This window comes from Eumetopias jubatus, unplaced genomic scaffold (genome assembly GCF_037043125.1).
Source record: "Eumetopias jubatus isolate StellerSeaLion01/CBP00866 unplaced genomic scaffold, mEumJub1_p1.0 scaffold_5, whole genome shotgun sequence".
In the NCBI taxonomy this organism is placed as follows: Eukaryota; Metazoa; Chordata; class Mammalia; order Carnivora; family Otariidae; genus Eumetopias; species Eumetopias jubatus.
Genome location: NW_028274811.1, coordinates 91,530,864 through 91,675,042, shown reverse-complemented (window position 1 = coordinate 91,675,042; position 144,179 = coordinate 91,530,864). Strand labels below are relative to the sequence as shown.

The 144,179-nt window shown below is 39.9% G+C and overlaps 2 protein-coding genes across 3 annotated transcripts; both read left to right on the top strand.

Annotated features, from left to right (window-relative positions):
- The first annotated feature begins 30,005 nt into the window (after positions 1-30,005).
- CPEB4 (cytoplasmic polyadenylation element binding protein 4) lies at positions 30,006-90,965 on the top strand. 2 transcript variants are annotated; one of them, XM_028102716.2, is made up of 9 exons: positions 30,006-32,519; positions 47,853-47,934; positions 66,140-66,190; positions 77,158-77,331; positions 80,671-80,760; positions 81,143-81,261; positions 82,895-83,009; positions 84,102-84,283; positions 86,737-90,965. In XM_028102716.2, exons 1-9 carry the CDS (start codon positions 31,395-31,397, stop codon positions 86,962-86,964), a joined length of 2,166 nt encoding a protein of 721 aa, XP_027958517.1. In that variant the 5' UTR covers positions 30,006-31,394; the 3' UTR covers positions 86,965-90,965. The 2 variants fall into 2 exon arrangements, with proteins under 2 accessions (XP_027958517.1, XP_027958518.1); XM_028102717.2 differs by lacking the exon at positions 66,140-66,190.
- Positions 90,966-109,189: 18,224 nt separating this feature from the next.
- On the top strand, positions 109,190-124,029 carry CUNH5orf47 (chromosome unknown C5orf47 homolog). The gene is made up of 4 exons (XM_088023673.1): positions 109,190-109,472; positions 117,847-117,932; positions 119,327-119,426; positions 123,965-124,029. The coding sequence occupies exons 1-4, from the start codon at positions 109,190-109,192 to the stop codon at positions 124,027-124,029; spliced, it is 534 nt and encodes a 177-aa protein (XP_087879799.1).
- The last annotated feature ends 20,150 nt before the right edge of the window (positions 124,030-144,179 follow it).

Below are 144,179 nucleotides of genomic sequence, written 5' to 3'. Positions count from 1 at the left end.
AATACTTTTATAAGGCACACACAATAATTTTCTTCTCGTAAAAAAAAAAAAGCCTCAAATGATAGACTTGGATAAATTATGCCTCCACTTCATGTCATAAAAGGTACAGAGGGAATTGTACAGCATATTAGAGATAATTAAGTCCAAGTTGAATCAGGGCTGCCTGAATTCAGGAAGGATTCCTCTAGTCAATCTTGCCCTAAAAAGGCACTGAGGCACCTGCACAGGAAGGAAAATAGAAGCCAATTAATTCAAAACATTTGGTACCTTGTAGCCTCAAGAGGTTTAGACGGGAGCACTTAGTGACCGTGACTGAAATAGCAAGTGCTTGGGCCACATGGCAGGGTGGCCCGAGCTGATTCGGCCACCATCCAGAACAGTCCACTTCTAGGGACTGTTGACTCAAAGACAAAAGACAAGATGGGGTTTCCTTAGGGCCAGTGGGTTGGGAAGGGGGTTTGTAACCAAAGGCTCTTTCTCTGGGGATCTATGTTCCAGTCTTTCCCCAGTTGCAAGAGAAAAACAAGGGCACCACGGGGTGGGCTAGAAGACACCTGCACATGGGCTCTGAAGGTCCTCACAGCACCCAGGGGAGGCAGAAGAGGAGGCAGGTGCAAGGCGGGCAGGGGTCTCGCCAAGGTCCCATAGCCGCTGAGTGGCCCAAAAGAAAGGTGAACTTAGGTTGTTTTCACTCTACACCGTGTGTTTCAAACAGGCCTGCTCTGCTTTTAAGGACTGACAGAGCAGTGACATGTGAAAGGACCCTGGGCCCTGATGACGCAGTTGAGCTCGGCTGTGTCCTCCCCCGCCTGTGAGAGTCCCTTCTATTTGAGAACTCCCAGCTCAGGGAGGTCTGAGATGTTCTTATCATTTTAGCCACCTTGCGTCTGGGTTTTCTGTTACTTTTAGCAGAAGTCATCCTACTTCATGCACACAGCCTTTTATTCTTGCTGACCCTCTCCTCTCAGCTGGCTCCATCTCATCCTCAGGCCCAGCTCTGCAGTCACTCCCAGTCACCTCCCTGCTGGCCTGGCCTCCTGCCAGTCCCTCCTTTCCACCCTGCTCAATTTCCTGTAGAACCCTTGGGACTCCTTAAACTGCTCTTTTTTAGGGATGGCACACCCCTCTCTTGCTAGAACGTAGGCCCCAAGAGAGAGGGACATGTCTGTCTTCTTTATCTCGTGCTCCCAGGACCTCGCTCAGCGCCTGGCATGTAGTAGGCACTCACTAAATCATTTCTGGAGGAGCGAGAAGTGGAGGGCGGGCATTCTAAACTGAAGCACCTCCCACCTTGCTAGACGCCACCTTTCAGAACCCTTCCCTTGCTCTTTTTGGATTCAGGTTCCTTGTTTCCCTAGCAGAACAGAGTGCTTGGCTCACAGAGACACCATCCAGTCTATTAGCCTCCCAGGCATCTCCCCCTAACCATCAGCATTCTCTCTTTGCATCTAAACTCTTAAAACAGCCGACACACAAGCAACTTCCTGGTGGGCCGTTCATTTCTCCGCCCAGGACTGAGGACCACGTTCTCTAGGTGGAGATCTCGGGCACGGACTTAGAAAGTCGTTCCCATCCCCCTGGTCCCCCTCCCTGCCTTCTCTGCCATAGCCCCCTCCTAACCTCCTGGCTGGGGGGAAAAGCCATGTTGGCGACAACATCATAGAGCCCAAGAATTCCTCGGAAGATGGAAATTGCGGCTCCGAGGGGGAAAGTGATCTGGTCATAGGCAGTGAGTGGGATACATCGCAACCGAACCTACGTTTCTTTTCTTTCTCCGCGTCCCAAGACCTTTTCTATAATTGGTCACTCCTCTTAAATGCAGACAGAGAGAACTGGGATCAGATCCCAGAGTTAGCATTATTTTCGGGGTAACCCAGAGCATTGTCGTTTAAATTCTGTGAGCTGCAGTTTACCCATATGCATATTGGGGTGCTCACCAGCCTTCTCTGGGGCGTGTGTTTGTGTTTCTACGATCATGCAGGGGCTGATATAAGGGTTATAAAAATGTTAAAGCAGCTTGTCCTCTAAGTCCAGGTTTGAGGGACTGCCTAAATCAGGCATTTAAAAACTTGACCTCTTACAAACTTAACAGCCCTGTCCTTAGCAAGATGCTTAACCCGAAGCATCGTCATCTGCTTGCCTTGTCTGATGGGCCATCTATCCCAGCACCTGGACATCTGGTGCCTGCAGCTGATCCATTAGCTGCCTCGCCTGTCCCCAGAGCAGAGTGATCTGTCCTCTGCCTCCATCCAGGCCGCCATGAAATATTCAAGCATCCCTGACAGCAGATAACTTATTTTGACTGGATTCTGCTAGGGTCGTAGGTTGGGTTACGGATGAGAAGTCTGACCAACTAAGAGAATTCAGAGGTCCGGAGCAGGGTTGCTTGCAAAATGAGGAATTGAACACTCAAAAGTAAATCACAACTCAGGATGCCGCTATTTGAACAAATGCGAACTTGGCAAGCTAAAACTTGCTGCAGGCTCCTAAAGAAGTAGCTGAGGCCTGAGAACCGATTCCAGACAGTGGAGGATTGCAGTCTTCAGAGTCATAAAGATCTAGGTTTAAATCCAGTGTGGCCGCTTTCTAGTTATATTCCTTTGGTCAGTTACTGAATTTTATTTTGACTTGGTTTTTCTATACCTAAGTGGTGGAAAATAAGTCCTACTTGCCTTGAAAATGGTAAGGTATTTGGAGGGACCTGGTGGTTGTTTACATTATGCAAGTTTCCTCCTCTTTTCCAATCAGGGGCTTTTTTTTTTTTTTTTTTTTTTTAATCTAGGTCAGGTTTAGGAGTGAGAGACAGCCAGGCATCATCTGGTGGATATAGGGTGACTACATTAAGGGTCATCTGACACTGGAACAAAATTCACTCTATCCAGGCACTTAGAACGTACCCCCATTCCCAGAATTTCTTAACCATTCACCTCATTCTCCCAAAAAAGGATCTGAGGTTGTTTACTATGAAGTGTGTTTATATATACTACCGTTGGTAAAACAGGAGTAGGAATGATAACCGCTAATGTTTACAGAGTTCATGCTATATACCAGGTGCTGAGTTAAGTGACTTACCCACTTTAATGTTTTTTTCAAAGATAAGAAAAAAAAAAAGCAACATCCTGGCAGGCAGGTGGGAACATATCTGCTAAGCCTTGATGGCCCTTTCTGGCTTTAAAACCAGCACAACCATGAGTTCTAGGTCATAGTTATAAAAGAAATGGTTTCAGTGGGAGCAAAAACAAAAAAAAAAAGGGTTTTGGACTAGAGATCTTTAGAGTCACAATAATAAAAATCACTTCTCCTACAGGAGTCCCAGCAGTCAGGTTGTTTCTGTAGCTGGGAGTTCATAGCTGTAAAATCTAAATGTCGGTAGCTCTAAGACCGTCAGAGGAAGTGCCACCCCCTTATGGCCACCGGCTGACTCCAGTGCAAAGCATCTTACGTATTTTTTTTACCTCGTGAGTCCTCTTTTCCAGCCAATGATAAAGTCTCCAAGCAAATGTTACCACTTCCAAGGCTTTTACCTATGTCCCCTTCGGTTCCCCAGGGGACTCTGCGAAGCTCAGTGCAGAATGCTCGTAGGATCTGGCAGGCCCTAGGTTCCCCCTGCTGCGCCCCCAGAATGTGCCAGACTCTGTCTACATGCATGGATTCCACACACTCCATCTCCACACGCTCCATTCGCACATTCTACCGACAACCTTCCTGTGAGGTAGATAGTACCACCCCCATTTGACAGCAGAGGAAAAGGAGGCTCAGAGAGATAAGGTAAGCTGCCTGAGCTCACAGTCCACAAGTGGTAGAGCCCCGGCTAGACCCCAGGGCTTCTGACTCCAGCTACAGCTTTGGAGGTGTAATGATGTGCTTGATCACACACAGTGAGCAGGTCACAGAGCTGGGACTCAAGCTCCGGACTCTCGACTCCAAGTCCAGGGCTCACTCCACAATACTCCACAACCTCCCAGCTTCCAGCCATCCATTTAATAAATATTTACTGCCCACCTTCCAGGCACCAGGAGCTATTGGAAGTCCTAAGGATACAGCTGTGAGTAAGACAGACAGGATCTGTGTCCACATGGGCTCACCTTCTAGTGGGGGAGACATACTACTAATAAGGAAGCCAGTAGGTTGACAAAATCATTCTGGTGGAGATGAGTTTCATCATAGAAATATTCAGGGGCTGGGGTGTGGGGTGTGGGGTCACTGATTTAGACAAGGAGGGTCAGGAGAAGCTTCTCTGAGGAGGTGACATCTGAGGGCTGCATGATAAGTAGGAGGCAGACACAGAGGAGAACAAATGGGTGAGGGCCTGGAGCTGTGAGGCCTCTGTGACAGGGACTGATACAAGGGTGTGGTGGGAAGGTCATGGATGAAGACGCGAAGAGCTTCAGGTGAAGGTGGACAGAGTGTCGCCACAGGCCTCGAGGACATGTGGAGGGTTGATATTTTCCTTAGAGCATCCCAGAAGCCCCGAAAGCCTTCGGCACGGAGCTGACAGGACCGGAATTTGCATTTTAGGAAGATTACTTTTAGCTGCTGTGTGCACGCGTGTGTGTGTGTGTGTGTGTGTGTGTGTGTGTGTGCAGGCATGTACCCTGGGGGTGGGGGTGGGGTTGCAAGTGGGGGTCAGGGAAGCCAGCAAGATGCTTCTGTGGGGGCCCCAGGAGGCTTGGACTAGGGTAGCGGTGATGAGAATAGAGGAAGGGAGCAGACTGGAGTCATGTTTAAAAACAAAGTCGTCAGGGCCTGTGGATGGCTTGGAAGCGAGCAGTGGTGGGGGTCAGTGTTGAGAATGACTTCCAGGATCCAGGCTCCCTCGAGCATACAAGGTGAAGAATAGGACCATGTCTTTGGGGCCGCTGGAACAAGACTGCGAGGGCAAGACCTGGGGACAGAGTTAGGGCCCTGTGACGCGGCTGAGTCTCAAGTCCCACCCTGTAGCTGCAGCCCTTCCAGCAGCAAGCAGAACCCTCTGCCCGCACAGCAGGCGGATAACAATCCTCACTGTGCCCAGAGCCTTCCGGGGGCCCCAGCCAGCCAGGCCCTGCTGCAGCCAGGACACTGCACTTTCTAGATCAGGTTCCTGGAAAAACTGTTCAATTATTGATAAGGAGCCCTGCTGACATCACTGAAAGACAATGAGGCTCACTCCTCACTTAAGTAATGCCTCTCTGCCCTGCGGATCTGGGTCCTCCAGCTCAGCAGTGGGGATACGGGGGAGGTGAACAGGAAGATGCTACAGCTGAAATGCAGCCATAAGGAAGACACTCAGCACGTAATCATGGAGATGCTAATCCTGTAATAATGAACATTTTCTGAGCATATGCTATGTGCCAGGCAGGGTTCCCAGGGACCATACCCTTCTTGAGAACTCTAAGAGGGAAGCCCTATAATTATGCCCACTTTACAGGTGAGAAAACTGAGGCAAAAGGAGGTTAAGTAAGTTGCCCCAGGTCATCCAGCTTAGCAATCGCAAAGCCAGGTTTAAACGCCAATAGCCTGGCTCCAGACTCCTTGGAAACACCTACTACTCTGAACTGTCTCCATGTGCTATCACATGTAGGCTGTTGGAGCTGGTAGCAGAGGAGGCTACTTTCCTTTTCCTCATTTAAAATGAATTAATTAGATAGCACAATGTGGGGAACGTATACTTAAATCCCTGTTAGGGGCTTCCATTTACTACTTCACTCAGATAAACTAACCCCCTGTGAAATGAGAACTCTCATCAAGCCTATTTTCCAGATGAGAAAACAGAGGTTAAGAGAGAGAGAAGCGTTTTACCTAAGGCTGGGCAGCTAGGGAAGGACAAACCTCGAATTTGAACCTCGGTCATTTAACTCCAAGGGCAGTGCCTTCTCTAACTGCACTGTGCATGTTCATATATGTAAACCGTATGTATAAATTGCTCAAGTTCATTTAAAAGACTATTACTGTTTCAACATTAGAGCACACATGCCATGCAGTGCATCCTGATGTGACTGAGCGTAGCCACTCCCCTAGAAAGTCTGGTGAAAGATTCATCTGCAGCTAAAATTCCAGCAGCTTCCGTGTTTCTTTCTCTGATCTTGGGTGTGTGCCCTTTTATTTTTTTCATGACCTTAGAAGAAAGGAAGTTAGACCCTAGGCCCACTTCGTTAATCTTCCATCAATTTACTGCTTTGAAACAGTCTATTTTTTCTCTTTTATTTTGCCGTCTTTGAGGTTTCTTCAGTATTCCTCCTTCTTCTCCAGCTGCGATGTTGTGGGAAGATCACCGGTACTGGGGCAAAACAGGCCAGTGCTTACTGCCCTTGACTGACTAGCTCTGTGTCTTTGGGCCAGTTCTTTTGCCCCTCCAGCCTCAGCATCCCCATCTGTAAAATAGGCTAATGCTACAATGTACTCCACATGGGTGGTCACACAAAAGAAGCGTAGTCACAGCTGTGAAAGTGTCTGATAGGGAACTTGGCATGTGATGGGTGCTCAGTACATGTTGATGGACACTGAGACTTTGGGTGTGAGAGGATAGGCCACAGACCCCACCCTTGGAGAGCCCCCTGCCTAGAGAGAGAGATAGGGCAGAAACAAGGCAGGCTGTGACAGGGCCATAGGAAGGGGAAGATAAAGTGCCCTGAGGATTAGTGGGAAGGAGAAAGTCTTGTCATGAAAATGCCTTAGGTTCTACAGAACAGCCTAGAAACACATTCCTCTCTCTCTTTCTCTGTCTCTCTCCGTCTTTCTCTGAGGGGTCAGAATGATGTTTTTCTAGGCCAGATCCGAATCTGCCCTGAATCCTCAGTAAAATAGGGCAGAAGGTAATGAGAAGGAATCGAGGTGGTCCTACCTGTGATTGAGGCCAGCGGGCTTAGATGCTTGAGAAAGCTCCCTCGGGCTGCTTGCATCCACAGGCAAGAGCCAGAAGTCCAAGTCTGCCCTGAGCCTGGCTCTGCCACTTCCTAACCATGTGACTTTGGACAAGTGCCCCACCACCCTAAAACCTCAGGCCCAGCACCTACAAAATATGACTAAGGACAGTTCCTATCTTTAGGGCCGTTACGAAGACAGAGAGAACTTATGCAAATTCAGGGCATAAGGAATATGTGTAAGGACCAGCTTCTAACTTTCTTTCTCTTCCTGGTAAGAGGGGGCATGTTGGGGGCTCTTCTGAGACAGGTGGATTTTATTGGCCAATTAGAATTTTGGCAGCTCCAGAACAACTAAAGGGTAAGCACTTGACAATTTTATGTTTTCTATGTTCAACAGAGGAAACTCTCAGAAATAGGTGCGTTTTGAATCAACGGGAGCAAGCTACTTAGGAGAGAGCCAGGATCCTGCACCCAAAAGCCAAGTTTAGGGACAGCACACATTTGACTTGCTCTCGTGCTTACCTTGCAGGGTGGGTTTAAGACAGACGTGACAGGGAGGATATCCAGGAGCACTCTTTTGGCTGCAACTATCAAACTGGGGCGAGCCCTGTGTGAGAGCCAGCACCATCAATGACGTTCAGAGCCTCACAAAGCACGCGCGCAGCGCGCACACACAGACACACACACACAGAGGCTCCAAGGGGCTCATTCATGCAGTCAGCTCGTGCATATGCATGAAGTAACTGTCCAATGACTGACCAATTGAGGGACATCTGAGCAGGAAAGGAAAGGGCATTTGACCAGGTAAGCAGACCTCTGTTCAAATCCAGGCTCTACCTCTTTCATCTCTCTGAACCTCAGTTTCCACATTGGTAAAGATGGGGATAATAGCTAGGGCTGTTTGGGAATATTACATTAGAGAACTGAGATAAAGATGACCCGACACAGCACTTGGGAAGTAGTAGGGGCTTAATAAATGCTGGTTAAATTGGAATCTGTCGAGGACTACAGGGACATCAAGATTGAATGAATATTTTTCAGGATTCTAAAGAATGTCAGCCTCGTGTCAGGTTCTGGGCATATGGAGATGACTAAAACACGCCATCGTGGGGTTTATATTTTAGGCAATGGGAAGGACATACACAAACATCAGAAAAGAAGTCACAGAAGAATTCAAATTTCTGCCCGTTTTAAAGGACATGAATGGGTTTGCAGTCAGAGACACTCCTGAGCTTGCAAAGTCCTCTGGCTATTTCTGACTTGGAAGAGCTTAGCCATAAAGAAAAGGGAAATTCAATACTCTATTCAGTCGAATTGGTGAAGAGACCCTAGCCAAGGTGTAAGGGACTGAGGGTGATGTCAGGCTCCTGGCTCAGCTGGTACAAGCCTGCCAAGCATGTGTGCCAGCCAGCCCTTTCCACAATCCCAGAAACAGGCCGCCACCACTGAGATCCCAAACTTCTCTTTGCCTGCGAATCCCCAGTCCCAGGGAGGCAGTGGCCTCTCTGTGGTTCCATTGAGGAGCAGTGTTCCAGACATCTTCCCTTTGTTCATCCAGTCCCATCCAGTTCATTCCCTTTTGTTACTCCACCCTCTTCCACCCTGCTCTGTGCCCGGGGGAGGCTGATCTAGGTGGATTGAATCAATGGAGCCCCCTTGCCCTCTGGTTCCTGGTTGGGTTCAAACAATGGGGAACCTGAACAGGCGATGGGAAGGAGGGAGGAGAGAGAGCAAGGTTTTTATTTATTTATTCCCCTGCCTCCGCCTTGCTGGGCCACGGTGGCTTGGCTGGGTCCCTCTACCAAAAGCCACAGCTCCGGCCAGGTGGGACTCTCCACACAGTACTGTCTCAGGGTTCAGGTCACCACTCTGTCTCCTCTCTCTTCAGGCCTCCGGGAGGTGACAGCACTCAGCTATTCCCAGCCTCAGGGAACTGCACTATCCCTGTGGTTTCCCCACATCTTTGTAAATAGCTCCTTTATTAAACTCTCCTCGAATCACTAATTTAAGTGTGCCATCTGTTTCCGGCCAGCCCCTGACTGACACCTCCAGGTTCTCCACCTGGGTACTGCTTTACTCTGTGCATATATTTTTCTGGACCAGTGGAAAATAAGGCTGGAAATTTGGCCATGACAAGGTTGTCCTTCCACATCTTTGCCCATCCTGTTTGCTGCTCAGTTTGGGCCAGTCACAGGAGTCTGTCTGAACGCGGCCTTGTCCTCCCAGTTTTTCCTCCCAGTTGTATAAGAAAAAGTGGTTTTCAGGCTTAGTCTGAGATCAGGAATCTCAGATGTATATGGGGACAGAATTCACATGAACGACTGGGGCATATTCACCTACCATACATGGTGCTTCTCAGGATTAATTTGCAATTACACACACCAAGCCCTCGGGAGCGCCCCAACACACACAGTAGCTACTTTTAACCTTACTTGGTTATGTCATTGACTTGACTTTATTCCCCAATGATTCACGTAGACAGTGTCCCAAACATCCTCTGCTCTGTAGTCTTGTCATTTATAGATCTACAACGTGGAGAAACGTACTTCACGTTTCTTCGAACTCCTCCTGGGTGCCAGGCACTTCACGCCATGTGGCAGAGAGTGGGATTGACAGTGAATGGACATGCTTTCTCTACCCACTTGCTGCCTTATCCATTGACTCGCTTCTAACCTTGAGCCAGCTACTTAAGGCCCCGGTTAATGCCTTACCCTCCCCATGTGTAAAATCCATATAATAATCATCCCTACCTCTTAAAGTTGCTGTGAGGATTAAAGTAGTAAGATGTATAAAGCACTTACACGTGTTTATTATGATTATGGACATGATCTCATCTAATCTTCATAACAATCCTAGAGTGTACGTGATTGTCACAACTTTGCAGGTCTGTCTGACCTCGGAGCCTGCTTCTAGCACACTGTGTCTGTGGAGACGATGTGGGGGAACAGAGTGGGGGAAGAGATGTAAGGAATCCATTAACAATGGCCGCCAGTGTGTTGGGCGGTTACTATGTGCCAGGAAGCATGCTAAGCTTCTGACATACATTATCCCAATTCAAACTTAAAATTATGCAACGAGGAAACTATTATCAGCCTTATTTTACACGAGGAAACCGGGGTATCAAGGGTTAAGTTACACGCGTAGGGGTCATGCGAACCGCGTGGCTTCCACAGGATGGAATCCTGGTGTCCACCCCCCTCCCCCCACCTAGACATTCATGTCCTTAACCATGAGGAGAAAACAAAATGCCACACTTTCCAACTGACAAAACTTGGGGATCCCACAGAAACCCGTCTGGGGGAGGGGTTCTGCACTGTGAGCTCCATCCCAGTATAAACCAGGTCGGTGTCCTCGGCTGCAGGAATGAGAAGCTAGCTTAGCGCGGAGGCTGGCAAACGCAGGATCTGATGTAATCTATTCCATTACTGAGTGTGCAGTAGCTCCTGTTGAAAAAAAAAAAAAAAAAGGAAAAGGAAAGAAAGAGGGAAAATGGCTGTAGAAATGGTCGGCAGGCAGGCGGCCCAGAAGCCGGCCAACTGAAAGGCAGAAACTGGCAGTACGGAAGCCGATCACCGCGGCCATCAGACAGGAAGCAGGGGAGGACCCTAACCGTCCGGGTCATCCTAATTCCCTCCCGCAGGACAACGAAAAATGAGGCCTCTTTGACAAGGCCGCCTTCAGACAGGCTCCCACAGCCAGGCTCGGTTGTACAAAGCAGTGTCACTGCCTCAGAGGAGACCATGTGCTGGGACGAGAGCCCCAGGATATAGGTCCTCCTTGGGGTGGGCTGTCATTTCCAGCTCTGCTTCCGCTTGCTGCTTGCACAAGCGCAGGGGGACACTGCCCAATTTCCCCATGACAGGCATTCCCTCAGGGAGGAGAGAGAAGAACAAAAAGCAACAGGGAAATGGTATCTGGCTTCGTCCACCACAAAAGGGGGTGGGATAAAGGGCAATGTGTGTCAAACCTGCCGTGAAAGAGATTGGGGACGAGGCTGATGAGGTGGGGGCCCTCCTGAGAGAGAGGGTCAGTAGGACCTAAGAGTAGGCAGCTGCCACTATGTAGGGCCGAAACCTTGCTAGAAGTAGCTCAGCTGTAGGTTGAAATCTGGCTCAGATGGCTTCAGGGACAGGCAGCCCTGGATTCCACACCTAGCTCAGTCTCCTGGCTGGGCTTCCAGCCGCCAGCCTGTACTTTGTGACCCCGCCCCCGGACACGTTTGATTGGGCCAAGGGAAGAGGTCAGCTGTCCCCAGATGGACCAATCAGAATCTCACTGGAAGGGGACACCCCCCCCCCCCCCCTTCAGGACAGGGTTTGTTTTGACGTGTGTTCTTTCTCCATTCCCCCCGCCCCCGCCCCGGCCCATTTTGTGCACTGCTGTATCCCAAATGCCTACGATAACGCCTGGCAATGTAGTAGGTACTGCGTGTATATTTAACTGAAACTGTCTCCTCACTTGGAATCAGGATTCCGCCGGCTGGTCTCTGCAGAGCTGGCACTGAGGTGCCTGCCCTAACTTGAGATCTGAGGCAGCCACGTTCTGCAAAATGGACTGAGGAATGTGCAGAGGGAAAAGGAGGAGTAAGAAACAGAAACCAGAGGGATGCAGCAGAAAGAGTCCGGACAGGCGACAGGAACATATGCCTGTATCTTCTTGATAATGTTTCCTTTTCGCCCTAAGCTAGCTTGAGTGGGTCTTGATATTTAAAACCAAATCATTCTAACCAAAACAGCATGTCTCCTTGGAGTCCCTCCCTGAAGGGATTGCTGAGAATTCCTATGCACTCTTGAAGTATTTTTAGCCTAGTGCACTTGGAGGCATGAAGGACAACTTTAATCCTTCACCACATACCTTGTCTGATCTGCTTACTGAGACACCGAGGTAGGAAGGAGGTAGGGCAACTCTAGAGCCCAGCTACCTGGCTCCGAATACTGGCTCCCTCCCACCATCCTGCAACCTATGGCAGGTGATCTAACTTTTCTGAACCTCGATTTCCTCCTTTGCAAAATGGACATGTTAGTAGCATCTACCTCCATGGGTTATTTGAAAATCTAAAGTGCTTTGCACAGTGCTTAGCACATGGTTAGTGCTGGATAAGAAATATTAATGTATCCAATCCATTGAACAAGCGGGATTCCTATAAAAGCAATTTATTTTTATCCATCATTTCCCTTTATACCTATTCATTGTGTGCAATCTATTCCTTGCTCCAGAATGAGAATTTGGTGAATCCCGAGTTTCCTAACCACTGTTAGGTAATAAAAGGTCCTTTGATCACTTTAACTCAGGGACACTGCCTCAATTCAGTACTTACATCCTCTCCCCTCCTCCCCATAGGGTCTGCTGCCAGCATTTCTACTCCTCCATTAGCTTGCTAACCTATTTTCTGGATACTCCAAGAATCACGTGGGGCTAGAGGAGGAAGGTAATGGGGATAGGAAAGTTCTCAATTGTTTATATACTGTGAAAGTCTGGCTTTGCACTCTCTGAGTGTGACAAATGTTTTAGGTTGACAGTTTCACACTCAGATTTTCTGGAGGCGGCCCTGCCGGACCACCTATGATGACAACCTCTCACCTGCCTGCGTAGGGTCATGGTGCTACCTTCCCTCCTCTGGCACCATCCCCCACTTCCTTGAGCATGCGTCAGACCCAGGCCCACCACGTCCCCCACTGCAGGGCACCCAAAACAAGCTCTCTGAGAGTCCCTGAATGACGAAGGGCTAAGGCTGAAGCACAAACTTCTTTTCCAAAGAAATTTTCACAAAATCTTCCCTAAATCTTAACCACCCAACCCCATTCTATCCTCCGAAGTGGTGAAGAGCTTTGAGAAGTGTGGGACTGGCTTGGGGAATTTTTCTTTTGTAAATTCTTTATTTGGCAGTCCCTGCCCTGCCTATGGAAGGCAGCAGCTGCTGTACCTTGGTGCCTCTGCTGAAACTCCCATTTTGATCTCCTGTTAATAATAAACTGACGTGTGCATTTAACCTTTCGGTTCAAAAAATGTGATCAGGTGCACTGTCTCAATTCCTCACGGCAACTCTATCAAGGTGGCAATTCTGCTCTCCCCATTTTGTGGATGAGGACATGTGAGGCACAGAGAAGTTGAAAAGCCTATCAGAGATCACACGGCTGAAGATTTGGAGGCCGGTTTGCACTGTCTGCCTGACTCCTTTCCATAGCAGCACATAGCTTCCCGAATGAGGAAGGCATGGGAGGGCTCTGTGCCTTTGCTCTGTGCTTGCCTGGCACTTAGGCTGTGAGCCTTCCATGGCCCCGGGCACTCCTGATTCAAGGGATGTCCTAGAGGCCAGCTCTGCAAGGCAGTAGCCTCCTCAGTACAGAACTCAAACACAGACCGAGACTTCCCTGATGCGGATCGAGGAGGCCAGCCCTGTGACTGGCAGCTGGGTTCAGAGAACCAGCCAAAGAAAAGTCTTGCTTCCTTTGCACATAAAGCGCCCATTCTCAGCCACACACAGTGGCACAGACACTCACAGACCAGAGCCTCAGAGGGCTGGACAATGAAACAGACACAGGCAAGAGCAAGAGATTTTTTTTTTCTTTCCAAATGCAAAACCCAGATAATACTCAACACTTATATACGATTTGCATATGAGCTGAAATTTTTATAGGAAAGGCAGAGATTTCTTGTGCCAGAGTTTTGGGGGCAGATGGCTGGGGGAGGTGTCTATAAAGACAGCTTTATAGCCTGTGGCCACTTCCTCATGGTGATCAGCACATGGGCCCAAAATACACCAGCTCCCTTTTCCCCCATGTTGCTTGTCTTCTACCCATCTTCCTTTCTCCTAGGCCCTCTCCCCCTCTCTCCGTTACTGATACCTTCCTAGTGGCCAGCCCTGGGCTAGCTACAGAGATGAGTGATATTCCAACCTGCCCTCTAGGGCCTCGCAGTCAGGTAGGGAGGCAGGAAAGGAAAAACCAACAATGAAAATCCAGGATAATAAAGATGGAGATACATGCAGAGCGCTGCGGGACCATAGAGTAGGGAGGAGGGGGGAGGGAGCGAGGGGATTTTCGAGATATTTTATGACTGGTACAGACAGACAAGTGGTTGCCTAATGCCTCAGAACAGATCCCAGCCTTTACACAGAACTGAGCGAATGTCGGCCCGTAGTGGACTGAGAGAGAGCTTCTTGGAGGAGGAGATGCTTGAGCTGAGTTGTGAGGGCACGTTCATTAGGCAGACAGAATGCAAGTTGGGGAACTACAGGCCGAAGGAACAGTCAAGGCAGAGAGGCAGGAGAGAGAGTCTGGTGTGTGATTTCAACACAACAAAGTTCCCAAACGCAAGCCTATACGTCGTTGGAGGCTCAATCAAAGAAGTAGTGACCTGGTCCAATGATGGAAACGAAACAATCTTATTGTATGATGCACATCTGATGGGCAAGTCCAGTAATTTTCAAGGGTGGTTTTTTACAATATGCAATGCAGCTTAAGCTGTGGAATTTAATGCCCCAGTAAGATGCAGTTGTGCTGTGTACAGCCTCCCAGGCTAGGAAATGGGTCAGCTAGTCTTCAGGTTAAAAGGCCCTTGGCTTGGCGGTCATCCTTACGCCCCTTTGTCCTTGGAGTGTCTGGAACCTTCTGATTCCCAGTGGCCCAAATACTTAGATTTTGTCCAAAACCCAGTACTGGTTTTCCCAGATGTAGGAACATAATGAAAATCTAATTGACCCCACTCTGGTCTTGGGATGCTAGCCTCTGATTCTCAACTGCCCCAGTCTTTGTGTAATTAACCTCTTGACCCCAGAAATGAAGGCTCCATAACAGAATTGGAAGGTCCTCTCCAGGACAAGAAGGAGCTTCAGAGCTGAGACCTTTTCTCTTTACTATCTAAATGTTAAAACTCAATGGAGTATAACAGCCATCACGTGGATCCATAATTCTAAAGTGACCCAGCCTGACAGGCACCAAATAACATCCAAATTTTACCCTACACAGTGAGAAAGAAAGAAAAATAAAATCAGGCTACTTCATTGTTTTTCTCTCATGAACGCCTCTTATGAATATTTTGCTTTAAAAGACTAATGTGCTGAGGACTTGGGAAGACGTATTTGTGTGCATTCATTAAGTCTCCAACTCAGAAACACATTCTGGGACTAATTATTTTTTAACTAACTAATCAGCATGTTTCATTCATAAATTGGGATTTATCAGTATAGCACATGAAAGGAGAGAACATATTATTATTTTAATTTGGTTAATATGCAAAAACGCGCTGTGTTTGTAATGACCTGCTTTCACTGAATAGAAGCAGCCTGGAAACAGTAGCGGCTTCCTCTAATGAGGGTGCTGGCTCCCGGCCCCAGCTGTTCACCACTAGACACTCTTGTTTGCTCCCTGACCTACCAGTGCTGTGTGTCTCCTGCAAGGAGGCAGGAGCGATTTCCTCGCAAGGGGAAATACTGAACGCCAGTGTGTTTGTTCTGCTGATAGAACCAGTTACACCCGCTTTGTTAGTGGGAGGAAAAAGCCTGGAGCATGAGGGTGGAGGGCAGTGGGAAGGAGTGTTCACTCTTGTTGGCTATAAAACACGCACACGCACGTGCGTGTGCACACACGCACCCTGAACCTGTCAAGAACAGGGCCCAAATCCATTAATAAGAGATTCCGCTGTAATCAAGTGATTCTTGTCTCCTCTCACCCCATTGTGCCTGCCGTCCCATGTGCTGTTTGTCTGTCATGCGCAGAAATCCTGTTCTGAAGTCCCCTGATAAAGGGATTTATTTATCAGCCCAACCTGAGTATCCCATTTGTTCCTGCAAATGAGCGGCTCCTCCTTGCTCCCACGCACCCTGATTTAGAGCCACGGAACCAGGGCTGCAAGTTCACCCAGTTTATCGGGAGCCTGCATTATCTCCCCACCCCCTCCAACTGTCAGGTCCGGCTTTGAACCAGAATCGTCTTGCGCCTCTGGCCTGCAGAATCGCTCTGGCCTCGCACAGAAGCGCAGTGTGGGGACGGGCGGGGGCAGAAGTCATCGCTGGCCTTTCTGGGACATACTGGAGCAGGGTCCAGCTGCATTTTTTCTGTCCAGCCCTGGTGCCAGTCTGCCTTGGTCTCCGCCCAGGGACATCCTGATGTGGCACATTCTAGAGCCAGGCGCTGCTTTTGTGTTTTAAAGAAGGACATTTCCTCTTCCTTGTTTTTTAATTTTTACTCTAGGAGCTATTTTTAAATTATGAAAGAAATACACATGCTCATTGTAGAAAATCTAGGAAAAGCAGATAAAGGACCATTAAAAAAGGTCTATAATCCCACTACCAAGAGACGACTGGCACGTGCACTCCCGTTTGGGGTGTTTCCTTGTGCCCTTTTGTGCCTGTGGCAGAACGGGCCCTCTGGGTGAGTGAGAGCACCCTGGGCTTCCTCTCTTAGTGAAGCAGGATGGGAAAAACTGTGCTGTATTTTAATGTTTACATGCAACAATCAGAGTCACGTGATTGTTAAACAGCAAGAGTGTATCTGTGACTATGTGTAACTGTTCAGAGTATCCCTGTGATTATTTATAAAACTGCATTTAGAGATCATGTCAAAAGGCTAAATTTGAGACCTTAAGCGAACATGAGACCCTGTCAAATTGCTCTCCTGGGTCCCCCACCCCACCTCCACGGGTCTTGTGTATGTGTGTTGGTGCTTTTATTATGTTAGAGATCACACTGTCTTCACATTTTTCTATTCTGACTTAATCATACTTTGTTAACATTTTTAGAAGTAAAAAAATTTTTCTGCAACCAAGTTTTGATGGCTTCCCAGCATTCTATATGCACACTTACCACCTCAGCTTTTACCCATTATTGAACAGTTCAGAGGATTCCTTTTTTTCCCCTCACTACGATAAATAATACTGCATTGAACATATTTATAGGAAAGCCTTTGTGACTTCCTCTGGATGGATTTCTGAAAGGGAAATAACTGAGTCACAGGGTAGGAACATTGTAGTGTCTTGTTTCACGTTACTCAATTTGTTCCCAAATCGGCGGTACTGATTTACCACGAAAGTTAGAACATTTTCATTGTTTTAATTAATCTTTAATTGCAGAAGTAATTCACAGAATACAGGCTCCTTGTAAAGGAATTTAAAAGGTAAGGCCAAAATCTCTTTCAACCACCTCTTCCGATCTCTAAATCCCTCAGAGGCAGCTACGGTTTGCAGTTTGGCAAACGTTCTCTGGTAATGCATTTAATTTGTTATCTGAGTGCTTATATGAAATGTGTGCCTATGAACTAATAAAAACTTGTATATCTCTGTAACTATAGAAAACATGATATTCTTTGTGTCTGCAAAATGTAAAAATCACTTCTTTACACGAATGATAACATGTTGTATGTGCGTTACATGACTTCCTCCCCCGCCCTTCAGCTTTCTGTCTTGGAGTCTTTACTGGGTATATATAAATCTACCTCATTCTAACTTTCCATACAGTTCTGTGGGATAGATATAGCCTCGTTTTGACAACCATTTCCTCTATGTATAAATAGTTCGGGTGATCCCATTTTTTTTCATTTTTACAAATGGTGCATGTACCCTTTGACACAAGAAGATTATTTGAACAAATTTTTTCTCTACAGCAGAAACCAAGAACTAGAATTTCTGGGTCATGGGCTATGCACATTTTGATAGACACTGCCAAATCATAGAGGGCATTTTAAATTACTTCTACTAGGGATATTCTAGAACGCCTCGGACTTAGGCTTCATTATCGGGATGTAGATCTGAAATGTTCTATTAGGTGGGATGTCACCCAAAGGTCTGTTCTTGTATTCATTCATTAGTCCATCCAGCTCTAGCTTCTGAGGACCCAACATGGCCCTTCGATACAGAGTACACAGTCATCAATGAATGTGGGTTAGGTGCTCGTCTCTTCACCAGCCACACCCTCGAGGGGCCCCAACCGGACACCTGATTCCTTTGCACATCTGCCTACGCCTAGCTCAGCTTTCCAGACAGCGCTCAAATTTCCCCTCTTCTTGGAAGCCCTCCCTGGAGCCCAGGCTGAGTAAGGCAGCTTCTCTCCCGTGTCCCCACGGCACCCTTGTTTACTGGCTTGTCATGCTTTCTGCACTTTGGAATTTAGTCATCTCTCCCCTGTTGCACTGGATCGTCTCGGGATCTCGTTGGTGCATGGCTTTGGGGCATCACCTGATACACGTGTGTGGACTGCTGACTGAACCACAAGCATGTACCCATGGCTGTGTGTCAGCTTCAAAAGGGAACAGGCCAAGTGTATGCAGCATTTTTCATACAGACCTTCATGGGAAAAGGTTGTAAACAATTAGATGGCTAATGGTTGACCCTTGATGGTGATCATGATGTTGATAAAAATGATGAACGATTGGTAAGTAGAGTACATCATGAACTCTCTCACACACACAAATTTAGAACCATGTCATTCACCTCTCTGGAAAGTGTTCATGACACTCCTCACCTCAATATTTCTCCATGAAATCAAGAAGTTTCTTAGGCAATTTATCTTTTAAAATGCATCACAGGGATGACAAACAGCAGTAGAAAACCTGCTCAAATAGTTGGAGTGTGGCAGCTTCCTGTCATCAATCTCTAGGTAGGGTCTCAACTATGAAAAGGAATGGATGGAAAAAAAAGACTGGAAATAAAGATATCGAAATGTGAATAATGGTGGCATCGGGGGAGTTAGGGCAACATGTGAGGTTCTTTTTGCTTTTTTAAACCTTTTGGATTATTTTGCTGTGTATATAAATTCATTTTAAATCAGAAAGCTAGAAATCACAAAAAAAAAAGTCTAGCAATTAATGGCATTTCATTTATTTTAATTTTTTAGAATTTTATTTATTTATTTGACAGAAAGAGAGAGAGAGACAGCACAAGCAGGGGGAGTGGCAGAGGGAGAAGCAGGCTCCCCGTTGAGCAGGGAGCCCGATGTGGGGCTCGATCCCAGGACCTTGGGATCATGACCGGAGCCTAAGGCAGACACTTAACTGAGCCACCCAGGCACTCCAATTAATGGCATTTAAAGAGAAAATTTAAAATAATTGTGAGGGTGTACATATATGACAGAAGAAAATAATTTCAACAGGACTAACCTGAGATATCAGCTCTCAGATTACCTAGTCACTCATTCAATATTCACTGGATACCCGGGGAGGACTGGGCTAGGGGCAGAGTGGTGGATGCCACTTTCACAATGCTCACATCTAGTGGGAGCCACAAACTCAAATACTAAAGGGGGTCAGGCAGCAAAGAGAAAGAAGTGAAATCCACCCACTGACCTACTCCTAATATTTGCTAACATTTGGTGGCCCAGGGAAACAGTATAAACGGAAGTCCATCTACCATATATCTAAATACTTTTAAGTTACAAATAGAATTAACAAACTGAAGTATGATCTAGTCTCCTACCTTGACAAATACACCTTTATAATGACCTGGAAGGCCAAGTTCAAGTTAGAATTCTCAGACTCCTCAGACTTCCTTACCTGAAAATGCTAATAGGGTCCCTAGCCCGAGGTGCCCCCCTGCAAACACCATCCACACTTCTGTTCCTCCCTTGCCTGACTCCAGCTCACACAGCAAAAGACTTTGTACAAGCAGATGGCACCTTGGCCTGCACATTCAAGCTTCATTCCCTTCCCTCCCCACCAAAACACCCTAGCTTTCTCTTGACCACTCCTAAGGCCCAGGGTATGTACTCTAGTAGTGCTATTCACCTTGGGAAAAACTAACTGAGAAAGAGGTCTCTGGAAGCAGGCACAGGTCACATGGGCAGGGAACTCGCAGGTCCCTTGGCACCGGCAGTATGGTCTAAAAAAGGCAGTGCAGGCGTCCCTTGGCTTCATGAACTCCTGGGGAAGGGCACTTTTGGAGAGGGGCCAGAGTGGTGTCTCTAAGTCATGGGGCCAAAGGTAGGGACCCACTTGCCTGGTTCCCAGGGCAGCACGATCAGCTGGATGGGTAGGGACTATGGTGAACTGGATTGATGAACACCCCATCTTACGAGAACAGCAACTACTTAACTCCAGCTCCAAATTGCCCTATATGGGAATCCAGATGGCCACATCTTACTTTTTTTTTTTTTAAATAGATACAAATCTGGGTTTTCTCGTAGAAGTGCATAATTTCTACATGTTAGCAAGTAATAACTTAAAAAAAGTAAATTATTCTGCAGGCCCAATATAAAATATCTGTGAACCACCTGCCTGTGACCTAACACACAACAGAAGGAAAGAAAATTAAATTCCATTTACACATTGCTTGATCACTCTTTGGCTTTGAAAGTGATATTCACCAATTCGTTAGTGTCACTTAAGCCCATAAGTAAATGATGATATGTCTCCATTGCTGTATATGTGTTTGAAGTCCATGCAGCTTCTGTTCTCCAGCAGAAATCCAATTTACTTGGTACCTTTCAGTACTGATGAATGTCCCCGTAACCCAGCAGGAAGGGCCTGATGGATGGATCTGCACCTTTTGCTTTCGTGATGCTGGCTTTCCTCACATTCTCTTCTGGCCTGCCATAATAACCTGAGCACATAACCCTCACTGCACTTCCCATACACTGCTGTCATTAGCTCCTTATGTCTGTCACTTCCAGAATCATCTCCATGTCTGCAGGGCCTACCACAGAGCCCGTCACATGGTAGACACCTAATCTATTTTGTTTGTTCTGAACTGAATTTGTTGGTGGTTGGTGCTCCGTAATCACCCACATCTCCCCAACCACCAATTAATAATAATCGCAGCTGACATTTCTTGGACATTTGCTATAGGTTAGGTGCTGTGCCAAGAACTTTACGTGTACTGCCTCATATTATCCTCTCAGCTAACTGCTTAACAATTTTTATCCCCATTTTCCAGATGCAGAAACTGAGGCTCAGAGAGACGAATAGACCTGCTCATGGGTTGTTCAGCAAATGGCAAATGGCACAAGTGGGATTTGAACCAATCTTGATTCAAAAGGTGTGTGTCCTGAACCAGTAAGCGAGTATGTCCCTAAAAGTGCCACTGACAGTCCTTGAGACACTCTCAGGTGGTACATGGGGAAACTCTGAATCACTAGGCTTTTGTTCGGCTCTGTACATATTTATTTCAGTGTGTGTTAGGAAAACATAAATAGCAGCATCTTTTTATGACATGAAATTGATTTTTCTGCTTACATTAGTGATACAAAATTTTCTTTTTAAACTTATTTAGTTAAGTTCTAAAAAAATTGAGTCCATTTCCAAATAAAGTTGGGCGAATAAGTAAGATAGGTAATATAATAATACAGCAACAATCATGTGCTTGAGTATATAAAAAAGACTAGAATTTGAAAAACTCTGCCTCATAAACCACCAGATAGGGATTCAAAAGAAACACACACACATACAATGAGACGAATGTTTAAACTCTCACCATGCACTTACAAGTTTGTAAAACGTTGCTTAGAAAATGCATCCCAGACCTTGCCTAAGGAGGGCTCCAACCAGCCTCTAAACTTCTAAATTTGAAGCATGTTTATTTCTTTTTCCTTTTTCTATTTTTGGAACTTAAATGGCCGAATGGATTAAAAAAAATCGCCTCTAAATAAAAAATGAGCTAGGGGCCTGGAGCGCTCCTCTGCCTCATTTCAACTCTGAGCAAATGGTGAATTACAACACCCCTGGACATAGTGGTTTCTAACTGCCAAGCTGCTAGGCTTTTAAATAACAGCCACACAGAAGTGTGGCCATAATGCTACCTATTTCCCTTGCTAAATTATTTATGCATTTATTTTATTTTACATGGGCTGTTGAACCTGAAGGTACTTTTGTGGAGGCCAGGTCATTTCAAGAAACCCATTACTGAGAATCAACTCAGCTACATTAGAAACTGGTACATCCAACTGTATATGATACTGCTCATTAATACTATATAATTACTGCCTCTGCAGTTGTTTTTGGGTGGTGATAACTTGACGTGTATGCATGCGTGTGTGTGTGTGTGTGTGTGTGTGTGTGTGTGTGTGCATGCACTATCCAATGGCTTCGAGGCAATCCACTTCATTAAGGAGCTGTTTAACATTGAGGGTATATCAATACAGACTAGCTTAATGCAATCATGGAACTCTACCTAAACTGACTCGGCCAAATGAAGCTATTACCATGTATAATGCATTTTACACAAGATTGAAGTGGTTTACTAAGTTTATAAACCACTCTCCAGGATTTATAGTGACTGACTTGCCAGAAGATCAGCAGTGTGGTAGAAGTGTTATGCCGATAGTAACTTGATGTATGCTAATAGGAGATTGCTGTATTTTTCACAGAACAACACAGAATAGCAACAATAAAATCTAGAGTGTTCTTTGTAAGATTTTCCAAAGTATGCTTATTGTTAAATTCAACTTAACATTTATTACTTTGGGTTTACTTGTGACTTGTATATGTGAAGGGAAAAAAAAATTGATTAATTCAACCTTAATTCAACACACACTCAGTAAAGGCCTACCATGTGCTGGCATAATGCTGGGCCCAGAGGATACAAAAGAGAAAAGAGTAGCTGACCCAGAAGAGCAAGACTAGTGAGTGGGATCTAAATAGTCATTAACATAATAGTCAATTATATGGCTAAGTGTCTCTGCCCACTTAGGAGAAGACACCCACCTTTGCTGGGAAGTCAAAGAAGGCCAATGAGGGTGCTTGAGTAGGAGCCCCTCTGGAAAACAAAGTAGGTGTTCTTGGCAAACAGACACATATGGAAAGGCCTAAAGAAGTTGTGTGGTAAGCATAGGAGACATTTTTTGACTTCTTTCCAAAGACTCTCCCTTTACCTTTGCTAGCAGAATCCTGATTTGGGGTTATGTTTCATGTTGGGGGTTCTTTAGTCTCAGGGAAGGTGGGCCCAGGTCTGGTCTGGATCGTGGCATGTGACCCAGTTTTGAACTAAAAACTCTAACAGGAAGTGTGCTGAGGGGCCCTTGGGAAAGACCTACTCTCCTTGATCAGAGGAAAACTCATGACCAGAAAGAAACTCAACTCTTTGAAGCCCTTGGTTTCTCACCTCTGAAAGCCATGGTATGATGACCGGGTCTGTGGCAGACATCTTAAGACCTTGAAGGAAAGGTCTAGAATCTAGAACCTAGAGATTCCAACCCAGAGTCCTGACATCATTGACCAGCCAGCACGAGCAACCACCACCTCTAGACTACTTGATGTGTGAGAAAAATAACCTCTTAATGGTTAGGTCATTCTTACTCATGCATTCTGTTACTTGTAGCAAATAGTATTCATGACTGATGGCAAGTTCATGGAACTTCAGGTTTTTCAAGATGCTTGGAACAATGTTCTGGGAGAGTTGCACAAAATGATGTTAAAATGTCATCCAGTTTGTCAGGTGCATGGGATGACATGTTAAGGAGTCTGGCAGTGTTTTTCAGACAGTAGGTCCTTTTCCAGTGGGGTACATGAGATGATTGCTGGTTACACCCAGACAAGGCAGTGCATACTCTTAAATCGCACAATGAGAAATTTAGTTCCCTTTCCAATCCTTGTCAGTCCCTCTAATTATGTAAAGATCTTTCAGATTGGGCTAGTAAGTCTTTAGCACCTTTCTAACCTTAGTAATCTTCCCTTTTAACAAAAAGGAAGAAGCCCTCAACATTAGAGCTTTTGAAATGCATACAGGATCTAGGAGAAATTCATACCATTATTTTGTTTTCAATATTTAAACATGACAATTATTTTTGGTTACAGTAAGTGATAACTGTTTTTCATTTTGAGTGGTAAATCATGTTGCCTTAAATAAGGTTTTAAGTTTTTTTTAGAAGGTAAGCCAACTTACAGAAACATTAAATGTGTGACACTGCCGGAGCTATACTAATATGGCAGAAACTGTGATGCTGGAATGACAATCACTGAAGTTTGAAAAATACAGTTGAGGTGTGCCTGGGTAGTATAGTAGGTTAAGTGTCTGACTCTTGGTTTTGGTTCAGGTAGTGATCTCAAGGTCCTGAGATCAAGCCCCACGTTGGGCCCAGCGTGGCATCAGCTTGTGTTTCTCTCTCCCTCTCCCTCTGCCCCTCCCCCCCACTCTCTCTCTCTCTCAGATAAATAAATCTTAAAAAAAGAAAAAGAAAAATACAGTTGAATACATCAGGAAGCCACGGAAAGTGTTTGAACAATGGAGTAATGTAAGTAGACTCCCCATTTAGAAAGATTCAGTGAGCAAGGCCAGGTATTAAGCCTGAAGATAGCATCTGCAAAAAAATCCAGGTGAGAAATGATCAGACTTGAACCAAAGCAGGATATGGAGAGAAGGAGGAGATGCTGAAGAGAGAAATGAAGAAAACCTAGGGACTAACTATAAGAGGATGGAGGAGGAGAAGGAGGGGTTTAGGATGACTCCTACGTTTGCCTTAACCGACTGAAAGAATGAATCACGGCACCACTGAGTAAACCAAAGGAAAGGGAAGGAGGACTAAGGCTGGCTACAGTGAACTGAAGGCCCTCCTTAATCCCAGGTGGGGATGGTCTGTGAATCACTGGTTCTCAAACCAGTGGCATTAGCATCTGAAAACTTGTGAGAAACACAGATTCTTGGCTCTACCCCATACCTATCTAATCAGAAATTCTAGTTGGTTTTAACTTGTCCTCCAGGCAATTCTGAAGCATGCTAAAATTTGAGGACTATTGGGTAGAAGAAGAGTGCTGAGTCAAGATACCTGGGCAAAATAACTGAATTATTTTAGACAAGGCCCTTCCCTGGACCTGCTTCCTCAATTGCAAAATGAGGGCATTGACTTGGCTGTAAGACTCAGGTCAGTCACTAAACTTGAACTAAACTTCTCTAGGCCAAAATGCCTCACCCATCAGTATCCAACTCCCCTTTTCTTCATTGTTAATAGAATGTCACTTTTTATAAAACTAGGTACATGAGTGTGAAATAAAAACTTCTTTTGCCCAAGTTGTGCCCATATGGCCAAATGCCCACCAGGGGGAGGAGAATGGAAGTGATGTGAATGTCTTCCGAAAAGTTTCCTCAAAGAGAAGGGTCATGTCTTTCATCAGCTTTCTCCTTCTTCCTTCAGTCTAAAACACAGGCACGATGGCTGGAGCTTGATCAACTATCTTGGATCACAGGCAGAAGTTACATTTTGAGGAGGGAAGCAATGGTTTCTGATGACGTCTTGAAGCCACCCCACCAGCCCTATATTGACTCTCCCAAGCCTCTTTCATGTGAGAAAGGAACTTTTTGTTTTAGCCATTCTTGTTTTGGTTTTTCTGTGTTCTTGTATTATTTTGAGAAAAATCTCTTGAAGTTTAAAATTTTATGAGAAAATAGTATGAGAAAACTTAATCAGAATATCTTGGGTGGGGCCGGGCCTGGAAATCTGCATTTGATGGGCTCCTACTGGGGACCAATGCACACTGAAGTGTGAGGTTGGATGCTTATGAATCAACTCTCTCATAACAGTTCTTCAGGAATATATATACTCCAAGAATAGGGGACCAGGAAATTTGGATATAAAAGAAGAGGAGCATCTTTAGTAATTTTTTTTTTTTTATAGATGCCTTTCTTTGAACCTTTATTGCTTAAGAGTTCCAAAGTGAAACTGTTTAGGTAGCAAAAATTCTGGCTAAAAGGAAATCAACAGACAAACTGAACCAGTGTCTATGAGTTTATGGCTATGTTGGGGGCTAGAATTTTGGTCTCTGACTCCCGGCTCTCTGACCTCTGGACCCTGAGGCTTCCCTACAAGCTCTAAAAAGCTATTCTTTTTCCGGAGTCACAGCTGAAAATCCTACAGCCTATCTGCAGGGTGTAAGATGGCAGCTCTTGAGAGGCACAGCTGGGGTTGGGTGCAGGGAAGTGAGGTTGCGTGCAGGGAAGTGAGGTGTGTCCAGTCAAAACAGCAAGGGGTAATCTAGGTCAGCAGCCCATCCATATAGGTGGCTGAGGCCACGAAAGAATCCAAGTCATCCCATGTGATGCATATCACAATTTGGAAGGTCAACCCCCTCTTCTGCTCACCTAAATCTTTGCCAGGATAAGGCAATTTCAAGTGAAGCATGTCTGTGTCTAGGGCCTTTCCAAGCCATTTATTCAGTAACAATGCATGGGAGGAACTGGCTTCACCACCCCCACCAAAATGCTTGTTAACTATGGACTCTATGTGAATGATAATACCTTAAATGGGAAAGCAAGAGGAAAACAGTGTTTAAAATGCAGAGGGTTTGTGCAGATTATAAAACAACAAACAAGAAGGGAAAATATAACCCAGCAATTAACCATAAAAAAAAAAACACACACACAAAAAAACACAAAACACAGTGGCGTTTTCTAAGTAAACGTGCACACTTTTCAATATTAAAACAGGGTGAAGAGTAGAGGTGGGGTTTAATAAAACCTGCCTTCAGGACTTGGCTTTGTTTCTGTCCAGCTTGCCTTCTGGGAGTAAGCATCCAGATACTTTTAGAAAAGAAGATATTCCAAAAGTAATTCCACTCTTCTCTCTTCCTCTACCTTCATAGGACCTACCTTTAAATATTATTGTTATATTCTTTTAATTTCAGTAAAATATATATTCCACCACTACATGAGAAGGCTTATTAATGAAGCTAAGCAAAGTAACTGCTGGGCATTAATCTCTTAAGGGATAGGACCATGGACATGCCCAGGCTTGTCTTCTTGCTACAGCTCACTATTAAACAACACCAAGGACACCGTGTCCTTCAATGCCATCACAGAAAGCTCCTGGGCCACCGACTCTAAACTATAAATGGACCAACTGCTTTAAATATTTCTGCATGCAATGAGCCTGTACTCATGTAATTTACGGTAGTATCTAGTCACTTTTTTGTACGGGTGTCATATTTCCATAAGGTGCCTCTGTTTTACTCAGATGAACTGAAGCAGGGCTGCCACATTGTACAACTCCAGGGGGTGGCATTCACATAATAGTCTGTGGTGCCCTGTGAGTTGTATAGTGCACAAAATGAGCGGCTTTGAGTGGCAACCCTGGTTACTAAAGTCACCAGGCAGGCCCCTGGGGAATTGGATGTGTGCTGTTGGAAGAAGGCTAACAAATGCTTCAAGGGCAGTGGTGGAGGACATCAGAATTGGAATGGGGCAGAGTTCATTCTGTGTGATTACAAGGTGAGGTTTATATCACCCGCCAAGTTTTAAAAGAGGCTGGTGAAAGAGATATTAGGGCCATGCTTCATGGGAGGCTTGGGTTTGGGGTGTGGTGGACCTCAAACCCCAGAGGGGGCTGGGCCGTAGCCAACAGGGTACATGCATTCACTAGTCTACAGGTTCTCTGAAGGTGTGTCAATCCCTTGCTGGACAGGGAGGGAGGTTTTTTTTGTTTTGTTTTTGTTGTTGTTTTTACCCGGTAGCACCTTAATGTTTGGACGGAGCTTGCTTTCTCTGCAAACTGAAAGGTTCCCAGTGAGCATGCTTCGTGGAGGGGCTTTCTTCTGCCAGCAGAGCATTCAAGCCAGCACTCATCTGCAACTGTAGATCCCTTTGGAGATCCTAAATGGAGCTGCTGAATAGTTGTCATGGTTACCTAGGCCAGTTTCTGAGGCCAGGATGTTTTTAAGGAGGGCAGCCCTGAGCTGGGTATCCTGGGTTTCTGAGCGGGCAACTGACCCAAGAGAACTGTTTCCCCCTTCCTTCTCCCATGCTCCTACTCCCTAACCAGGAGCCTGACGTCTATAGAGATCATCTTAGTTTCACTCCAGCCCAAACCTACTGCCCACATCTGATTTAGTCTTAAAAGATCAGGCTGACCTATTAGCATCCTGACTGTGGCTCGGGTGTGTCTCCTTCTCTACAAACCAACACAGGTTCCTGGATTCAGTCATACACACAGCTGCTCTAGGCAAAAGACACTTGTGAAATACAAGTTCTCTATGCTTCATATGTTAATAAGGAACTAATATTTTTTTAAAACCTCAGCCCAGCACTTCACATGTAGCTCATGTAATTTACCAACCTAGTGAGAGAGGAAATATCATTCATATTTTATCCATGAGGAACTAGGGGCTGGTAAAGGTAAAGCCCAGGGCAGTACAACTAGGAAGTAACAGAGGTAGGATTCAAATTACAATGTTGGGTTCCAAAGATAGTCCTTTTTCTTTCGAGTCATGGCTGCCATTTTAGCCACTGAGAACTGGTAGCTTCAAAAGACTCAATCATCTACCGGGTACTGACCATTCATTCATTCATTCACTCAGTCTGCTTTGTGCCAGACCCTATGCCAGCCACTAGGGAAACCAAGATAAGTCAGATAAAACCTCTGCCCTTAAGAAACTAACCCACTGACAACTAGCAGTAATTTAAAGAGAGGAATCTACAAGATTTTAGAGAGAGGGCAGTCAGGGAAACCATTCTGGAGGAAATGACACCTAACTGAATCAGCAAGTCTCAAGGTATGTCCAGTTGTGGGGAATAAACAGCAGGGTAAGACCCTATGCTTAAAGAACTCAGAGTAGAGTTGCAGAGGTAAGACTCAGGGTCATGATACAAGGAAAGAGAATAAAAATCACTTCTTAAGGCTCTGAACAGGTATTCTACATGGAAGTATTGGCAGACTGAGAAACTGAGGCAGCAGAAATCAGGGCCATTCAGGGAGGACTATAGAAATGAAATGGAAGCCACCTTTGTTCATAAGAGTCTTCTTAAAAGTCTTTGATCTCTCTTTGTTTTCCTGCTCTGGCTCTACCGTGATTTCTTCTCTTCATTTCTCATTTCCTTCTAAAGGAAAACACTTATCCAATGTCCTTAGAGCCTGTGCTGAGAGCAAGGCATTACCCTAAACCCTGATGATGGTCCTAAGCAGGAATGTACAAAGATGAACAAGACACACACTGGAGCAGCTACTGAAAACCTAAAGGATAAAAGTCTGAGAGATGTGAACTCCAAATCAAACAGCAGAAGTAATGAAATTATTCAGACTTGGAAAAGGGACTGTCATTCAAGGTAACTCCACCATAGTTGGTTTGTTGATTCATTTTTATCAGCATTCATTCGGCAATGCCTCCTATCCACAAGGTCCTCTCCTCAGCGAGCCAACGGTGGAGCCCAGGTCTGGCTGACCTAAGCCGCCATTGCAATCGTGTGATAAATGAGCATGAAAGACATACACGCATAGGACTTACGAGCCATGTATGCTCGTAAGAGAATTCAGAAGAAAGAGCCGGTGGTAGCTTTTGAACGGATTCCTACAATAAAACAGGAGTCTACCAAGTGGAGAAGAAAGGAAAGGGCATGTTAAAAGGCACTGAGAGTATCTTTGGAGCAGCTTGGTGTGGGGCATTTGTTCGGAGATGAGGTGTTAAAACGCACTGCCCACAGAGCGGAAAGGCCTTGAATACCAGACCAAGGAGTTTGGCCTTTTTCATAGAAAGAGATCTGAACAGGTGAGGAACACAGTAAGATTTTTGTGTTAGAAATGTCCCTCTGGTATAGCCTGTACGGTGGACTAGAATAGGATGAAGAAGAGGGCTCAACTACCTACGCTTACAGCAGCTGTTATCTTTGTGCCTGACAGACCGTACCAGACGGGTTAACTAAGCCAAGCTGGGGAGTGGGGGTGGGGGAATGGAAGGTGAAGGGAGAGTCCCGCGTGAGGGCTACAGGCAGGACAAGGACGTACGCAGTTCTAGGCACCGCACAGCTGCTGGGGAGACCCGCCTCCCCTTCCAGATCCCTCTGGGGCGGAGCTCGAGCCAAAGCACGTGATGCCTGGGGACCCACCTTTACTGTGGGCAGGCCTCCCGTTCATCCGCGGCTTCACCGGTAGCCCCTTGGATCCCCAAGACTCGGACTCTTTTTCTTAGTGCTCGAGGGATCTGTTCTCTTCCGTGCATCCCTATATGCAACTCCTGCAAAGCGTGGTGAGGGAAGAGAAACAGCGAAGGAGTCCTTTGCCCATACTAAAGATGGCAACCTGCTGCGCTCACTCTGGGTGGGGGTTCCAGGCGCCCTGCCTCACTGGGCGAGGTCCAGACGGAAGAGGCGTCCCTCGAGGTAAGTTTTCGACCTTCCTAGGAGGGGACCTGAGCCGGGGGCGTGGCCTCGTCTAAATTCTAACAGCTGATTGGTATTTCGAGAGGTGGGCGGAGTGCCCTCGGTACCCCACCCCTCCCTCTTCGAACCGGAAGTGTCTCTCGGTCTTTCCAGCTGGTTGTCATTTCACTCGGCTCGGTCCTGAGGAGAAGGACTCAGCCGCGGCTGCGGGACCCGGGCACCGGGAGGCGGTGGCGGCGGCGGCGGCATCGGCGACAGCAGAGGAGGAAGAGGAGGAAGAAGGAGAGAAAAAGAAGAGCCAGGTGGAGTCCGCAACAACGACAGCGGGGACTGCGGGACCGGGGTGAAGCTACGGCGGCGGCGGAGGGGACGACGACGGCCCAGCAACCGTGAGGGGAAACAAAAGCCTTCTAAATTATAGATTTTTCTAAAATCTGGGGGAAAAAAGAGAGAGAGCACAAAGGGGGGAGGCCCTTCTCTTTTAGAATAACTACACTAGTGGGTTTTCCCTTTTTTTCCTCTTTTTTTCCCCCTGCGGAGAATCGAACTGAGAGAACTGAACAAACCGCCCCTGGGTCCCATGAGGGAAAAAAACCCCGGAGCCGCAGAGAGGGGAAGAGGCCGAAACCGCAGGACCTTCCAGGTCGCCCCGTTGGTCCCCGCACCCCCGGGCCGCCCGCTCGCTCTCGTCGAGTCTCGCTAGATCCTTCCTGATCGCGATCCCCCCAAGAGGGAGAAACGGGTGTTTTCAGCCCATTTCATGGGGGAGAGGAGGCCGGGGGGAGCCCAGGAACAGCGACCGCAGCAAGATCTGCACCCAGAGCCTCAGGAACAGCCCCAGAGGCCAAAACTGCACCCCGTGAAAGAGCAGAAACAGGACCAGGAACAGCAGAAACCTCCCTGCAATCATCTTTCCATTAGTCAATGCTGATTTCCTCTCCCGCAACCAGGAATTCACCTCCCACCCTAGATAACCTAATATAATCTATATATATAAATATATAATATATAATGTTCTTAAATTATTCCTGATTTTTTTTAACCAAGCTGCCAGGAAAAGAACGTATTCTCCTCTTAGCCCTATTCTAATTTTTATGTGAGTGAATCTAAACTGCTGAGGAAGACCATATGTGATTGTTAAATTATATATATATATATTTTTACTCCGCGCAATGCTTATTCTTCTACATCCATAGATGCTTGAGAAGCTGTGTTTTTGTCATTCATGTACATTTTCCTTTGGAAAAAGAAAGCGCCTATTTTACTAACCAAAGACTTGATTTTTACCCTCTTCGTTTTTATTCCCTCCTAGAAATAAGCCCAGTTGGATTCATGTCAGTGTTTTAAGAGATTTTTGTTTTTAGTTTTTTTTTTCCTTTCAGAGGCCAGAATTCCAAATCAGAACTATTTCAAGTGATAAGCTGCGATCTTTGAGCTAGCTATAAATAAGACATTTCAAACAAACAACTGAAATTTTGGGTAGAGGATACAAAGACGTGAGACATCAGGTTGTCATTTTTTATTGTAAGAATCTGATCCTAAAAATAATAAATGGGGGATTACGGGTTTGGAGTGCTAGTGCAAAGCAATACTGGGAATAAATCTGCTTTTCCAGTCAGATTCCATCCACATCTGCAGCCTCCACACCATCACCAAAATGCCACCCCCAGCCCTGCTGCTTTTATAAATAATAACACGGCTGCCAATGGCAGCAGTGCCGGGTCAGCTTGGCTCTTTCCTGCTCCAGCTACCCATAACATTCAGGATGAGATCTTGGGGTCAGAAAAAGCAAAAAGTCAGCAACAGGAACAGCAAGACCCTTTAGAAAAGCAGCCGCTCTCCCCCGGTCCAGGTCAGGAAGCTGGAATACTGCCTGAACCCGAGAAGGCAAAATCAGAAGAAAATCAAGGGGACAGTTCTTCAGAAAATGGCAATGGGAAGGAGAAAATAAGAATCGAGTCACCAGTGTTGACAGGGTTTGATTATCAAGAAGCCGCGGGGCTGGGTACTTCGACCCAACCCTTGACGTCTAGTGCATCGTCTCTTACTGGTTTCAGTAACTGGTCAGCAGCGATAGCACCTTCTTCCTCTACAATCATCAATGAAGATGCAAGTTTCTTTCACCAGGGAGGGGTCCCGGCTGCTTCGGCTAATAACGGTGCTCTGTTGTTTCAAAATTTTCCCCATCATGTCAGCCCTGGCTTTGGAGGCAGCTTCTCCCCTCAGATTGGGCCCCTCTCACAGCACCACCCTCATCATCCTCATTTCCAGCATCATCACAACCAGCCTCAGCAGCAGAGGAGGTCTCCTGCCAGTCCCCATCCCCCACCTTTCACACACAGAAATGCTGCTTTTAACCAGCTGCCTCATTTGGCGAATAATCTTAACAAACCCCCTTCTCCATGGAGCAGCTACCAGAGTCCCTCTCCTACACCATCTTCTTCCTGGAGCCCGGGAGGTGGTGGATATGGGGGCTGGGGAGGTTCCCAGGGCCGAGATCACCGCAGAGGGCTGAATGGAGGAATAACGCCCCTGAATTCCATCTCGCCTTTGAAGAAAAATTTTGCAAGCAATCATATTCAGCTGCAGAAGTACGCTCGCCCCAGCTCTGCATTTGCTCCTAAATCCTGGATGGAAGATAGCTTGAACAGGGCTGACAACATTTTTCCTTTTCCGGTAAGATTCTGTTCCATTAATAGATTAAGATGAATAAGGAAATTGTATGGTGTAATATCTATTTAACTAAGAGGTTTGAATGGTCCATGTACATATCAGAACTCTTCTTGGAAAATGAGTTGATTGCTAGACATTATTTTGGCAGGACAGGGGTATAATTGGGAACAAAATATTCAGCTGTTTCTTTGATAAATTTCTAATTGTAATCTTCCCCATAGATAATAGTATGAATTGGTATAATTATGACTACCAGGTAGCTAGTGATGTTGGAATTATTAACTATAATATGTTTCTAGCCTGACAGGATCATCAGGGTTGGTTTTTCCTACTTTTTTAGGTGAGAATAAATAATATATAGATATACGTATACTTCATTGTGCAAACCGATGATAATTTTCTGCCCAGATGAAGTAACTGTATAACAAAAAAATTCATTTTTTCCTCCATGTAGGATAGTGATTTATTGAAAACCAACTATTGAATTATAGTTTTCTCACTGGTTACACTTTAAACCTGGAACCTCTCTGAACCTTGCAGTCTGAACAGCCTGAATTCATCAATTCAGCAATTCCTCTTAAACCTCTTTGCAAATTCTGGCCTGCCCCGTGTCAGTAAGGACTGGTACAGAAATGATTTAAATGTTTTCTTCATCCCCATTTATTTTCAAATACCATGAAACTGTTGATCTCAGAGTGACTCTTTTATGATGCCTTTCATCCATTTGTTTATTTTCCAGTGTTAACACTAGGGGTGTAGATAAACCATTCCTAAAAATAGATCCAGGCAAAGATCACTTGTCTTTCTTGCCACCAGTGTATCCTTACTCTGCAAGAGTCACATGGTTTGATGTTTTTGAATTAATGAGCAGCCAGTCTAGTTGATAAATATGAGATAAAGGGAATTTCATAGTTAATTGAACATCAGATGCCCCACTGCGTTTGCATATTTGAAGGTATGATTGTTTATATGTGTTTAGGAAATTTATATGGGCTAATAAGCTAACATTGAATCAGTCCTCACAGTGACCCCACAAGGTAAGTTCTGTTATTATCCCCATTTTGCAGATGAGAAAATTGAGTATCAGAAAGATATAACTTGCCCAAAAGCACACTGCTGATAAGAGTACAAAGTCTAGGTTAAAAAACAAGAATTAAAATATATATCTGTATACATGTGTACACAAATGTGTATGTATATAAACATGCGCCACAAAGGGTTATTTTAGAGATCTTTCTGCAAGGGCTAACACAGATTACAAGACAGTTGCAATGTCCCCAAGTATGATGTCAGCACAAGCAGAACTATCTGTTTGATTAATAATTTGCTTAGTGGGAGGGCAAGTTTGCTAAGAGAATCCTGTGTCATTCCAAGGAATTAAATGTCCCTTCCCTGAAGGATTCAGGTGGAATAGTTAGGATGTATCTTACAATATTTGATTAAGTTTTGTTTTAGGTTTTTAAAAATAATTTTTTTCCCTATGTATCAAAAAGCTGTTGGCTTTTGCTTTTAAAAAGGGTTTTTACTCAAACTGAATTATCTTGCATTAGTAGCTAGGTAAAAGGCTATTAGACATTGGTAATTTCATGAAGTCCATTTTTAAAAAGTTGCTTTTAATATTCTTTTGAACGTAAATTTAAAGAAAATTTAGTGCAAAGGTGACTTTTTTGAATTATTCATTTCTTGCTAATTTTTAAATCTAAGTTGGCATTCTGTACATTTTAACTGGATTAAGATCGGCTCAGAATTGAATACACTTTTTTCATTTTGCTACAGTACACTGACAGAACAAACTTATGTGACTGAACTTAGATGACCTCAGGGTTTATTTTCCGTTCTCAGTTTACTGACTTTTGATGAAGGTTTGCTTTGGGAAAAACAAAAATTCCAGAAAATGAATGAACTGTATGCATGCATATTCTCAATATTTTGGGGGGCTAATGGAATGTGTTTACATGTGAAATCTTTTGGATCAGTTGGAGATTAAGCTGGTTTATGAAATAATAATAAAATTAACTAAGGTTGATACTAAAAAAGTGTTAGAAACTAACTCTTCCCTTAGAATTGTCTTATTATGCTGAGGATGGAAAAAGGATGAGTCAATATACCTGGCGCAAATATGGTAGGATTAGAAAGTAAATTGTTGATTTCTGCTCATCATCCCCCACCACTTTTAGGAATAGGAGGGAGGGTTCAGGGAGCCAGGAGCAAGTGTGGGGGTGATTTGAAAGTCACACTGGGGTTTTTGGGTTTTGAAAAAAACACAAGAAGTTAGTAAACTGAGTACTGTATGCTTACTTAATGTATGTAGTTCTGTGTGTGTGCATGTGTGTGTGTTTTAACAGTTACCCTTTTGAATTGGTTTTGGCAAAAAAGAAAAAATAACAGTTTTGGGTTGGTATGAATTACTTGGTTAAATTTGATATGAAAAACGTGAAGGAACATTTATTTGACTGGGAGCCTGGAAACTAGGTGTGCTCTTTGCCCTATCAGTATAACATTTGGGGGCCTCAGTTTCTCCATAAAATGCGGGGGGTGACGGAGGTGATGTCTAAGTTCCTTATGGTCCTGAGGTGAGCTCCTGTGAAACTGGAATTGCTGCAACCACAACCACACTTTCTGAACTGCTGCCATCTTATTTAAATCTATTACCCTAAACACTATTAATTTTAGGAAAGAAATTTTACAGATATTAGTAGTTCAGTTTTAATGGCTATTGTCAAGAATTCCTTAGGTGTTATAGAGAGATCTGGAAATATACCACAGAAATGACAGGATCCAGCAGTATACATGGCTACATTATAATATTAGTATTATTGAAAGGAAAGAATTTACCTGGTACGTAACTAATACTGGGCAAGGTTTGTTTTGACCCTTACATTAAGAAGAAAAAAATCCTCCGTGTCCTGCCAAACACATCCTGGAATTCCAGTGTCCAAACCAAATAATATATTGGGGCACTTGCCAATAATTTTATTTGAATACAGCACTTCTTTGGAGGGGTGCCTAGATCTTCTGTCCTTACAGGAAAGTAAAGGAGAATTGTGTAGAGTATATTCTGATAGTCTCTTATCTTCAGCTCAGTTATGCTCACACCTCCATTAGCTAAAAACCAGGAAGTAGGCAAAAAAATAGAAAATGAAAAAATAAAAAGGAGGAGGGTAGACAAAATCTTTCACAAAGACCATCTCTAAAACTTGGTAGGGAGACATTTTAGGATTTAGAACCCATTTGCTCTTACTTCAGACACAGTCGTCATGGATTTGTTAAGTTGTCTTAACCAGGCAAATAATTCATGTCACTTTCATAACTCTGCTTGTGTTGTCAGTTTATTGATCCTTAAAATTATATATGGCATCTTATATTTGAAAATAGAAAGTTACTGCATTGCTTCAGTTCTGAAAATCATGGTGAATTATTTCAATTGTCTAAGTATAACCTCATTACACTTTTTGTTTTTTAATATAGTCCCAGGAGGGATCTTTGTATGGGAAACATTTTCTTTGACTTTGTATTTATTTCTATTAGAGGAAGGGAAATTAATTTCATTATAAAGTATGGGTTAGATGGTTTTGGCTCCAGCAGAATTGAGATACTGAAAAAACTTTGGGAAAGCATACCAGGTATAATTTTACGCCTTTTGTAGAAAGCCTTTGAACTAGGTTTAATTGCTTTTCTGATGGAATCAAAACTTGGGCGGGGTAGAGTTTTTTGATTATTTTTTGTTGTCTTCACAGAAGCCATGGAATATGATCAACACATTGTTCCACACCTTTCAGGAAAAACCTATTTATAGCAAGCTTAGTGAACGTTGCAACTAGAAAGATGCTCTTAGTTCATGGGTTTATGCTTTTAAGAATAATCCTTGTTGGTGTTCATGAGAAAGAAATGGAAAACTAATCTTAAAGTTAACATATGCCTAGTTTAAATTTTATAGCCTATATTTATTTTTTTATGACTTTATCTTGCTATAAGGAAAATTAGCTTGAAGATCCATTATCCCATTTTTTTCAGCACTACATTGTACCTCAGGTTTTGGTCCCATCACAGATAAGATAATGTGTATAATGCATTTCTCTTTAAGGCAGGGAGCTCATAACATGAGCATTTGTTTTAATATTTCCTGACAAACTCATTTTATATTTAATTGTTCAAAGAAAATTACTCTTGCAGAAATTAAGGTATATTTTTACCATGATAAATTTATAGCAATCTGTAATTTTTTTTACTTCAAATTTAGTATAGATTCTCATCACATTTTATATTATTGAAACAAAGAGTTCCACTTTCAGGTTTTCAGAAAATTCTTAGTAGATGGAATAATAAAGGTATAGTCCTATTTTTAATCAGTTTCCGAAGGTGAAACTTGAATAATTACTGAGATAGGTTATTGTATGAGGCCAAATGTAGTAGAGTGAAGCATAAGCTCTGGATCCAAGCACACTTGAATTTGACTGTGCACTGTAATTAGCTGTGTGACCTTGAGCAAATCGCTTAAATTCAGGAAGAAAACCTCATCAAGGTAATAATAATAAAACCTCATCAAGGTTTTTGTGAGGCACCTTAAGTATGTGGCCATAGTAGGTGGCTTAAATTTTTTTTTTTAATTTAAAGTATGCCTCTCTAAAATTTGTAAAATAATGAGATTAATTACAAATATAGTATCTATGAAAGATTTTGAACAGTCCTTTGTATTGCTTATCTTATTATATGTACTTTACTTCTTAGAGTACTCCTTTTGAATAAGTTAGATGTAACCTAGGACAGATAAAACATTTAGCAGAATTAATCAGTTTTCTTGAGAAGTTTTATAATTGTATATATCTAAACTTTCATTAGTATTGGTAGACTACATCTTTCAGTATTTTGAAAGATTCGGCTATGGTTATTTTAAGAAATTTAGAACATTTGATTGCTTTTGTATACATTAAAAGAGACTATTTCAAAGGAGAATTTGTGATTTTTTTGGATAAGAGATAGGAAGAGTTACCATAGATTTGAATTGGGTCTATTTTAGCTTTTATCCTGGAATTCAGTATTGTTTTTTATATTTTAATTAACTTATTTAGTACATATTTATTGAGTACCTCCAATGTTATGGACTAGGGACAAGCCTAGATAGCTCATAAAAGTTGTTTTGGTTTGATTTATAATGTGTTTTTGATCTGTGCTAATCCCTGAATGATGCTAAACATGCTTTTTGTCCTCATTATAAACATATTAGCACCTGATAATTTCCTGTCATTTTAATCTATGAGCTGTTTTAAACTTTAAGGCAAATTAACAGATCCAACTTTAGGTATAAAAAACAGTGTGGTATTTTCAAACATTTTATTAATGGTCACATTTATAAATGTCTTACTTGTATGCAGCATGTGCTTATTTAAGTCTTGTGGCAAAATGGTACCACAAAAGGCAAACTTTCACCTATGGGTAGTAGAGTTCAGGTCTCATTACATGTCAAGGAAGAGACTCCATCAGCCACTTACAGGTCCTCTCTCATGTTTGCAGACTGAATTATTAAAGTTCAAAGTCTTAAGATGTACAAGTACTTTTCATATTGTATTTAGATTGGGCAATTTTTGTTTGCTGAATAATTATCAGAAATATCCCAATCATTATTTTTTTATATATCTAAACTATGTTATAGCTAATCCCTCACTATTATACATTCTAAAGCCATGTTTATATTTAAATATTATGTAACATACTTTTAATAGTAGTCCTTCCAGATGTTTTTGAGGAATGCATCTAGTGCTAGTCAGTAAAATAGCTGTTGTCATCTTACATCTGTCAGAACCTTAAAAAAAAAAGTGAGCATAAGAATGTTGCTATTCAGAAAAATCTCCTAATTATAGTATGGAAGTCAGATCTGGGTTCCAGATATGGGTCTGCCACTTACTTACTGTATGACCTAGGGCAAGCTACTTAACCTTCCTGATCCTTCATTTTCTCGTTTGTTTTGACTGGTTATCAGATAGAAATATTAATTCAAAATCTTGAAAATAGCACATATTCTTAAAATATGAAATATGGTATAACTTGTATATGGTAATTTGAGCATAATTTTAAAGAAGAATTTCATGAACCAAATATAATTTTTTAAAATAAAGTGACTGTACTTAAATAATAGTGGGAATCAGGCTAGATGATGTCCTCATTTTCTTGAACACTGCTAAAAAATTTAGTGACCAACTGTTTTTCTTTTTTTCCCTGTCTCTATTTTGGTAAAGTGTTTTCCTTCATGTCTTATTAAATTTTTTATTAGGGAAAAATTTAAGCATATTCAATAATAGACAAAATAAGTATAACAAACCCCCATGTGCATGTTATCTGGCTTCAACAATGATCGACTCCTGGACAAACTCCTCTGTCTTCTTCCTAACCTTCTCCCCTTTCATGTTATTTTAAAGCAGTTCCCAGAGATTGTATCATTCCAATTGTAAGTGCTGGAGTCTTTTTTTCTCCCCATAAAAACAACAACAAAGAAATTTCCTAGTGGTTTTTAAGAAAAGATAGAAACCTAAGCAAGGCCCACATTTCTGTTGCACCTGCTCAGCTTGTTTCACCACTCAAGCTGGTACTAATCTTTAAGGAAATCACTATTGGCCTCATCTCCTCCCTTCTGGACAGAGAAGTTGTTGGTGGTCACATGGCCATAAAAAAAATAAGGGAGGGGTGAGAGGTCCAACAAAAGCACCAAAACATCAGTTGGTGACTGAAAATTTGGGAGGAGATTCTCTAGTTTTCCTTTCTCCAGCTTATTCTTACCTTCTTAGCCCAGGTTTGGGCTTCCATGGACTTGTGGGAAGGATCTCTGAAAGGATAAGACTGAGAGCTCTTTGGTTGTATTTTTGTTTGTCTGTTTTTGTTTTTAAAGAAGAATTTAGAGGTTTGGGGCCTTTTGCTGGCCTTTGGACTACATCAAACTTTTTCACCTCTTGCTCTCTTTCAACCTATAAATGTTCGATACTTTCATTGGCCCATATGCTGGGAATACATGACCAAGGCAAGCATGCTCCTTCTCCTCGTGACGTGTACAGTCTGGTGACCTCTTTGTACCTGGATGTTTAGAAGTGCCTTCTGCTCAGGAAACTCTGGAGAGCTAAGGATGGGGGGTGGTGGGAACTATGAGGGCCCAGAAAGGCTGACACTGGGCATAGGCTGCTTTTTGACATTGCTCTCAAGGCTCACAAGAGAGATTTCATGGGTTATAGAACACAAGCAAACCTCAGTTTAGGAATAAAGATTGTGCATTTGGGTGACCATTTTCTTTGCTGACTTTGGACCCTGATCAGGCCCAGCAGACGTAGAACAGAGGAAGGGCCAGAAGGGTCTAAATGACTTCATTCCTTAGGGTTGAGTTTTAGTAGTATTTACCTGTTTTCCTGAAATGAGTGACTTCTTGCCCTGAGTAGCTTATTATGTAGGAGGAATATTTTTTTCTATTTCATTTTCCTATGAAAATGGGCTACAGGAAATAGCACAGAATAGCGGAATTATTCAGATATAACAATATCTAATTTAACATGTTAATTTCAGGCTCTTTTGCTGTTTCACCAGAGAGAGAAGTTGGCAGAGGGAATGTTTATTGAATGGATCTACTAACTGCTGCACCTTTTGTACAATCTGTCAGATACCTTATCTCATTTCTCCTCACCAGTTTTATAAGGGAGGGGTATCATCCTCATTTTGCTGATGAAACCAAGGTTCAGAGATTCTGTGATGTCAAGATCACTTGTCTAATAAGTGGTAATTTAAACTCAGTTGTTGGAATAGAATAGTTTTTTGTTGTTTGTTTTTTTCTAGAGAGAGAGCATGAGAGTCCATGTTGTGGGGGAAAGAGGGAGAGAATCTTAAGGAGGCTCCACACCTAGTGGGGAGCCTGACGTGCGGCTTGATCTCACAATCCTGAGATCATAACCTGAGCTGATATCAAAAGTCGGATGCTTAACTAACTGAGCCACCCAGGTGTCCCTTGGAATAGAGTAGATTTTAATTATTTCTCTCTGCCAGGCAAGGTGAGAATGCACACATAGTCAAGAGAAGAAAGGGTCTGTTGATCCAGGAACGGACTTAAGCAAGTCTGGAATGGCAGTTTGTTTTTTTAAATTCAATTAAGTGGTGACAAGAAATGTTTACGATTTTAAGGATTTCTAATGCTCAAAATGAGTATGGTTTATTTAATGAAGGTGGAATTAAAGAAAGTTTTCTTTTTTTTTTTAAAGATTTATTTATTTTGAGAGAGTGAGAATGAGAGAGAGAGAGAGAGCACATGAGAGGAGGGAGGGTTAGAGGGAGAAGCCAGCTCCTCGCTGAGCAGGGAGCCCAATGCGGGACTCGATCCCGGGACTCCAGGATCATGACCTGAGCCGAAGGCAGTCGCCCAACCGACTGAGCCACCCAGGCGCCCCTAAAGAAAGTTTTCTCAAAGGCTTTCTGAAGAGATCTGATTCATCAGTTCATGTGGGAACAAATGGACCTGTTGCTCCAATCGGGGTAATACACCAAAGACATTCATTTATTTATAGTTTTTTATAGGGAGCATTTGGTAGCCTATGGTCTATAAGATTCTGCCTTCATTATTAAGCCGTCATGATGAGAAAGTACTGACTAAGAGGGAACATGTTTAGAAATACAAGATGCTACTGAATGTGGTTTCTTCTACTTTAGATAATTACCTCTTTGACTTTAACCTCTGACCCTCGTTCTCAACATTCAGGCCCTCTATATAGTGAAGGATGTCATACCTGCCAGGTGTTTGTTTATAAATTGAAATTTCAAGGTCATGATGAGGCTTATTTAAATGAACCACTTTTCTGAGCTTCTGCTCTGAAGTCAGACTCCTCCACTTACTGTATGACTTTGAGAGCAATTAGTTAACTTCTTACAGCATTATTTGCCTAAAATGGGGATGATACTTGTATACACTTTACGTGATGGTTGTGAGGAACAAATGTATGTAAATCATACATAATTCACATAAGATGCACAACACTGAACCAGGAGGGACATGTTAGCCACTTTAATAATGGTGGCGGTGATGATGGACTACAGTGTGCTACACATATTCTACAGTCTGTGGCTATGGAGAGGTGAGTGGTACTCACAGTCCACTGGGGGGATAGGTGTAAGGGAACTTGTCAACATCATATGGAATGGCATCATGCTAGGGGGATGGGGAAAAAGGGACTTGTGCCTACACAGGGATGTGAGGATCATCTGGAAGTGGAATCTTGAAAGTTGACTATGTAGTCGATTTTTGATGCCTGTGGGCTTAAATAATCCAAGAAGAACATTTACATTTTGGCAAATCTCAGATTAAAACTCCTGTAGTACCTTTGATTAATTATGGGCTCACTGGCATTTCAAACTTCCTATTTATTTTGGCAGCTGACATACTGGCATATACTTTCAAACCAAAATATTTTCTTTTCCCTTCTTCACTAGGGAAAGTTTAAGCCAGAAAGAGAAACCTCATCAGCTGATACAGATGCATAGCTGTCTGGGAAGTGACGATCACAGTAATGTCTGTCTTTATAGGGAGAGTGTCAGTTAAGGGAGTAGCTGACTTTTGGCTTTGGTTCTTAATGATGTGTTATATTCAATTAAGTACTTTGTGTGTTTTAGACCCCGTCTAGTAATGGGAAAACATACTAACTCAAATATAAAAAGACAAGACCAATAATAGAGTGGTCATGGTGGTTGATTTGTTGAAATTGAACTTGACTGTAATCTTTTTCCAAGTTAGGCATCTCAGAGCTTGGAGAGGGCTTCGTTTTAGGTTCTGAGAGCAAGGGCTGCCTCTTCATGTGGAAACCTTAAAATGGTTGATGTAGCATATTTAAGCCGAACTGTATCATGGCCAGTCAGCTACAAATCACAATGCCACCTACCTAAGGAAATTAACCTGTTGAATGTAATTGCTTAACTCAGTGCTTCTCAAAGTGTGGTCCCTGGCATCACTTAGAAACTTGTCAGAAATGTGAATTCTTGGACCCTACCCAGAGCTACTGAATGAGACACTTTATGGGTAATCTATGATTTGACAAGACCTCCAGATGGTTCTGATATGCTCTCAAGTATGAGAAACACTGGCTTAGAGTATCCATTTGGATTTAAAAAAAAAAAAAAAGCCACGAATGATGATTTTGGTTTGTGATATAATTGCAGTGTAGTTATTCTTCCTGTTGGTAATAGACCAACAGGTTCACATGTTTCTTTTGGCTACTTCTGGAATGTTAGGAAAAGTCATGTTATCAGTTATTTGCTGATGTAAGTCTTTCTATTTTGCCATGGCAGTCAGGATTACTGGTGTAAATTAAAAGGATGGGTTCTGATTTTTGAAATACTAATTTGTTTTATCAGAAAATTATTTTTTTTTACCAACTTTGATTTTCATATTGACTTGTATGAGGTCTAAGTATGGTAATCAAGTTTGCTTTGCTGAGCCTTGAAGATAATTGGTGCTCTTCTATTTTCATTCATGATTATTAAGCTCACATGTTGTAGAGTCAGAAGGCCTCGGTTCAAATTCTGGCCCTCCACTTACTTTGCATTGATAGAGTTATTTAATCACTCTCAACCTCCGTTTCTTCATCTGTGAAATGGGATACCTAATTGTGTAGGATTTTTTACACATGTAAAGCATTAGAGCTTGATAAGCATTAGCTGCTGCTATTATCATTATTACTACTGTTACTACCACTTCCACTTCTGCGGTTGGCAGTAGATGACCTAGAGAGGCATTTGTGGAAGCTTTCTAGTTTGTGCACCACATCTATTTGTCACCTCAGTAGGAAGAAGGAATTATCTTATCGGGCTTCTTACCTTTTTAGTACCTCTGATATCATTCCTATATTTTTCTTATATATACATTTTGTTCTTTTTTTGATTTATGGAGAAATATTTGAGTGCCTACTGTTTGTTGGGCACTTGCCAGCGTGTTCCTGCTCCCAGGACCTTTATAGCAGAGTATCTCATTCATTCAAATGTATGTCTTAGAGTGGTCCTTTGACTGCCATGACCATTACCTTACCCAAGGAATTATTGCCTGCTTTGGAGGGAGACTTAGGCTTGAATCCCAACTAAGCTGCTGATCTCTGCAGAAACCTGTCTGTGCAGTAATTATGGAATTTTCCTTGGTCTTAGTTTTAATCATTAAAACAGGAATAATGCCATCTAACTTATAATTATGAGGTATTAATTAAGACAGTATTAATAAAGTACCTAAAATAAAGTCAGGTACTTAGTAGATGCTCAGTAAAAGGTAGTTCTGTTTTTCTACCTTTTCTCCCTTTAGGCTGCCGAGAGAAACTCGTGATGGTGGCTTGAAGCAAATTTGGTTGCTGGTGTTTTTTTGTTTCATGATAGATTCTTTGCTCTATTATCTGAAATCAGGACATCCCACTTTGACCAATTGTTTTAAGTAAATTTTTTTATTTAAAAAGCTTGTTATTTTGCATTATGTATAGCATAAGAAGATGCAGTGACTGTCCTAAGACGCTAAGGGTTCATTTTCTTATTAACCTGCGATTGGCCCTCATCTTCTTGTGGGCACAAAGTGATGAGTTTTTATTAATCATTCTCCTTTACGCTTTGCTTCCTGCCATACTCACCACTATAATTTAAATTAAATCTTGGGAGAGCACAAGCTAAGGATGTCAGAAAGCTAGAATACAAATATATTTCGGAGTTAGGAAAAGGACATTAGAGATCTAATCAAACTCTTTCCTTCTTCAGATAAGCAAAGGTCTAGAAGACGAAAGGGCCCAAGCTCACCTGACACACCAGTGGTGGAGTTGGGGCTTCCTAGTGTCTAATGCTCATTCTTCTCATTTATGCTGATGTTCATATTTTGGTTATCAGCTCACATTCAATCAAGAAGAGTTGTCACTTAGCAAGGTTTCTATCTTATAGGTAGTTTACTTTCTGGGAAGATAGATAAGTGATTATGATATTTGGCCCAATTAATAATCAATACGGGTAAAATCAGAGAATGAAATATGGCAATCAAAGCCCTCCTGATCTGACACTTTATTGGGTAGGAAAACCAGGATCGTTTGTGCTGCTGTTCTTATTCCTTGGGTTTATTTATTTGTATCTGCTCCTCCACCTACTTCCTAGTGGCACACTTACATTTTAGTTTTTTGCTTTTGTTTTTAATTAGAGGTTAAAAATGGTTGGAAAAGATCAGTGAGAGGGAACAAATCAAGAAGGATAAACTTTAGACCCTCTCTGAGAACAGAATGTTTACTTGACAAAATATGTGGCTTTTGAACTCTTTGAACTGCCAAAGCATCATAAGAAATAAAACGTTATACAAATGTAGTCATTTATAATAATTATAATAAGGTTGGACTGTGGGGAAGAATGCATATTGGCAAGGGTTGGCAAGAATGTGGTAACTGTGCCATTGAGTCCTGTATCTTGCACTTAAATCATCAGCAATCTGTCCAGACCCTATTCTCTTCTGAACCCATACAGAGCCTGAAAATCCTTCCCAACACATTGCATCTGAGGGTCTATACCAGTTGATCAGAGTTTGTATATTGGTATTTATTTGTCACTCTTGTAGTAAATCATGACAAAGTGTAAAAAGGATTGAGGGTTTGTTTTTAATCCTATAAAGCATTACTTGAAAATTTAAAAATTCCATTTAGGATTTTAATTTTAATATATTCCACCAATTAGAAGTCAGGGGTTATCTTAGCAAAAATCTCATGTTTCAGGTAATATGTGGGGGGAGGGAGTAACAAAGTGGCTTTGCTAAAATTCCAGTACCACATTTAGAAACTTACAGGTAAAAAGGAAGCTTCTTTATTTAATGGACACAGCTGTCATAAACCAAAACACACTGTAATATTCTTTATCAACTGCTTCTCTTCAGTGATCTTGTTATTCAGTGATTGGCAAATGCAAGTTCTGGAAATTCACAAGGTTGCTTACTGCTTTAGTTGCATTAAAAAAAAAAAAACTGAGTACCCCCTACCCCACTACCCATTACAGTTATTTTGGCAAAAGAAAACCTACAACACTACAGCAGGAAAGGGAAAATGTAAAAACAAACCTTAAGGAAGTAGAAGGAAAGACATGTTTTAAACATTTACAAAATTACTTGAAGGAATTCATTTATTCATTGCTTTAGCAAACACATATGCCTTCTACCTGTCAGGTCCTGTGTGAGGCACAGTGATACAGAAATGTAGGACAAGGCTTCTCAACCTGTGTCACCTCATGGCACACCTAGAAAACATAATATTGAAGCAGAAATCATCTGCTAGGGAGTTCCTACCACATCTGTCAGTCCTGTGGGCTTAGGAGATAAATATCTTGGCATGCTGTCACCCTATGGAGTTGTATACAGTGGGAACATTTGATGTAAGATATAACTTCCTACCCTTGGGAAACTGGCCAAGGACATAGACAAGTTACTAGACACGGAGAATTATTGCCTCCAAGATTGGTTTTGTATTGGAGATAGTAGAGAAAGTGGCTGGCCTGGTTATGGGTGTGGTTCATAGATTTCAGAACAGAGGACAAATCTAGTAACTGTAGAATGAGTGGAATTTCGTATTAACTTTTTTCTCAAATTTTGCCTCAAATCCACTTTGCTTCCAAAAGAATATGCAATACAAGTTTTGATTTAATTCAGTGAAGAAGGATAAAAAATGAAGAAGGATAAAAAAAAAAAACAACAGAACAGTATTTTCCTTTTTGTGAACACTAACCTTTAGAAATTTTGATTCTGACCATGTGTCCTCCTTCTTCTCTATTGACCATGTTGAGTAGATGAAGACGATAAGGAAAGAATCAAGAATAAAAGCGGGAAAGATGTTCTGGAGGGAGTCATACCAGTTCAGAGCAGAATAGCATGTTAAGGCACCTGCTCCCCATCCCCATCTTGATCCTCTCCACACCCCCCCCACCGGAAAAATCCTGTAATGCTCTCTGTTTTAAATATTGGATTATAGCCAAATATAACTGTCTTTGGACTCCTGGAGTTACAGAGGTGAAAAAAAATTGGTATTGTAAAACAATTACTTCAGTGAACATTCTGATTATCTACATGGTGGGGTGGGGTCAGGAGAAGTGATCCCTATTTCAGGGAAATAAGACAAGTAGTGTTATGGACGAGATCGGGCACGTTCAGGCTGGTATGGCTGTAGACGACAAGTAGTGTTATGGACGAGATCGGGCGCGTTCAGGGTGGTATGGCTGTAGACGACAAGTAGTGTTATGGAAGGACAGAGGAGAAATGTCAGGTTGATCAAAAAATGCTGTCCAGTGGAGCATGTGCTCTATCAGCCTTAAGGTTCTAGAAGTTAGCTAGGAAAGGGAGAAAGTTTTAAAAAAAGTTTAAAGTTTAAAAAGGGGTGGGGGATAAAATCCAGTGAACTTTTTTATAAAGCCGAAGCTTTGAGTTAAAAAGTAATGTAAGAGAAAATACAGCTGAAAAGAAGGTTATAGAATTCTGCTTGTCAAATTCCTGTGGAAGCCCCTTTTTCTTTAATATTCTTGCAGTTGTGTCCATGTGTGTACCACCAGTTTTATTCTTGAGGTGGGTCAGAAATCTGTATTACTGCTTCCTAAAATGTTTCATCTCTTACTTTTCACTTATCAAGCCACACTTTAATTTTAGTTATTTCTAGTACTTTTCCTCCGGAAGAATGCCAGAGCAGTTGGGTCGTTGTATATTTTAAGATTCCTCACCCACTCTTGAAATACATTTTGTTAAGCCAGGATTTAGACCAACAGTGTTGACACACTGTCTTCCCTTTAATTTTAATGGCAACAAAATCAAGACTACTTTGCCACTTAGTGGTCTTATAGACCTTGGATAACTACTTTCACATATGGTTTATAAGAAAATATAGCTATTCTGAATAACTATTCTGAATATTGCTATTCTGAATATTGCTATTCAGTAGCAGTATCTGCTGAATGGCGGCGCAGTACATGACTGCTGGAACAAGTTTGGAAAGTTTTGCCTTGTTACTGAAATCTTAAGTGGCAGACAAAGATTATGAATTTTATTTTACATTTGTTTCATGTTGTTGACTGTATGGAAACTGGTTTTAGTTGCCTCTGCTTTATTAGTAAAAATAATGCTTTTATTGAAATAATTATTAGAAATCAAATCACTCTTTGCTGAGCCTTGGCTACTTTTGTGGTTTTGATGTCTTTTAAGTGTTAAAAATAAAATGCAGTAATAATGTACCTTATACATGGAGTGAAATTGCCTTTTGGATCTGTGTCCCATTGAAAGCAGCTTATTGTCTCCTTTTATAATTAAAAGCTATTTTAAAAGTGGTTTGTGGCTGTTTGTGTTTACAGGATCGCCCCAGAACATTTGATATGCACTCACTGGAGAGTTCACTCATTGACATTATGAGAGCTGAAAATGATTCCATTAAAGGTAACTTTAAAAATCTAACTATTTGATTTTAGTGAATAGTTAAAATTTTGTGTTATATGTATAATCTCATGAGCAGTATGGCAAATATTATGGATTCATATTTTGTATGTAGTCAGTTCCATCAATTTTATACATATACCTCTCTTATTAAAAACTCAAACATACTTGATGGGTATCCACTGTACGCCCATCACAATATCAATTAAGAGAACTGCAAGAGTACTAATTGCTAAGGGTGGGCAGTTAACTGGAAAGACATGAATGCTCAGTGCCTCAAACCTGTATGTCTCTCCACCCATGACAATGACTATACACTAGTAAGAGTTCAAAATGTTGATAGAGTTTTTGGTCTAGTTTCACATTTTAAAAAAATGGCCAATAGTTTCAAAGTTGAGATGAAGTTGTGTTCTGGAAATATTTTCTGTGGATCATGTTAAGAAAAAATAGTGCTATTTCTACTTGGATTCTGGTCTCAATTCTAATACTAACTAGGTGTGTTATCTTGAATAAGACATTTCATTTTGACTAGGCCTCAATTTCTTTTCCTTTTTTTTTTTTTAAGATTTTATTTATTTTGAGAGAGACAGAGCGTGCATGAGCACAAGTACAGGGAGGGGTAGAGGGAGAGGGAGAAGCAGATTCCATGCTGAGATTCCAGGACCCTGAGGTTATGAATTGAACTGAAGGCAGACGCTTAACCGACTAAGCCACCCAGGCACCCCAAGGCCTCAATTTCTAATCTTTGTAATTAGGGACTTAGAATCACTGTGGCAGTAAGGGACTTATAATGGGAAGCTTTAAAAATAAAATATAGATGCCTGGGGCCCATTCCAGGTGTGGGGTAGGGCTTGGCATGTTAGTTTTTAATGTCTCATGTGATGCTCATGGGTAACCAGGATTGAGAATTACCAGAGGAGGTATTCTCTAAGGGCCCTTCCAGGTCTGATTTTGTGAAAACTACCCCACAAAATAAAATATTTTTCTGCACAAAAGTCTTTTAATTAGAAAGGAGGGTTTTTTTTGTTGTTGTTATTTTTCTTTGCTTGTTTTTTTAAGAAATTTGGAATGTTTGGTATATTTGGTCATCCCAGTTGTTTATTCCTTCATTTGTTCATTTGTCCATTCATTCGTCTGTTCATTCATTCATTCGTTCATTCGGTGTTTATGATCCTGCTTTGTGCCAGACATAGCTTTGCACTGGGGTCAAAGGTGGCAAAACAGCCTGTGCTTTAAGTGATGACCAGCCTGGCCTGGTTTTCCTTTGAGTTTGGTTTATTACATTACTAATACAATGAAACTTTTAAGTACTTTTCAACAGACCAACAATGGTAAATTTTTTAATGAGGAGAGCTGGTTGAGGTCTGGAGAGATGAAAAATAATATGTGAAAAAAATATGCATCCAGCTGTTGAGATAACTTTGAAGTAAAAATATTTTGGGAATATCTTTACTGAATTCCTCATGGAATTCTGATGGGTGACTCTAATCCAAATACACATTCTGTTTCTGAGGAAAGATGATCTCTCATTCACAGTCAGCTTTATTTTTGCCATTTCTTAGCACTCTGACTTTGGGTAGTATTTCAGCCTCTTTGACCCTTCTTTTTGTTTTCTCATCAGAAAAGTGAGGGGAGTCTAAGGCCCTTCCTAGCACCAGAAAAACTGCACACTCTTAAAAACTAGCTAAAGGAGAAATTTGAATATGGTTGGTGGATTGATTGTACCAATGTCAGTGTCCTGGTTTGTACTATAGTTATGTAAGATGTCACCACTTGAAGACACTGGGTAAGGGACATATAGGATCTCTCTGTACTGTTTTTTGCAACTTGCCGTGAATCTGCAATTATTTCAAAATTAAAAGCTAAGTACAGAAAAAGTAGTTAAAGGTAAAGGACTTTGTTTATTCTTAATGTGTTAGATGCCTTCAGCAACTAACTTGCTTGCTTGCTTGCTTTTTTTTGGCAGGGGAGCCTCTTATGTACTTGATACTAGGGATAATAAATAATTAGAACTCATTTTCATTATAAGTGCCTATTTCTTTTTATTTCATGATATTTTATTTTATTTATTTTATTTCATGATAAGGGCCTTTCAGAGAAAACACAGTTTATAAACAGTAGCAGATATAAACGATTTATTATGTATTGCTTCTAAGAAGCAAGCCTCTAACTACTAACTTAGGTTAAATATAAGAGTTTCACACATTATTCCAATTAGACTAACAGTAGCATTTCCTGGATTTAGATATAGCCAGGACATCTCTCAGGTTTATTTCTATTTCTTCTCCTAGTTTGCTAAATCATTGTGTAAAGTTCTGCTTTTATTCTATATTCCCTTTTTAATTTCTTCTACCAGCTTTTACTTAAATTAAGTTTCTTTAAGCTGATTCTGTAGGGATAATGAAAAGTTAAGTCTGATGACAGAAAACATTAAATCTGATTGGCCTAGTCTGAGAACATAACGGTTTTGTAAAATAGTTATTTATAAAAGGAAGTGTGGCAGAGTGGAAAGGCCATGCATGTTAGAGTCAGGTAGATCTGGATTTAAACTGCCATTCTGCCACTACAGTTTGTGGTGGTTGTGAGGATCAAATGGTATGATCTATCTATGAAATGCAGCCTACTGCGTAGTTATAGAAAACACTCAGTAATTGATACAGATTATTACTAAATATCTATTAAGTCTGTTTTCATGCCTATCAAATGAGAAAGTCAGTTTCTACGTAAACTTAAGTGCCAAAGTGACCTAAGTATATTAAATGAACTTTGTCCCTTTTTTTTCTTCAAAGAGCTGTAAAGAATTCATAGGTGAGTTCATGGTCCTAAAATGCCACATTATAGTTATGCTTGTTTTTTTTTTGTAAACCAAGATGATGAACTTTATATCACTGTAGTCTGTCACTACCAAAATGTAGTTTGGCTCAAGGGAATACTTCATTTCTGGTCAAACTCTCCTTTGATTTAGATAGCTATTCGGAAAGTTATGCTTGATTTTAACAGTGATTCTATTGTGAGATTTTGTTTAAAGATGATAACAAAAGTTGAATATCTTAAAAACAACATGTTGTCCTTTTAAAATAAGTATATAAAACCTGCCAATCCCTTTTGAAAATAAAAACCCCTCCATGTGCTCTGCTACCTTAGAAATGGAGAACACAGAAAATGGATAATGATTCTGTCAGACTAATAGAATATAATATGCTTCTCAGAAAAAAAATTATAAGAATTCAGTTAAAAGAATTAATTTGAGAACTGTTTTAAAAAAGAGCCCATCATAGGGAGGCAAATTTTATATTCGGGTTTATTTTATCTTAAAAATAATTTCATAAAGTATATTATGAATGACTTCATTTATTTTTATCCTTCATTTGCAGTTCCTCATAGAAATGCGATTTGTTGTATGTGTTCAAATAATAAAGCCTAGAGTTGATACAAGAACTACAAGTTGAATGGATTGATACAGCTATATTATTCATTTAAATTTAAAATGCAAACAGAAAACTGAATTTTGCTTTTCATTTTGGGCAAAAAATAAAACAACTCCTTTAATGTAGTGCAAGTTTAAAATTTTATTTTTGCAGTCAACAGACAAAATGCTTAATATGCCTAGGAACCTTCAAATATAGCTTTTGAGTTTCTTTATGAATGTGTTATTGATTCCAACTGGCTTGCTGAAAACCTTTCATGTTTTTTTTTAACATTTTAACAAATGTGCAAAAGGAGTACCTGGGTTTCATTTCATGATTTATATTAGTGTTGCTTACTGTTTAAATAGTTTCTCTAAGAATTTTAAGGCTACTATAATTTTCTCCATATACAGGGGATTAGCTCTTTGGGAGGAAAAGGGTCCTCCCCCTACCATATCTCCATGTCCTTTCTCTGATCAGCTGGCATGTCTGTATGTTATTTTTATCCACAGAATTGTATATTGCCTTCTCCATAACCAATGCGGGTAACTGTCCGCAGAAGCTCTTCCCCCGAGACTGATTTCATTTTCTTTACTGCACACCCAGTCTCATAAGCTAATAGCCTAAGCTACAGACGGTCAAATGAATTTTGATATCCCAGGTGACAGCTTGCTCATTGCTGCAAAATTATGAGGCTTATCAAGTATTTGCTTCACCTGGACAGAAGAATCTTTTACCATTACAGGTAGTCAGCTGATCATTTGGGGAATATTGTATCTTACTGTTATTTGTGCCTTTACTTGCCTGTGAAATTGGTACTTACTGTTTAGAAATGGAGCAGCATGAAATACATTAAAACCACATGTGAGTACATCTGTTTTCAGCCTTCTGAAGCATAGGTTGGACACAGTGAAATAAAGATTCATGAAATGGTATTATATTCAGTGTATAGTAGGAAAGACCTCAGAAAATTAAGGAGCCTTTTTTCTTTTCTGCGTGGGAAGGAAATAAAAGACTGTAGATATAAACCAAGAAGTAGCAGTTATGGAGTGGAAGCAGAGGGAGACCACACAGGAATAAAGAGGGAAAAAAAATAGTACTTGAAAATTATCAGATGTCAGATGGAGTAGAACAATCCAGAGTTTCATAATAGTGGTTGAGCATTTTAAATCCTATATATGAAAACAATTTAGTATCCAATGTGCTTCATTTCACCAGAAAGCCAAATGAGACAGCAAAATTATTGAGAGAAAAAAGGCAATCTGTAAATTGTCAAAACATTATAATTGTTCTTCAGATATTAATTAACTGAATTATGAGTCAGAATATCATCTTATTTTTCCTCAATATTGTGAAATTGGAATCTTTTTCTCTTCATATTGTTATAGAATGTATCTTGCTTTCATTTTTTGGAAGAGGGAACTCAACATATCTACCCAATCCCCTTGAGTTTCAGGCATTTTAAATACTTGATTTGAATGTAAGCAATAATGATTGCATTCAGAAATGCAAGTTGTTTCAAGTGCCAGTCTTTTACATATCCCATGGTGCCCAAAAAACCTATTGCATATGGAGAGTAAGTAGTGGGAGTTATGTTATACAGCTAGACATTACTGTCACACTTGTGTCATGTATTCATTTAATAAGAATTTATTTTAAGAGCTGGATCTACTTCAAAGATACTATGTATTTGATTCCTGACTGCGGAAGGTATCGTGACCTTGCGTTTTGAAATATTTTTGTTATATGTTTTTCCTTTTTTACTGCACATTAAATTTGGGGGCCCTTCCCCCCGCTAGTTTTCATTCCTGTGGATTTGTTTGAAACGCTTAAATGAGTAGGCAAGCGATGATTCCATCTGTGCCTCTTTTCTTTGTTGCTAAGCAAAAGAATTTATAATGATCTCTCTAGAAGAAAATCATGAAACTGTTGAAAGTTTAGTACACAAAACCTGTTTCATTTATTTTGTATAAGGTTTTTTTTATGTCACTGTAAGAGAATGACCGTTGGGATAATTTAAATTCTTTATCTTTACAGTAGGGGGAGGAAAAAAGTTAGTGCTGCTTAAAAAAAGATACCGTTAAAAAATAACTAGGAAACCTTAAATTTTCCTTTGAGGAACAATTTTTAAAATATTTCTATATTCCAAATTGCAGCCACGTAGTTCTCTATTTTAAAGAGCAGATGTTGCAGACTGATACAGGTGTTTTAGAACATACATTGCATACCGGCTTTATGTAGACTGAGATAGCTCCAAAAACTTTCTCTGAAAGTTGCTGAAAATAGGACTAAATTTAATATCATTGTTATAGATTTGAATTTTGGAGTAAATAAAAATGTAAAAAACAAAAGGCGTTCTTACTAAAATAAGTTCTGTCGCTGTAATATTAAAATGATTTATTTAAATGGTGGTGAGGGGTATCATTTCTTACAGTATTTAACCTTTTTCTAGTTGAATCAGTTTGCCTCTGGCAATTTGAGAAAAGACTGCTATGCATTACCCTGCACCCCACTCCTCCATCACTTTTGTACGGGACTAAATGGACATTTTCCTTTAAGGGAGATGCAACAGAGCAGGATACAAAGTACGGTAAAGAAGAAATGGATAATGCAAACCAGCTCATTTTGCTTGTGATTCTTAATCAGATTTCGCCTTCCAAGTAAATTACCATTACTTGATGTCAGATGTCTTCTGGTGAACTGGGGGACCTTAAATATTACCCTTCTTGAAGAAGAAGGGTAATATTTAAAGGCCCTTCTTGAAGATTCAGAGTCCGCCAGGCGGCTGCTCTGAAAGCCCTGCTGGAGCCTTCCTGAACTCGGCTGGTTCCTTCTAGCTCTGTTTGGATGATACCAAGTAACTCAAAGCAGCGTAGCAGGGGAGTGGGCGAGGCCTCCAGAGAGTAGAAAATTGCCTTACTTCTAGAAGCTTCATAAGTAATGGAGTAAGGTACATAGCAAAGAAGACAGTTTAAACTCAGCTACAACAAGCTTTGTGTGTGGCTGTTTAGAAATGAAGTGGTTTCTTCTCCTTTTGCACTCTCCCTTTTATGACTGCTGAAATGGAACATCCTAAACAGGCTTTCTCTTTTGCTTGGCTTAGTTGTGTCGCAGGATGGGACCTGGGCTTCTGTGTTGAGGTAATTCTTTTGTGAGCAAGGAGAGGACAAAGTAGTGGGGCATGATTTTCTTTGTATTACGGATGCAGGGTGTATTCTTAATTTTGAATCACCGTCTCCTTTCTGGTTTCCTGCTGGTTAGGATTTGTTGGATTCCTCACAGCCCTGTGTAGGCAGAGTTTACAAAGGTGTGGATTTTGAACAGTGTGACTGCACTTTTTCAGATTGGGGATTGCTGTTGTTTTTGGTTTTGTTGTTTTGTTTTAAGTGGGGGAGGGGAATGCCTGGGAGAACAAAATGTGATGTGTGTGAACACTGATGTGCTCATAGCATTGGATTGAAGTCCTCCTCACTCTAGCCTCTGAACTGAAACAAGCTCAGTTCATACTAAATACTCCTTGTGCGGTGTCCAGATCCTCCTCTGCCCAAATTATTGACTTAACATGTACTGGTAAGTAGAAAGTAGTGATCCTTTGCCCTCTGTCCTCCACACGTTTGTGATAGAAAATTGACCCTTGTTTTTATTTGTTCTGAAAGTCATATAAGCAGTTGTCACAAAGGGGGAGTTTGTCTTATGTCATCTATGATGTGGGTCCATAATTACTAAAGCAGTCCTCTTAATCCTGAACATGGAGCACAAAGAATCTTATTTTGAGTCCATGAAAATTGAGTGGTCCCCTTAAAACATTGTTAATCTCTGATTTTACCTGGGTGAGAGGTGAAGGTAAAGGGGGTGGAGGGGGTAAGTGAGAGTGAACTTTTTATAATACTAAAGGTTCAAGATCGTAAACATTTCTTTAAAAGAGGCTTTTAACTTAGTAACTTGTTTTTTCCTTTACAAATTGTGTAAGTATTTTATGGCTGTTTTGACTTAATTTTGTTGGACACCTTCAGAACGGGGAATGGTGAGTTAACACTTAGAAATAAGAAAATAATAACTTCGAAAACAAGCAGCAGTCAGGTAGCAAAGTAACAAGTGCTTTTCTGTAATGTTTTACACTTCCACAGTGTTGTGTACAGCTTAATAAGTAAAAGTATTATAATATGGACAGAAATTAATATTATTTTCCATTCAGAAATGAAATTAGGATGACATTTCAGTAGTAAGGTTTTCAGACGTTGTCAGCAGTTTGTCAGTGTTAAATATTAGGGACCTCTCTACACAATAAACATCGTAGAAGGAGGTCCAGAGTATTTATAGAGAATCATTTTGTTTCTGCTCTGCATCCAATTTAATAATAGAAGTGTACCTTTTGGTACTGTCACTTATTTTTCTGTTTTCCCTTTCTGAATTATAAAATCCTATGCAGAAGTGACTTGCTCTCTCCTTTTATGACAGCTACTAAACCAGCCCTGTATACTAATATCTGCATAATGAAAGCTCTTTTGTTAATGGAGTAATACAATAGCAAACTGTGAAGGTCTTAAGACTTTCCTTGATCCTGTTATATAATCCTTGAAAGTTATTTACTGACTTTGAGGGAGGGAAGCAATACCACCTGATTCATAGCTGTCATAAAAATACCCAAGATTCTCTTTGCATTCAGCTTAGTAACAGGACAGACAGAACCGTTGCACAATTGTGCCACAAAATTATTTCTTCCTTGATATGCGTGGAGTTTCTACCTGACTATTGTATGCAGTTGATTCATTTATCACGTATTCATGCCTCATACAGTGAATTTCTCTACCCCAGTGCTTCTTATTTTTCTCCCCTCACGTTGCCACTGTCCTCAAAAGATGGAAAAGAGCAAAAATTCAGTGAATTTGTTGTTCAGCAGTAAAAATATGCAGCAAAAGGAATACTTTTTAACTAATTTTGAGCTAGTTACTACTTTTTTCAGTCAGGTACTGAAATGGCCAGGCTGCCTCTGGGCTTCATTATTTCGTCTAACTGACTGATTCTGAATTCAGTCCCACGCCATGCACTCTGTTCTAAAAGCAAGGCTTTGTTTTATTCCGGGTATTACCTGGTAACCAGTCAATTAAGAACATTAGTGGAACTCTGAAGGGAAAGCAGTTCTATAATCTCTTTGGAATCCAGTTGGGCTGGTGCCAGTTGCTATACATTGGGAAAGAGAAGGAGGAATCAACCAATTAGAGGACCCTTTTTTAATTCTCAAGAAACCAACAATAAGTGCAAATCTTAATTCTGAAGAGTAGCCATGATTAATTGAAGTATAAAGAACTTAAAAAAAAATCTAACTTCTACTAGCTCTAATATTCCAAATAATAAGTGCCTGGTATGGTTAATTAAATACAGATATTTAAATTAGCCACTCAGTCTCTTTGTGGTAAATGATCAGTAGTTGTTAGCTTATAACAGACTTTCCCAAATTGTAAGAGGTAAAAAGAGAAGCATTTAGGATTGTGTTGCTCTGCCATTAGCAGTTATAATATGGCCTTAGGTCCATCACTTCTCTCTAGATCTTGGTTTCCTCACCTGGTAATGGAAGGACGAACATCATGACATTTACATTACTAGTAGCAATTCCATGCAGTCTCTCTGACCTGGTATTCCTGAGTGATAAAATTGAAGGTTTTTGTAGTTTAATGACTAAAAGTAGTGTACGAATTTCATGTGAGTTTGCGTGTAGCAGTATTTAATATTGAGTGGTTATAGAAAGGGTATTCCAGAAATCCGTCAAATGTAGTCAGTTGAATGAAGGCTTGTTTTTAGACAGCATCTTTTCTTTTTGAGATAGGTCTAAAATATGTTTTAAGAAGTTGTTTAAACTTGGCCTCATGGAATGTTTTTGTTCTCAATCTGTGGACCACAGGCCTCTTCACCCATGGGAATTATTTGATGGGGCCTGTGAATCCATTAGGACTAAGCATTCCAGTTATGTGATAGATTCATTTACATATGCAGGATTATTTTTCAAAACCATGTGGATGCTGATGTAATGCAATTAAAATACATTTAAAGGTGTTGCTAAAATCACAGAAGCCTTGTATTAAGGTTGTCATTGTTTTACTTGTAGTATTCACTGGAGTGGGGGTTGGGGACCTTAGTTTTAGCATGGTGGGGAGGCTCTCTGAAATATTTTGATTAAAGTTGGTCTTAATTACAGAAGTTTATGAAACACTGCTCTAGAGAACTTATTTAATTGTTCTGCTTTAAACTGCCATTACAGTGTACCCCATTACCAATAAGAACATAGCATAAGAAGGAATTTAGTAGAGGAAATGATGAGGATGAAGACAAGAGGGAGGAGGTCACTTGCCCTATCCTAGATTATTATCTCCATCAAATGGCATTTTGGAACTTTGTCTCTGACTTCTGAAACCGTCTATTTGCCCTGTGAGGCAGGGCTAAGAGTGTGGGCTGTTTAGGCTGCATCTGGCACGATGCTAAGGTACAGGGGGAACCATATGACAAGAGGAATGCACCTTGGAGTTGAGTGTTAGGGGGAGACAGCTCCCCCTAACACATGATTTGGAAGTATCTTACATTTTAGCTCCTGCTTATATTCTAGTTCCACAAATATTTGAGCACACTCTAGGTACCAGGTAGTAGGAGATCAAAGGACACATTCGGTACCAGTCTACATTTTTCTTTTTTGAGATAGATCTGGACATTCTGTATAGGAAGCAGTGTTAACAACCAGTTCCAAGTGAAAGAGCACTTACTTCTAATACTATTTCTCTGACTTTTACTTTGTGCCCCTTCTGAGATTTATATACCTTAAATCCTTACAGTAACCTTTTATGTGAGTTTTGTGATCTCCATTTTACAGCTGGAGAAATTGAAGTTCAGAAAGACACAACAGCTTCTGTAGTCACTCAACTAACTGGTACCTAGAGGATCAAGACAGGAACACACAGCTTCTGACTCCTGGTTCAGTTGCTTGGGTATTTATTGTGTAGCATTTAAGAAGGAAACACATAAAAAGAACATAAACTTTTTTTTTTTTCCAGTATGCTTTAGACGGAGAGTAGGCATTAAAGTTTCTTAATTTCTACTTAGGAGACTGGATATAGAATTTAAGAGCTGTATTTTATCATAGTCTATAAAAGACTCAGATTTCACATCTACTGGGTTCTTATTGAAGGGTACGTTTTGGGGGTGGAGGTCAAAATAGAATCATTGAGGGAACTTTTCCCAACTGGCTTATTCTTTTCCCTGATTCTGATTCACCAGGTCTGTCATGAGACTTAAGCATGTGTATTTTCCAAATGATTCAAATACACTGCTCTCCTGCCCCACCCCTGTCTTCACTCCCTTTGTGAACCACTTTGATAGAAAGCCATGGGAGGCCATTCTTACAGCAAATACATATCAAGAATCAGCCACGTGCCAGGCACTATTTTAGGCTGTTGGGATATATCAGGGAATAAAAACAAAGACTCCTGGCCTCGTGCACCTTATCCTTCAAATAATTAGCAGATATCTTTGAACAGCTTGTTTATTATTTAGTTTTGAAGGCTAGTAAGAGGAAGACTCTGCCTTGAATATAGATAGGAGAAAATAGAAACTAGGGCCTTCTGAGAAATAGCAAAAGGTGAACTTATAACAGGTATGAAAATTCAAGCACATTCTCCATTAAAAGTTCAATAAAGTCATCAGAATTTGTATTAAATAAGTGATTAGAGTTAATGATAGGTATGTATGCAGAAAGCCAACTAATGACTTTACTGATTGCTTTTTGGGGGGTCGGACTTCAGTAACCAGTTTTAAGAGCAGTTTATCACTCTTCTCTCTAAAGTTCTTAATCTTTTGCAAGCATCTTGGCTTTTGGTCCGTAGAGATTTCCTAAGTTTGTGTTGATCTTTTATGTTCATGTCAGTACAGAGAGCCATTTCTCATAATCATTTTTTACCTTGGGGCCAGATCTACAACTCTTTTATGTTTATCCACTGGTTCTTTTCAGATGTGTCTCTTGTAACACATGCCTTTTTTATTCAACCTTTTTTGCAAGGTAGGAGAATTTTAACTTACTGTCTTGACTTTTTTCTAGATTACTTAAAACTTTTCTACTACCCGTTGATCTGTTTTTCCACTTTTCTTTCCATTATGTTATCCTTTTTTTAAGATTGGCTTTTGTTAGTTTAAATTTGGACAAAAACTATGCCTCGTTTTTTAAGCTTAAAAAATTGCCATTAATCACTGGTATCATAACATCCTCTTAAGGCAAGTTATCTTGTTGCTCTGTCCTCTAAATGTAGCATCCAGAGTCAGAAGGCCTCTGGCAGGGATAAAAATAGCCTTCCTGCTTGCTCCCTTGTTGTTGGTTTACTGGCAGTAGGAAATCTTTTGAATTCCTTAATTGGGTCAGCTCTTCACTAGTTTCTCTCTAGACATTCCCTTCTGCCTGAAATTCTTAGATGCTTTCAGATCTTGCAACTTTGTAACTGCCCTGAGTTACAGTCAAAGCCATCCTTTTATATGAAACCTTCTGTAATCTATAGAAACTCACCCATTGACTTTCCTTATCTTATGGATAAATGTTGTTATTATTTTTTTTTTTGCCACTTATTACAGTCTCATATCACAATTGAAAAAGTAAATTTGAGCCATTGGTACAAAAGGAAGACCTGCTTAGTTTTTTTAAAAAGGAACATTATTCAGTTGAATTTTCAGTTTTCATTTCCTAAAATACTTCTGCTACTTTGCCAGTTTGGCTATTATAAAAGTAAGGAGTTCGATTTTTTTTTCCTCTTGCTTACCCCAAAGAAGAATTACATCCATTTGTAAACAAGAACACTAGCAAACCCTGATTTTTCTGAAGCTGAAAAATCCCCCAGATGGCCTACTCCCTTCTCCCAAGTTTTCAGTTTGGATCTTATTTGGCTAAAATGAATCCTTCCTCTTTCTTTCACAAGTGGAAAATTGTTGATTATCTCTGGCTTATATTCTGAGAGGGGAAAGGCTTTAATATTAATAAAGCACCTATTCTATATCCGGGGAATTTTCTGAGCATTCTGCAAAAATGGTATCACGAATTTCTCAATAGCCTTGTGAAGTAAATGGAACTATTTGTTTTACTGAGGTTCATAGAAGCTAGGTAATTTGACCTAGCTCACAAGATGGGATTGTTTTGACTGTCTACCCTTTCCACTGCATGTTCCATGGCAGAGAGGCCACCAGTTGCTGGCTTAGCTTCATTCATTCATTCAACAGCTATTTATTGAGCCTCTTTGCTCCAAGCTCTGCAATGCAAAACCCAGAATTTATCCTTAAAGATTCTGTTGCCTTAGAGAAAGAGAGAGTTTAGAAATAGGTAGTGTAAATATAGTGCAGTAAGTGTAAAAGGTATTGTATGGAGCACATGAGGTCGTCTGAATCAGAGCAGGTGATTTGGGGCAGGGAGGACTTTCCATAGGATGTGAGGCCTGAGATAGAAGGTACCTGGGCAAAAGGGTGGTGGCTTGAGTGGTGAGACATTGGGAACAAAGAGAGGAGGGCATTCCAGACAGGGAGGATCCCAGAAGTAAACATTAATGGGCCAGTAGTTCTGAATTCCTGGAGTACCACCTAATGTGGGAGAGGGGAATGGTGGTGTGGAGAGATGAACCTGGAGAGATAGGCAAAGAGGAGTCAAGAAGTTTTAAGAAGCCCTGGCTTTTAAAAAACTGAAAGCCACGTCTTTCCCGGGGAGGGGTATTGTTTAGCCTAAAAGGTATATACCTTTTATATGTGTGTGTGTCTGTGTGTGTGATTTAAATGGCTCTTTGAGTGGGTGAGGGGCAAGATTCTCCAGCTGATGTCAGCCCCAGCCAGCTCCTCCTCTGTGATTTTGCATGGAAGCATCTTTATTGGAAGTTGGTTGTATCATAGGTAGAATAAGGTACTCGTTTTGATTTGGGGAGTTATTTTTGGGTCAATAGAATAAATTATTAAAATAATTATCTTTATATCATTAAATGATAGGATCCAGTGAACACATTTTATTAGTTCATATTGATATGTGTTCTGCATCTGTAGAAGTAAAAACTTGGTATTCGGAAACTGAATTTATTCCACATTTCTTGAGCCTTGCTCTGTGTTGTCTAGGTCCCCACAGCGCCATCTTGCTGCAAATCTCAGGCAGTGTTGGTAAAAACCACAGATGAAGAAAGGCAGGTGGAGCAGCACCTCCTTTAAACAATTATTTGTGGCCGTATAGCTTTGACTTAAATGTGAACTAAGGAAAATTAGCAGGAACAGGAGCAGGAGGAACACTTCTAGCTAAACAACAACAAATGTATGTGTATGGTCATGTATGGATGTGTGTGGTGTGTGTAAATCTTTGCTCTACCTTAAAAATGGGCCTAAGCCCATACTTCTTTTCCTGTTAGAAATTTTTAATGGTGTCCACTGAAAACCCTTCCCTTTTCTTTGGAGTATCCAAATTTTTATAGTGTAAGTCAATCAAAAAAATTAACTTAGAATTTCACATTACTTGTCACTTTCTAGGACTGCATGCTGCATTTTGGATAGCCTTGCAGTTATTCTGTATTATCATTCCTTAGCCTGCACACATCACCAACAATGCTAGTATGACTGAAAAAGAGAAGGTCATAGCATGAAGTCTAATAGCTCTGTAGAACATTTGATATTTTTCAGTGTTTGTTATTTGAAATAGCAGCATTTATTATATCAATTCCTGCTGAATCATCAGTAGCAATAATATCTGCATTACATTTTAGAAAATAACTTTTTCTCTAATTTTGAAAAGAATATATACATTTATATACTCTAATGTATTAGAATATTTCCTTCTAGGCCTTCCTCCTTTCATCTCATTGACTATGTTACTTTAGTTTTAGTCTTAAAAGAATATGACAGTATATCGTGTTCTTTTGGGCACTTACTCACCCGAGCAGTTCTTAGTCTGGTTGGTAAATATTGGTTCTCCAACTTGCAAATGCCTGGCATAGAATTGCCTAGTTGAAGTACGGATCTTTTCTGGGCTGTAGAATTTGGTAGTGTAGTTCCCCAGAGTCACAGTGTATCAGTTGCCTATATTTGGCTAGGTTGAGTCATATCACCAAATATAGTCTATGCCTTCTGCATGATGTATGCCAGGCTTCTGGCTCCAAATGCCGCAGCTGGCCTCCAGAGACTATTACTTTCCTGTCATAACGTCCTGTCATAAGATTAGGACTGCTGATCAGGCAGTATTTCTTTATATTTATAACACAATCAATACCAGGAGCCTTCAAAGATTGAATTTTATCCACCAAATAGGGTTCACTTGCCTGAAATCCCAAAGCCCTCCTTTTCCCTTGAGAAATTCAATTCTAGATGTGCCAAAACTTCGGTTATATTTATGGATAGATGAGTTATCAAAAAAAAAAAAAAACAACCCACAAACACTGGATTATATTCAGCTTCACATAGCTTTATTTTTATTTTACTTCACTTTATTCATTTGTGAAATGCTGGTGTTTTAAGTTCAGTGGAATGAACTCATTGAGTGCTTACATGGTACTCAAACAAGGAAACTTAAGGTACCTAGGTAAAAAAAAAAAAAAGCTCTAATTCTTAAAGGGGGCTATTATGGTAAAAGAGAGAAAAAAGTTAGTAGCTAAAATGATTTACCTAAGAAGGTTGACTGTTGCGACATAGCTAGAAAGAAAAGTTGGTGAATTAATCTAAAAAGGGGGTTGCCTTTTTGGGAAAGTTGCCCTGGAAAGAGGTGAATCTGAAGGAAAAAAAAAAAAAAGATTTGAAAAATACCCTCCACTGGGAACAAAGGAAGAGGGCACTGTCTCAGACTGGAAAGGGGACTGTCAGTGATCTAGCTGTGGGACAGAAAATGCAGAAATGCCTGTACAAATTGGCATCCATAGAACAGAGAGGATCTTAGAGCAGAAATGAAGGGTATACAAGGAGAATGAAAGGAAGACTTGAAAGTCTCACGACACTTATAATGAGAGCTTACGGAAGATTTCCAGAAAGGAAGTGATACGGGTTATCCGTAATAGATGGCATGAATGGATGACTAGATATTGGAATTGTAGAAAAAGTTCACAGAAAGATAGGACAGGCAGGTTAAGAAAGCATTATGAAGTTAAAAAAAAAGTTTTTTAAAAAATGTCATGGCTTATATTTTAAAAATTGAAATAGAAAGCTTTACTGATTGGTTAACAAAATGTCACAGGTGTATTTGTTACTCAGAGGCCAAAATTGATTCCAGCCTGACAGGACTCATTTCACAAGATCAGGTTAGAAAATTAAAAACAAGTATCACTTTCAGAGTTAAACTGTGACCTTTGCCAGTGATTCTTCAGTGCCCTATTGTCTTAGCTGAAGGGTGGAATTACTGCATTCAGAAGTCTGAAGAGCAGAAAAAGTATCAAAGGTCACCTACCTTGGCAGCATAGGGCAGGATCTCTTCAGCAGCGGTGCATTGAGGCCAACTCTGAGAACTGAATTAAGGGACATTTTTGTGTCTGTCAAGTTGAAATAGTCTTCTTATCTCTCTCTCCTTAAAAAGAGGTACGCAAAAGGTGAGTTTCTGATAAGGTGGAACTTGATTTGTTTAAACTGGGCCAGCCAGTTTGGTAATTTGTCTTTCAGATTCTCATTGTTCATTATCCCTTCTTGGCATCAAATGAGGCGCATTTAGTTCATATGGAACAGTTCTGGTTTCAATGGAAATGTTAGCGTTAAAAAAATTAGAGTGTCTTCTCCGAAATAAAGAATTTCCTCTTAAACTCTGTTTAATATAGTTAAATACTTTGTGGGTTGACCTACGTCAACTTAAAAAAATATTTTATGGTAAATAAAAATGGTATGTGTGATACTTCTGTTAGTTTATTTACTAGAGGGTGGTTACAGCTATAAAATGTTTATGTGTGTGTTCCCTTCCAGAAAATCAGCTGCTACTTTGAGTTAACTGGTTCGGAAGCACTACTCACCCCCTCCTAACTTTTGTAACAGTTAAGGTCATGTTCTTCCAGTATCTCCAGTCTGTACTCTTTAAAAATGTGCTTGTGACAGGTTATACGATCCAGGTTTCTAGTTAAAAGCAGCTCAGATGGAATTCACTGGATTTGGATGCTTGGCTCTCTGTGTTCGCCTTAAATAATTGAGCCAATTTTTAGAAAGAAACTGAAATATCAGAATTAATTTTTGCCGCCTCCTTCCCCATCTCCATCCCTGCCTTCACTCTAAATAGAAACAAGCTGACATTGAAGTGACCTAATTAATAACTTTTAATAACCCTTGTATTTGGTTTTAAATTGTAGTAGGAAAATTGTTAAGTTCAGATTCTGTTTCATAGCAGACCCCCAAGCTTTGGATATGGGTTAATTAAAGCTATTAGCAATAGAGAATGGTTTTCTTTTTTGATGGTGTGAGTTCAGTTCTTTAGAGACTATTTCAAAGAAGCAGAATTTTGAGAAGTCGAAGGATAGTTGAGGCCTAAAGTTCCTTTTTCCTCAAGAGTTGTAAATATATAGCTGGTGGATGGATAGGACCACTTATTAGCTCTGGTTCCCATAGTGTTGTTCAGTGGAACCAGATAGAGCCTTTCTGGCATCTTGGAAGGCTGGCCTCAGCCTTACGGCTGCTTCCCCACTTTTTCCATAGCTTTGGAGAGTCTGCTGTGATGCTGTGGAATTAGAGTTTAGGCTGCTGTTTCCTAGTAGAATGTCTATAATTATGAATCAATTTTAGATTCTCACACTACCCAATTTACAAGAGTACTGACTATGGTAGGTAATTAACAGTCACATTCTCCTATTCACTCTCTAAATGAGCAAGACTTGTAGAGGGTTTTCCATCATTTTTATGAAGGTGGGTGTAGATGTAGAATATGGAGACTTAAAAAGGTTGCCCTAATGATTTTTTATAACTTACAGCATAGAGCTAGGCATATGGTATGGTACTCAGAATAGGTATATGGTATGTGGTTTGGATACCTCAACTCAATATGTAGAAACTCTTCCAAAACAGAAATGTAATTCCTGATAAAGGGAGAAATCTCAGTGCTATTTTCCCCCTCTATTTGTGGCTACTAATTTGGAAAGATGTTGCATCCTCCAAAAAGTTTAGTACTGTCACAAATTCTTTTTTGATGGACATCTTGGGTGTCCATTTTAGGTTCAAAACTAGATTTTGAACCACTTCAAAATTAGAAGGAAACTAACCCAGCATTTTTTGAGTACCTGCTGTGCTTTGGGCATTGTGCCATGTGCTTTGATTCTTTCTGTCACCTGTAAGTACAGTGATATGTTTTTCTTACTTTCTGTACTTTTCCTCCAAAGTGAGAATTTAAACCCATTAGTGTGTCTCTACATGTAGGCATAAGTCTGGCACTTTGGTTATGAATTATATAGAGAAATCTTCCTGCTAATTATGTATTTTTAAAAAACAAAAAAACTACACACATGAAAACATTTTCACATTTATGGGGCAAAGAAAACTATTATTACGAGTTTCTATTAGAATATAATGTTATAAAGAAAATTACTTTGTGTGGGAGTTTGGGAATTAGAGAACAAATAGTTAAATATGAGGGATGTTTTATTTTCCCACTTTCAAACTTGCCCTTCTTGGATGTTTGTGAACATGCTGATTGATATGTCCTCTGACTCATTGTGTTCATTAGCACAGCAAAGTTTTATCCCATAATAAAGCTTTTTAAAAATACCTTACCTATTAAAGCTATTAATTCAGTTTTGTTACTGAATACATTTAAACCATCTATGAAAAAAATAAATTTAGTAACGGCCTTCTTTTACCTTCAGGTCGTCTAAACTATTCATATCCAGGATCCGATAGCTCTCTGCTTATTAATGGTAAGTGATAATTGATTTACCCTAGTGAAGTTGACAGAACTGAAACAAGTTAGTCCTAGATGAGAAAATATAGTAGGTATGCTTTGACAAGTGGAAAAATGACATTAGTTTGTTCTGTAATGATAATTGCAAGTTGCTATTACTTTATTAGCTATATAATAATTATTTTTCCTCCAAATTGCAGCAGTAACTTTTTTTAAACTTTGAGAACTGACTTATTCTCTGTCTTGAAATTGATGACAGAATAAATGAGAATCCCATAATTATACATAAAGAATGGTTTAATCTACCATTAGATTCTGTAGAGTGACTTTTGAAATGTCAACATGAAAACCATTTCCATGTAGTTAGAAAAATGTTCTAGGAGAAAGGGAGGGTAATCAGAGATCTGAAACCAGAAAAAGCAGCCTGAGACCACAGGGGTTGACATTGTAAAGGACAAGGTCATTCACTATTTGCTGTCTAATGAGAACAAGAAAAATGAAGTTTTATTGACATTTACAGTGCCTTTGGTAAATTCTCCTTTCTGGTTCTAAATATTACCAATGTGCCGTTGAGTTCTCTTTTATGTGCCTATGCTGCAGCGGACTAAATTGCACAAGGAAGGGGCATCTCCTCGTAGAAGGAATTAAAGAATCAAAAAGTGTCTGTTTCGTACTACTATAGTTTAATAGGATAAAATACAAAAGTCTTATTTACTTCTTTCCTCCTCATTCACTATTGAATATGGGTTTTAAATTTGTGTGTTCACAACGCCTTCCATCTGTCAAAGCTCATTGTAAGTCCCACCACCTCGAAGAAGTGTTCTTGGCTAAATAGCTATATTCTCATCATTCCAAAAACCAAACCAAACCAAAAAAAAAAAAGCCCCCCAAAACAAATAAGCAAACTTTCTACTTGTCTATGGTATATTGTGAATGGAGGATTGAAAATTATTTTTATGACTGGATCTACTTTTGGTTAGTATTTGACATCAGTATTCTGTAGAACGTAGGATTGTTGAGCCAGGAAAAGTTAAAAGGAAATTTGATTTATGAGAGTTGCCGTGGGTACATCAGATCCTCTGAAGACTGTACAGTTTATAAAAGCCTCACTTATTCATCAGACTTTGGTCTTTTCATGCTACAGCTACCAGAAATAATGCCAAAATATAATATTTCACTAGAAATGTGTGTAGACTGAAAACCAAACCCAGTGGTGATAATGGCATCAAGATAAGTGGGAATAATATAAGGGTTGCCATTATAGCAGGATTTTAGCTTTTCCTGTGGAACGAGTTCTCGAGTCTGTGTGCTGGAAATGGCAATGAACCCAAGATTTGAGATGTTGATGTGCGATCTTAGGCAAAGTGGTCAACTCTTCTTTGTCTCAATTTCCTCATGCAGTTGCTAAATTAGATCAGTTGCCCCTGGAGTCCATTTTGTTGAGGTGAGACTCTCTAATGGGTTTTCCTTAAAGCTAAATTCACTTCATTTTTTTTTTTTAGAGTCTGTTATTGTGAGATTGCCTCCTCTGCCCCTGCCATTAATATCCTTTCTTTTATGAATAGATTATTTTTTGTGACCCTTACTTGGCAATGAAAAATAAAGGTAATTTTCCCCCCAAATAATTGTTTTGAAATTTTACTTGTCCATAGATTCTAAAAGGGACTGGATGGTTTTTGCCGTCGCGTGCATGGAAACTGTGTTTATTAGAAAGGTATACCAGCTGAGGTTAATATTGTCTCAAACTGAAAGACAGGAAGATAAAGAACAAAGAGTTGTCAAAGAGGGAGAACTTGCTGGATCCTTAAGCATAATCCTGCCATGGTCTCAGATCCAGTGTTCATCTCAGAGGGTCCTAGAACTTGATTTTATCATATTTGATCAAGTGTTAGTTCTTAATAACCAACCAGCTAGGACCAGATACCAATTTATACATTTTAATAAGGAATAAAACTAAGTAGACCAGGTGCTGGAGGTGACTGACAGAGTCACTCTTTCTCCAGTAGCAAAGTCCAGATTATAGCAGATTACTTTAAAATCATGAAATTAAAGCAAGGTGGGGGTGGAGGGATGTTAAGACAGTTTTTAGTCACCTTGGTGTGGATGTAGGCATTGCCCATTCTCTTCAGTCAAATTTATGAAACCTCTTCTATGGCGGATTGCTTCTATAGATAAATTAATCTCATTTGTGTGTTGATGTTTTAGTAACTTTGCTGGCAATTTAATTCATGATTTGGGGGTACCTATCGTATAAATCTACTGTAAAGCACTATTTGTATTTAATGAAGATAACCTTTGGACTCATAAATACTACCCATTTCACAGAATTGTGATGAAGATGAAATGCATGTAAATCACTTAGCGTAGAGCTGCTACATAGTTAAAATAATTAGAATGTTTGGGAATATTTGTGGATAGGAATATTAGTGCGAATATACACATAAGTATTTTGGTTAGGAATATTAGTGCTGAAAATTTATAAGGAAAAAACAACGGGATTAAGATGAATGTAAAAATCATCTGTAGTTGAACATGCTTTCTTTGGCTGATTATTGAAATAAATAACATAAAAACTACTACATTCATTTTTAAATGCAGTCCCTTTGTATCTCCTATCCATGCAGTCTTTTCTTAAAACTGAAATAAAAGCCTAGTACATTGTGTTGGTTTAATTCATTATTCAATTTTAAGACTTTAAGGACCTGTAAGGAGCTGCTCTTCCCTGTCCACCATAAATAATCTATTCAGGCTTAAAAACCTTTAGAAAAGTGATTTTATATAGCTACTCTACTTGTCTCAACTGTAACTTTCAGAGCTTTTTCTTCCAAGCCGCTGTTGAGTTGAAAGCCATTTCTTTGTTTAGATAAAAATATGTGAGAACTGTTTACTCTCTTCACATGAACATCTGAATTTCGATGATGATTTTCATTGTATAACTCGTTTTGAAATTTTCAAGCAATCCCAAAGCTTTTTGGAAAAGAAGTGGGGTTTAAATCCTGAATAAATAAAATGAAAAAAAGATTCAGAATAGTCTACCAGCTTCAGCAGTTTATATTAGAGTAATGTTGGGATTTGCATGTACAAAGATAAAAAGAGCTTACTCATCTAGTGGGTCAAATTACTTTTTTTCCCCTTTGGCCATGCTCAATCATCAGTTTTTATACTACGCAGTGACCTTCATATACCACTCATGACTTTTAAAGACACTGCCCGTATAATTCAACAAATAATAATTGATAACTGTGCTAAGAGTGTTGTGGTGCACATTCTGGGGAAATCATTCAATCCATCACTGTTATTAGTTGTAGAGATTTTTTTTTTTTTTAGAGGACATTCTTGGGGGAAATCCTTGGATTTTAAGTGTATTAAAAAAAACCAAACTTCGTAGCTACTTTCTGGATGCTGTATTAGTTTGCTAGAGCTGCCTTAAGTACCACAGACTGGTGGCTTAAACAGAAATTTGTTTCCTCAGAGCTTCTGGTCCTGGAGGTTAGAAGTTTTTAGATCAAAGTGCCAGCAAGGTTCATTTCTTCTGAGGCCTCTCTCCTTGGTTTGTAGATGGCTGTCTTCTCTTTGTGTTCACATGATTTTCCCTCTGTGCATGAATGGTATCCTAATCTCTTCTTTTAAGGACATCAGTCATATTGGATTAGGGCCTACCTCCATGACCTCATTTAACCTTAATCACCTCTTCAAAGACCCAGTTGTCAAATACAGTCCTACTCTGAGGTTCTGGAGGTTAGGACTTTAGCATATGAATTTTGAGGAAGAAACACAATTCATCCCAGATCACATACCTTTTCCTAGTAAATTTTATGTAATAGGAATGTAGTTAGAACATCCATTTTATGGTTATGAAAAACAAGCCTGAAACTGACTCAGTTTCTCAGCCAAGTCAGAAAGGAGTGTTAAGCTTGGGCCAGACTTACCTCAGATTCCTTTGGTATGTCTTGGTGTAGTTTTGAGACAGACATCAGATTGAAAGGTTAATTTTCCCTTTACCCATCTTGAAAAGTTAGTCTGCCTGAGAAAACTAACATGCAATCCCAACCGCCTCTGTATAAAAGTGCTCCTGCATGGTCCTTTCTCCCCCCACCTTCCATTCCATTGTGTTAGCCTTCCTAGGTGGGGCATAACACAAAGGCATTGTGTTAATAGGATTAACTGCTTCAAAAATGAAACCGCAGGCAGACAGCAAAATATATTAGGTTTTAACAGATTTATGTATGTATTTCCTTTTCTCTGTGGATGTCTCTCCCTTGGAAGCATCCACTAAAACATTTGCTTGTCCCAGAGGAGGAGATTACTTAAGAGATCTTTTAAAAAAAGGTTAGCATAGAACAACTCTTAATTATAGTTCTTTGGAATGGAAGGAGGAAGATTGTTTGCTTAAACGTTGGGGGTGGTACACAGAAATCTATGAACGGGGGGGAGGGTATAATTTACCCATGAGAAATGTAGATTATAGTCACTTACTGAAAATGTATATAGTGTGGATCTAGTTGCTACAATAAGGAGGATGTTGAAAGATGCCTTCACAAAAAAGATACTATGGAAACATATTGTAAATTCTAAAGTGCTCTGCAGTTGTTAGCCTTCGAATAGTAATGAAAAGCTGAGTAATTATTGAAGACAACCTCAGAATATAGACATTGAAGACAACCTCAGAATATAGACACAGGAGTTTACTTTTGCGGAAAGGAAAAAATTACTACTTACTGAACATCTGACTGTGTGGTCATCATGTGTACATAGGGTATCTTTTGTTATTCTCTGATCAGCTCTCCATTTTTGTAAAAAACTGAAGGTTAGGGACGTAGAGAAACTAGAGTCCCATTCTTTGCCCTTTTTTCCCTAAGATAGCTCTTTACAAATAGTATCTTAGTCTCATCTTTATTGTATCTTATTGACATTCTTTGAATATTGTACCACCAAGTTAGTATAAACACAAGCCAATGTGACATATGAAATCTCAACCACTAGGCATATATTTAAAATAATTTTGTGACAGTGAGTCAGTCCATTACATTATGGGTTGATTTATAAGATCATTTAACAAAAAATAAATAAATAAATAAATAAAATGATTCTTTGCATCTTTGTTGAATTGTATGCCCTGGTCTTTATGATGGTTGTCTGCTTTTTGGTTCTATCATCTTTATTGTTTTGTTAACAGATTAATTCCTTTTAGCTTCCAGTCTTTGACTTACATCTTTTTAAATGATTTACTAATTTAAGTAATTCCCTTACATACTTTTTTTTTAGTCCTGCTGAAAAAATCAGTTATTTGATAACATCTTTTAATCTGAGCCCTCTCCCCTTGTTTTTTTCCAAATAGAATTGCTATCTGCTTTCTCAGCTTGGGGGCAATGAGAGGTAGATGGAGGGCCTGAGGTGGGCCAGAGTAGCCTGAGTATGGGCAGTCTTTCATTGCCTACTAAAATCTAGTAATATCTTATTCATCTTCTTTACAAAGATGATTAGGTCTTCTCATGTAGGAAAGGATGTTTTTCTTTAATATACCATTTGTTTGTTTTTAACATAAGTACCAAGAAGAAAACAAAAAAGGGTCTGTGAACAAGTGTAGTAATATAGTTAATGTAAATAGTACAGTGAACAAGTGTAGTAATGTAGTTAATGTAAATAGTACAGAAGGGGGTAAATCAAGAAGTGAAATCCTTCTTTCTTTCCCCATGCCAGTTTTTCTCTCTAAAGGTTCTTGTGGTTGTTTCTAGAAAAAAGTTTTACGCACATTCCCACATACCTGCTTGTATTTTCTTTATTTCTACATGTACACAATAAGAATCATACAGTACACACATAGAAAACTCATGGAAACTACATCTTAGAGAGCTTTAGATATCAGCACATGAATATGTGCCACTCTTTTTTGTTTTTTTTAAAGATTTTATTTATTTATTTAAGAGAGAGAATGAGAGAGAGAGAGAGCACATGAGAGGGGGCAGGGTCAGAGGGAGAAACAGACTCCCTGCTGAGCAGGGAGCCTATGCGGGACTCGATCCCGGGACTCCAGGATCATGACCTGAGCCGAAGGCAGTCGCTTAACCAGCTGAGCCACCCAGGCGCCCCTATATATGCCACTCTTAAAATGGCTGCATGCTAGGTATTTACTTCTTATGATTGTATCGCTGTTATGGATACTTTATTTCTTTTTGATTATAACAAATGTTATAACAAGTGAGAAAATAATATTTTCTAAGAAAAAGTCTCCATTTTTATAATGAAATATATATAGATATAATGTATATTTTAAAAAGATTTGAAAAGTCTTTCTGTACCTTCTTTGCAAATCTAGTCTCCCAGAGTAGTAAAATGTTTTACTAGAGGGAATTTAATGGTGAATATAGGACATTTGTAAGCAATCCTATGAAGACATTTTGGGAAAATAAAGTGCTTTTCAATAGCTCTAATAGCAACATGTATCCAGAAATTATAAAAATTTATAGCTAGAATATTTCCAGTCTATTAGAACATTCTTGAATCATGTTAGTACTGAATATGAAGTTATCGAGGACCTTATAAGTAAAAACTAAGAAATAAAAATAAAAGATAAATGTATAAATAGTAGTCATTTTAAATCCTATGGGTACTAGAAGATTTGTATTCAATAGCAGCTTGCATTTTAAAAATCTTTTTAACAGTGTGCTCTTTGGTGATTAAAGGAAAGATCTGGGCAGAGTTTATTTCAGCCAACTTAGCTAGAAGTTTTCCGAAATGTAGATTTCTTTAAACATATTTAAAATGAATTGTTTTTTTTTAACTTGCCACTTCCTTGGATGTTTCAGAACCATCAAATAATATGCAACAGTTGATAATCATGAGATTGAAAATCTGTCTGACATTTTCCTCAGTAAAGTGGTAAAGATCTGTGTTACAAGTATGGCATCATAATAATCTTAAGCCAAGTATAATTTGAAATAGTTGGGAAAAAGGTGCTTAGTACATCTTTCACATGTAGGGTGAAGGGGCACTATTTACCATTTTGTTACTGTCTGGGTTCTGGTTACATAGGTATGTTCATGTTACCAGAAATTCATTGAATTCTGTACTTACGCTTTGTGTACTTTTCTGTATACATGTCATGTCAAAATCTACACTGAAAATAATGTATAGTTATTAACAGCATTATAATAAGTAGAAGTAAAAAAATTAAACGCTGTCATTTTCTGTGTTTCAGAATATCATTGTTTTTAATTTTTAATACTAATTTATATTAATTTCCCTTTCTGATTTGGCAGATTTTATGGTTGTAAGCATTGTACACCTATAACTTATTTTCTCTCAATGTGGGAAAACATTTCTAGGTAGTTTTCAGAATTTAACCATGAATTCTCTTAGATTAACCAGCTTAATTATGTGGTACAAGATCAAAGTTTGAAAGAACATATTTAAAGAATTTGAGATTTATTTGATTTTTGCCTTTAATCTGTAGTACTTACTATTCCTGAAACTGTAGTTATTTTTGATAAATGGAAGCTGTGAGAGTTTTATGTTAATTTTGTAGCTTTTAAAAGTCTCTGTTCTTTTCAAATATCCTTTTTCTTGGAAATCTAAGCAGCATCAATCAACTTTTTAAGATTGACAGAACCAAAATTTTCAAATCATTTATTTTCCCAAACTCCCTTATCATTGAAGCAGTCATAGGAATAGAATGTTCTTAAGCATCTGTTTTTATGATATCTTTGTCTTTTTAGCCTATGTCAGGTTGACTGAGAAAATACCTGCCCCCCCACCCCAAATTTAAGACCTCTAGCAAAGTGAAATCCTAGCTGAGGGAGATTTTATGTGTTTTTAATCCATTTGTTCAAGTACTTTGGTGAAATTCAGTGTATCTAGTAATGGAAGAAATGTATTTTGGCATAAGACAATTTCATTTTGGAAAATATGCACATGGTACTTCCAAGTTACAACTCAGTTATAACTGAGTTATACATATTGAGCATTTATGTAGTGGGCTAAGAATGAAAACCCTGACCAGTCTGTATAATGACTTCTTAAAGGTGCTACACCTTCTAACTCAGGAATCTTTCCCAGCTTCCTATTTGAACACTTCTCTCTAGTCAAGCTCTCGCTTATTCCGTATGCTTCTGTTCTAGGCATCTTTCCCTGAACATTATAGCAACCCTATTTGCTGTGTTGCCAGGCCTGCAATGCCCTTTCTCTGTTTTTTCCTTAAGGTCTCAAATGCTATCCCATCTCCTCCTCAAATGCCACACCCCTCTCTCTGATTCTTTAATCGGAGCCATTTGCTTCTCCTCCTCTGTTCTTGTACCTAACACATAACTACAATAGCAATAAAAATAGGTATGCTGCATTGTCATTACTTGCTTACGTGGCTGTCTGGCATTTAAGGTTGCTAGTTCCGTTGTAGTCAGGGCCATGTGCTGTTTATCCATAGTCCCTAGCAAGACAGGCATTTAAGCAATGTTTGTTGAATAGGATTAAGGTAATTGGACAAGCTGGGCTTATAAGTGCCAGTTTTGTTTCAGGGAAGACATTTTCTCAAAAGTTTCTTGATTTAAAGTTTATACTACCATTTCCCAGGTATTCAGGGAAATACATATTATATTATATTATATTCTCTTCTTTTCTTTTCTTTTATTTTCTTTTCTTTTTTTTCTTAGCTGTAACCTACTTGGCAATAAAATGCCAGACCTTATACTTTTCAGCATTTAGGACATGGTGGAAAATTTGACAAGGGACAAGAAACTTCCTTTGGCTAAAAGGAAATTTATAAGTTGCCTAAAGATTTCATTTGTTATGATTTTCTTTATTAGGGATTAATCATAAAGCCATGGTGTAAAATTGCTGTTTATCCTGTACTGGTGAAAAAGTCATGAATTAAATATTGAAATATTTACTGAATTGCTAGTTAGCAGGGAATTTTGGGAGCATTTAAGATCAGTGTGGTAGGACTTGGTTTAGATCATGTTACATATTACCTGAGTGTCGTACTAGTCTGGATCCTGAGTGACATGACAGTTACAGCCAACTACTTATCTTACCACAAGTAAAATTCAGTACAGCTTTACAGTGTCCTTGAAGAACTTAAAAAAAAAAAAAGTGTGCATTAAATTGACCTCTCACTATCCAAATTCCTTGTTTTTGAGACATTTACTAGGAAATGAGGAACATAGCCAATTTTTTTTTCAGGTTCAAAAGCTGGTAGATGAAATCACAGTTGATTCTTTTGACAATGTTTGAAAGGTTGTTTTTTTTTTCTCATTTGACATGCAGCAAGGACATATGGGCGAAGGAGAGGTAACATTATTGTTTCTAACTTTTGAACGTACCAGTTGTATTTGGAGAGGACCTAAGTTTGCTCAATTTCTTACCCTTGTGAGGAAGGTGGGGAGGGGGAAATGCGACATAGCTTTGATCCATACATACTTTGTATGTCATAGTTAAGGTTATAGACTTTCTAATTTGAAGGAGTCAGAATGGTAGGATCTGGATTCGAATCAATAATGTCCTGTATTATAAACTCAACTTACTTATATCTGCAGATTTATTTCACCTTTTTCTTTTCTGAAAGGAATTTCTTGGAAGAAAAAAATTAAGGATCTTTAAAAAGGAAAATATAGTGTGACTTGATTATATTGGAAGCTCAGTTATACTTGAATACCTTATGTCTATTTTTTTCTACTAGGTTAGCCTAATACATTTGGTTTAAAATGAGATTAGCTAAATAAGTGACTACTCCTGTAAATTTCAAACATTGGGGGAAAAAGCTCTAGAAATTTTAGAGAATTTTAAAGAATCATTTCCTAGAGGTGCCTGAATAAACCTTATTTTTGCCGCCTGTCATAGCTTTGCCTTTTTACAAGCAAGTAAATTAGATAGTCAAACAGCTCAACTTTCGAATGTAAGTGACTTTTAAAAATTATTTAGGAAAAAACCTCCAATTTTATAGTCCTTTTTTATCTTCATTATATAACTAGAGTTTTGTAGGGTAAATTCATAATAAATATACTATTACTTGGGTTTAGTTAGGAAAGCTGCAAGGAAGACAAGTGTGGCAACAAAGACATTGGAATGTTTCAGTAAAGGAAGAGCACTGAACCTACATTTCTATCGGATCCATTAACAAACTCCTTATGTAGTACCTAGAAGTAAATTGGCCAGCCTGACAAGTGACGAAACAGTGCTTGAAAGATTCTGGTTTTTTGTAGCTCCGTGTTTTGCTTATGATTTCCAAAGTTCATATTTTGTTGTCCGGTAAACACGGGAATAATATTAACCACATTGGCATCTCTGGTCTTTTCTGCTTATATATTCTGTATGATAGGATTTTCAAACAGCAAACTTCATGATGACTTTTTAGAATTAGATAGCTCTAGTGGCAGCTGCTAATTACTCAACTAAAAAAAAAATAAATCTTTAGCATGCCTAAAAATCTTAAATTCTTTAATACTAGGCAGTGAAGTTGGATAACAGCCATCAATGGGTTTTGATTATATCCCATTAAGGTAAACCAAGATGAGTGCTCACTTTAAAAATGGACTTGTTCATTTTAAGGACAGTCTTAGAGGAAATTGGGTAGGCTATATTATTTTGTGTTTTAAAAAAATTTAAGTGATCTAGCATCTGATAGTCGAATCTAATCCTTAGTGTACATGTCTAGGCTGCCTGTGGCCCTGGGGCCCTGCCAAGGCAATGCAGTCTACTGCCAACAGCTTTCAAAAGAGTGCTCCCTCCTCCTGTACTTCCGTTTCACCTCACTGAAGTTTCTGGATCCCAGGGGGATAGTTGAGCAGCCTTCTATTTAACCGTGTACTTTCTCTCTGACTCCACTAAGACTTCAAAGTGATGGGAATTCAAGAGCATATCTAAGTGATTCGCTATTCAGTGAGAAAAATAAAAGCCATTTTATTGAATCTGCTGTTTTCCTTGTTTCTTGTGTAAGATCAGCAATGGCAAGGAACATTTGTTGTTAGCTTTTTTTCCTGCTTTCTGTTCCAGGTCAGTCTTCACTGTTTCCAATGGAAGATGGATTCTTGGATGATGGCCGTGGGGATCAACCTCTTCATAGTGGCCTGGGTTCACCTCACTGCTTCACTCACCAGAATGGAGAAAGAGTGGAACGATATTCTCGCAAGGTGTTTGTGGGCGGATTACCTCCTGACATCGATGAAGGTATATTTACAAAGAACTGCTAATTGTACAGTGCCTGGACTGTGGCACATAGTAGCTAACTCATAGATAGTGGTTGCTGTTATTCTAATAACAATCTTATCTGGCTCCAGGTATTCAGTTTTGATTGCATTGTTCTCTTGTCCTGTCTTTCTATCCTGGCATATAAGATTAGTTTACAACAGAAGGGGCGCAGGACTTCGGGAACCAGCTGAAGCAAGTGATTAGACTAAATGAAAAGAGTACCTCTCGTTGGGAAACCCATCTCAGGGGTTCTGTTGTGGGCAAACATAGTGCTTACTGCATTTTTGTCTGTGTGTGGTGCCTTGGCCAGATATGTTTTCCAGTTTGTTTCCTACCTGCTCCAGAAATGTAGTTAATTAAAAATTTGAAATCTAAGATTAAGGATGAATTTTTGAAAAATACGCCCTAAAGTTGTACCACAAGAAAGGGAATCTTAAGAGTTTTATCATTTTCTGAGTATTTTTTCACTTGCCAAATATTTACAGGCTTTTTAAAAGTCACACACTGTTCTTAGGTTTGTTTACAGTATAACCAAGATAGAAAGTCTTTGTGTGCATAGAGTTTCAATTCTAGTAGGGGAAGGCAGATAAAAAGTGTGTAATCATGCAAGAAAATATCAGAGAGTAAGTATTGAAAAGAAAATAGCGTAATATTGTACTGTTTTGTGATATGATTCAGGGTATCTTCTTAGATTAGGTGGTTTAGGAAAGCCTCTTGTTTCTTTTTATTTAATTAATTAATTTATTTATTTATTTATTTATTTTTAAGTAGGCTCCATGCCAAGTGTGGAGCCCAATGCAGGGCTTGAACTCATAACCCTGAGATCAAGACCTGAGCTGATATCAAGAGTTGGATGTTTAATTGACTGAGCCACCCAGGTGCCCCAAGGAAATACTCTTGAAAGGAAGTGATATTTGAGCTGAGATCTGCCTTAGGAGCCAGCCAAAGGTTTAGAGGATTAGTTGTTCAATATTTTCTGCATCTGTGGGCCTAAGTGACCCTAGTTCAAGTTCAGACTAAAACTCAAGTAGCAGACCATATAGCAACCATATATCCTTAGCGGTGGTGGTGGTGGTGGTGGTTGTTTCCCTAATCTCTTTTGTCTTGGTTTCCTAAATGGAAATGGCAATAAACCAATTAATGTTATGAAGAATAGAATCGTTTTCTCTAAAACTCTATAAGGTCTAATAGTAAGGTTTTAATAACTTCCAGTTTAGACTGAGATTAAATATATTGAGTCACTTCATTTTCCTTAAGATGGGCAATCTTTTGGAAGGTTGAGACAAAGTTTTCAAAACGCCAAAGATTGAAATAAACACAGTTCTCTTTTGTTTTGTTTTGTTTAATCTATGAAAAATTGTCTTGGGTGGAAGCTGTGTTGGGATTTCAGGCTAGACTGAATCAGTCTTCATCCCGCTCTCAGAGGACCTAGCTTTCCAAAGTGTTCATCCTGGGCTGACCATGTGGTCACAATATTGGCCTCTCTAATAAGCTCCTGGGTGTGGCCTGCTCTTTTCTTTACCTGGAATTCTCATTTTCCTTAGTATTGTGGATTCTTGTTTTTTTGGCCCTTGAAAGTCAAGTCTTTAGCCCAGATGGTGTTTAATGAATGAATTATCTGCTTACATACAAAAAGAGAGCAAAGAGTGAATTTTATCTGACCTTGCCTGGAATAAACTCCTTCTGGCCCAGATAGTCTATAACTTTTTGGAAAATTACTGAGCAATCTTAAATGTGCAATTTCTAAAATTCTTAGGAGCACAGATAAATATGACTAGTCTGGCAAAGGAGATGGTTTAAACTGAGCAAAATTAATGGGAATTATGATAATTATCAAGCATGTTGATAAATCAGTAGCAATTTAAGTAGACAGACCTTTCTACTATAATGTAAAATATGTATTCCTGAGAATAGTGTGTTCTGTAGAATTATACACTAAAGATTATAAGGTTTCTGGGGAAATAGGGAAGCAAATAATTCAGAACCCAATGACCTTTGTGCCGGAAGCACTAACAAAAAGAGAATTAATACCTTGAAAATAACTTGGACAATTCAGGCAAGTAGCTCAATGTAGTTAGAAGCTGCCTCAAGGAATACTGAAAATGCACAAAACCAACAGAGCAGAAATGCTGGCTTGCAGGCTTGGAGGCAGCGCAGATGTAATCAGACCTCTGAGCACCTGAGAAAGTGCACACTCCCAGGAGATGAGAGCCCTGCAAGGTTGGGAGTGTGCCTCTCTAGCAAGAGAGCCCTGGTTGCTGTGCTCTTTTTTTATTTCCTTATAATCTCCTCATAAGAGAGTAGGAGGGCTCCTGCCTGCATATCAGACAAGTGAGGGGCTTTTTCTCTTCCTGGTGAAGGTTATAATTCTACTACCAGTATGCTAGCTCACCTTGCCCAGGAACAATCATTTGCGAACCAGTACAACTTCCAGATTATAGTGATTTCATTCCTCTCTTCACCAGTCTGTCTTCATGAGCTAAATGGTACTGCAGAAACAGGCAGCATAGCAGAGCAGACTGTACTGTTTTCACAGTCTGGAGGAGAGGAAAACAGTTCTGCCGGCTTGGAATTTGAACACATCCCCCATCTCTTCTTTTCCTCTGTCCTGCCCTCCTCCCAGGTCTTATCTATACATGCTTACCTACTCTTTCCAGAAGTTCTTTGGAAATTTATTTTCCTGTTGTCTACTCATGAGTCTGGTCATGAGGAAATGGTACGGGCTGGGAGTCATCTTACAGAACAAATGGCCTCTATACTTCTAGGACTGTCGAAGATGTAAAAGATAGGAAAGAATGAGAAGCTGTTCCAAAAGTGAAGAATACAGATACCCTATAGGGACAGAACATCTAAGTGTATCGTGTGTTCTGGATAGGATTCTGGATCAGAAAGGGGAAAAGAGATACTATTGGGATAGTTTGAAATTTGGATGGAGTCTGTGAATTGGGGAGTAATATTGTATGAATATTGATTTCCTGATTGGGAAGGTTACATGGTAGTACATGAGGAAATGACCTTGCTTTGAGCAGGTGCCAGTGGTTGTATTTCTGGGTTATAGAGCGTCACGTTAGGAAAAAAAAAGGTAGGTAGGTAGATAGGTTGATTCATGCATACATAGAGATAGAAAGAAGGAAGAAGTGGAAGGCAAATGTGTAAAATAGTAACAGTTGGGGGAATCTAGATGAAAGGGCTACAGGAGTTCTTTGTATTGTTCTTGTAAATAGTAGATTTGAAACTGTTTTTTTCTAAACTACTTCCCCAAAATGATTATAGAAATATTTACATTTACTTGTTTTGCTTTGCTTTGTTGTTCATTAGATGAGATCACAGCTAGTTTTCGTCGCTTTGGCCCTTTGATTGTGGATTGGCCTCATAAGGCAGAGAGCAAATCCTATTTTCCTCCTAAAGGTAATTCTCAAGATTCAATATACGTGTACAGTGTATCCTTATATTGTTTAATGTTTAGCCTTTTCATAAAAGTTTACCTTTGCTATAAGATTTTCCATTGTTAAACTTATATTTTCCCAAATGCATCTTTAAATTTATACCTAATACGTACTTTCAGTGCAAATTTAATTTTACTTTAAAAGATGTTTCAAGATAACAAACTGAACTTAATGTTGATACTATCAGACTTTGTGTAGGAAGATTTAAGTTTTCTTAATTTTTTTTTTTTTTACTCTTTTTCCCTTCCTTAGTTTCAGCTTATACTTCCTTTCTGTTGAAGAATTAAAAAAAAAATTTAGGGAACAAATAAGTCTTTTTTTTTTTTTTTTTTCCTTTTTATCAGGCTATGCATTCCTGCTCTTTCAAGATGAAAGCTCTGTTCAGGCTCTGATTGATGCATGTATTGAAGAAGATGGAAAACTCTACCTGTGTGTGTCAAGTCCCACTATCAAAGATAAACCAGTGAGTGCTGTCTAACATGAAAATAGCTTCTTGTTTTTGCCTTCATATCTGCTTTGTTTGAAAACCCACAGACATCTTGATGTATCTGTTAATTGATGTTTGTTATCCACTTACAAACTACTGTTGTTGCCAACCTCATAATGTTGACATTCTATATTATTTACACACATTATTTTGACATTGAATTTTTTTGTTAATTAAAATAGTGGTAAGTCTTTACCATTAGAAGATTTAACTTGATAATGCATTTGATAAAGATAAAGTAGCTGAATTTCCTCTGAATAATAGAACTCAAAAATCACAAATAGATATTTGTCTGTCTCCTTCCTCTCTTTGTTCAAGATTTTGCCCAATACGATCCTTAACTTTTTGCACATGGTACTCTCCCAAAGTAAAATGAATTATGTATATACAGAAATGTGCATGGCCTACTGTTTTTTCTTTTTGAAAAAGTTTATATCATAAAATTTAGTCTTTAGGAATAGTAGCAACTGGCCTATTTGGACGAATCTGGCAAATTAACAATTTATTATCACTCAGCCAGATCTAGTAATGGGGTACAGTTCAGAATGGAGGTACCTATGGGTTCAGCTCAAGCAATAGCATTTTAATGGAGCTCCTCTTGGTATCTTGGGATTGCCTAAGTCCGGAACACTTTTCCCAGAATTCCCATGGCCTAAATTCTTTATACTTGACTTATGTTCCCTTGCAGTCCCCATAGGTATTTGAATTTGGGACCTCTGGCTTAGGACTTTGTTGATGTGCATATTAGGAATATCCTACTATGAACCCATCCATAGCCTTTGGTGTGGGCATTTCTAACAATTAATAAATGCAAACAATAAAAATAAGGTACACGATTCTTAGTTGACTAAAGCAGTGGACACATTGAAGTGTTTTTTTTTTTTTTTTTAGATTTTATTTATTTATTTGAGAGAGAGAGAAAGAGAGCACGAGAGGGAAGAGGGTCAGAGCAAGAAGCAGACTCCCTGCTGAGCAGGGAGCCCAATGTGGGACTCGATCCCGGGACTCCAGGATCATGACCTGAGCTGAAGGCAGTTGCTTAACCAACTGAGCCACCCAGGCGCCCCACATTGAAGTGTTTTATCATAAGTTTGCTGCAAATATATACATTTTTACTTGGAAATGCTTTTTGAAATAACGCAACAGATTTGTTAGGATCAGGAGTAGTTTGTGTTTGTAGGATTGGACACATAATCCTAGTTTACTTAGCACTGTATTCTGATCAACATCAAATACTGTACTAACTTACATGATGTGGATATTGGGGGGTTGGGGAGGATAGAAGCCCAAATAATTTGAGAAATAGCTGATTGACTTACCAGTAATTAAGGAAATGTTAGTGATTTAGCTTATAATAGATAATAAAAATTGAACTTTCCACTTTGGTTCACTTAAAAATGGTTCACTTAAAAAATCATTTGGTTTACTCTTAAAAATGAAATGAAGGGTTGGGCTATGCTATATGTAGGTCTTCTAATTTTACAGCTTTATTGATTTATAATGATGTGGATTATTGTTTCTCTTAAAATACTCTGCAATAATTTTTAACTTATTTTCTCATAAATTGTCTGCATTAAAAATGAGACATTTCGGTTTGTCTGCTCTCTAGGTACAGATTCGGCCTTGGAATCTCAGTGACAGTGACTTTGTGATGGATGGTTCACAGCCTCTTGACCCACGAAAAACTATATTTGTTGGTGGTGTTCCTCGACCATTACGAGCTGGTATGATGAAACAAACAGAAATACCCCATTTACCCTTCAGCATAAGAAATACCTTATAAAGGTTTTTAGGAAAATTCTCCAGGAGCATTTGAGTTAATGTCCAAGAGCGAGAGTTTTAGAGTCAAAGTATCTGATTTTGAATTCATGTGCTCTGCTCCCAGTTAATAGTAGAATGATGTTGGACAAATTATTTTCCCTCATTTTCAATTTCCTCATCAGTCAAATGGAGTAATAAGTGTATCTGCTTCATATAGAATTGTTCTGAGGATTAAGTGGGAAAAAGTGGTGCCAAGTGCTGTGTGTGGTGTTAGTGAGCATCATTCTCATCATCATCTGGAAAAACCCTTCGAGAGTAGATTGTATGTCAAGAATTTCAGGGTTTGTTTCCTATGCCCGCATTTGCTTACCAGGTATCTACTGAGCTCCGAAATATAGTAGGGTTCTCAGCAGTGCATCATATTTTTAAGAGTAGTACTTACAGGAGAAATTTCATCCCCAACTTCAAGTAAAATGAGGTTTATTGGTGTAAGTGAGGAAGAAAAACATAAAATGAACAAGAATGCTGTTTCAGAATTGAAACATTTCATGGAGAACATGATACATTCATTATTTCAGGTTTTTATATAAAAAATTGGTGAATAGCTAGACTGTAGGGAAAGGTAACAAGGATTTGATGATGATAATGTGGAAGGACCTCCACACAAAGTCTGCCAATCAATTTTCTAGTGTTCACATGATTGTTTATATTAAGCAATACATTATTAACTGTAAATATATGGTGTCAACATGGTATAGAAGCAGACAGACCAGGGTGCCAAGCCCAGCACTATCACTTAACCATCTGTGCCTCGATTTCCCCAGGAAATTACTACCTACTTCCTAGGGTTGTTTGTGAAGATTAAAAGAGAACATACATGAAGCACCCAGCAGAGCACCTGCCCTTACTTAAAAGATTAAAGATTAATGATTGATTTAGTAATTATTATAAGGATATGAGCTCAGAATACAGATGAACTGCTTTAGATGAAACCTTTGGTGAACTAGATGGATTTTCCTGATTTCACATACCCTCTTTGCTCCTTTTTCATTTAGTGGAGCTTGCCATGATAATGGATCGTCTGTACGGAGGTGTGTGCTATGCTGGCATTGATACCGACCCTGAGCTGAAATACCCAAAAGGAGCTGGGCGAGTTGCCTTCTCTAATCAACAGAGTTACATAGCTGCTATCAGTGCCCGCTTTGTTCAGCTGCAGCATGGAGAGATAGATAAACGGGTAAGTCGTAGATTATGTTCTGGAAAGTTCTAGAAATGGCCCTCTCAGTGTGTCATTACCAAGATTGGAATGGGGGGATTTTATATGACAGTAAAATTGGCAGCTGACAGTTATGCCTCTAGGACCAATTAGATGTATGCTTTGTAATACATCTAAGGATTCCTACGAATTTTTTCTATCCCTTCGTGTTTTGAGTAGCCTAACCAGAACGCTGTATCAATTTCCTCGGGGCAATTTAATCTCCTAAGCTATCGCCTCCGTTCATTCATTTATTCAGTTAGTCAATCATTCAGTAAATATCATTATATCAAGTACAAACATCAATGCCCTTGAGATCTCCTGACCTTTTTTTTTTTTGATCATGAATACCTCAGTAAGCCCTATTTTTCCAGTGTACTGTGTAACAAATGACTGAATAAATTCACTTGTAGGACTGCATATCTTGGCAATATTTCATTGTAACAAATTAAGTAGAAGTCATAATCTTTTTATTTGTAGTGTATTCTACCACCTGAAATTAGGTAGTAATTAGCATTATTTTCAGCACTTTAAATTCCTCTTTGTTGGTTTAGCTTCCCAATTAAAAAGATGGAGAAAACCTCAGAGATAGTGTTCTCCTCTGTTTTCTAAGGTACTGTATTTGAAACTCTGTGTTCCGTTGTCCATCTTATTTCTTTGCATTCACAGATTTATTTCTTATCTTTGTGTTTCATGCATTCGACCAACGTTTTAGCCTCTAGGACAAGAAGTCCCTGTCCTCAGGAGTTTATGTTCTGATAGATATAAGTGTGTCTTATACCACTGATACTACTCAAAGTGTGGCCTGGGTATCGACTGCCGGCAGCCAATGGTTACTAGCTTGTGGTGAGATAGCAATTTACACCAGAATGTGAATCAGCTACATTAGTAAGCATAATGTTTAGTTCAGCTGACTTGTTTTTTTTTCCCCCTCGTAGAAAGACTCTCTTGATGAAAGAAGCAATGCGTTGATTTATATTCTGGTGTCAGCTCCTTATTTCATGGGAGACTGGCACTTTCATTAGGACTGACTTAGATATCAACACTCTGAGGCATTGTGCTCAAAAAAGTCCTTATTGATTGATTGTATTGTGCTGTTCTCAATTCATTATGTAGAAACTATCAAGTCAGTAGTGGTTTACACTTACTGCTTATGTTTCATTTCATGTGTATACTACTTCAATGTCAGTATAAAATATAAGATTATAGTGGATATCATACTATATTGTGAATCTATAAAAAGAAAGGTATAGCTTCTATTATAAACACAGAGGAAGAAGGCAAGACAAGTTGCAGTATACATTAACAAGCCCACTTGTTTTTTATTCACACTAAAAAATACCTACATCCGTGTAAGCAGGGTCCTCTGCCTCGCTGCTTCATCCCAACAAAGGTGTCAGAGGTGTAAGGTTAGTCATTGGAAATGCAGACTTCATTTGCGTTCCTCTGCGATCAAATCTTTGACCAGTGTTCTTGCCACTCGGTAGATGTTATGGAATGGCCTCAGGCCCAGAAGGCTGATGCTCTAGTTTTGTCTGCTCTTCCTGTCTTCATGTCCCTCGTCTTGTTCACAGCTAACCCTTGTCAGGATTCCTTGTCAGAACTAGATAGCACCAGTGGTAGTGATAGCCTGGTATAGGGGAATTTAACCATGAATCTCTCCAGGGGTAAAAGTAACCTACTCTTTTCTCACTGGTGAATTAATAGCCAGATTATTTTTAGTGCTTGAGAGACCCAAATGACAGGTTGGCCTATTGAACACTGGAACAGACCCAGTTTTATAAATTCACCTCTGACTTTTAGACTGAAGTCAACCATTCTTACTGACAAAGAACAAAGCAAGGTTTTAGGTTGTGAGGACTGTGGCTGAATCTTGTTTTCTCAGAGTTCTGAATTTGTGGTTATAACCCAAGATGTGTACGCTGTCAATAGAAACCCTGACCCAGGCTTTATTACAACTTAGAAGCTCATGACGCAGAAGCCACGCATCTTCCCTCTGATGTGAATATTGAAGCGCTGTTTTGTGGAACTGGGAAGCCCTTAATTGGTTTGTTTACATTATAATTCCACATATGACAAAAATCCAGATCCACTAAATAAGTGATGATCTGGGCCTATAAATACTCTTCTGTGGGTTTAATCTCATAATGTTCTAAACAGTTGGCTTCCCTTTGTGATTTCTGGTAGAATCGCATTTTCCTTTGAAAAGTGGCTTTTTCATAAGACAGAAATGTAAGATGATGGGTGTAAAAACCTTCCCAGGTTCTTAGAAGATGGATTCTCTTAATTCCAATGAAAGAGTTACTGACCCTTGTTTTTGGGCACCCTGGCATAGATTCACTCAGACAGTGGATGGAAACGTACGCACCGTAGTCAGAGTTGCCTGGGCCATTCATGAAAAAACATGAACCCATTTCTTTTCTTTTTAATTGCAGGTGGAAGTTAAGCCATATGTCTTGGATGATCAGCTGTGTGATGAATGTCAGGGGGCCCGTTGTGGGGGAAAATTTGCTCCATTTTTCTGTGCTAATGTTACCTGTCTGCAGTATTACTGTGAATATTGCTGGGCTGCTATTCATTCTCGTGCTGGCAGGGAATTCCACAAGCCCCTGGTGAAGGAAGGCGGTGACCGTCCGCGACATATTTCATTCCGCTGGAACTAAAGGGTAACTACAGTGCTCGTTTTCAGGCCTCAGAATAAGTGCACTCTTCTGTTAATTCTGACCCCTTCCTCAACCTCTTCACGCCGGCATGTCCTTTTGTAGCAGCCCGTAACTTAACAATAGTATAATGCAAAGAATGACCTATAATATAGGCGTTTTGTAGATTCTTGTGTCACTGGAAACAATATGTAAGAACTCCTTTTTCATATTGCCATCATGTTGCGTGGAAGTTTTGTTCTCTTGTTTTGCTGGAGACCAAGAGGATCCAAACTTCCTGTAACATTTTCTTAGAGGAGAAAGAGAAATATTAAAAGAGAAATGAAACAATAGAGTATTTTGGGTTTTTAAGTAAATTATTGTTAATAATATAACATATAAGAATACTTTTATGAAAATTAACCACGCACCAAGAACACTATCAGTCTGTCCTGACACAGTTTTTCCCCCAGAGAAGTGCTTTTGCCTTTTCCTTTCTCTCTTTCTTTTTTGCCTCTCTTTTTTCCCCTCCCCCCTTTTTTATTCATTTCACAGCAGTGGAGGAAGTTAACAATTATTAACAGGAAAGAGCATGTTAAAGCAAACACAAATGCATGAGCAAGATTGAAGCAGCATTAGAACAAAAATTGTAAGGGTTTAGAGGCCGAATAGAATTTCATGACGCCTCAGAGTTCCTACTACATCAGACAAAAAATAAGTAGGCAGAGCTAGGTTTATTTTCTCTTCAACCATTTTTAAAACTAGAATGTAAAAATTGGGTAAATTTACTACTGAGGGGAGTGCACTTACTTCTTTTTAAACTTCCTTATCTGGTCACAGCCCCAGGAAACCTACCAAAGCTAGAATTAATGACAACTGGTGGGAAAACTAGCATTTCCTCTCCTGAAGAACAAATGTATAAATTTTATTTTTGATGTTATGTATAAACTCTCTATCCTAATTTACTAACACTCATCAGGTGTCAGCCTTTGCTCCATTTTGACGTTCAAAAACAAGACAGAACAGAACGGACCTAGAGATACCTCAAGGATATCGTTTTTGATTTTGTGTTATAGTACAATTGTAGCCAAAACTGGAAAACAAAACCAATATACAAATTGGCTATTGATTGGCTTACTTTTAGATTTAAAGTTACTTTGGGTATCCTGTAATTTAGTTGTAACATAGAAAATGAAAAAAAAAAGTTAAAAAAAAAGTTAAGTAGTTGCAAAGTGTTTTGCACTGTTGAACTAAGTAACTGTGTAAATCTGTGCAAAGGTACGTATGTTTATCTTACTCTTCCTATAAAATAAAATAACATTACCATTTCAGAACTTAGCATGGGACATAGTCAGTGTTTGAAGTGCCAACTTCATCAAGTAATGCATGCTTTATTATAAATAAAATTCTAGCTTTGAAAGGCGTTATTATGTGTTGAACAGTATGCTTCAGGAGTAAATTTAAAATAGTCTCTTGAAGCCCTGGTCATGGAAGTAACTTATTTTAATTGACATTCTCTTATCAAATGCCCTACCCACCATTAAAAGGATTATTACCAGTGTGCAAAACATTAAGAAAAAAAAAAAAATCTAATGGCAATCTTGCTAGTTGTGCTACCTAACAGTACCATCTTGGATCCTTCAAAACCAAAGACTTGCCCCAGCACTAAGGTGGAACCACCTGGCTGATGACCCCTACTGATTATCGTTAGGAAAAGCAGTCCTTTATTTTTAATACAGGCTTTAATGAACTATATACCTGTTAAGTTCCAAAGGTCAAAATGGAGGCATATGCTGTCTAATGGTCAAACACAGAAAGGGAGCTGCTTTTAAAGAATTCCCTACAAATATTGAAAGCAGTCATGCGAATGGAGGGTGCTCTTGTGTAGCTGGTCAGGGACTTTTTTTTCTTTTCTCCTGAACTACATAATTCTAATCAAAATGTTCATTTGCCTCTTTTTATTCTTTTAAATGCTTGTAGGTGGCTTGGGGTGTGCTATTGTGCTGTTCCTACTCAGTAAACAGGTGTGATGAGTTAACAAGAAATAACACTGTTTGAGAACTAGCTTTGAATAATTTTTCCCTTTGTACATGACCTGCTGAATTTCGGTACAGTGTTTTTGTAGCTAACTTATTTTGTCATGCACATAATGTATATTTGTTATGCACTACTTTTGTATATCTTGTTTTTCCAACAGTGAACATTTTTAGGCACACTTTTCACTGACGGGATATCTCTTTATGCAATACCTCAATTTTTCATATTGCAAAGAGTAGCTTTTTGTACTTTTATTACTGAGAGATCTTCATATACTTCATTTTTTAATATAAATAATTTTAATAAATTTTATTTTCTTATATTCTGCTTTTTATACATTTCAGTGCTCTGCATACATTTTAAATTATGAATGTTGTGCACTGGCAATGCTATTTTAGAGTCTGCAGAGAAGAGAAAGCATGTTGCTTAAACATCCTTCCCCAGCACCAGCTATTGGTGTACCTATAACTTAAGAAATAGTTTATGTAAAGTCACAAATTAATGAAGAAAATTCGCATGAAAATGACAGATAACACTGTAGTTCCTAAAAAGAAAAAAAAATTAAATGCATAAGCATAGGGTAGAAATTTAAAATAACAAAATTGTCTACAGCTTCTTACTAAGTTTTTAAAATTATTCATAATGCAGACATTCTTGGTGAATGTTTAGCCATTTTTAATATTAATAAATTGATGTTAAGTGTTCGATTCAGAGATGTCTGCTCTTTTAATTATAGATAAAGAAAAAAAAATAGCCTGCCGTGGGACAGGTGTGTAATGTTAGTATGCATGACTAATGTAAGAAATTGTTATTCTACTAATATTTACTTGTGATTGTGTGACAAGCGTGTTTACAGATTATTTGGTTACACTTCAATTTACAGGGCATAAACAATTATTATCTATTACTCTGAACTTTATTGATTACATGTCCTTCAGATTACATGGGATTGTAGTTGGGAGTTACCATGTAACTCAAAACATAATTAACATGTAATTAGTTTACAGATTTTAGGGTATCACTTCAATTTACCAAGCATGTAGTTCTAGCGCACTAGCATGGCACCGGCCATGTACTTACAATGTAGTTACAGAGTAATTACATGGTTATTTTTGCAATGTAAAATAAAGTGTTTCTGATTATTTTCTATGTAAAGGAACCCTCTCCCTTCCCCTTCGGGCCCCACGCTTTGGTATAATATATATACTTCTCCATACACAGACCTCTGCAGAATGCAAAATAAAACTTGCAGTGAATGAATTTAGCATTTTATGAGAGTGCTGTTGGAAAGACTTGATAATTCACCCCTTTTGTTTTGAAGAGTTGAATCTTCTGTTAAAAGGTGATTTAAAACTTGAATGTGATGAATTGTGGCAAGTTAACTTCAAGTTATGTGCAATACTTATTTCAAACTTTTGAAAGATCTTTGCAGTGTAATTCTTTGTTTTTAATTGCAGACATTTAAAAATGTCATTTTCTACTGTTAAGAGTAATCCTCTTTCTTGCTGGTGTTTCTAAAGAAAAGAATCAGAAATCAATCTTTCTACTAATGTAAATTTGAGATTATTTTTAAAAATGGAATAAAAGAGGTTTTGGTCATTTGCTTTATTTTATTATCTTATTTTAAAGCTACTGTGATTGATAGCATTGTAAGAATTGGGACAATATTGTATTCAACTGTTTTATTTTTTATATTTTTAAAATTTAAAGTATAATTAGTTTTTATAATTTTCATCAGATTTTTGTTATATTTTTTGGAAGTGAAACTTTTAGCAAGTGGGTGTCTAGTTTTTACTAATCCCTAATGTTTTTTTTTCCAGTGTATTGCTCATATTATCAGAAGGAAAAGTTATTTAAGTATGTCAGTTAATTGTACTACTTGGCTGAATTTCCATATAGTTTTTACTGTGTATGGGGAGGTTGTAGTATTTATTATAGCATTTTGAATAAGGGTAATTCATTTTTTATTAAAGTCATTTTCACGTTAAGTTCCTATTTTTGTATGTTCTACTCTTAAGTTATATAACACAGTTCCTTTTTTAAAAGAGTTCATTTGTTGAAGTGCTAGTGGAAAATTAATGTTATTAAATAGTTTGCAAATGACTATTTATACCAGTATGCATATAATTTTTAAATATTTGTAATGTGAGATGTTGAATGAATAAAACTTTTAACTCAGCTTTCTTTTAATATACTTATTTATTGTGGACATAAATAGATTATGCTTCCATGATTAGGAATGGATCATTAAAAAGGTATGAGGTATATACTCTTGGGTCAAGGCAGGACAAACTGATACGAAAAGATGTCCAGTCATACGGGTACTATAGTGGCAAGTGTGCATTGCTTATGTAAGTTTATAAGTATCGATGGGTTGTTGTCTTTGATCTGCACTATTTGTTCGCATACTGCCCTGCGGAGTCCTTTTTTTTTTTTTTTCTTTTTGCCTTCAGTATGTGTGTGAGGCCTCAGTCAGGATCCGAGCTTAAGGCCAAGTCAACTGCTTAAGGCCAAATGTCCAACAAAAGTAAGGGAACATGTGTCTTCACAGAGAAGGTCACTATCTGGGAAGTTTAGTTTGGGGGTCTTTGCCAACGAAGAGCCTTGATTTTTGGCCACCGTACAAGAGGATCATGGCCAACAAGTCTTGACTTTCAACCCCCAGTTCCTTCTGAGATCCTAACATCATAGGAGACGGCCTCAGGGATAATAATCTCTATAGCATGTGAATTGAAAGTACTGTCTTTGATCTGGCCCATTAATCATGTGGACTACCGAGTACTGTGATGTATTAGTATTTACATTTTAATTCTTTTTTTTAAGATTTTATTCATTTATTTGAGAGTGAGAATGAGAGAGAGAGAGAGAGAGCATGAGGAGGGGAGGGTCAAAGGGAGAAGCAGACTCCCCGCCGAGCAGGGAGCCCTATGCGCGACTCGATCCCGGGACTCCGGGATCATGACCCGAGCCGAAGGCAGTCGCCTAACCAACTGAGCCACCCAGGCGCCCAGTATTTACATTTTAAACTGCATTTTCAAACCTTTAACTTAAGGCTTTATTACGACATAAAGTATGACACGGAGGATATTCTGTTTTGTCAAATTTAATTTCTGCTCTTTCTCACCTTGAGTATAGTATTCTTAAGCCCAGAAGAAGCAATTCTCGTCCTGAGACAAATGGACCGTAGAGGTCTTTTGCTTCTAAATTTTTTTTTCCCAATATGCAGCTCTGTGAACTGTAGGGGGCGCGTGAGGGGCTGAACCAGCAGCACATGGGCTCTCCCAGGAATACCGGGTCACAGAAAGTTTGGCTGACGGTAGCTAAAACTCCTGTTCAGAGTTCAGTGAAGGGTCCCTAAGGAAGCCCCGGGGACATCGGAGATGTGGGTGGCGTTTGGTTGCCACTTTCTACAACATCCCTTGGCATTCTGGGTTGGTTTAGGCACGTGAAGAGAAAAAAAACAAACATGAGTAGGTTGTGTTTTTTTATTTTAGGGCTTTATTTTAGGCAAGTGCATATCAACTATAAGTGATGTAACAACTGAATCTTGAAATAATACGTAGGTGCAGTACTTTGGTGTTTTAAATCACAGAACAGTGAATCTGGAAAGGGTGTGAGAGGCCATCTAGGCTGTGTTTCCTTATTCACTGGTAGTTCACCCAAACTCACCCAAAAAGGAAAGTTCTCTACCCCATTCTTAACCACTATTAACAATTAAGTTATTTCATAACCTCTTTTGGTAATGGTTTTGTATCCATACCCAGTTCAAAAGGAAAATAATCTTCTTAGGAATTTTTTTTTTTTTTTAAAGTTTGATAAATACTCCCCTAATGTTTGGTCAGAAGTCATGGGGAAAGTAAATTCCTGATTTTAAAAATTAAAGAACTGTGAAGATATCGATGAAATAAAAACATTTAAAGGGTAATTCTTTTTCTGAAGTATGTAATGACAGAATGATAGACTTAAGAAACTCTTAATATTTATTTCACAAATTGTGATCTTCAGATCACTAAGGTCATCCTCTCTACAAGAAACAGACAAAAAAAATTTAAAGTTCTGTCATTAAATAAGCTTAGAAAATAAGGTACCCTGTTTTGTAGAAAATCAAAATATGCAGCTAGCTTGTTAAGGCTTTGAGAAGTTGTACAGTGAAGAAATCTTTGTTTGTTTCAAGTGTCTCTCCCCCCACCACCAAATTACTTTGCCTATAGTCTCTGATTACAGAGAACATGGGATCCCACGGGACATGCTTGGGATACGTTGCTGTACATTTTGGTATGTTTACTGGTATGAGGAAGTCGAAGAATCTCACTTTGGTTTTCTTTTGTTCTGCAAGGGCTCTTGCTCCTGTCCCTCCCTAGTCATACCCAGGGCTGTTGTCCTTGTCCACATTTAACTTTACGGGGTTTTGACATAGTTGCCTTGCTTCTAACCCCTGCACCATTTGCAGTTCAGCTCCCTTAATTCCCCTCCCTCTACTCCCAGTTCCAAAAGAGAGAAATTGCTTTGCAGAATGAACCATCACCACCTTGTAAAGCTGTTTTGACGATGCCACTCCCTGGCCCAGATCAGCCCGTACTTCTCATGAGGGCCATCCCAGGTACTACTTCAGACAAGCCGCTTGTTTGAATCTGCCATTCATGACATGCTATCTTTCTGATCATTTATATCATTTCCCCCCTTGGAAAATGTCCCCCTGCACCCCTGCCGATGCTCTGAGAATAGGGACCGCAGGCTTTGAATAAACTCTTAAGAATTTGGAAAATGAGCATTTGTGCCCTACTATGAACTCTTCAGCAGTACCAATGCAGTCTCTCTTATTAAAGAACATTTTGTTTTGGCATGCCTGAATCTTGTCGGGATATTTTAAGTTCGAATCTTTTTCTAGTCAAATACGGTGTCATTGTTGACTGGCTGGAAAAAGTGTCATATTGTGATTCAGTGTGGTCACCAGAGGTGGAAAAGTACAGTTTGTCTCAGGGAAGTTAAAAATGAACAGTGGCGTCCAAATCCAGTGCATGCGCAAGTCACCAGTGTTTTCTATTGGGTATAATCTGATTAAGTGTCAGAGAAAAACTGCTGGTGGGTAGATGGGGGTGGAGGGTGGTGAATCAGTGAATACAAATGCCAAAAGCTAAGCTTGAGCTTTCTTTATCCTTTTCACTGGAGTTCTATTTCAGTAAGCAGGGCTTTGATACCATAAAAATGTCAATGTGATTAAGCAAATGTCACCATTTTAAAGAGATTATTTTCAACTCATCTCTCACCCCCCCTCCAACACCACAAGAGAGGAAAGAACCAAACAGACCCAGGAACGACCCTCCCACCCCCACCCCGCTGCAGAACCCAGTAAGGGCAACACAGGGCATTTAAAGTTTGTTCTGAAATGAGTTACCCAGGATGAGAACTGGTGGTAATAAAAATCTGCGAAACTTCATAAAAGGTTTTAGGCAGGGTCCAGTACAGACCTGAGCCTCCTTATTTGAATGAAAGGAGGCATCCTTCACCTCTCATGGTTGAGGGAAAAGTGAAGCAGCCCTTGTGTGTTTAATGAAGATTTGATTTCAAAGACCTGCCACAAGGGTGGGGAGTGGGGAGGCGGGGGCGGGGGTGTGGAATGGGCTGGTCTATCAGGTGACTCTAGGCTCTCCTAACTCAGCAATGATGGAATGGTTCTGAGAGCAAAACCACTAATTGCTGACCACCTTGGTAGGTCAGGCACTTACATACATTAGCATAGTTCGCACCCATGTGAGGTACTGAACAGAATACAGAACTATCTCCAGGAAAAGTTGGGTGACTTGCAAGGTTACGCAGCCAGTATGTGGTAAAGGTTGGATTCAATCCCCATCTACCAAATCCCACATTTTTTCCCTGTAAACCTCACTGCCAGGGGAATAGCAATAGACAGGATATTTTTTTTCAGCTGGTATTTGCTTTTTTTTTTTTATTTGAGAAAGAGCGAGAGAGCCAGCCAAGCAGGGGGAGGGGCAGAGGGAGAGGGAGAAGCACACTCCCCACTGAGCAGGGAGCCTGAGGCAGGGCTCCATCCCAGGATCCTGAGATTCTGACCAGAGCCTAAGGCAGATGCTTAATTGACTGAGCCACCCAGGCACCCCTTGCATTTGCTTTTAAAACAGAAGCTTCAGGGGCGCCTGGGTGGCTCAGTTGTCAGGTCACGATCCCAGGGTCCTGGGGTCGGGCCCCGCATCGGGCTCCCTGCTCAGGCGGTGAGCCTGCTTCTCCCTCTCCCACTCCCCCTGCTTGTGTTCCCTCTCTCACTGTGTGAGAGTTTTTGTTTTCTTAAAAAAAACAAACAGAAGCTTCATTTTTTTTTCAGATTTTATTTATTTGACAGAGACACAGCGAGAGTAGGAACACAAGCAGGGGGAGTGGGAGAGGGAGAAGCAGGCTTCCCGCTGAGCAGGGAGCCGGACGCGGGGCTTGATCCCAGGACCCTGGGATCATGACCCCAGCCAAAGGCAGACGCTTAACGACTGAGCCACCCAGGCGCCCCAAACAGAAGCTTCATTCTTAAAATGAATCTGGGTGCTAGGTATCATGTTCAAAAGTATAGAGACAGGAAGATGAAACAAAAGTTGCAGGAGAGAATGGGAGTTTTGACTGTGAGTCCTAACATGAGGCTACTTGCCCCTGAAGAATTGACTCTTGCTTGAGGGATTCACTCAAGGTCATGGAGTTGGGTAGTGGAAACTGGGTAAGAAGGCCAGATGGAAGCTCTTCTGTCATCAAGCCTGGATGGCTCTGGCTACCTCTATGGTTCTTGTCTGCCTACTGGCTTCCCTTAAGTGTGTGTCTGTGGTTCAGTGGCCAGACTTGGTATACCGTTCATTCCAGGAGATGGGGCAAGGGAGTTAAGTGTCATTTCTATTCACTTTGAAAACTTCTTAATGCATATCTTTTCTCTTTGACCACCAGTGAAAGATCAATCTGGGGTAGGAAACAAATAAAAAGGACTGTTTTCTGTAGTACTACGAACCCCCAAATCCCAGAACCACAAGCAGTTCTGGGAGTGAGAAGAACAACAATAATTACAACGACAACTGGTAGGGATGCCATGCTTTCCAAGTGCCAGGCATCTTGCTCTCGAGAGGTGTTTCCTCTTTTCAACGTCCCACAACTTCATGCGATAGGTACTGTTAGTGCGGTCACTTTTAGGTGGCTAATGTTCCGAAAGGTTAACTAATCCGCAAAACCGGGATTCAAATCCAGGCACACAAATACTAGGTCCTGTTTCACCTTGCCCCTTTTGAGTTTCCAACCAGCTGAAGAGGAGTTTCATTAAAATTTCACCAAGAAGTTATACTGAAAGGATACCATTTTACCAGTGCATTGAAAAGTTATTTCTCTTTATTTTGTCTGACGAGGATGTCTTTAACAATACTGTGATTTTTGTGGTAGTTATATCATCTCCTAAATTGAGAGAACTAAGAAGTGGTGCAACCAACCGAATCACATGGGTGCCAAGAAAGGATATCTAACTAGCTAGACGGATGGATGGCTGGGTGGATGGATAGATGGGTGGGTGGGTGTATGGATGGACGAATGGGTGGGTGGATAAGTAGGTAGGTAGGCAGATAGACTGACAGATTTACATACATATTATATATATCTATACATCCAATTTTTTTTTTTTTTTTTTTTTTTAGATTCAAGGAAAATCCCCCCAGGAGAAAGGGTTTTATTTCTTTCTATAGAACTATAATTGAACACGTTCTATACATAGAAATCAAGCCTTCCCTCATGCATCCCTCACGCATCTGCCCTGCAAAGTCTCTGTAATCTCGCAAAAATAGTCCTGAAATCCAAAAGAGCAGGGAGAGGCTTTCATACTGATGAATTTTCCTGGTGAATTTTAAAAGAGCACTTGCATATTTTGCTTTTGGACTGAGATGTCAGAATTATTAAAATAGATTTTTGCAGAGAATATATATATATTTCCTGATTTTATATATATATTTAAATTATATATTAAATATACGTATATACTTAAAAAGAAAAAGAGAAGTGTTTGCCATTTTTAGAGCCCTGGAACTCTGGAATGCCGAGCTTTGATCATTGCTGCAGCCTGAACAGCTGTTCCTGAACAGATGTGATGCTGTAGAGCCTGGAAGAACCAACTTAGAATGTTTGAACATAGATTTGCAGCAAAACGCCCTTCTGAGGGAGACATTAAGGCCACAGCCAAATACAGTCGTCAGCAACTTCCTTTTTCTTTGCCACCCGAAGAATTCAAATCTAACAAAGACCAAACACCACATTCTAAAATTGGAAGAGATACAAATGGGGACACCGATTTGGTCCCCTAAGGTGTCCTACTTAAGTCAGAATCAGCAGCCCTCCCTGAGGGGTGTCCCAGGATTGGGGAACAAGGGTGGGTAAGGGTGGACAGTAGGGGAAGGGGGAGGACAGGAGGAGAAGGGGAGTGGAACTCAGTTCATCAAATGCAGCTTCGTGTCAGAAGTCAGTAGCCCCTCCCTCCACACACAGAGCCAGCGGCTGGGGCCACAGCCTTCCACACCATCTCTCTCTTCCAGAATGAGGATATTTTTGCAATGACGGCAGTAGTCGCCCATGATGGCAGAAAATCGGAATCTTTCTTGGCTTTCATTATACTTATTTTCTAGTACTTTCCCCTTTGAGTTAATATGGAGAGCACAGCTCCATGGCCTTCCAAAGCGGGGTCTGTGCATGTCTTAATCTGTTTCTGACAGCAGTTAGTGCCCTGGGTGTATGTTAACTATTACTATTAGCATCCTAATGATTCTTGTTGCTGTTATTATCTGTACACTTAACAAAGTGCCGGTCCGGTCCCCGGGCTGGGTTGGAGGCAGGAGTGGGTGGCAGGGTGACCGTGTGTGTGGCTGGCAGGAGCCCTCTGCCGCCGCCATCCTCCATCATTTCCCTTCCGCGTCTTCTCTGGGCTCTGCCCCATCCAGCCTGCCAGAGTTGCCATGGTGACGGAGGAAGTGTGGAGGCTCCAGGCCGAGTGTCTGCCCTGGCTGCGCCTTGTCCTTGTGGTCTCCTTCGCACGCTGGGAACGGGATTCCTCCCCCGGTGGGAAACCATACACTGCGGCGGAGGGCCCCGAGTCTGGGCTGCCAGCGTGAACACAAACTCCCAGGGACTGTGCCCTGGACCCCTGGTGAGTTTCAGCTCTGGAGAGCTGCCGATGAGCCGAGATTCTTTCTCTTTAGGGAAAGAAGCAGGAAGACAAAGGCAGGAGCTAGAGATTCGGCCTGGAGTCTGTCAGCTGACAATTGAGTTACACTGCCTTCGAGGAAATCTGACTTTTAGTTTCTCGGTTATTTCCCCTCTGCCTTTATAAATGGCAAAACGTAGGCAAAGGTGGACCCGGGCATGGCGCGAGGTAGTAGAGGTGACATGGATTTTGAAGTCAGGGGTCCCTGGGGTTAGGGACATAGTTCTGGGGTGAGACCCCAGGATTTCTGTCCCATTGCCATCTCTGGGTGAGTGAATTTGGCCACGTTAGGTAACCTCTGAATATTGGTTGTCTCACCAGTGAAAAGGGGCAGAAAATAATATCTCCATCATCGGGTTGAGGTAAGGCTTCAGTGAGACAATCGGGGAAAAAAAAGGACTTACCCTGGGGCACCTGGGTGGCTCAGTCATTAAGCGTCTGCCTTCGGCTCAGGTCATGATCTCAGGGTCCTGGGATCGAGTCCCAAGTGGGGCTCCCTGCTCAGTGGAGGGCCTGTTTCTCCCTCTCCCACTCCCCCTGCTCGTGTTCCCTCTCTCGCTGTGTCTGTCTGTCAAAGAAATAAATAAAATCTTAAAAAAACAAAACAAAACAAAACAGCGCTTACCCAGTACACATTCAAGACTGTCATCATCACCTTTGTTGTCCCAGATTGGGCCACTGCGAGCCACAACTACCTTGGGGACGTCCCCTCCCCTCTCTCCCTGAGATAGTACACTCACTGTCTCTGTACAGAGGAGACAGTGATACCCACCTCCCAGGACTGGGGCGAGAACCAAGTCAGGGGAATGCCCTGTGACCTGCCCTGCCTCAGCAGGGCCTCCTTGCTGTCACGTGGCCACTCCTCCATCCGCCTCCCCCCCACCCCCACTGTGCTGTGCCTTCTCCTCTTGCCACTCCTTAGCTGGAGTGGAACACAAATCTGGCTTTGCCAAACCCTCCAGTGGCATCCCACAGCCCTGGAGATAAATCTGCATCTGTTTTCTCAAGTCCGTAGGCCCTGTGGCCTCTGGTCCCGGCCTCCATCTCTAGCTCCTCTCCACTGGGCACTCCAGCCACACTGTGGCCCTCAATCCATTCCTCTGATACAAGGCCCCTCCCCTGGGGCAGGGTCTTCTCCTCACCCCCACCCCGGTTGTTTCCTCAGGGAGAAATTCTCTGCCCGCCCCACTGCCCTGTCTCCCCGACTTCAGGCTCCCCGACTTCAGGCTTCAGCTCAACTCCCCTTTGGCCCTGCAGGACTTAGCTCAGACATCACCTCTGAGAATAACTTCCTGGGTCATTCTTTCTAAAGCACCCCGCCACCCCCCCATCACACTGTGTCATCAGAAGCACTCCTTCTGACTAGTACTTCTTACAATGTGTAATTAGCATTATATATAATTTGTTTACCTGGTTTTTCTGGGTGGGGGAGATAAACATTGTCTTAGGCATATTTGTGTCCTCAGGACCAGTCATGTGCCTTGCGCATCGTAAGTGCTTAATAAATGTTTACTGGACAAGTGACTCACAGGATCCGGACATTAGTTCTTTTTCCTAGACTTGCTCTCAAAACAGCCACTAAAGGATCTGTGCCTCAGAAGGGGGTGCCTGACAGCTAACAGGGCCCCAAGGCTCAGGTATTTCACAAGTAAAATAGAGATCGGAATGCCAGATAAAGGTAGCTCAGAGCCCCGCAGTGCTCATGGGCACCAGGTTCATCTGGGGATATTGTTCCAATGCAGGTTCGGATTCAGCACTGCTGGGGGCCTGAGACTCTGCCTTTCTTAAATTTTTTTCTTTTTAGATTTTATTTATTTATTTGAGAGAGAGAGAGACAGAGATAGTGAGAGACAGCACAAGTGGGGAGGAGAGGGAGAAGCAGGCTCCCCGCAGAGCAAGGAGCCCGATGCGGGGCTCGATCCCAGGACCCCGGGATCATGACCTGAGCCGAAAGCAGTTGCTTAACCGACTGAGCCACCCAGGCGCCCCCTGAGACTCTGCCTTTCTAACAAGCTCTCAGGTGAACCCAGGGCTGCCGCTTCTCAGACCACACGGAGAAGCAAGAACTCAGTCCCTGAGGAAAGCCTTGGATTTTTAAACCTTGGAGTACCAAGGACAGGGTGAACGTAGTGACTGAGAGAGCAGACCCGAACTGGGTTGTGGGTGCACCTCCTGAGCTGGAAGCTGCTGGAACCCAGGACCCAGGGACCAGGAGGGGAGGAACATCCTCCCGAGGCCAGAGCAGACCAGCCAGATAGGATGAGAGGCTGGAATCTTGTTATTTAGAATGTGCCTTAGTTCCAGAGCGAGATTTCTCTCCAGGAGTTTGCTCATTCATTTATCCACTCATTTCTCCAGCAAATATCTGCACATTATTTATCCTGACGATACTGTGGGGACAGGACAGGTAAAGTCTCTGTCCTCTTGGCATTAACATCCCGGAAACAACGACCTGGATTTGAGACCTCAAGTAAGTGTGTGTGTGTGTGTGTGTGTGTGATTTGGGTGAGTCATTTCAGCTTTTGAGCCCTGGTGAAATGTGATGCCCATTCTCAACATAGGGAGTAGCTGGGAGATTCTCAGGAGATAGCCCCTGACAAAGATAACACATTCTTATTATGCACAGAACCACTCATCTGAATTGTGAACTTGCTCTCTGTTAGCCAAAGGTGGAAATCTGCAAAGGAGAATTACAACGAGGGGTTTCCTTGTTCGTTCAATCATTCATCCAAGTGTCTGTACTATTCTAGGCTCTGGGGATATTGTGTGGGCAAAGCCATCGAAGTCTCTGTCCTGTTGGCATTTACATTCGGAAGGGGAAATCAGATAATCAACAAGAAAGCACAGACATAAGAAAATGTTCTGAGTGTTATGAGGAAAATAAAACTGGATAATTTGGCGAGACTAGAAGTGGGGCTACTTTAATTGGAGGTTTAGGCATTTCTGACAGGTGAGATTTAAGCCGACCCCTGAATAATGAGAAAAACAAGCCATGGCGAAATCTGAGGGAAAAGTACTTTGGGCAGAGGGAACAGCCCATGCAGGAGTCCCGAGGCAGGACCAAGCTTGGCATATTTAGGAAAGGAAGAGCAGTGCATCTGGACACAGTGCCAGGAGGAAGAGGTCATGACATGAGCTCAGAGAGGCCAAAGGGCCAGAGAAGGCAGAGGACTATTAGCCACGGTAGATCTGTAGAGGTTTTGGGTTTTATTTTAAATTAGATGGAGAGCCGCTAGAGTAGCTGCAGGGGAAGGACGGGAACTGATTTAGGCTCACTCTGGTGATGGCATGGAGAAGAGGCTGTAGGGGAGCAAGCGTGGGAGCAGAAGAACAATTTAGGAGGGACGGCAGTGTGTTTGGGGGTGAGGACAGTGGATGTTGGTAGATGTCGGTAGCGTGGGCCAGGGTGATAGCAGAACAGAGAGAGGTGGGCACGTTAGGGCTACAGGTTGGAGGGACAGATACAGGAGAATGACTTGGGTTTTGGTAAATCCCACCTGCTGTGCTATTTTTGGAGGAAACACAATTTACCGTGTAGTACTAATCCTACTCCCTTGGAACATTTTGGCAAAAGCAAAACCGTTGTGGAACCAGGAGGAAACAAGGCAGTTGTAATCCCACCTAGATACACAGAAGCTTCGAAAGGAAGATATCGCTTGCAAAGGGAAATTTTTACCCCATTCCCTTCCCTGTCCTCGGAGGTCTCATTGAAATTCTTTGCTTGTTTGAAAGGGCACGAGAGATTCCGCTTTAACAAGTTATGAGTGGCACTTAGACGCCTTGAGCAGGATCTAATTCTGATTAAGCATTATTTTAATTCAGAGGGGTTGTATGGAAGGAAGATGAGATAGATGGGGGGACACAGACAACTTAATTAATCTTAGAGATGGGCTTAATAACCAGGGGCCGAGGCGTGTGTACACACATGTGTATGTGTGAGAGAGTGTGTTCAGTTGGTGGAGGGGAGGCAGCAGGGGAGGGAAGGAATGCTCAGTTTCCCTGGGACCAGGTCTAGAGAAGTTTCTCCGTATTCCCCACAGGGCAGGGTCCTCCCATCCATTCAGTCACAACAAACTCAGGTGTTGAGCTAGGTCCCCTGGGGCCCAAGTTTCTCTCATTCACAAAAGGCCAAAAAATGGAGTCAGTCGACATTATCTTGAGGTTAAACAATGGCCATAGAGATTCGCTGACAGGATAGAACCTGAACCATCATACACATTTATGCTTGGGTACCATTATCACATCCTCTGCCTGTAACACATAAAGAATCCAGTTTTAAAAAGGAATACCTATAGTTTCTGAGAAACACTTAATTCTGTTATGTTGTATTTCGGGAGTTAAAGCTTTATTTGTTTAATGTAAGCATTTTTAAATATATCAGAATTTCTTCATGTTAAATAATGTACTTTCCCTCATGCTTCCTTCCCCCTGAAATGGAATTGGCCTGGGCCCCTTTCTTTCTCAAGAAGCCCTGGGCTTAGCATTTTGAAAGTTGGGGCTGGCTTAGCAGCAGGGACCATTCCAGGTCCCCCACCCTTTATACTCCCAGGAACATGGTGGAAGCTGCAGGAAGGACTTGTCAGAACCAGGGGAGAGCGAAGGAAGAGCATTTCAGACACAGATGAGGTGGGAAGGCCCTTTTCCAACAGTCATCTGCAGCTGCCTCCTTGGAGAGCCATATGTCCCCATGCCTACGGCTGGCCAAATGAAATTCATGACTAGGAATATGCATCCGTTGGTTTTTCTCTCAGCTCCTGCAGCTGTTTGATGAGGGGTGAGGGAGGGACGAGCCAATCATCTCTTTTGTGGGCTGAGATGACATCTTCTACAATTGTTCCTGGTCTTTCTATGTAGTGCGCTACCTGAACCCAACCCCCCCACCCCCGCTCCCGCCCCGGCAGCCAGGGCCACTCACCCCACAGGGCATAGGGATTGGAAATGCATTTTCCGCAAGTGTTATTTTCAAAAAGCTCAAATGAAAGAGTCGTGGTTTGAATTCAGGCTACTAACTCTTGGTAAAAATAAAAATTGAGTGGTCTCTTTTTTAAAGGGTGGGGAAAAAAAAAGGGAGACTCTTTTTTATATGGGAGCCGTGACTGCCACCTGGTGGATGATGTTAGCTGAGCAACTTCCTTCTGTTCCTGGCTTCTTCTAATGTGTCTAGTCATTTACTTCTTTCTTTATAGGTACAGCACATGAGTCTGGAATGCCTGTGTATGTCAGGCACTGTGTTAAGTGCCTGGGGACATGTTGTGGGAACAAAAGGGTCAAGGTCCTTGCTTTCATGTAGCAATTATAGGGGTTTTGGTGTGACAATCAAGGAGCAAGCCACTAAATTAGATACTTCCAGACTTCCATGAAGGAAGAGACTGGGGGCAGGGAGAGAGGGACCCAGGGTGGCTGCTCTCAGGAGGGTCCTTGGCTGAGATCTGTACCCTGGGAAGGTGCTGGCTTTGTGAACTCCTTTCATCTGCCAGGCTCTCCTGACATCCCACGGGTTGTCCCGTCAGGGGCCACCCCCCCCCGACTACTAGTAGAGCACTGGGTGGGCCCCAGGGGACAGGGGCAGTGAGAGTGAAATCTGTGTTTGTTCCATGTGGGTAGGCCAAAATACGCTCATGAGGTACAGTCGCCTTGGTCTTCTCCGTTCCCTGCATCTGCCCCAGGGGGCACTAGTTTGTGTCAGATCCATTGTCTCTCCTGCCAAGAAAATCATCAAACGCTGGATTAAAGAGGAAAAATAAATCTGTCCAAAAGGATTGGAGAGCTTGGGCTGAGGTGAGAGGACCTCAAGGGGTCAAGATTCCAAGGACAAGAAAAGCACCAAGGGTGACTCTACACCATAGCTTTCCCCCACCAGATGCTGCCCAGTTTATGAGTGGCAGCCTAGTGTTCAGGATCACCCAGGGAGGCCCTAGTAAATGCCCTAGACTTTAAGGTGGGACACCTGAGGAGAGCAGATTAGATAGTACTGAAAAGAAGGTCAGGGGACCGGTCTACAGATAAGTAGAAAATAACCAGACAGAAGCATCGAGAGAAACAAGGACAGAAACCACAGAAAAGAGCAAAACGGATATACGGAGCAGGGTAAAAAGATTTAACATGCGTAGTGGGGTCTCAGGAAAAAAGGGAAAGAATTTAGCAGAAGCAATGGTGGAAAAAATAATAGCCTAGAATTAACCAAAACTGATAAACGATATCAAAGTACACATTCAAGAAACACTATGCAGCCCAAACAGGATAGATGCAAAGACCATTATATTGAGTCATTTCATGATAAAACTGCTGAAAAGTAACAACAAAAATAAAATCTGAAAAACAGAGGGAAAAGATGCATTACTTTTAAAGGGGCAGTAATATGACTGACAGTTGACTTCTCAAAAGAAACAGAAATTGTAAAACAATAGAATTTCTTCAAAGCACTGAAAGAAAATAGCTGGCAGCCTTGAATTTGATTCCCACCAAAAACGTTCTTTAAAAATCATTACAAAAAGACATATCAGATAAACAAATACTAAGTGAATTCATCACCAGTACAACCACACTAATGTAAAACGTAAAGGTTGTCCTATAGGTAGAGGGAAGATAATCCCATTTGGAAAAATGGATATGTATGAATGAATAAAAACACAATGGAGAGGGTAAATATATCAAAAATCAGTAAATCAAAATGAATATTGACTGTTTAAAACAGTAATAATATTAATGTCTCATGATGTTTAAAATACATTGTAGAATTACCAAAATAATCTATATGCTGCTTACAACAGACATTATAAACTCAAGAATGAAGAAAGGTTGAAAGTAAAATAATGAAAATGAAAACTGAATAATGAAAAATGAAAATGAAACACTAACCACTAGAATATATGCCAAGAAGCATCATTAGAGATAAAGAGAAACTCTTCATAAAAATAAAAAGGTCAAATTACCAGAAGATATAACAATTCTAAATGTGTAGGCATCTAATAGCAGTTAAAGACATACTAAGCAAATATTGATAGAACAAAAAGAACAAACAAAAAATCCAGAGCTATAGAGGGTGATTTTCAGCATACCTCTGCCAGTAACTGATAGAACAGTCTGACCTAATTTAGCTGATAGTACAAAATAGATAAAAAGAAATCAACAGGATACATCGATTAAGAAACCTAGATAAGACACTTCACAAATTTGACCAAATTGGCATATATAGAACACTAGACCCAACAACTACAGAATACACATACTTTTCAACTGCACACAGTTAGTTCCCAAAAGTAGATCACAAGCTGCGTTCTAATGCAAGTCTCAGAAAATTTTGAAGGACTGAAATCATTCAGAGTATGGTCACTGACCACTATGGAATTAAGCTAAAAATAAATAACAAAAAAAATTGAAAAGCTCCCAAATGTTTGGAAATGAAACAATATACTTATACACAATCCACACCTAAAATATTACAATTAAAATATCTTGAATAATGAAAATATGACACACAAAACTTGTGGCATGCAGCTAAAGCTATGCTCAGAGGAAAATGTACAGCTTTACGTGCCTGCATTAGAAAAAAAGTCTCAACATCAATGATTTAAATATCCATCTCAGCATGTTATAAAAAGAATTAGGAACAATAGAGGGAATTGACAAAGTCAAAAGTTGATTCTTTGAACATATTAATAAAATTGATAACCTACTGTTGAGAACAAATCAGATAAAAAGAGTGCATAAGTTATCAATATCAGGAATGAAAAGGGGGATAACCCAATGCTGCTAGAGACATTAAGAAGACAATGAAGGAATATTTGAACAATTTTTGCTACTGAGTTTTAGATGACAGAAGGAATCAACAAATCCTAGAACACAGTTTACTAAACTGACCCAAAAAGAAATAGAAAATCTGAATAATCCTATAACTACTAAAGACCTCACGAAGAAAACTCCATGCCCAGATGTCTTCATCAATAAATTCTACCAAATACATAAGAAGTTGTAAGCCATTCTCTCTCATGAACATAGAAGTGAAAAGTCTAAAGAAAACATTTAAAAAAATCAAATTTAAAGGTATAGCAATCATATAGTATGATAATATGTTACAAGAAAGTAGGATTTAACCCAGACAGAGGGGTGGTTTAACATTAGAATTCGATCAATTCATCACATTTACAGAATAAGGGAGTAAAATTACGTAACAATCTCAATAGATTATAGCCAAAGTATTGGATAAAATTTAACACCAAACTAAACTCAAAATAGAAGGCAACTTCCTTAATCTGATAAATATCATGATAAAAAAACAAATTTACAGCAAATATTATACTTAATAATAGAACACCAAAACTATCCTTTGAGATCGGAAATAGGACAAGGATATTCACTATCATCATTTGTATTCACCTTATATTGGAGGTTTTAGCCAAAGTGGGCTGGATATCCATATAAAGAAATAATTAATCTTGACTCTCTACATCATACTATTCATAAAAATCAATTCCAGGTGGATTGAATATTTAAATGTGAAGATGAAACCATAAAGCTTCTAGAAGATAACAGAGGAGAATATCCTGGAATATGTAAAGATTTATTAAACCAAACGCATTAAGTATAATTCTAAAGAAAAATATTGATATATTGGACTACTTTAAAGTTAAAAAACTTTTAAGAGTTCATAGAATAAAAGGTGAGTCAGATGAGGAAAAAATTTGCAATACATACAGCTAACAAATAGCTAATATACAGAATATATAAAAAACTCCTCGTAATGATTGAGAACATCATGAAAACCCCATATAGAAATAGACAAGAGAATTTTTTTAATTTTTAAATATTTTATTTATTTACTTGAGAGAGAGCAAGCAAGAGAGAGAGAGAGCAGAGTGGGGGAGGGGGTGGAGGGAGAATAGCCAATGAGCCCAACTTCCTAAGTCATCAGGAAAATGCAAATTACAAGAAAGCAATACCACACTGTGTCCGTTAATTTTATGTGTCAAGTTGCCTTGGCTACAGTACCCAGATGTTTGGTCAAACATTACTGTAGATGTTTCTGCGAAGGTATTTTTTGATGACATTAACATTTAGATGGGTAGACTTTGAATACAGCAGATTACCCTCCATAGTATGGTTGAACGTCATCCAATCATCACTTGAAGGACTTAATAGAAAAAGACTGACCTCTCTTGAAGAAGAGGAAGTTGTGCCAGCAGATGGTCTTCAGACTTGAACTGCAGCATCATCTCTTCCCTGGGTCTCCAGCCTGCTGGCCTATCCTGAAGATTTTGGACTTGGCAGCCTCTGTATTTATGTAAGCCAATTCCTTAAAACCTCTCTCTCTCTTTACACCGCCCCCCCCAAACACACACACCCACATCTTTATTGGCTCTGATTCTCTGGAAAGCCCTAATACACATATCCATCACAACGGCTAAAATGAAAAGCACTGACAATGCCAAGTGATGCTGAACATTTGGAGCAACTGGAATTCTCATGCTCTGCTGGCGGAAGTGAAAATTTGTACAAGCACTCCAGGTACCTGTTTGTCAGTAGCTACTAAAGTTGAACCTATGAATGCCCTCAGCAATTCCACACTAAAATATATACTTTTTAATACATGTTCAACAAAAGATACATATTAATGTTCCTAGCAGCACTGTTCACAACGACCCCAAACTGGAGACAACCAAATGTCCATCAACAGTGGAATAGAGGAATAAATAGAGTTAGAGTCAGATGTACAAACTCATATAATAACTTGTATCTCACAAACATAGCTTGAGTGAAGGAAGTCAAACAGAAGGGGCAAACCTCACTGATGCTGTTTGAATCTGAAAGAAAGCAAAGGGACTGGGCTTGGGCGAGGACATGAGGTGCTTCTACAGTGCACCATTTCTTAACCTGGGTGGATATCACATGGATATATTTAGTGTGTTAAAATTCATCCATCTGTATATTGATGATCGGTGTACTTCTCTGCACATATTTATAATTCAATTAAAAAGATTCATCTTAAGAAAATATGTCTCTATCGCTGCCTATTACCTTGGGGAAGTCACTCGTTCTGGAGCCTCAGTTCCTCTGCTGTAAATTGCCGCATGGATTTAAAAGGATGGTCTATGGGAAAACCATCTGCAAAGTATAAATGTAAAGAGATTTCCACATGCACTTCATAGGGTATGTACTCAATAAATGTGACATGAAGGTTAAGTCTAAGGGAACACTCTCTATGTGCCAGATGCCTAATATGCCTTATTTTGATTTAACAACCCAGTCATCCTGAATTTACTTCTGAGGAAACTGGAAGCTTAGAGAAGAAAAGTAGCTTGCCCAAATAATCCAGCTGGGCAGCAGCGGAACAACGATGGGCCTCAAGTCGGTGTAAGACGCTGGCCTCAGGCCCACGGCCCAGCACAACATACACCAGGCCAAGGTCCCGCTGGAACGCTCTGGCAGCAAAGGGTGCTGTCTCCTCTCCCCTCCCCCAGGTCCCCAACTTCATTGACCTACGCTCCAGATTGGTCAAACCCAGGGTCGGCTCCTCACTCGGAAATCTTCCCCACACCCAGCCGCGGGGAGGGTGCCCAGTGGCCTACTGCCTTTCCCCCTACCTCATCTTAGTTCAGCTCATTTCTTCAGAGGGCTGTGCCCCCATAGTCTGCTCCCTACCCCCAATGAGCCGGTCCCCAAACCTTAACACCACGTTCCAGCTGAGCGGTCCACCGTCGCCCCAACCAAACCCTTCGCGCTCCGCGCCTCACTGCAGTGCGGTCCGCCCCAGGCGCTGTCCTCCCCCCGCACCACTCACGACCACCCGGCGTCCCGCCTACCTCGCGCACCCCACCTGCACATGCGCCGCCCCGCGGGCCCGCTGCAGCGCGCGCCCCTCACCCCCGCACGTGCACAGCGGCCCCGCCCCCGCCGCCCGGTCCTCGCCGTCCGCTCGCGTCCTCGCGCGCCGGCCGTGCGTTCCGCGGGTCGCTGAGGAAACTTGGTGGCGGTTCCGCGACGAGGGCGGCGATGGCGGCGGCCGGCCGGGAGCAGGAGCGGGACCTGGCGCGCTTCGTCTACGTGACACGCTTCGGCTCGCACCGGTGCGGCGGCATCTTGCAGCTCGGCGGCCGCCGGGCTCAGGGCCGCGGGAGCACCGGGCGCGGGGCCGACTGCAGCCCCGAAGAGCCGCGGGCGGCGGCTCCGGCCGGCGCGGAGCTGACCCCCGGCCCTCGGTCCCGGGCCCCCGCGGCCTCCCCGCCGGCGCGGGCGTCGAGCGCGCGGAGCTGTCCCCGGCCGGCGGCGCGAGCAGGTGGCGCCTAGGGGGCGGTGGGTGGGCGGGAGCCTCGGTCCCAGGGCGGTGGGCGCCTCAGCCCTCGGCCTTCCGGCAGCGTCCTGTCAGCCTTCCGGCCCAGCTGCGGCGGAGCCAGCCCAGCGGAAACCCCGAGCGGCCTGCGGCCTGGGGGGGCCCCTCGGGCCGTGGGCGGCCGGGCTCGACCTCCTGTCAGTCCAGCCGCCTGCGCGGGGCCGAAATATGAGGCCCGCGGGTCCCTGGCTTCACGCGAGTCCCGGATAGCGCGCCGAAAGAAAGGCACGTGCCGGTCATGTAAAGTCAGTCAGACTGACAGGAGTGGTCTCTGGATGGAGCCCCTTGCGTCCCCCACAATGAGGGGGGCCAAGGCGTGCTTGTTGGTATTCCTAGGAGTCACTGAATTTTTATATTAGCTTAAGGAGAACTGACGTCTACCAGGTTGAGGCACTTCCTCTCTAAAAATAGGAGGTCTTAACATTTGTTCAGTCTGCTTTTGTGTCTCTTGGGAATGTTCTAGATTTGACATTTTCCTATAGGTTTTGCGTGTATCTTTGCTAAATTGATTCCTAGGTGTTTGATTTTCTGTTGTAAATGGGGTTTCCTCCTCCATAATCCCCTCTATTTATTGTTAGTATATAGGAAGTTTCTTGATCTTTATTTGAGAGAGAGAGAGAGAGAACAAGCAGGGGGAGAAGTTGAAGGAGAGGGAGAAGCAGACTCTGTGCTCAGCGTGGAGCCTGAGGTGGGGCTTGATCTCAGGACCCTGAGATCATGACCTGAACTGAAATCAAGACTGGGAAGCTCAACGAACTGAGCCACCCAGGAGCCCCACTTCTTGATCTCTAAAAAAAATCAACTGTATTTAGGATTGATTTTATATACATTTTGAGGAGGTTTGATAAAGTTATATCTCTAGTAACACACCACCACAATTAAGATACAGAGCATTTCTATCTCCCGGAGAGGTCTTCCTTCTTTTTTGAAGGCTTATCCCTCCACCTGCAGTTCATTCAACTCACCTATTAAAAGTGTACAACTCCATGCTTTTCACAGAGTTGTGAGACCATCACCGCATTCAATTTTGGACCATTTCTTTTTTTTTTTTTTAATTTTTTATTGTCATGTTAATCACCATACATGACATCATTAGTTCTTGATGTAGTGTTCCATGATTCATTGTTTGTGCATAACACCCAGTGCTCCACGCAGAACGTGCCCTCTTTAATACCCATCACCAGGCTAACCCATTCCCCCACCCCCCTCCCCTCTAGAACCCTCAGTTTGTTTCTCAGAGTCCATTGTCTCTCATGGTTCATCTGCCCCTCCGACTTACTCCCCTTCATTCTAATTTTGGAACATTTCTAATGCCCCAAAAGAAAACCTATGCCTATTAGTACTGTACACTATACCCATTAACACTCACTATTCCCTCTCACTGCCCTCCCCTACCCCTAACCCCAGTGCTAAGCAAAGGCTAAACTTTCTGTCTTCATAGATTTGCTTATTCTGGATATCTCATATAAATTGTCTCATAAATATGTGAGATTTCTTGATTATCTTCTTTTACTTAGCGTATTGGTTTTTGTATGTTAACTTTTCAATCCTAGCACTTCACTGCATTCTTTTATTATTAGAGTAAGTTTTATTATTGATACTAATGATTGTCCAGGTATACTGTGATGTTATTTGTAAATAGAGATAATTTCTTTTTTTTTTTTACCCATTCTTAAGCCTGCAGTAGATTTGTTTTGTCTTACTACATGCATTACTAATACCTCGAGTACAATGTTCAATAGTAGTGGAGATTGTGGGCATCCTTGCCTTATTCCTGACCTCAGGGGAATGCCTCTAGTGTTCCTCATTAAATAAGGTACTGGCTTTAGGACAAAGGCATATATATTAAAAATATTAAAAAGTATTCCTCAGTTTTTATTTTCTTCATTTTTTTAAATTGTAAATGAGTGTTGAATTTTGTCAAAGGCTTTCTCAGACCTATGGAGATAAACACATTTTTCTGTTAGATTTATTAGTATGGTATATAATATAAATGGATTTTCTAATATTGAACCAACCTTGCATTCCTGCAATAAATCCTACTTGGTTATGATGTTATTTTCTTAAAGTAGCTTGGACTTTGCTAATAATTTCTTCAGAATTTTACAGTGGTATTCATGAGAGATAGTGATCTGTAGTTTTTCTTTCTTTGTACTTCTTCATCTGGCTTAGGTATTAGAGTTACACTTACTTCATACAAGGAATCACAAACTTTTCCTTCTTTTTCAGTGCTCTGGAAAAATTTATAGAACAGTGGGACTACCTGGTAGAATTCTTCTGTGAAATCATCTGGGTCTAGTGCTTTTTGTGGAATAATTTCTTAACAACTTTTTCTATATCTTCTGTGAAATTGCTCTTTTTAAGCTTTCTAATTCTGATGGGTCAATTTTGGTAATCTATATTTCCCTAGGAAATTCTCTATTTCATCTGCGTTTCTAAATCTATTTGCATAGAATTCTGCAAAGTAGTATCTTATAATTAAAAAAAAAGTCTTGTGTTTCAATGGTTGTTTTCCAATTGTCATTTTTTTCTGTATGTATGTGTATTCCCCCTTTCTCTTGATCAAGTTAGCCAGTGTTTTGTTTGTTTTAATTTAAAAAAAAACAGGATTTCAATTTATTAATGAGACATCTTGTTTTTCTAGTCTCTTCCTCATTAAAAAATAAAGATAAATAATAAAGATGAAACTTTGTTATCTCCTTACATGTGCTTTCTTTTGGCTTACTTTGTTCTTTTTATACTTTTTTTCAGCAGGACATTTCATTCATTTATTTTTATTCTTTTTATTGATAAGTGTTTAGTGCAATGCATTTTCTTCTAACCACTACTTTAAATCCCATAGATTCTAATATGTAGTGTTTCCATTGTCACTATTTTTTTAAATTCTGTAATTTTAGTTTGTGTTACCCTTCTCACTCTAGAGTTGCTTAATAGATTCAAGTTTTGTTTTTGTTTTTGTTTTTTTTTAATCTCCAGGACTTTTCTGTTTTGTTTTTGTTAGTAAACTGTCTTATTGCATAATTTTTTAAAAAGATTTTTACTTATTTGTCAGAGTGAGAGAGAGAGCAATCAGGGGGAGCAGCAGACAGAGGGAGAAGCAGGCTCCCGCTGAGCAAGGAGCCCAATGTGGAACTCGATTCTAGGACCCTGAGATCATGACCTGAGCCGAAGGCGTCCCTGTTTTATGGCATTATAATCTGAGTGTTTATAAGGTCTGCACTTTTATGGATGCTACTGATGTTTTCTGTGTGACCTAATTTATGATCCTTCCATTTTGTTCTTTTTCTCTCCTGGAAGCCATGCAATTGGAAAACTGTCCCTTTAAATCATGCTTGCCCCTTTAAACTGAGTCTGTTCCAGTAAATGGCATGTTTGGTACTTTATGTGGTGTCTGGCCCTTTAAATTGCCCATTGAAATCCCTTTTCTGTAGTTTTTGCTCTAATCTGTAGGGTTTTGTTTTAGTATTTTCAGATTTAGGGTTGGTTTAATCTTTCTGTTGGTTGCTCCAGCTCTCCTGCAGGCACTTTTTTTAGTGTCCGTCTTCTCTTCCCTGCTGGCCACAGAGCCCTGCTTGGGGTGGGGCTGGAGCATATAGGATCAGAGCCCCGATAATTGTGCGACTGAATGATTTTTCTTATTTTACTTAAACAGTTATTTTGCAGTTTCAGTGTTCTCTGTCTTCAAGTAATGCTGAAGGTGTGGTTTTATGTAGAATTTTCAAAACGTGAAGTTGTTTGGCATGAAATTTTGGGAAGTCAGCTACTCTACATTCCCCATTGTCTTCAGTGACTCAGAAAGTCCAAAACTGAAGGTTTTTGAACAAGAAAAGTGAGGGGCATCTGGGTGGCTCAGTTGGTTAACCAACCGACTCTTGGTTTCAGCCCAGGCCATGATCTCAGGGTTGTGGGATCGAGCCCCACGTCGGGCTCCGTGTTCTGCACAGGGTCTGCATGTCCCTCTCCCTGTGCTTCTCCTCCTCCTCCTCTCTTTCTCTTTCAAATAAATCAATTTAAAAGAGATAGAGAAGTGATAGGGTTAGATTTCCTTAGGCCATGCTATATAAGGGAGATTGAATTGGAGGCAGGCAAGACTGAAGCCCAAGTCGAGGAATATATACATATTTTGTTTGGTATCCTTCCAGACTAAATTTACTCTGATAATTTCAATGTATGAAATTGTACTCTGTGTGACTTAGATTGACTGCTGAGAATGAGCTGTGGCGGGAAGCCTTCAGAGGTACCTAAGCAGGGTCATGATTTTGGACTCCAAGCCCCTCTAATGGCCTCATTGTTAAAAGGCACTCACGTTTTTGTTTTGTTTTGTTTTTTTCTGGCTCCTCTGCCAGGGATCAAAACATCCAGGGGCAGTAGAAGACACTTTAGCCCTGGGCTTCCAGCTTCTTTGAATAATCGAAACAGGGTAAAAGGTTTATTCTAGGAAGAGGAGAGAGTATGGTGATGGTGGTAGCGGTTGTGGTGGTGAGGAGCTCCACAGCTTAGGCGAGAAGCCAGAAAAAAATACAGTGGATTCGAACAAGAGCTTGTATTGCTTTAGTGCCACAAATCAAAGGACAAATAGTAGTCCATCAGCAAGATAGTGGATTGAAAGCGAAGAACACTGGAAGCGGCTGAAGAAGCTCCCAGAGGGGAGGGGGACAGAATGGAAGGGATGCCTGAATTTGTGCTAGAGATCCCCACCTGTGTGGGTGAGGAGTAACTGGGTAGCCGAGATTATGAAACTTGTGTTATGCTGTTGTAACTTTGCACCGTGCAGACCTAGGATGGCTTTCCTCTGGTTGACTTCTCTGCTGGGGTGGGAAAAGACAATAATGCAGTTTGCCCTGAAGTTTGGTTTTGAAATTTTGCGATTTTTGCTGCTCCTTTGTGGTAGGGATGACATGGTCAGATGTGGAGGAAGGAGAACTAGAACGGAGCTGGGCTGGGAGAGACTGGAGGCCAGGGTCCTGTTAGAGGGCAGTCATAGTCGTCCAGTGCAAAGATAAAAGGTCTGACCTGAGACAGCAGCAATACAGAAAGCAGAGGATCAATGACTGACTAAAAGATGCAGAAGGAAGGGTTGATGCCAAATCTGAAGTTTCTTGCTGGGCAGCTGGGCAGATGATGGAGCCATTAACTTCAGAGCCCCCTTGCTGTGCTTGTGAGACCAGGAATAGAGTCATATATTTATATTTAAAGCAAGCCAGAAAGTGCTTAAGTTTTACTCAGTTTGGGGTGTATTTAATATTAATATCAAAGGGAAGTTTATTAAATACTTATGCCTGCCACTCTATGGGGAAGTAGGTAAATTATTTATCCATTCAACAACATTGAACGTCTTCCACACTGTGGGCACTAGATTAGGTGCTACTGACATAGAAGAATCAGAATATTCTGCTGTCAAGGAACTTCTAAATGAATAATATGAATACAAGCTAGTAGACTTGAATGCTCTAAGAAAGACACCTGAGAAAGGCTTTGATAGTTTAGGGAAAGGAGAGGCATAAAGGTAGGAAATCAAGGGACATGAATAGAGAAATTGCTAGTGGAAGGTAGAGATTATCAAGAGCATTGGCTTTGAAGTCAGAAAGACATAATCTTGGCTCTGTCATTTATTAGTAGTGTAATATTGTCCAAGTTAACTGCTCTGATTCTCCATTTCCTTATATGTAAAATGGGGATAATAGTTCTCTCCACAACAAGTCACTACAAAGACTAAGAGAAGTACAGAATGCATGCAGAGTGTCCAGCACAGTGTTTGATATAGAATAAATGAACAGAGATGGCTTGGAGGAAAGGGGAGATTATCCCAGTGAGTAGTATATAGTGGGCCTGACTAAATATTTGTTGAATGAATGAAAAGTAAGTTTTGGACCAGATTGCAGAATGCCTTGGAGACAGTCATTGCATAGTCACTGAAGATTTTTGAATGGTGGAGTGAACAATCAGAGACAGGTACACTTCTGGAAGGTATACTTTGTAAGCTGTTTCTGTAAAACGTAGTGGAGTTTAGAAATCCAGGGGCATGCAAATCAGGAAACTCTTCTAACATTTCAAGCAAGACTAATACATCAATTCTCACAGAACTTGGGAGATATATTCATAATTTATACACAACAGAGGATGACAAGTGCTTTTGTGGAAGTATAAATAAATGCTTTGGAAGTGGTGAATAATTTGGGGATGAGGGAATCAGGGAAGGCTTCATGGTGGTGGAACTCCATGAGAGTCACACATGTTGCTGAGCTAGGAGGGAATTACAGGTGGGAAAAATTGTGTGAGCATAGCCCTGGGTATGGATCTGTGATGGAGACTGATTAGGGAAGAACTGGGAGTATATTTGGAGTGTATAGAAACTGTGTGTAGAAAGAAGGTTAGAGAAAGATTGAAAACATTAAGTTGGGACAACGTCTTTGGTATACACTGGAGCTACCCTTAGTGAAGTATGCAAAACAAATAGAAGAAATGATTTTGTCTTTTTCTTTCTCACATCCTCTATACTCCTTGACATATTTTAGGTCCCCAGTAATTATAGGTAGACTTGATGGCTCCTATCCTGACCTCAAGGAGTAATGTCTAGGTTAGGTAAGACTTACAAATGGAAAATATTTGAGAATGATGCAAGTATAGTATTCCAAAGGCGTAGGCATTTAGAGGGAAAGGTACATATGGGTATGTGAAGAATAGAGATTCTTAGACTTGAGTTATTTTCCTATGCTATATCTGCATATAAATCTGTACTATCATTTACTTAATATATTTATTTAAATATGTGCATTTTTTCCCTCTCAACTAAATTTCTTTTTAGAACACTTTACATCATTATCTCAGTGGCAAACCTGTACCATTTGCCACGAATAGAAATTAATTAAAAACGATCTAATAAAAGCAAAGCAATATTATTACCTTCTAGCCAAATAGCTTGTCTAACAAAGGTTGTCTGTAGTCATAGAGAGAAGCAAATCTCAGAGAAGTCTTAATAACATACTAGTTTCAAACTTATACTTTCTCCCTGATGTCATCAGATTGAAAAATAATGGGAAAGAATGAGTTTCTCGCTGTGTGATTTAAGGTTCTTTAGTGCTAGGTCTGTGTCCCATCCAGAATCAGTGGTATGCTTCTCACAAATTGGGAAATGCCATTTTAGAACATACTTGAATTCACTAGCAAATGGAATACTTACTGCGTATCTAATGTGTATGGTATTAGATACTGGATCTCTAATAAAGAATAAAACACACTCCCCAAGTAAACAACATGATAAATCTCATGATAACTGAGCATAGGGTGCTTTGTGAAATCAGAGAAGGTTCCTGGAAAGCTAAATATTGAATGAGGGGAAGAAAGCCAGGTATAAAGTGGTAGTGGTAGGGCAGGGATAATGTGGGTAAGTTTTCGGGTGAGCAGATTACAAATATAAAGGCTTTTAGGGAACGCATGCTCAGTGTTTTATGATTTTGTCCTTAGACACACAAAGTCCTTGGGTTTTCTTCTAACAGTTAATACTTGGGAAGGCAGCATGGTTTGGGGAGTAGAGGGAGGAGGCTTACTCACTCTGACAAACCTTTATTAGTACCTACTATTTGTCTGGTAGTGTGGGTAGAAAGATAACTAAGACACATATAGCTATTGCCCTCAGGGAGGTCACAGCCTAGTGGAGGAAACACATTATAAATATGTGATATAAAAGTGTGCTAAGTGATGTGACCTCAGTGTTCCTGGAGCTAGTGCTGTGTGAGGGACTGTAGAGAGGAGGTGATGGTGTGAGCTGAGTCTTGAAGAGCAGGTAAAAATTTGCCTGGCAGGTGTGTGTGTGTGTGTGTGTGTGTGTGTGAGAGTGTGTGTGTGTGTACACACATGCATGTACACAGAGTGTTTTAGCCATATAGAACAGCATGTGCAAAGGCTGGGAAGGATAAGAACGAGGCATTTGAGGAACCACAGGTATTTGGGAGAGTTGAAATCATAATGTGTGTCTGGAGTTGAATGGAAAAGAAAGGAGACTATGGAGATGCTTCGGGTCAAGATGTGTCTTCTGGTATTTGGTGTTGCTGACTTTGGGTACTCACCTTTCAAATAAGTAAGGAAAGGAGATTTCCTAGGCATTTCCAAGGTAGTTTCTTGGTTTTCTCCCCCAGCATAGTATTAGCTAATTGGTAAACTGGTATTATCTAGTGAACAGAAATATACCAACAAGTGTAAAAATCCCCAGAGACAACTCAAGAGACATTTATAATTGTCTTTATTATCAGGATAGTGAATCATTTAAAATATGTGCTGGCCTTGATCTTTTACCTTTTCACTCTCTTTTTTTTAAAATTAGGTTTAACCCAGAAGAATTTAGCTAAAAAGTTTGATTTCCCCATCCCTTTGAATGAAGTTTCCAAAATAATGAAGAAAAAGAAAAAGGTATATTATAAAGGAGAATGAGCAATATTTGAATTTTAGATTAACCTCTCTAAATACAAATGTGTGAAGATACTCAACAGTAAAAATAGTTCTATCTTTTGAAAGTTTAATTTACTGAAATGAGAAAATAGAATTAATTTAGCGGAAATGGAACTGGGTTTGGAAATATTTATTAACTGTAGAGAACAGTCCTTCCAGTGTTTGAAGATATAAACACATTTTAATCAAAATGTAATGGGAGATTTTTCAAAGCATGAAAATATATGTTTCATAGAATATAGCAAACTTTGATAGATAGTGTAATATAAAGAGAAAATCATGGATTTAACAGAAAAGAATAACGTATTTATACTGGTGTCATATTGCTCTTTTAAAGAGAAGGGATATACATTTAGTTTGTAGAAGGAAAGCTAACAAGGATGAACCTTTATTGCTGAACCATTTTCACCTCTAGTTGTCCAAATGTCACAGTAACTTGAGTGTTTTAAACTTATTCAAGATCACTAGCTCTACAGATCTTTGTTTTCCACCATATATTTTACACTTTGGTTTAAAGAAACTGTTAGTTGATAATGAGACATAAAATTGTATTGTTTCTAAGCTTTGAGTTTGTATGAGTTACAACCCATGCATGGTATAAAATAGCATTCAAGGTGATTCATCCTAAATGTATTTTGAGTGTGCATCTGATCTTCCCACTATACTAAGAATTATTTCTTCCAAGAACCAATTCCCCTTGGGTGAGGAGAACAGAGCAATAGCCAGTGTTTACTTATAACTACTATATGTCACTTACTGGGGTATGTGCTTTACATACATTTCATATATTTACATATATTTTTCATTAATTCTAATAATCCAGTATATGAAGTTATTACTAGATGAGATGTAGAACACTTGCCCAACGTCAAGCAACTGTTAAGTGGCAAAGCCAGAATCTGAGCCAAGATCTGTTTGCTTCCATAGCTCTCACTCTTTCTATTCTAGTATATTCATGGTGTCTGGTAATTTTTGCTTTGGTATGTCCTAGGAGAAATGTTTAATTCTTAACTAGAATAAAATACATTAAAAATCTCTAGAAACTCACTATTTTTATAACTGTTGAAAACAAAATTGAATGTGTTGGAACAACTTAGGTAGGACTTTATAGACATTGCCTTCATCCAGGAGAGTTAATGTAAATACTACAGAGAGGAAATGCTAGGAAGTTAGCAGAAGAGATCACTGATTATGGGAAAACAATTACATTTAAGTTTTAGGTCTCTAAGTGCTATTATTGTTTTATAGTGCTATCAGTTGACATGCAGCATGGTTGAGTCACTGCCAGTTGCCTCTGTGAAAATGTATTCCTGCTTCTCTGCTCAGTGTTCCTTAACTGTGCTTATATTTTTAAGATTTCAGTATGGAATAGAGTGTACAAAGTCATTTCTAGAATGCTTGAAGAAAATGAAAAATATAGATTCCGGCTGAAATGCCAACAACTGTCTTGTGAAAGTAAGTTAACACAATTTTTGATTGTATTAAAGAAGACTGGCTTCCCTAACCGTTTAGTCACCCTTGGGTCACATTATTCTAGTACTTTTCCTAATTGTCACATTCAGTGTACAGAACTATAGAAATGCGGCCACCATTTTATCACTGTTCATCATAATTAAAAGTACAAAACATTTTAAAGCACTGAGTTATAGACTAGACCACAGGCGTAGGTGTGAGTGGAGGAGCATAGAAGGTAAATGTTGACTAAATTTACTGAGCAAAAGGAACACACTTGTCTGTTAAAGCTGAATTTTAATGCCAGCTTTGTAATACAGATTACAAAACTCATCCATATTGATGAAGGAAAACATTTTAACTGCAATATAAAATGATAAATTCTGTGTCAGTTCATATAGTCACTTCCTTCCATGGATGCTGCAGTCTAATTTAATGTATTTAACAAAACTGCCCTTGAATTACAGCCTTGATGTCGTTAATTCATTCCTGGAAAACAACTCATAAATTAAACCATGTTCTAAAGCTGCATCAATATTGAATTGATATTGTGGGCAGAGCAAAATTAGATATAATCTAGTATACTTATTAAAGTAATAGGAAGTTCTGGATTCTCAAACAATTAAGTTGGATAAAATTTATGTAATTAATAATGCCACATGAATTGATAGATCATAATAGTTATTCCCTTTCCTTCACATACTTGTCATAATACTCATGTTACCATGCTGAACACTTCTATAGGTTCTTAGTACAGTCACTTGATGACAGCTTCTATTTTGACAGTCAGTAAATCTGCAGAATTGAGTTTTGTGAAAAATATTTTCATAAGATAATTAGAATAGAAGGCCATTTTGTAAGCAGTGTTACACTGGAAACTCATTACTGTTTGTGTAATATTGCATTAATAATGGCATAAATTGTTTGCAATAATGACATATAAGCCAATGTTCAGATTAGTGATACTCTATTTATTCAATTAAGGAGAATGAGACAGAAGTGGGGATTAGGAGGAAAAAAGAAATCTGTGGTGGTGAAAAGGATGTTTGAATAGGCAGAGCAATGCACACAAACCCTGGACATTGTTCTAGGTGTTAATCCAGATCCAGTTACTTTAATAAACAGATTACATCTAATTTTGCTCTGACCATAACCTTGAACTTGTCAATTCTCATGTGACGTTTATTACTAACCGTCAAGTAATCTTGCAAGGCTTATTTGGCAACTTAAAATAATATTCTGTGTTTTCCAGAAATAGCCTGTTATAAACAAGTGCCTTGTAATTTATTATGTTGCATTACAATTTTAAACCAGATTACAAAAACTAATAATAATGTTTTAGAAATGTATTATAATTCTTATTTTTTATTACATATTTATTAAGGGGAAAAACAGTGCTAGAGGCCAACTTGAATCTTCTGTATATTTTATGTTGTTCCTAGACTTAAATTACACAAGATGAATCTTCTTATCATCTTCTGGTAAGAATCCATTTATATAACAATTATAAAGTATAGGCTTTATTTCCTTCCCTTTTACATCTTACCTTCTCCAACCTTTAGTGTATACCCATTGCTAATTCCAGCCTGTTTCCTTCCTGAAACCCAGTGCTTGGCACATAGTAAGCCCTAATTAAATATTTGTTGAAATTTAATAAACATTATTTGGGCCCCGTATTCACGGTGCTATTGAAACTACTCTTTCCATGGCCCATGATTTTTGTGGGTTTGTTTGTTTCTTTGTTTATATCTTCTAGGTCCCTTTTCTCTTTGAACTTGTCACATTTAATATTATCTTCCTACTACTTTCAATTTTTCTTCTTTCTTAGTGTCCTGGAGGTTATGACATGGTTCTCTTTCTGCCTTTCTGACCATATTTTCTGTATATTTTTTATTTGTCCCTTTTGCTACCACTTAAAAACAAATGCTGCCCTGGGAGTAATTGTGGTTCTGCTCTCTCTTTACATATTTATTCTGAGATAACATACCCATTTAAAAATTTTATTTATTTATTTATTTATTTGACAGAAAGAAAGAGAGCGAGAGAGAGAGCACAGGCAGGGGGAGCGGCAGGCAGAGGGAGAGGGAGAAGCAGGCTCCCTGCTGAGCAGAGAGCCTGAAGTGAGGCTTGATCCCAGGACCCCGGGTCATGACCTGAGCCAAAGGCTGACGCCTAACTGACTAAGGCACCCAGGAGCCCCAACATACCCATTTTTATAGCTTCAATTACTGTGTGTATGACCCTTAAATGACATCTTCCTTCTATCTTTGGACTCTGAATTTCTGTAGGCGATTCTACAGTTATTTTGAAATATTACATGTTTTGAATCGAGTGAATCATCTTTCCTCCTTTCATTTCATTTGGGCCTTGGTTTGCTAATGATCTTGGGTTCGTTGAATTTCTAGGGAGAGATTACATCCAGTTTGGTGGGGTTTGGAAAGTACTAGAAAAGTAAGCTGGGTGTTGGGAAAGAGAAATCAGACTTTTGTACATGGGGATGTGGGGGGAGGGGAGTATATTTTAGACACGGACATGAGCAAGTCCTATGGAGTCCAAGAAAATGTTCAGGAATGAACAGTTTGATTAAATCTTGTTTACGGTAGTCATTGTGAAGAAAGGTATAAAAATATACTGAGACTATATTTCAAAGGGTCTCATGTGAGTAATATTTGTATTCCATTAAGTAGGCAATAAAGAAACATCTTCTTAACCCTTTATTCTAAATGATTTCAAATGTACAGAAAAGTTCCAAGAATAATACAAAGAACTCCAGCACACCCTTTACCTAGTTTCACTGATTTTTAACATCTTGTCACATTTGCTTTCTAATTCTTAGACACTTTCTCTCTTTCTCTGTGTGTATATGTGTGTGTATAAAATATTACCCCTTAAGGGGTGCCTGGGTAGCTTAGTCAGTTAAGCATCTGACTCTTAATTTTGGCTCAGGTCATGGTCGCAGGGTGGCGAGATCAAGCCCTGTGTCAGGCTGCATGCTGAGTGTGGAGTCTGCTTGAGATTCTCCCTCTCCTTCTCCCTCTGGCCCTCTCCCTAAGCTCTCTCTTTCTCTAAAAATATATATATATATATTTATATATAATTTATAAATATTATCCCTTAATACTTTAGTGTATGTATCCTAAGGACAAAGATATCTTTTTTTTTCTTTAAAGATTTTATTTATTTGACAGAGAGAGACACAGTGAGAGAGGCAACACAAGCAGGGAGAGTGGAGAGGGAGAAGCAGGCTTCCTGCCGAGCAGGGAGCCCGATGCAGGGCTCAATCCCAGGACCCTGGGATCATGACCTGAGCCGAAGGCAGATGCTTAATGACTGAACCACCCAGGTGCCCCAAAGATATCTTTTATATAACCACACAACAATGATCAAATTTCGGGAATTTATTTTTCTTTTTGTAATTAATAAGTATTTTATGGAAACACGATGAAAGACTATGCAAATACCTTGTACATCATCAGTATACAACATTTTAAAGCAGTGGATTGATCAGATCTGCATTTTAGAAAGAATCTGATGTTATTTTGTAGAAAGGTTTGGAATGGAGGCAAGACAGGAAGTGAAAAAACTGGGGATTCTGACAGGGTCCAAGTGAAAGTGAAATGCACTTAAATGGGAGTAGCAGAGTGGGTGGAGAGGAGACAAAGAATTTGCTGTAGGGGAAAAGAGAGATGATCCTAAGTTCTGCAAATGAGTAGTTAAGAAAGAAGGAAGTCAAAAGAAGAGCTGGTTTTGTGAAGCTACTGAATTTTATTTTGGTGTGTTGAACTTTAGCTGTAATGAGGTATTCAGGTGAAAATTCCAAGGGCGCAGCTGGAAGTGTCCTGTTGGAGCTAGTGTACAATCTATGCTGCATGAAGGTCATAGGTAGTGGTGGCAGTAGATGTGCATGAAAACCTCAGTGTGAGGATGGAGGGGGAGGAGAGGACTGAGAACACAATGTTGGTGATGTCTAGGATGAAGAGGAATCTTAGTTTCAAAGAGTGATTCTAGGAGCTTAATCAGAAGTCATGAGCAGGGTACAAATGAAGTTTATAGGAGATTAGGGGCTTGGCAGTTCAAAGGGTTGCAATGGTCTTGTTCGGTGACAGTGTAGGGGTACAAAACTTAGGAGTATAGAAATACATCAGCTAGGAACAATTTGAGAGTTTCCGCACCTAGAAGTAAAGCAGAAGTGCCAAGTGATGACATTGTCCAAAGTGATAATCCTGCTTGTGAGTGGCTTGAAGCGGCCTGGAGATGAAGGACTATGATATAGTGTTTTTGTGACACAGTTTCTGTAACTGGAGCTGTTGAAGTCATCAAGATTATTGGCAGGAGCTGGAGTGGAGAAGAAAAATGAGTTACATATTGAGTGTGTTAGAAGCTTTTTATGGTCAACTAGAGAACATAAAAGTTATCAAAACAGTAAATACAGGGAGTGGCTAACTGTTGCTTAGCAGTCTTAGAAATGTTAAAATATTTCAGTGACTATTGACCATGACATTTTATCTTAACAAGATTCAATTTTGTCATCTTTTATTTAGGATTAACCTGTCTTTGGATCTGTTTACCAGAGAAGACTCTGAAGAGTTTGAAGATGGAACTTTAAATTGAATCATAATTATATGTTAATTTTGGTGTGTTTTGTTGGAAGTGGGACTTTCATAGTTGAATAGAAAAACTATCTTCATTATAAATTCATAATTGAATAGGAAAACTACCTTCATTATAAATAAATTATGTATTTCCTTGCAAGTTATAATACAGATTTTTGTTAAATATTATTATCATATGCACACAAGTGTTATGCAAGTCTTATTCAAATGTGAATTAATGCTTATTCCATATCTTTCTAAATTAATCTTATACATAAAATTTAAATTTTATGGTAAAATTTAAATTTAAATAGTAATATAATTGCAGACATTTACAATTGCCAACTTCTCCTTTTATTAATGAGTCTGCAACAACCACTTTATTCATCCTTCATTTAGATGTAAATGATTTAAATTAAACTCAGATTCCATTTAAATTGTTTTTGGCTTCCTTACTTTTTCTAAATTTTTCAATTGTTTTATCATAAAAATCTACAATTTACATAGTAATGATTATTTTGGGTGTTAAAACTAATGGTATTTAAGCCATCTTTTCATTCTAAGGAAAATTAGAAAATTTGTGCAAATTAAATTGTAATATGGAATATTTTAGGAAAATTTGGAGGTAAAGATCACAGGAAACATTCTTCTCCTTTCCAAGCCCCTAATTATTAGATACATTATTTTTTTCAGTAAATAAATGAGAGATATAGTACTTTGGAAATAATTTAGAAATGTTTCTCAGTAAAGTCCCATTATTTTCTACTCAGTATTAAGTAGTAATTAAGTATTGCCTAGACCATTTTTTTCTGCTTTTTGTTGATGCAGTCTCTCTCCCTAAATTGTATCAAAGGCCTACGTAGACCTGAAAACTTAGGAGGAAAAGACAAAAAGAAGTTTGCCCATGATAAAGGCAAATAAATCAAAACAAAACAAAGAAACCCCACATGCATACTGAATTCTTTACCACAAAAATTGAATCCCATGCATGGTAGACCTCTTTGGTTCTAGAGGCAGTACATTCCTCATCTAGAAATATTGACCAGGCCCTTATGTTAGGTGACACAGAAGGTTGCCAACTTTGAGTGGGACCCAATGCAGGAAAGAGCTCTGCAGTAGGTCCAGCCTGGGGTATAAGCAGTCCTGCTGCTTCGGTCATATGATTTGGAAAGACCCTACGGTGTTGGAGATATCATTAGTGGGAAAAGATGTAATATGAAGCTTATGGAAAGCCAGCCATAGACCCGGTAATGGAATTATAAATCAAGGCCATGCTGTCCACAGCACAAAATTAAATGCCACTGGAGAGATGGTTTTGACATGTTTGGGGGCCCTGGTGGAGACAAATTGCTTGGCCATGAGACAAACAAACAAACAAACAGACAAAATACCATCAGCAGACTGCCATAAAGTGAAAATAGCACATCTGGGAAGGAAGGCTTCCCAGCAGGAGGTTCCTAAGTGGGACCAGACAGCACAAGTAGGCTATGTGAGCAGGTAGTCCAATCCTCGGGTCACCCACATCAGTTATTCTAACTCCCCTCCTCCTGCTTGTACTTATGGCCATATGAGCAGTCCCATATAATCAGTTGAAAGAGGAGGAAAAGTCTGAGCTTTCGTTTATGAAAGGATTCGTTCACTTGTGGGTACAAACCAATAGAGATGGTAGCAATACTATGACCATGTTCCAGAGTGGCCCTGAAAGAAATTGGAAAGGGAAAAGGTTGGAGTTGCAAGCCACACACTTGGTCATCCACTTAGTGTGATGGGGGTGTCTCAAGGTGAGAATCTTTGTGGATTCCTGGGCTGCAGCCAATGGCCTGGCCATTTTATCAGGAGCCTTGTAAGAAAGATGAATATTGGAGACAAAAAGGTAAGGTATAGAGTCAAGGCATATGGATGGACATATGGGAAGGGACAAAGTGTGAAAATGTTTGTATCACATGCTAACACTCATGAGAAGAGTCACTGGACAGCTAAGTAGACAGATTGATGATGAGTTGATATTAACTACCTGTCATCATTGGCTACCCAGGAACTTGATTTTCTTTCTGTTTTCAATTTCTTTAATTTCAGTTATTATTTTTTTCCTAATGCCTGCTTTGGGTTTGTTTGTTTGTTTGTTTGTTTGTTTGTAGATCCTTAAACTGGAGGCTTAGATTATTGATTTGAGAATCCTCTCTTCTAATGTATGCATTTAGTGCCATAATTTTTCCTCTTAGCACTGCTTTAACTATGTCCCATGGATTTTTGATATATTGCATTTTTGTTTTTTATTTAATTGTAAATTAGTCTATTATTTCAGTTCTATCAGCTTTTTCTTCACATATTTTGTATATTTTTTGGTGCACGCATGTTTAGTTTTACTATGTATTCTTGGTAGATTGACCCTTTATCATTATATAATGTTCCTCTCTGTCTCTGGTAATTTTCTTTTCTCTTAAGTCTGCTTGATAGGATCTTAATATAACTATTTCTGTTTTAATTAATACATCTTTTTCCACCCTTTGACTTTCAATTTGCCTGTATCATTCATTACACTTGAAATGTTGCTTGTACGCAGCATAGAGATGGGTCATGTTTTTTAATCCATTCAGCAAATCTCTGTCTTTTAATTGATATACTTTTACCATTTATATTTAATGTAGTTCTTGATGTATGAGGATTTAACTCTTCCATTTTATTTTATGTTTTCTGATTTTTCTTCATTTCTTGGTTCTCTTTTTCCTGCCTTCCTGCTTCTTATGTGATCTCCGTTGACACTTGAGTCAGTAATGGAAAGGGTGGTCAGGGAGTGTGGGAAGAAAGATAAGGCTCATTACTTGCCAGTGGGGTTGAAAATTCTGGCTCCCTACTTGGCCTTTTCTGACAATCTCATTGGGTTATGAGGGGGCAGTTTGATTCAGGGGAAAGTTCGAAATCTGGGGGCCCCACTAAGCCTTTGTTGCCATAGGTGTTTTTGGGATCCAGTTTTTTCTGTGGTGTTTGGCTGGTGAAGAGAAGTTATTAAAATTTTCTGTCTTTCTAAGCTATCCTTTTCCAGATGTATCAGGCTTTTATTGGGACTTTTTTGTTTGTGCCCATTGGCATTTCCGGGGTGCTGGCTTCCTCAGCTGCAAGTCTGGGATATATATTTGAGACCATAAAACAAAACAAAACTCCAGGAACTTACCACTGTGCTGTTACTTGGGTCCTGAGGTCCTTAGCTGATTTGTCTTCTTCTTTACATATTTCAGTCTTCTTCTGTTTGTTTTATATATAATATCCAAGATTTTTAGTTTTTAATACTTAGTGGGAGGAATAGGGAAAAGTATATCTATTTTATTTTCCTAGGAGCATAAGTGTCAATTGATATTTTACAAAGGAAATATACAAAGGCATTTCAGTGAAGAAAAGTAGTCATTTCAATAAACAGTGCTGAGACAATTGGATATCCATGTGCAAATATATGAACCTCTACCTAAACCTCACACCTTATATAAAAGAATAACTCAAAATAAATCATACATGTAAATGTAAAGTGTAAAACCATAAAATGTTTAGAAGAAAATATAGGAGAAAGTCTTAATGATATAAGATTAAGGAAAGAGTTCAAAGTGGATAAGTTTGATTTCATCAAAAAAAATACATAAATATTTATAGCATCTTTATTTGTAATAGCCAAAAATTGAGAACAACTCAGATGTCCTTCAGGGGATGAATAATTAAACAAACTGTGGTCTCCATACCATGGCATACTACTCAGCAATAAGAAGAAGCAAACTATTGATACACACAAAAACCTGAATGAATTGTCACAAAATTGTGCTGAGTGAAAAAAGCCAATCACAAAATATGTATTCCATTTATGTAGCATTCTTGAAAGGGGAAAATTATAGAAATAAAGAAGAAATTAGTGGTTTCCAGGGTTGAAGGAGTGGGTGGGGCTTGAAAGAAGTGCATGAAGCTATAGTAAGGTGAATTATATTGATTGATTATAAAACTTTAAGCAAGCCTTGCATTCCTGAAATAAACCCTGCCTGGTTGTGATGTAATATATATATATTCTTTATGTATTATTGGAATTGATTTGCTATTATTCTGTTGAGGATTTTTGCCTTTATATTCATGAAGGATATTGGTTTATAGTTTTTCTTTTATTGTAATTTTTGTCTGGTTTTAGTATCAAGGTAATGATGTTCTCATGCAGTGTTATTAGGTGGATACACATTTAGACATGGATCATTGTTATGACTTATGATAAAGGTCAAATTGGCAACTTTATCATTAAGTAATGTCTTTCTGTATTCTTGGTAATATTCCTTGTTCTGAGGTCTATTTTGATATTAACATATGTATGTCAGTCTTCTTTTGATTAGCACTTGCATGGTATATCCTTTTCCATCCTCTTACTTTTAATAGGTCTGTGTTTATATTCAAGGTCTATTTCTTATAGAAAGTCTATCGTTTTTAAAATCCGATTTGGCAAGTTTTGTCCCATTTGGGCCTCTCCAAAATAGCGAGAGTCTGTAGCAATGTGAAAGTCATGGTCTTTTATAGACTACTCACACAAATGATATTACATTACTTTTGTCAAATTATATTTTGACAAATTAGTTTGAAGCATGTCACTAGTTTCCTCCAATATTCAAGGGGAAGCAATTACATGAAGAAATGATTACAGAAGAGGAGATCATTAAGGACCATCTTAGAAGTCTGCCTACCACAGCTTATTCTGCATTACCTCTTTAAAAAAATTTTAGTGGTTAAAATGTGTATACTACCTAAAGCAATCTACACACTTAATACAATCCCTATCAAAATGCTAACAGAATTTTTCACAGAGCTAGAACAAACAATCTTAAAATTTGTATGGAACCACAAAAGACCCCAAATAGCCAAAACATCCTGAAAAAGCAAAGCAAAGCTGGAGGCATCACAATTCTGGACTTCAAGCTATATTGCAAAGCTATAGTCATCAAGACAGTATGGTACAGGCACAAAAACATAGATTGGTGGACACATAGATCAATGGAACAGAATAGAAAACCCAGAAATGGACCCATAACTATATGGTTGACTAATCTTCAACAAAGCAAGAAAGAATATCCAATGGCGAAAAGACAGTCTCTTCAAGAAATAGTGTTGGAAAATATGGACAGCCACATGCAGAGGAATGAAACTGGACCACTTTTTTATACCATACACACAAATAAATACAAAGTGGATCAAAGACCTAAGTGTGAGAAAGGGAACCATCCAAATCCTAGAGAAGAACACAGGCAGTAACCTCTTCGACCTTGGCCACAGCAACTTCTGGCTAGACACATCTCCAAAGGTAAGGGAAACAAAGGCAAAAATGAGTTATTGGGACTTCATCAAGATAAGAAGCTTTTGCACAGCAAAGGAAACAGTTGACAAAACTAAAAGACAACCTACCAAATGGAAGAAGATATTTGCAAATGACATATCTGATAAAGGGTTAGTATCTAAAATCTAAAGAACTTACCAAACTCAAGACACAAAAAGCAAATAATCCAGTTAAGAAATGGGCAGAAGACGTGAATAGACATTTTCCCAAAGAAGATAGCCAGATGGCTAACAAGACACATGAAAAGATGCTCAACGTCATTCATCATCAGGGAAATACAAATCAAAACCATGGTGAGATACCACCTCACACCTGTCAGAATTACTAAAATTAGCAATACAGGAAACGACACGCGTTGGCAAGGATGTGGAGAAAGGGGAACCCTCTTGCACTGCTGGTGGGAATGCAAACTGGTGCAGCCACTCTGGAAAACAGTATGGAGGTTCCTCAAAAAGTTAAAAATAGAACTACCCTATGATCCAGTAATTGCATTACTAGGTATTTACCCAAAGAAAACCAAAGTACAGACTTGAAGGGGTACACCCCCCCCAATGTTTATAACCATTAACAATAATCCAACTATGGAAAGAGCTGAAATGTCCATCAACTGATGAATAGATAAAGAATACACACACACACACACACACACACACACACACACTGAAATATTACTGAGCCATCAAAGAGAATGAAATCTTGCCATTGTAATGATGCAGATAGAGCTAGAGTGTATTATGCTAAGTGAAATAAGTCAGTCAGAGAAAGACAAATATCATATGATTTCAGTCCTATTTGGAATTTAAAAAATAAAACAGGTGAACATATGGGAGGGGGAAAAGGGGGGGAAACAAACTATAAGAGACTCAACAATAGAGAATAAACTGAGGGTAGGTGGAGGAAGAAGGGTGGAGGATGGGCTAGATGGGTGATGGGTATTAAAGAGGGAAATTGTTGGGATGAGCATTGGGTGATTTATGTAAGTAATGAACCACTGAATTGTAGTCCTGAAACGAATATTGCACTGTATGTTAACTAGAATTTAAATAAAAATTTGAAAAAAAAATAGGGGTCTCTTTCAGGTTTTCAGTATACATCTTAAATTATTTGGTCTACCTTCAAGTAATCTTTTAGAGCAATTAAAAATAATTTAAAAATGAATTATATATTTACCTTAATTTATGCCATATCTAGTGATCTTCATTTATTTGTGTAGATTCAAGTTTCTGTCTGCTATCATCCTGATTGGAGAACTTCCTTTAGCATTTCTTGCACTGCATGTCTGCTGGTAATGATTACTCTTATTTTTGCATCTCTAAAAAAAAAAATATTTATTTTGTTTTCATTTTTGGAGCGTATTTTCCCTGTGTAGAACTCTGGGTTACTTTTCCTTTTTAAGAATATTAAGGATGGGGCGCCTGGGTGGCTCAGTCATTAAGTGTCTGCCTTCGGCTCAGGTCACAATCCCAGGATCCTGGGATCGAGCCCTGCATTAGGCTCCCTGCTTGGCGGGAGGCCTGCTTCCCCTCTCCCTCTCCCCCTACTTGTGTTCCCTCTCTCGCTGTCTCTCTCTCTGTCAAATAAATAAAATCTTAAAAAAAAAAAAAAAGGAATGTTAAGGATGACACTCCACTGTCTTCTAGCTTGCATAGTTTCTGATGAGAAGTCTGTTGTTATTTCGGTCTTTGTTCATTTGTATGTAAAGTTTCTTTTGTCTCTGGATGCCTTTAAGAGTTTCCCTGTTTTTGGTCTTCAGCAGTTTGAATATGATGTGTCTAAATTGTTTCAGTTTGTTTGTTTTTGTTTTTATCCCTGGTGTCTTTTCAACTTTTTGGATATTTGGTTTGGTGTCTTTTATTACTTTTGGAAAAATTGCCATTATCTGTTGAAATATTTCTTCCATTTCATGTTTTCTTTCTTCTCCTTTTGGTGTTCCAGTTACACATATTTTAGACATTTCATATTGTCCTACAGCTTGTGAATGTTGTTCTATTTTTTCCACTCTTCTGTATCTTTGTCTTTCAGTTTGGGCAATTTTTATTGATTTATCTTCAAGTTCATTAATTCTTTCCACCACTGTTTCAAGTCTACTGATGAACCTTCAGAGGATATTCTTTATCTCTGTTTACTAGCATTAACATTTTTGTATTCTAGCATTTTTTTGTTCCTAATAGTTTCACTTGATTCTTTCTTATACTTTTAATTTTCCTGATGAAATTTCTCATCTGGTCATGCATGTTGTCAATCTTTTCCACTAGATAGGGAAGAAAGATATGAACAGAACTTTGTGCCTTCCCTTTAGTGCTGTTATTTTCCTATCCAAGTTCTACACCATAAAGGAGGCTTTCTCTAGCCTTTTGCTCTGTCCACAATCTTTGTTGTGAGCACCTGGTAAAATATGTGGAGAAGACATGTGAATGGGTGAAAATTCTCATGTCTGTTTCTCCTGGGGATTCTATACTCTCATACTGCCTCTAATTCAGCTTTTAGCCATCCATCTAAATTTTAGTTATTCTTAGCAACTTGTACAGTGTCTGACACCTATCCCAGGTAAGCAAGTGTTGGCATGCTTGTCTTTCCTTAGCTTCCAATAAGTTGGTTGCATTGGAACCTCAGCACTCTGATGAGTTAAAGAAAAATTGTGATTTTTGTAGATATTCAGCTCTTTTTTTATTTGGATGGGAGTGATGCTCTTTCCAGTTTGGTACATACTAAGCTGAATCCAGAAATTTGGGCCATTCACTGTTTCTTGACTATATTTAGTCATTCATGTCATCATGAAATTTTGATCGCCATGTCTCTCCCCTGTCAAATTTATGGATCTCAAGGATAGAGATTTCATTAATGATTAATCTTTGATTCATGACATTCTCATTGATCAGTGCATGGTCTGCTTGTATTTAGTTATTTTAAATAATACAATAAGCAACTGTGAACCTACCCCCACAACAATATCTTGAAAATAAGTTATATCTAATCACGTTGTTCAATACCTTCAACCCATCCTCCCTGCCTTTCCTGTTCAAGATAACCATCCTACTGATCCCTATGCATATGATTCCTTTACTTTCCTTTTTATGTAGTTTTATTATAATCATATGTCCCCTAAAACTTGCATTATAAACCTAGGTGTTTAATTTTCTAATGAGGACATGCTGCATATGATCTTTTTGGACTTTTAATATTACATTAATATTACTTTTTAACATTACATTGCTAACATTCATGCATATTGTTGACTTTCATTGTGGATTGTTTTATTCTGTACTTTTTAAAAGTTAAGTGTGGGAAAATATCCACATTTCTGGGAATAACACAACTTAAGCCTAGATTTTCCTACTTTTTCTTATTATAATTACATTGTCCACTTGCTTAATTTTATTGATGATAAATGATAATCCTAAGTTCTCTGGTTTCTATGCTTTCAGAAATCTGATTGTATGTATAGAGATACTTTATATTCCTAGAAAAGTTACAGAATGAAATCGAATTAATCTGTAGACTCCTACTTCAAGGACCTGACTTTCTGTTTCAGAAATATCCTCATTTACATTATTCTATACTTTCTAAGAATCTGAGTGTGAGGGAGATTTTTTATATTTCTGGAAGTGCTCCAACAGAATCTCAAATGGCTCCATTTAAACGTCTGTTGTCATGTTGGCCTTTCTGTGACCCTAATGTGTCCTCATTGGACCCTATTATTGCAGGAATCTGGTTAAGTTTAGATACATTTTTCAAACAACCTGAAATAGCCTAGTTGATTTTGGGTGACTATTAGTCCCAATATTTTAGTATACATGTTATGTAATTTTTTGTTTTCGTTTTAAACAATCACCCCAAAATGGGATCTTCTGGACGTCAAGAGACAGAGACCAGCTGAAAACTGAAATTGTTGGAACAAAAGGGAGTGCCATGTAGTTAGCAAATGTGTACTACCCACTCCTGCCTGAAGGTGGGAGTCTTCAATTATATAACAGCCCAGGGCAGAGGTTGTGGAGGGGCAGTGACATCTGGTCAAAAGTCTCCTGCCTTTGTGAGTCAGGTTCTAGTGGAACATTCATTCATTCACTCAGTACTTACTTATGTAATAGTTATTGAGTACCTATGTTCTAGATTCTGTTCCAGGCCCTGGGGGAACGGAAGTGAACAAAACATGCAAAAATCTGTCCTCAGGGTAAGACAGATAATAAACAAAATAAATAAATGTTAAAAAATACTATGGAGAAAAATAAAGGAGATGAAGGTGTATCAAGGGATGCAGTAATAAGTAGGGAGGTGAAGTGAAGGCCTCACATAGAAGGTAATATTTAAGTAAAAAACTTAAGGAAGGAAGCCCATAAAAGAGGCCCAGGTGAGTGAGTGAGAGTGGTAGGAGATGAGGTGAGAGGGTAACAGAGACCAGATTACATTATGCCACTTTGAGGATTTTCCTTTTCTTCAGAGTTAGATGAAAAACTACTGAATAGTTTTGAGCAGAGGACTGACATGAGCCAACTAACATTTAACAGAACTACCTCGGCAACTATTATAAGCATTGATTGAGAGGAAGCAGGGCCTTACCTTCTATGAGTTAGAGAGGGATGATTTTTCCTCAGTTCTTTAATTATAAACATTAAAAAATCAAACAAGTAGAACTTCTCTACAAAAAGGAAATTTTCATGGGAAATTTTCAAATACTGTAAGTTTTCATTCCTTGGCAGAGATATATAGTCCATATATATATATTTTTTTAATTTTTTATTGTTATGTTAATCACCATACATTACATCATTAGCTCTTGATGTAGTGTTCCATGATTCATTGTTTGTGCATAACACCCAGTGCTCCACGCAGAATGTGCCCTCTTTAATAGCCATCACCAGGCTAACCCATCCCCCTACCCTCCTCCCCTCTAGAACCCTCAGTTTGTTTTTCAGAGTCCATTGTCTCTCATGGTTCGTCTCCCCCTCCAACTTACTCCCCTTCATTCTTCCCCTCCTGCTATCTTCTTCTTTTTCTTTTTTTTCTTAACATATATTGCATTATTTGTTTCAGAGGTACAGATCTGTGATTCAACAGTCTTGCACAATTCACATTCCTCGCCATAGCACATACCCTACCCAATGTCTATCACCCAGCCACCCCAACCCTCCCACCCCCCAGCACTCCAGCAACACTCAGTTTGTTTCCTGAAATTAAGAATCCCTCATATCAGTGAGGTCATATGATACAAGTCTTTCTCTGATTGACTTATTTCACTCAGCATAACACCCTCCAGTTCCATCCACGTCGTTGCAAATGGCAAGATCTCATTCCTTTTGATGGCTGCATAATATTCCATTGTGTATATATACCACCTCTTCTTTATCCATTCATCTGCTGACGGACATCTTGGCTCTTTCCACAGTTTGGCTATTGTGGACATTGCTGCTATAAACACTGGGGTGCACGTACCCCTTCGGATCCCTACATTTGTATCTTTGTGGTAAATACCCAGTAGCGCAATTGCTGGATCGTATGGTAGCTCTATTTTCAACTCTTTGAGGAACCTCCATACTGTTTTCCAGAGTGGTTGCACCAGCTTGCATTCCCACCAACAGTGTAGGAGGGTTCCCCTTTCTCCGCATCCCCGCCAACATCTGTCGTTTCCTGGCTTGTTAATTTTAGCCATTCTGACTGGTGTGAGGTGGTATCTCATTGAGGTTTTGACTTGGATTTCCCTGATGCTGAGCGATGTTGGCCATTTGGATGTCTTCTTTGGAAAAATGTCTGTTCATGTCTTCTGCCCATTTCTTGATTGGATTATTTGTTCTTTGGGTGTTGAGTTTGATAAGTTCTTTATAGATTTTGGATACTAGCCCTTTATCTGATATGTCATTTGCAAATATTTTCTCCCATTCTGTCGGTTGTCTTTTGGTTTTATGGACTGTTTCTTTTGCTGTGCAAAAGCTTTTTATCTTGATGAAATCCCAATAGTTCATTTTTGCCCTTGCTTCCCTTGCCTTTGGTGATGTTTCTAGGACGAAGTTGCTGCGGCTGAGGTCGAAGAGGTTGCTACCTGTGTTCTCCTTTAGGATTTTGATGGACTCCTGTCTCATGTTTAGGTCTTTCAACCATTTGGAGTCTATTTTTGTGTGTGGTGTAAGGAAATGGTCCAGTTTCATTCTTCTGCATGTGGCTGTCCAATTTTCCCAACACCATTTCTTGAAGAGACTGTCTTTTTGCCATTGGACATTCTTTCCTGCTTTGTCAAAGATTAGTTGACCATAGAGTTGAGGGTCCATTTCTGGGCTCTCGATTCTGTTCCATTGATCTATGTGTCTGTTTTTGTGCCAGTACCATACTGTCTTGATGATGACAGCTTTGTAATAGAGCTGGAAGTCCGGAATTGTGATGCCACCAGCTTTGCTCTTCTTTCTCAACATTCCTCTGGCTATTCGGGGTCTCTTCTGGTTCCATACAAATTTTAGGATTATTTGTTCCATTTCTTTGAAAAAAGTGGATGGTATTTTGATGGGGATTGCATTGAATGTGTAGATTGCTCTAGGTAGCATTGACATCTTCACAATGTTTGTTCTCCCAATCCATGAGCATGGAACGTTTTTCCATTTCTTTGTGTCTTCTTCAATTTCTTTCATGAGTATTTTATAGTTTTCTGAGTACAGATCCTTTGCCTCTTTGGGTAAATTTATTCCTAGGTATCTTATGGTTTTGGGTGCAATTGTAAATGGGATCGACTCCTTGATTTGTCTCTCTTCTGTCTTGTTGTTGGTGTATAGGAATGCCACTGATTTCTGTGCATTGATTTCATATCCTGCTACTTTACTGAATTCCTGTATGAGTTCTAGCAGTTTTGGGGTGGAGTCTTTTGGGTTTTCCACATACAGTATCATATCATCTGCAAAGAGTGAGAGTTGGACTTCCTCTTTGCCAATTTGGATGCCTTGATTTCTTTTTGTTGTCTGATGGCTGTGGCCAGGACTTCTAATACTATGTTGAATAGCAGTGGTGATAGTGGACACCCCTGCCGCGTTCCTGACCTTAGGGGAAAAGCTCTCAGCTTTTCCCCATTGAGAATGATATTCGCTGTAGGTTTTTCATAGATGGCTTTTATGATATTGAGCTATGTACCCTCTAATCCCTATACTCTGCGGAGTTTTGATCAAGAAAGGGTGCTGTACTTTGTCAAATGCTTTTTCTGCATCTATTGAGAGGATCATATGATTCTTGTTCTTTCTTTTGTTAATGTATTGTATCACGTTGATTGATTTGCGGATGTTGAACCAACCTTGCAGCCCAGGGATAAATCCCACTTGGTCATGGTGAATAATCCTTTGAATGTACTGTTGGATCCTATTGGCTAGTATTTTGGTGAGAATTTTTGCATCCATATTCATCAAGGATATTGGTCTGTAATTCTCCTTTTTGATGGGGTCTTTGTCTGGTCTTGGGATCAAGGTAATGGTGGCCTCATAGAATGAGTTTGGAAGTTGTCCTTCCATTTCTATTTTTTGGAACAGTTTCAGGAGAATAGGTATTAATTCTTCTTTAAATGTTTGGTAGAATTCCCCTGGGAAGCCATCTCGCCCCGGGCTTTTGTTTCTTGGGAGATTTTTGATGACTGCTTCAATTTCCTTAGTGGTTATACGTCTGTTCAGGTTTTCTATTTCTTCCTGGTTCAGTTTTGGTAGTTGATACATCTCTAGGAATGCACCCATTTCTTCCAGGTTATCTAATTTGCTGGCATAGAGTTGCTCAAAATATGTTCTTATAATTGTTTGTATTTCTTTGGTGTTGGTTGTGATCGCTCCCCTTTCATTCATGATTTTGTTGATTTGGGTCATTTCTCTTTTCTTTTTGATAAGTCTGGCCAGGGGTTTATCAATCTTGTTAATTCATTCAAAGAACCAGCTCCTAGTTTCGTTGATCTGTTCTACTGTTCTTTTGGTTTCTATTTCATTGATTTCTGCTCTGATCTTCATTATTTCTCTTCTCCTGCTGGGTTTAAGCTTTATTTGCTGTTCTTTCTCCAGCTCCTTTAGGTGTAGGGTTAGGTTGTGTATTTGAGACCTTTCTTGTTTCTTGAGAAAGGCTTGTATTGCTATATACTTTCCTCTCACGACTGCCTTTGCTGTATCCCAAAGATTTTGAACAGTTGTGTTTTCATTTTCATTGGTTTCCATGAATTTTTTTAATTCTCCTTTAATTTCCTGGTTGACCCATTCATTCTTTAGTAGGATGCTCTTTAGCCTCCATGTATTTGAGTTCTTTCCGACTTTCCTCTTGTGATTGAGTTCTAGTTTCAAAGCATTGTGGTCTGAAAATATGCAGGGAATAATCCCAATCTTTGGGTACCGGTTGAGACCTGATTTGTGACCTAGGATGTGATGAAGTCTGGAGAATGTTCCATGGGCACTAGAGAAGAATGTGTATTCCGTTGCTTTGGGATGGAATGTTCTGAATATGTCTGTGAAGTCCATTTGGTCCAGTGTGTCATTTAAAGTCTTTATTTCCTTGTTGATCTTTTGCTTTGATGATCTGTCCATTTCAGTCAGGGGGGTGTTAAAGTCCCCCACTATTATTGTATTGTTGTCAATGTGTTTCTTTGCTTTTGTTATTAATTTCCTTATAAAATTGGCTGCTCCCATGTTAGGGGCATAGATATTTACAATTGTTAGATCTTCTTGTTGGATAGACCCTTTAAGTAGGAGAAGTGAATCCGAGGCGATACTTGGGAGGATAGATGGCGGGGGAAGGGGCCTCCGTCGGCCGCTTCTGGCAAGTGATAGAGCCACGGAGCACAAAATCGGAACTTTTAGAAGTCGGCTCCACTGAGGGACATCGCTCCAGTGGCTAAGCTGGGGGTGGAAACCTCGCGGGACAGTGTGGTCTCAGGACCCTCAGGGTCAAGAAAGACTGGGGGTGCCTGAGTGCAGCAGAGCTCCCAGGTATCGGAGCGGGGAAGCCAGCTGCAGAGATGGAGCCGAGGCGCAGGCTCTCAGCTTGGGGTTGCCATAAACTGTGATCCGCGGCCCAGTCGGGCCACTGCTCCTCCAGCAGGGACCCAACAAGCGGCAGATCTGGGGAGACTCCCCTTCCTCCCCCAGGAGGAGCAGCGCGGGAGCACACCGCAGGGATCTGCTGGGTTTGGAGACTCCACACGGGGTCGGGAGCCAGAGAAACACTCGGTCACAGTCCGGGTGAGCACAGAGTGTGGCCGGAGACCAGGGACAAGGGAGTGACTGCTTTTCTCTGGGGGCGCACTGAGGAGCGGGGCCCTGAGTTCATGGCTCCTCTGGGTGGAGATTGGGAGGCCACCATTTTCACTCTGGTCCTCCAAGGCTGTACCGAGAGCTTGCAGGGAACAAAAGCTCCCGAGAGCAAACTCAAACAGATTGCCTAGCCCGGACCGACAAGGCCGGGGCAATTCCGCCTCCGGGAAAGACATTTGGGAACCACGGCAACAGGCCCCTCCCCCAGAAGATCAGCAGGAACAGCCAGCAAGCCAAGACCAAGCTTCCCGATCAAGGAGAACGGGAGAACTCCAGCGCTAGGGGAATACTGCACATAGAATTCATGGCTTTTTTACCATGATTCATTAGTTTTTCAAAGTTAATTTTTTTAACTGTTTTTTTTTTGGAATTTTTCTTTTTCCCTTTTTCAACCAACAACTTATCAATCACTTTTTTTAAAAAACATTTTTTATTTTTCATTTTTAGAGTCATATTTTATCCCTTCGTAGTAGTTACCCTTATTTTTGGCATATATATATATATATATATATAAGTTGTTCTCTCTTTAAAATTTTGAGATACAGTTTCTTCTAACAGATCAAAATATACCCTAAATCACCAGTGTATGGCTTTTTTCTAGTCTCCTGCCTGATCACATTCTCTCCCTTTTTTTTCTTTTCTTTTCTTTTTAAATCTTCTTTCTTTTTTCAAACAACTTCTTATCTTATCAATTCCTTTTATAAAATCTTTTATAATTTTCATCTTTACAGTCATCTTCCATCCCTTCATTGTATCAACCCTTATTTTGTACATATATAAGTCTTTCTTCCTTTAAAATTTTAGGAGGCACTTTCTTCTAACAGACCAAAATATGCCCAAAATCTAGTGTGTGGCACTGATCTATGCACTAGCCTGATCAGATTTGATCATATTCTGTTTTTTTTCTTGTTTTGTTCTGTTTTTGTTTGTTTTTTATCTTTTTCATTTCTTTTTTTTTTTCCTCCTCTTTCTTTTTTCTTTCCCTTTCTTTTCTCCTGGTTTCAGGTCTTTTCTGATTTGTATAGAGTATATTTGCTGGGGATGTTGTTAACCTGTTAGCATTTTGTTCTCTCATTCATCTATTCTCCTCTGGACAAAATGACAAGATGAAAAAAAATCACCTCAGCAAAAAGAACAAGAGGTAGTACCGTCTGCCAGGGACCTACTCAATATGGATATTAGTACGATGTCGAACCTTGAGTTCAGAATCATGACTTTAAAGATACTAGCTGGGCTTGAAAAAAGCATGGAAGTTATTAGAGAAACCCTTTCTGGAGAAATAAAAGAACTAAAATCTAACCAAGTCGAAATCAGAAAGGCTATTAATGAGGTGCAATAAAAAATGGGGGCACTAACTGCTAGGATAAATGAGGCAGAAGAGAGAATCAGCGATATAGAAGACCAAATGATGGAAAATAAAGAGGCTGAGAAAAACAGAGAGAAACAACTACAGGATCACGAGGGCAGAATTCGAGAGATAAGCGATACGATAAGATGAAACAACATTAGAATAATTGGGATCCCAGAAGAAGAAGAAAGAGAGGGGTAGAAGGTATATTGGAGCAAATTATAGCAGAGAACCTCCCTAATGTGGGGAAGGAAACAGGCATCAAAATCCAGGAGGCACAGAGAACCCCTCTCAAAATCAATAAAAATAGGTCAACACCCCGACATCTAATAATAAAACTTACGAGTCTCAGAGACAAAGAGAAAATCCTGAAAGCAGCTCGGGAGAAGAGATATGTAACCTACAATGGTAGAAACATTAGACTGGCAACAGACCTATCCACAGAAACCTGGCAGGCCAGAAAGGACTGGCATGATATCTTCAGAGCACTACACGAGAAAAATATGGAGCCAAGGATACTATATCCAGCTAGGCTGTCATTGAAAATAGAAAGAGAGATAAAAAGCTTCCAGGACAAACAAAAACTAAAGGAATTTGCAAACACAAAACCAGCCCTACAACAAATATTGAAAGGGGTCCTCTAAGCAAAGAGAGAGCCTAAAAGCAGCATAGATCAGAAAGGAACACAGACAACATACAGTAACAGTCACCTTACAGGCAATACAATGGCACTAAATTCATATCTTTCAATAGCTACCCTGAATGTAAATGGGCTAAATGCCCCAATCAAAAGACACAGGCTATCAGATTGGATTAAAAAACAAGACCCATCAATAGGCTGTCTGCAAGAGACTCATTTTAGACCCAAAGACACCCCCACATTGAAAGTGAGGGGGTGGAAAACAATTTACCATGCTAATGGACACCAAAAGAAAGCTGGGGTGGCAAACCTTATATCAGACAAACTAGATTTTAAAACAAAGACTGTAATAAGAGATGAAGAAGGACACTATATCCTACTTAAAGGGTCTATCCAACAAGAAGATCTAACAATTGTAAATATCTATGCCCCTAACATGGGAGCAGCCAATTTTATAAGGAAATTAATAACAAAAGCAAAGAAACACATTGACAACAATACAATAATAGTGGGGGACTTTAACACCCCCCTGACTGAAATGGACAGATCATCAAAGCAAAAGATCAACAAGGAAATAAAGACTTTAAATGACACACTGGACCAAATGGACTTCACAGACATATTCAGAACATTCCATCCCAAAGCAACGGAATACACATTCTTCTCTAGTGCCCATGGAACATTCTCCAGACTTCATCACATCCTAGGTCACAAATCAGGTCTCAACCGGTACCCAAAGATTGGGATTATTCCCTGCATATTTTCAGACCACAATGCTTTGAAACTAGAACTCAATCACAAGAGGAAAGTCGGAAAGAACTCAAATACATGGAGGCTAAAGAGCATCCTACTAAAGAATGAATGGGTCAACCAGGAAATTAAAGGAGAATTAAAAAAATTCATGGAAACCAATGAAAATGAAAACACAACTGTTCAAAATCTTTGGGATACAGCAAAGGCAGTCGTGAGAGGAAAGTATATAGCAATACAAGCCTTTCTCAAGAAACAAGAAAGGTCTCAAATACACAACCTAACCCTACACCTAAAGGAGCTGGAGAAAGAACAGCAAATAAAGCTTAAACCCAGCAGGAGAAGAGAAATAATGAAGATCAGAGCAGAAATCAATGAAATAGAAACCAAAAGAACAGTAGAACAGATCAACGAAACTAGGAGCTGGTTCTTTGAATGAATTAACAAGATTGATAAACCCCTGGCCAGACTTATCAAAAAGAAAAGAGAAATGACCCAAATCAACAAAATCATGAATGAAAGGGGAGCGATCACAACCAACACCAAAGAAATACAAACAATTATAAGAACATATTTTGAGCAACTCTATGCCAGCAAATTAGATAACCTGGAAGAAATGGGTGCATTCCTAGAGATGTATCAACTACCAAAACTGAACCAGGAAGAAATAGAAAACCTGAACAGACGTATAACCACTAAGGAAATTGAAGCAGTCATCAAAAATCTCCCAAGAAACAAAAGCCCGGGGCGAGATGGCTTCCCAGGGGAATTCTACCAAACATTTAAAGAAGAATTAATACCTATTCTCCTGAAACTGTTCCAAAAAATAGAAATGGAAGGACAACTTCCAAACTCATTCTATGAGGCCACCATTACCTTGATCCCAAGACCAGACAAAGACCCCATCAAAAAGGAGAATTACAGACCAATATCCTTGATGAACATGGATGCAAAAATTCTCACCAAAATACTAGCCAATAGGATCCAACAGTACATTCAAAGGATTATTCACCATGACCAAGTGGGATTTATCCCTGGGCTGCAAGGTTGGTTCAACATCCGCAAATCAATCAACGTGATACAATACATTAACAAAAGAAAGAACAAGAATCATATGATCCTCTCAATAGATGCAGAAAAAGCATTTGACAAAGTACAGCACCCTTTCTTGATCAAAACTCCGCAGAGTATAGGGATTAGAGGGTACATAGCTCAATATCATAAAAGCCATCTATGAAAAACCTACAGCGAATATCATTCTCAATGGGGAAAAGCTGAGAGCTTTTCCCCTAAGGTCAGGAACGCGGCAGGGGTGTCCACTATCACCACTGCTATTCAACATAGTATTAGAAGTCCTGGCCACAGCCATCAGACAACAAAAAGAAATCAAGGCATCCAAATTGGCAAAGAGGAAGTCCAACTCTCACTCTTTGCAGATGATATGATACTGTATGTGGAAAACCCAAAAGACTCCACCCCAAAACTGCTAGAACTCATACAGGAATTCAGTAAAGTAGCAGGATATGAAATCAATGCACAGAAATCAGTGGCATTCCTATACACCAACAACAAGACAGAAGAGAGACAAATCAAGGAGTCGATCCCATTTACAATTGCACCCAAAACCATAAGATACCTAGGAATAAATTTACCCAAAGAGGCAAAGGATCTGTACTCAGAAAACTATAAAATACTCATGAAAGAAATTGAAGAAGACACAAAGAAATGGAAAAACGTTCCATGCTCATGGATTGGGAGAACAAACATTGTGAAGATGTCAATGCTACCTAGAGCAATCTACACATTCAATGCAATCCCCATCAAAATACCATCCACTTTTTTCAAAGAAATGGAACAAATAATCCTAAAATTTGTATGGAACCAGAAGAGACCCCGAATAGCCAGAGGAATGTTGAGAAAGAAGAGCAAAGCTGGTGGCATCACAATTCCGGACTTCCAGCTCTATTACAAAGCTGTCATCATCAAGACAGTATGGTACTGGCACAAAAACAGACACATAGATCAATGGAACAGAATCGAGAGCCCAGAAATGGACCCTCAACTCTATGGTCAACTAATCTTTGACAAAGCAGGAAAGAATGTCCAATGGCAAAAAGACAGTCTCTTCAAGAAATGGTGTTGGGAAAATTGGACAGCCACATGCAGAAGAATGAAACTGGACCATTTCCTTACACCACACACAAAAATAGACTCCAAATGGTTGAAAGACCTAAACATGAGACAGGAGTCCATCAAAATCCTAAAGGAGAACACAGGTAGCAACCTCTTCGACCTCAGCCGCAGCAACTTCGTCCTAGAAACATCACCAAAGGCAAGGGAAGCAAGGGCAAAAATGAACTATTGGGATTTCATCAAGATAAAAAGCTTTTGCACAGCAAAAGAAACAGTCCATAAAACCAAAAGACAACCGACAGAATGGGAGAAAATATTTGCAAATGACATATCAGATAAAGGGCTAGTATCCAAAATCTATAAAGAACTTATCAAACTCAACACCCAAAGAACAAATAATCCAATCAAGAAATGGGCAGAAGACATGAACAGACATTTTTCCAAAGAAGACATCCAAATGGCCAACATCGCTCAGCATCAGGGAAATCCAAGTCAAAACCTCAATGAGATACCACCTCACACCAGTCAGAATGGCTAAAATTAACAAGCCAGGAAACGACAGATGTTGGCGGGGATGCGGAGAAAGGGGAACCCTCCTACACTGTTGGTGGGAATGCAAGCTGGTGCAACCACTCTGGAAAACAGTATGGAGGTTCCTCAAAGAGTTGAAAATAGAGCTACCATACGATCCAGCA

Coding starts and splice junctions, on each gene's coding strand:
- CUNH5orf47 (XM_088023673.1), top strand. CDS start 109,190: ATGGCGGCGGCCGGCCGGGAGCAGGAGCGGGACCTGGCGCGCTTCGTC. Junction 109,473..117,846: donor CCGGCCGGCGGCGCGAGCAG/GTGGCGCCTAGG, acceptor TTTTAAAATTAG/GTTTAACCCAGAAGAATTTA. Junction 119,427..123,964: donor CCAACAACTGTCTTGTGAAA/GTAAGTTAACAC, acceptor TCTTTTATTTAG/GATTAACCTGTCTTTGGATC.
- CPEB4 (XM_028102716.2), top strand. CDS start 31,395: ATGGGGGATTACGGGTTTGGAGTGCTAGTGCAAAGCAATACTGGGAAT. Junction 32,520..47,852: donor ACAACATTTTTCCTTTTCCG/GTAAGATTCTGT, acceptor TTGTGTTTACAG/GATCGCCCCAGAACATTTGA. Junction 84,284..86,736: donor ATGGAGAGATAGATAAACGG/GTAAGTCGTAGA, acceptor TTTTAATTGCAG/GTGGAAGTTAAGCCATATGT.